The following is a 144179-nucleotide window of genomic DNA, read 5'->3' on the forward strand; positions in this document are numbered from 1 at the left end:
AGCGCTTGACTGCATGCATCAAGCCTTTACTCATAGACAGACAGCTCACCTAGAAATATACTCCTCAAATTTCACTTTTTTTGCACAAATGGGGCTGTCATGTGGGTGGCAAAAGACAATCGTTATCTTTTATTTCAGGGACACCCCTACCAAATCTATGTTGACATGGCACAATCTTCATGAAGAGAAGAGCTCTGAAACCTCTCCTTTAGTTCTTACAATCCCTTTTAAAGTGTTACTATACTCACAACAGTAAAATCAGTCTGTATATGCAGTAAAGCATGCTTGTTATGCTCATTGTGGGACCTAAGAGGTGAATCCTCCACATTGTGTAAAAAGGTTGTTTGATCCTGTCTTCTCTGATCCTCCCTTTCTTTTACTGTCCCCAATCCATCTGCCATAGTACAGATTAGCAGTGGCAGGTCTGTACATGCTCTGTTTGGTATGTATTGCTAGAGATGTTTTTTTTTTTTAGAGGGCGCATGGGATCGGCGCAGGGCCAATCACTGCTGTCCAGACAGAAGGTCAGGGATCATGCAGCCTCATAGGCTAGTCAGAGGATAATAAAAATTCCTCCTACAAAAATTAACCAGTGCTCAGCCGGACACTGATAGAAGTCACAAGCTACATACTGCTGAAGAGAAAAGGTATTTAGTAGTTTGTATTTACTAAAATAATTGCATTTCCATGTTATGTGTACTGTGGGAGACCAGATACAGAGAATGCAGGGTCCTGGGTTTAGTAACACTTCAAGCTCCTGTTTGACTACCATGATGCTCATTACGTGGCTTCCATCACTCACCGGCTACTTTATTAGGTACATCTTGCTACCACCAGGTTAGATTCTCTTTTACCTTCAAAACTGCCTTAATTCTTCATGGCATAAATTCAACAAGGTGTTGGAAACATTCCTCAGAGATTTGGGTCCACATTGACATGATAGCATCACGCAGTTGCTGCAGATTTGTCTGCTGCACATCCATGATGCAAATCTCCTGTTCCACCACATCCAAAAGGTGCTCTATTGGATTGAGATCCAGTCACTGTAGAGGCCATTTGAGTACAATGAACTCATTGTCATGTTCAAGAAACCAGTTTGAAATGATTTGACCTTTGTGACATGGTGCATTATCCTGCTGGAAGTAGCCATCAGAAGATGGGTACACTGGCACCCGGTGTAGTCTTCTGCTGCTGTAGCACATCTGCTTCAAGCTTCGACATGTTGTGCATTCATAGATGGTATTCTGCATACATTGGTTGTAACAAGTGGTTATTTGAGTTACTGTGGCCTATCATCTCAAACCAGTCTGCCCATTCTCCTCTGACCTCTGATATCAACAAGGCATTTGCGTTCGCACAACTGCCGCTCACTGGATATTTTCTCTTTTTCAGGCCATTCTCTGTAAACCGTAGAGGTGGTTGTGTGTGAACATTCCAGTAGATCAGCAGTTTTTGAAATACTCAGACCAGCCTACCTGGCACCAACACCCATGCCATATTCAAAGTCACTTAAATCCCTTTTCTTCCACATTCTGATACTCAGTTTGAACATCAGCAAGTCGTCTTCACCACGTCTAGATGCCTAAATGCATTGAGTTGCTGCCATGTGATTGACTGATTAGCAATTTGTGTTGCCAAGCAATTGAACAGTTGTATCTAATAAAGTGGCCATGAGTGATGTGGTGGTTTATGATATAATTTATTCTAAATAATTAGGGCGGTGTCCTGATCCCTTAAACAATATTTTGCAGTGCCTCCAGCCGTTAACATATGGAAAATATTTAATAAACCAATAATTTGGACACCTTAATAATTTGATCACCACTTAATAATATTCCTTGAGTTCTTTTCACCAATGTGATTTTGTTACCATATACACAAAATTTGCCTTTTTGATAAATAAATATTCTATGGTATAACACAATATATGTCTATCAAATGACTTAAAACAAATTTTAGAGGGGTTAGTTGCAATCTATAGTGCTTCAGATATTATTTCCAATTTCCCGCAGCCGTAGGGAAATAAGAAAGTATCTCTGATAATTAGCATCACAAAAACACTACAAATCAGTTAGTATGCAGTATGTGATCTCAGTACCAATACTCAAACAGTTACATTAATAATTATTCAGATAACCTTAATACACTCCTAACCACACAATAAAATGTTATAAATCTTAATAAGTTTTAAAATATAAAATAAAATTACGGTATTTTGACACAGTCTCACCACTCCCAGAATTTCGATTTTGAGGCCTCCCAGTGGGATGCAGCTGGGAAAAGAAAATGTTTCTGGTCAGTCAGGCACCAGAATTTAAATCAGCAGCAGCATCTCTGGCGAAAATCTTTTCTTTCAAAATGGCAGCTGGAAGTTCTCAGCAAGATGGCCGCAGGTAGCAGGAAGCAAGTGAGTATAGTGCAGTATATAGTAGTAGTAGAGTAGTTAAGAAGTTGTTTCAGAAGTAATAAGTGATCAAATAGTGATTTCAGAAGTCATTCTCAATTTGAGGTGTGTGGCATTTTTATACCATACAAGTCCTTTGTTATGAAGGACCTCCCAACGGGCTTGTTGATTGGACGGTTAAGCAGTTTGTGTACCTTTAGAAGTTCCTTACCTGTCCACCAGGGACAGTCAGGTATCACAAATGAACTGGTGATCTTAATGATGACTCACCCTTTGATATAAACAGTATGTCTTTATGGATAAAATATATGGGTCCTATTCAGGTATAAATTATTTCCCCACTAACTCTTGAATAAGGACCAAAGAAATATGTAAATATATTTGGTGTCTCATCTTCCTGACATGAGCTGTATTGGGATTGCTGATTTTCTTTGGAGATTTGTACTTTACCCAACTCACAAACCATCTTATATTTTATAACTTCATGATCTTTAGTTGAGTGGTATGCAGTACCCAACTTTGTTAAATAGATCTTGGTGTGTGGGTATATACCATTGATAATATTTCAGTTGATATACAGTTGTGGCCAAAATTATTCAACCCCCACTGAAATTGAGTGTTTTGGCCAGTTTGACATTGCTTTTGATCATTCAGTCATCTTGCTTACATTTACATTAAAGAGGCACTTGTAGGTCAGACAAATATAACATAACAGTTATAATGAAATAACCACAAATGTCTTTTCTGTGCTCACAGCATTATCAGTTTTATTCAACCCCCAAGTGACATTCAATCTTAGTACTTAGTACAGCATCCTTTTACAGTTATAACAGCTTTTAAACGTGAAGCATAGCTTGACACAAGTGTCTTGCAGCGATCTACGGGTATCTTCGCCCATTCTTCATGGGCAAAGGCCTCCAGTTCAGTCACATTCTTAGGCTTGCGCACTGCAACTGCTTTCTTTAAGTCCCACCAGAGGTTCTCAATCGGATTTAAGTCTGGTGACTGCGATGGCCACTCCAAAATGTTCCAGCCTTTCCTCTGCAACCATGCTCTAGTGGACTTGGAGGTATGCTTGGGATCATTGTCCTGTTGAAAGGTCCAACGTCTCCCAAGCCTCAGGTGTGTGACGGACTGCATCACGTTTCCATCCAATATCTCCTGGTACTGAAGAGAATTCATGGTACCTTGCACACGCTGAAGCTTCCCTGTACCTGCAGAAGCAAAACAGCCCCAAAGCATGATTGACCCTCCACCATGCTTCACAGTAGGCAAGGTGTTCTTTTCATCATAGGCCTTGTTCTTCCTCCTCCAAACATAGCGTTGATCCATGGGCCCAAACAGTTCTAATTTTGTTTCATCAGTCCACAGAACACTATCCCACAACTTTTGTGGTTTGTCCACATGGCTTTTGGCATACTGCAGTCGACTCTTCTTATTCTTTGGAGACAGCAAGGGGGTACGCCTGGGAGTTCTGGCACGGAGGCCTTCATTACGCAGTGTGCGTCTTATTGTCTGGGCTGAAACTTCTGTACCCACATCTGACAAATCTTTTCTCAGTTCCTCAGCAGTCACACGGGGACTTCTCTCCACTCTACGCTTCAGGTAGCGCACAGCAGTCGAAGTCAGCATCTTCTTTCTGCCACGACCAGGTAGCGTTTCAACAGTGCCCTTTGCCTTGAATTTGCGAATGATGCTTCCTAAGGTGTCTCTTGGTATGTTTAACATCTTTGCAATCTTCTTATAGCCATTGCCCTTCCCGTGAAGAGAAATCACCTCTTCTCTTGTCTTCCTGGACCATTCTCTTGCCTTCACCATGTTTGTAACCACACCAGTAAATGTCTAGAAGGAGCTGAGTATCACAGTCATTTTAAAGCTGCCTAATTGGTGCTTATTATGCTTGATTGCTGCTCGGTGACATCCACAGGTGTTTTCAATACCTGATGGAAAGCACCTGTATGAACCTCTGTTCTTCAGAGTGGTAGTCTTTAAGGGGTTGAATAATTGTGGCAATGAAGAAACCACATAAGAACCATTTACTACTGTATTACATAAACAATTGATGTCATTTTAGTTGCATTTGGGTAGTTACAACGTCCTTGTAGGATTTGATTCTGAATACAATTCCAAATGTACACTATAGTCCCTAAACCCCTTTACAGCATTGGGGGTTGAATAATTTTGGCCACAACTGTATGCCACACTTTTCTTTGTATCTTAAATGAACCAAGTCTTCCCTTATGAGCTGAGGGCAAAGTTCAAGGAGAGGTGACATAGGAAGCATCTAGTTACTAGCACTAATGTGCGATAATAAAGTACACATCCAGTTGGAGTTTAGTGAGATGTTTGACTCACTATAATTGGATTTCATTAAGACCTGCAAAGGAGGTATCTCCTGGCTTTCCATAGACAATGGTGCTTGTTTAGATAACACACATCTGCAAGGTCTTGTAATAAAGAGTAAATAAGGTTTTAGTCCCACCATTGTCAAATTATGGTACTTTATTTGAGCATCTGCAAAAACTCAAATAGTGGTGTTTAATCTTATTGTATTTTAAACAGGTCTCTTCCACTCATTGTTTATGGTAGCTTCCTGGAAGGTCACTTGCAGTTGATCAACTATTTAACTCATGACAGTCAGCTTTTAAGATTTTCTTTTGGGTAATATAATTTTTCTTAATAAATAGTCCAAAAATCACTACAGTGATGCTTTGGAATCTCCGTCACTGTCTCTAGACCATCAACTTGGAACTCCCAGCTGACCTACGAGCTCAACATTCAGCCCATTTACAGCCTATAGGTCCTGGAACCAGTGCAAATAACACATAGCCCAAAAGTGCAATGTGTCCGGACCCAGGGTCAAGGACTGCCTACACCTCAGGTCTTCAGATCCCAGGTGGACAGCTGAGCACTCCTTTTGAACTTGTTGACGGCTCTTTACACACCTTGCCTTGCCACTTCCCGTTACAGTTGCTTTGTATACTGTGCCCTGTCTGAGGACTGGGGGTACTGGTACTTTCTTCCTTTGCACTTGTGTGGGTAGCAACCAAGCACTTCCTGGGTGGTCCTTGGGATTGTACCACTCCCTGAGATACTATCAGTGCTGGGTCCATCACACCATGATTACTCAGTTCTTATCTAACATGTCTCCCCATGACACTACTCTGTATTTCCACGACCTGTTGATGTTAACTGCTTGCAGTGATCAATGCTTCCTTACACATGATTGGTGCACTGTTGCAATTGACCAAGCTTTATAATGCTTGCTACCAGAGAGACCTCTAACTTTTATTATGCTTCTGCCTTCCTGAAGATGCAATTGGGAACTCTGTTTTGCATCTCCCTATGTCCGTTTTGGGGACTAATTGTTGCACTAACCTGTTATGTTGTTGTGTTTTTTTTTCTATATACAGCATTGGGGTTCTTGCCCTTCCTACTCAAGCAAGGAACTTTAGCCACTATCGGACCAGACCAGTTTAATCCTTCTTGACATTTGGATTGCCATTTATTAGTCCCCTTCTCCGACTGGTTGGGGAGGTGGATACGTGTTAAGAATTTACTTAATTATGACTACAGTTCTTTTCTTTGTAGCTTGTTAGAGACCTCCAGTTTATTGCTGCTCTTATGAACCATGCAGGGTTGCTTCTACATTTTACTGCATTGGCTCTTCTTTAATGTTTACTTGCTCCTACGTGTTGCCTTGATGAAAAATCATGAAGGTCATGTTATTACTTGATGAGCTATGCACTGTTTTTGCATCTTGGGTTAAGGAAGTTGCCTCGGCACACCTACGTCTTCATTTACACACTTAAGGACTAAGGCAACCTCCTCGTTTATGGGGTTGTTGTAAGCAAATCCCTCTGCTCATGGAAACAGCTTTATTGATCCAATCTGTAACCGCCTAATCATCCGGGTTCCTGTTTGACTGTGCCTCCCTCCTCATCCATTCCCATATTCCTTCTCCCCTCCTCTTTTGCCCTTTCCCTCTGTGCAGTTATACAAGTGATACCACAGATTTACTAAGCCTGGTGATGGTGATCACATTATTTTATTTTGGGATCCTTTTAGTTCACTCTACTTCTTTTTCTGGGGGCCTCCCACACGTATGTTGCCAAGTTCCAGAACACGTGGGATTCTTTACAATACTGCTGCTCTGGTTTCTCTCTTGCTTCCTTCTTCATTTCTCTGCATTAATCTACCCTTTTCCTATAACTTGTTCCTCCGCTTATCTTTCCCCTAACCCAGAAGTCATTTGTCCCACTCTCAACAATAATATATATGCTTTACTTTTATGGCTTGTGATTGGCTGTTTTTGATTGTTCAGGGTCTAAATTCACCTCAGAAAAGAATAAAAGGTATTTAGATTAATTTGCTCCCACCTGATTGAATCTCTTGCAAGCAAGCCATATCTATTTGCTACCAGCAGATGTTCCATGTTGTAAGCAACCCACGGTTTTAATAGCCTTCCATAAGCCACTTAGGGCTGTTATTTATTTCTCCAAGGAGCTCTGACACTTCCTTCTATACATTTTACTCTCCAAATGAGAAACAAATAGCCTTTCTGATCTATTTAACCTGCTTCAATTCCATTAGAAGGAAAGAGAGCTGGTATGTAAATTGCTCCCACAGGTTACTTCTGCCTAGATGCAATTTATCTTTCTCTCTATTCAGAAGAGAAAGAAAATACATGGGCGGCTGCATAATGACTGATCACTGAGATAGCCAATCAGAGGCTATCACAGTGATCAGCTGAGCAGAAACTGGGAATCCAGGGTCTGGATTGTTAGTACGGGGATCTCAGAGGAAGCACACTGTGTGGCATAAAGGATAAAGACCCACTTCAGTGAGGCTGCATAAATGTGGCACCAAAGGGGTTAAAGTGGTTGTAAACACATATATCCAGTGAAGTGTGCTCTGACAGCTGATTGGAGGGAAGTGACACACCCCTCTACACACAGCCTATGATTGCCAGCCTCAGCTCCGATGCTGTGTGCTGAAAGTCTTTCCCCAGTCACCTTTTCTCCCGCACAGTCTGAGGGTGACGTCATCATGCACCAGAATGTCAGCTGATACTACAGCCGATTTGTTTGTACTATATAAGGCCAGTTTTTAACCTGCATTTATGTAAGTGCATTACTTATAACTATATATACTGTATCTGAACCTAGCCTCAGAGTGACAGCGATAACACCAAATTTAACACACCTGCTCCCCATTCACAGCTGAGACCTTGTAACACTAACGAGTCACGTGACTCCGGGGAGGGAAAATGGCTAATTGGTCCCAGTTTGGACATCTTCACTTAGGGGTGTACTCACTTTTGTTGCCAATGGTTTAGACATTAATGGCTGTGTGTTGAGTTATTTTGAGGGGACAGTAAATTTACACTGTTATACAAGCTGTACACTCACTACTTCACATTGTAGCAAAGTGTCATTTCTAAAGTGTTGTCACATGAAAAGAGAATAAAATATTTACAAAAATGTGAGGGGTGTACTCACTTCTGTGAGATACTGCACATACTCTATATTGCCAAAAGTATTTGGACATCCCTCCAAATAATTGGATTGAGATGTTCTAATCACCTCAGTGGCCACAGGTGTATAAAATCAAGCACCTAGGCATGCAGACTGCTTCCACATTTATGAAATACGTCGCTCTCAGGAGCTCAGTGAATTCAAGCGTGGTACCGTGATAGGTTGCCACCTGTGCAATAAGTCAATCCGTGACATTTCCTGGCTACGAAATATTCCACGGTCAACCGTTAGTGGTATTATAACAAAGTGGAAGCAATCGGGAACAGCAACAATTCAGCCATGAAGTGGTAGGCCACGTAAAATGACAGAGCGGGGTCAGTGCATGCTGAACCGCACAGTGCGCAGAAGTTGCCAACTGTCTGCAGAGTCAATAACTAAAGACCTCCAAACTTCTTGTGGCCTTCAGATTAGAACAACAGTGCATAGAAAGCTTCATGGAATGGGTTTCCATGGCCGAGCAGCTGCACCCAAGGCTTACATCATCAAATACAACGTAGCGCAGGGGTGGGAAACTGTGGCCCTCCAGCTGTTGGTGAACTACAAGTCCCATCATGCCTCTGCCTTTGGGAGTCATGCGTGTAACTGTCAGTTTTGCAATACCTCATGGGACTTTTACTTCTACAACAGCTGGAGGGCCATGGTTGCCCACCCTTGCAGTAGCGTAAAAGGCAGACAGGCCCACAAACAAAGAACAACTAAAGACAGCTGCAGTTAGAGCCTGGCAAAGCATCAGAAAGGAGGAAACCCAGTCTTTAGTAATGCCCATGGGTTCCAGACTTCAGGCAGTCATTGCCAGTAAAGGATTCTCAACAAATTATTACAAATGAACATTTTATTTATGATTATATTCAATTGTATAAATTACTTTTGGTCCCTTGAAAAAGGGGGGATGGCTACTCTTAAGAGCTGTAATTCCTAAACCTTTCCTCCAATTTGGATGTACATACCCTCAAATTAAATCTGAGAGTGTGCTTTTTGAGCCCATAACCATTTTATAACTATAGCTTGAATATGTTTTGGTAAATACCTGAAAAAAATCTAAAATTGTGCCTGTGTCCAAATATACAGTATATGGACCTAATTGTATACCTATAGACAACCTTCGTCAGAAACGCGTGTTTAATCACTCATCTTTGTGGACACAAAGCAATCAATTGCGAATGGAAATCAATGACACTCAAATGAAGAACCAACAGCAAACATGATAAATTCCTGCAGAGTTGACAACCCTGGTTTGACCGCTGTGACGGTAGTCACTTTGGGTGGGGGGCCCATGGAACCCAGCTCACTTTGGAGAGGTGGGGAGACCCCTGTTTCAGCTCCCCATATCCCTCTTATGTGTAAATCACACTGTGCCCGTTAAGGGTACAGGGTGATCTGTCCTAATATTGTGTGGGGGCTGTTGATTGTGTCTGGTTTGGGAGCAACCACATCACATTAAACAAACACATATCCCATAATATTTGCATCCCATTGTTCTATTATGCATTAGCTTAGTGGTGGGGAAGGGAGTGTCTCCAGCAGCCCTCGCCCTTATGGGACTGCCTGCTGGTGTGAAGTTTGAATACCTGTGTCTCTTGTTACTACATGTAGATTGCCTCCACCCTGTGTCATTATGCAGGGAGGGGGTTTTCTCCCCTGAGTGTATATACAGTTGTGTTCAAAATAATAGTGTGTTGAAAAAAGTGAATAAAGCTCAAAATCCTTCCAAGAGCTTTTATTTCCATACACACAAATGCATTGGGAACACTACACGTTATATTCCAAATCAAAACATGAAGAAAAATATATCACGTGTTCCTCTAAAAAAAAAAATTGAAGAAACGTGATTAGACTGTTCAAAAAAATAGCAGTGTTTGTATTCTTCTTTACAAACTCAAACATTCACTATATAAACTGAAAAATGTTTGAAGATTTTGCGTTCCTTTGAATCACTTAATGAATATTTTGTTGTATAAGCACTGTTTCTGAGAACTGCTGTACATCTGTGTTGCATGGAGTCAACCAACTTCTGGCACCTGTGAACAGGTATTCCAGCCCAGGATGATTGGACTACATTCCACAGTTCTTCTCTATTTCTTGGTTTTGCCTCAGAAACTGCATTTTTGATGTCACCCCACAAGTTTTCTATTGGATTAAGATCCGGGGATTGGGCTGGCCACTCCATAACATCAATCTTGTTGGTCTGGAACCAAGATGTTGCACGTTTACTGGTGTGTTTGGGGTCGTTGTCTTGTTGGAACACCCATTTCAAGGGCATTTCCTCTTCAGCATAAGGCAGCATGACCTCTTCAAGTATTCTGATGTATTCAAACTGATCCATGATCCCTGGTATGCGATAAATAGGCCCAACACCGTAGTATGAGAAACATCCCCATATCATAATGCTTGCGCAACCATGCTTCACTGTCTTCACAGTGTACTGTGGCTTGAATTCAGTGTTTGGGGGTTGTCTGACAAACTGTCTCCGGCCACTAGACCCAAAAAGAACAATCTTACTTTCATCAGTCCACAAAATGTTGCGCCATTTCTCTTTAGGCCAGTCAGTGTGCTCTTTGGCAAATTGTAACCTCTTCAGCACGTCTTTTTTTCAACAGTGGGACTTTGCGGGGGCTTCTTGCAGATAGCTTGGCTTTACATAGGCGTCTTCTAATTGTAACAGTACTCACAAGGAACTTTAGACCTTCTTTGATCTTCCTGGAGCTGATTGTTGGCTGAGTCCTTGCCATTTTGGCTATTCTTCTATCCATTCGAATGGTAGTTTTTCGCTTTCTTCCACGTCTTTCAGGTTTTGGTTGCCATTTTAAAGCATTTGCGATCATTTTAGCGGAGCAGCCTATCATTTTCTGCACTTCTTTATATGTTTTCCCCTCTCCAATCAACTTTTTAATCAAGGTACGCTGTTCTTCTGAACAATGTCTGGAACGACCCATTTTCCTCAGAATTTCAGAGAGAAATGCACTGTAACCAGCATGTACAACATTTGCTGCCTTCCTTCCTTCCTTAAAGGGCAATAATTGCCACCTGTTTTTCAAAGAATGAATGACCTCACTAATAGAACTCCACACTGCTATTATTTTGAACATGCCCCTTTCAATTAGTGATTCAATTACAAAGAATCAGCAGCATGCATGTCATGACTGTTGGATTTCTATTACTCTACTACACCTGCTAGTAAATTTGCCATGTAGAAATATCATGTCTACCAAAAACAGTGATTGATCCGGTTAGTGATGTCTGACTGCTATTATTTTGAACACAACTGTATCTTGTATCTGTGTTCAAATAAACTAGTCTATCTCCTTGTTTACTTCAAGACTGCTGTCGTCTAGTCTTGTATGGTTGGCTGTGGTGTCTGTTGTCGGTGTTCGGACAGGGAAGCTGTATTGTAACAGAAGTACTCAAGCGCAGTCTGGGTCGGTTCCGTTACAACCGCTTTCCAACTTCTAAGTCAACCGCACGCCTACTGGAGTTGTAGGCTTGAGCTGCTGTATTTGATGACTATTGGCCTCTGGGGTACTTATCCTTTTCTCCCCTACATTCTCTCCCATGCTCCTTATTGCTTTTGCCCCCTTTTTCTTCTAATTTTTGTCTCTTTCAGTCTACCACACACTCTTTCAGGAAATGGACAGTGACACCGATCTCTCCCCCACCCATTGTACTACCTTTGCAATCTTGGTCACTGCTGCCCAGACTATGTTTTTCTGACATCACTTCGTACACTTCACCAGAATGTGTCTTGAGACATCATAACCACTGACAGAAAGCATGTTATACAGTATATAGTGGAACAGGCCAGCTATTATGGGTCCTCTGTAGGTTTTGGAAAGTACTTTACTTTTCTCATTTTTTGGTATGTACCATGTTTTTAACACCTAGATATTATGTTTAAAACCTCTGTCAACTTTCAAAATACCAATAAAATTAATGTGAAAGAAAATCATGACACTGCTGCTGGTTTCTCATTCTGTAAGTCATTTTTCCGGTTTGTCATGCAGAAGCTAGCTGGCAACAGAAGGGGGTATTTTCCTCAAACTCAGAGCCAGCAGATACTCATAACAGAGTTGGAGGAACTGTTAATGGACTAGTAAGCCGATTGCAGCATTTGTAGTCCATTGAATCCTACAAGTCTGTCTGCTGCGGTGACCAGATGGGACCAGTAGTTTGTTCATTCACAGTTCTCTGTGAATGAATGACATGGCTATGCAGGTGTAGCCCCATATAGCCACTCCAATTTTAAGTGTGACAGAAGCCCAGTTGTGCACAATCCTTGCACGTTGTCACAGGAGGGAGCTCGGGGGGTGGGAAGCAAAAGCAGGTGCTTAGGGACATGTTACACCCTAGATAAGGCTGTAACATGTTCCAAAAGGCAAACAGCCTTTAACCTCCCTAGCGATCTGATTATGTCAATATTTCGGTGCTAAAAGCGGTACTTTTTTGCATGGAAATATGTAGTTTTTTTATTGTAGGCATGTAATTTTTAGGAATAACTCACTGAAATCTGTCTGAACAAGAGTCTAGTAAACATCCCAGGTATGATAAAATTTTAAACACAAAATCATAAGTTATAATAATCATAAAAAATATAATAAAATGTAATTCAATAATGTAATCAAATCAAAAACTGAAATTTGAAATAGAGCGCCAAGTTCACACATCACTGAGCTCAGTCGCAAAATCGTTTTCAGTGTCTGACGACGAATTTCCCCACGAATCATCACTCAATTTTGCAAGTGGTTCTAATTTACTATCGCTGTTCTCTAGCTGGTCTAAAACCGCTTTTGATCTAAAGGGACGCTTTTTGGATGCCATGGACATTTCTCAGTTTCCAGGCAGAAAGAATAGTAAATATGCAGGCAGGGCACAGGACAAAATGTATGTGAAATGGTTTGATACAGTAATGTTTTACTATGTGATTTTAGTGTATTGAGTGAATGGCACTTAAAAGTTTTGAATTTCCCACCGGTTCCATCCCCCTTACGTCCCAACGCTCGCAGGGACTGGAACCCGGCATCGGCCGGAGAAGATGTCCAGGGCTGCTGTAGGGGGGGCATTGCTGAACCGAAGGACAAGGTAAGTGCAAGAGGGATCCCGGAGCAATGCCGCAGGGTAATCCCGAGTGTAGCTCGGGGTTACCGCTTTTGGTACTGAAAGTTTACCCCGAGCTACACTTGGGAACACTGCCAGGGAGGTTAAGGTCTAGGAAAAAACTGTCTTGACCTGTAAAATCTTCCCTCCTACATAGGGCCATTTGTTTGCCAAGAGGTGTTTTTTTTTTTTCTATTAGTTAAACGGCTACCATTTTTTCCTGGTGTGAACTACATAATTCGTATGTAGTAGCAGTCATTCATACATAATTTGAGCGCTGTGCTGTCTAGCCATTAAAGGTTAATAGCAAACATCTTCCTGTACCTGTTCTTAGGCAGGTCACAACTGTTTTATAGTTGCACATTAAAGTTGAATATGTGCTTTCAGAGTGTAAATTTAGTGTTTTGTGTAATAAACACAATTTTCGCCAGTATTTGTCCCTTTTCTTTAATCTCTAGTTTACATTCTCAAGTCCCCATTTTCAGAATTTCAGATGTTGTACCTACATACATAATATGCCAATTATTACCTGTCAGTATATACAATTGTGCTCTTATTTCTACTGGAAAAAAAAAAATCTGCAGCTAACCTAAAGCGTTTCACCTGTTTTAATACTTGACTAATTTCTACTATATTTACAGTGTAGAAACTGAAATTTATCCATGACAAAAAAATAGACTCAAATAACAAAGGTTTAGAGCATGTTAGTACAATGAGTTTTATTTGTTCCTTCCAAGGTTTCAACACCTTGAAGGGTTCTTTTTTTTCCCTAAGCAGGTTTATACAGTCTGAAAACGTTCAATAGTGCAACCTGTGCAAGCAAGAAATGACAAACATTGTCCTTTTCACATCCTTATAAACAAGTACTATTGGAGGTGAAAGGAAAAAACCTTACCCATATTATCGATAGCTATTCACATTTGTACATTAACATTTTAAACAGCTCAAGAAACTCTACAATGTCTTACAACATAGTAAATTGTATTCAAGTTACAGAGAAGGCAAAAACCACACACAGCAGGGAGCCTTGAGTGAACTACAGAACATTGTACAACTCAAGAGGTGTCTTTGTTTACTAGTCAAATGTCTATTAAATTACAAGAAGCAATGAAAAATCTGGAATTGTATTGTTCCCCTTTGTCATGACTGGGAAAAAAAAAAAACAAATGTAAAAAAAAGGCACAAGCCCTTTTCTGCAGCACATTAGAAAATGTCATTTTTACACTTAAAATATTACGTCACAAATTTTAAGAGCAAATGTGTTGAAAGAATCTTACACAGAAAAAAAAAAAAAAAATCAACTTAAATATTTAAAATACTATGTAAAAATAAAATTATATAACTGGAGCGGAGGAACTGATCGTTCCCTGTAGACTTGAACTTTCCAAGTCCTTTTAGTCATGCTTTCGGAGACATGCGCTGCATTAACCAATATGGGGAAGAACACAAATATACCCTTTTTAAATACAGTGCATTTATGAAAGCATGCATCCTTATTACACGAGTGAGGAAAACCTTATATATACATATATTGGTATATGCATCATACCGCTAATGTACATGCATGAAGGGAAAACTCCCCTTTGTAAAATGATTACCAAGACCCTGAGCACTGTATGGGAAATAACTGAACAGAAAACAATGAGGTACAGCATTCAAGAAAAAAAAAAACAAAAAACAAAAAACAAAAAAAACAAAAAAAAACACCCTTGGATCCATAAAAAGGACCAAACGAAAAAAATAAAACGCTTATGGACTATAAATACAGACGGAAAGCAGCAAAAGAAAAGAAAACCAAAACAGATGTATGTGCCACTTTAAAGGAACTTGCAGATTGCCACAAAGACTTAGAAAGTCCAGGTGTCCAGCAAAACAGAGCGTCTGTCTATGCACGAGTAGACTTAACTTCTTTGGAATCTGGCCCTGATTTGTGTGCACTGTCAGCATTTCCAGTTCCTCTGTATTATGTCAGAGTCTCTACTGGGGATATTTCCTACAGGGTGCTGAAATTACTGATACTCTGAGGATGAAGCTGTTGCCACATCTGCTGCTGCTGTACTGCAATCTGCTGAGATTGGTCTGAAGTGGATAGCAATGTTACTAGTGATGAGACACAATTTGCTGGGATGATTAAACCTGTCAGGGAAAGAAAACAAAAAACAAAAAAAAAAAAAAACAGATTAGTATACAAACATCTCTGATCAGTCTGTTTTCATCAGTGGAATATATTTCATAAGCCCCATGTAGGAGACATGCAGGCAGGAGGAGAATCTCTCATACTTCAGTGTAGTAATGGATACACCTATTTCACCTCTGAAGACACTGGACTGGAAAACATACCAAGTTTCTATGTGCAACAGCAGATTTGTGATTTCATCATAAACCTAATAATGTGGTCTAAGGACCGAACACTAACTCCAGCTGAGAGCTGCAAAAAGTTGAAGACAATTAACATGCTGCTTAGCAGAATGTCAAACATTAAACCCCAGTTCACACTATAGCTTGCATATGAATCGCACCTTTTTTTAGCCACACTGGAGAACCCAACCCCATGGTAATTTTGTACCATGCAACCCAGGGCAGGCAAACTGCGTTTGCAACCTGTGCTTGGGGTGTCATTAACTTTGAACTGAAATCTACAGCAGATCGCAAAACAGTGAGACAGCAATGCGGTGCAGGAAATGCAAAGGGATTGTGGCGTTTCACGCACCGCATGTATGAACCTAGGCTTAAGCTGGTATCTAATGTGCGATTATACTTTCCTTTAAATATTTAGCTTTCTTTTATGTCATAGCTATTCATTGACCATCATTTCGCCAACATGATGCAGTGCAGACAACTGACACTGCAGAGAAAGCACAAGATTGTAAGTGAATCCTGCACTCAAAGATGGTGCAGAATTGAAAAATACAATTTATCTTCTGCTGTTTCATCTCTTCTCTGGCCTCTGCCAGAGCCAGTTATCACTGCCAAGCAAAAGGAACACAGTTTGAAGTAACCAGCAAAGTCAAGGGAAGAAGCTGTACACCCCCACACCTTCTGATAGAACAGTGCCAAGGGATGCACTAGAAATAGGAGAATGAGCTATATTTTATCTCAAATTATCACCATACTGTTTGCAATGTATTCTGCAAAGGTAACAGTGTGTAGCAGCAAGAGTTAAAAGGCCCAATTATATTTAGTGAGAAAAGATGAGAACAAGTGTCCCTGTGTCTATTGATGGGCACAAACTTGGACAGATAGTTTACATACTTTGAATGAAGGAAAAGGCTGCCACTGCAAGTCTTCATTCTGCAATTTTATTTTTCCTTGTCTTTATTTTACAAACCATTTGTTAACTAATGGCATACAGTGGGACTCCAAAAAGCCTAACCAAATTAGCTGCCCTATTAGTATGTTGTTGGTGTCAAACCGCTGAAAATCTCTGTGGATTCTAGGGTCTGCCAAAGATTGGCTAACCCAAACAGAACTACTCAATACAACTCATAAGTTTCCAGAAATGCAGAACACTAAACCCAACATGCATCTTCACACACATAGCTTAAGCATGCACAAATTTTTACAAATCCTAGTCATGGCAGTGATCAGGACATTGCATGGTGTATGGGGGTGTTTTGTGTGCACTGGGACAGGTGACAGGGCCTCCTTATATTTAACAGATATTTTGGGGCAGTGATCAGAGACACTAGGGTGGCTCACACTGCACGATCACTTCTCTCTGCTCTCAGTGTGCTCAAAACAATCTTTACTTTAAGTGTCATTGTTTACGATGCAAGTACTGTGATTGGTCACAGCAGTAACATGGTAAAACACCATGTGATTGCCCAAAGACAGAGGTAATGTGATCTGTTGTATACAGGCGACCCACCGATCACCGGGGTGCACGCTCTGTGAGCCGCGCATGAGCCACTGATGCAGGCTGACATACAAGAACGTTAGCCCACATGGGCGCTAATTCCTGTCCGCCATCTATGTAGAATGGGTGGACGGAAAGAGGTTAAGGAAGCACTGGCCAAATTTGCCTGAAAATTACCTGCTAACCACCCCTAGTTTCTGTCCATAATTAGTCCGACCTCACCTGAACAGACCATCCTTGTATGTCTCAACTTTGTTACCAACGAATAGGGAAAAGCACAGTTGAGATGTAAATCCTAGGTACTGAATTCTTAACCGCTTCCTGACCGCCCTATAGCAGAAATACTGCTACAGGGCGGCACAGGTGTGCAAAATCACATATACAGTGTGATTACAGTGAAGCACACGGATACCGCCCCCTAGTAAAACACTCCCTGCACACAGTTAACCCTTTGATTACCCCTCATGTTAACCCATTCCTGCCCAGTGCCATTAGTACAGTGTCACTGCTTGTTTTTTTTTTTTTTTTGAGCACTGATCACTGTATTGGTGTCACTGGGGATGTCAGTGACACCAAGTCAGTTCCCCCACCGCAGTTCTGCTATAAGTCGCTGACCGCCGCCATAACTAGTACTTTTTTTTTATTTTAAATCCCAGTATCCCATTTGTAAACGCTATAACTTTCATGTAAACCAATTAATTTACATGTATTGGGATTTTTTTTTTTTTTTTTTTTTTATTAGGAAAGACATGTAGCAGAATACATTTTGGTCTAAATTTATGACTAAATCTGATTTTTTTTTTTTTTTTTAAATTTTTTACTGGACATGTTTAATAGCAGAAAGTCAAAAATATAGTTCTCAAAATTAGTTTTTTTTTTTTTTTTTAAACGCAAAAAATAAAAACTGCACAGGCGATTAAATACCAAAAGAGAGCTCAATTCGTGGGGGGGGGGGGGGGCGGGTGAAGAGGACAAATTTCATTTGGGTGCAGCGTTGCATGACCGCGCAATTGTCAGTTACACAGCACCGTAACGCAAAAAATGGCCTTGTCAGGAAGGGGGGGGGGGGGGGGGTAAATCCTCAGCAGGGCAAGTGGTTAAACAAAGCAAAAACATAGGCTGCCGTGTAAAAAGTAATTATAAAGCTAGATACGAGTAAATCACAAAGAAGCAACGTTGTGGTAATGGCAAATTTAAGCTTGAAACAATGCAGACCCACTGGTAAAGAAATAAGTTCATATTCTGGATGATTTCCAAATCTAATTACACTTTTTTGCTCATATTCATTTCAGTTCCACACCTACCTGAGAACTGTACTTTTATTTTATATATAGCACACTTTGGTCACATCTAAACTACATTCACATGGACACTAGAAAAGGGGACGGTTTGTATTTGACCCCACCATGCTCCACTCCAAATCACTTACCAACAATTCTTTGTCCATCTTCAGCTCGTAATCTTACGATTTGCATTTTTACATTGGTGCCACTGACTGAGGCAAGAACTCCTTCCACTTTAGTCCACACACTTAGGACAGATCCACAGAGAACGTAATACGTCCGGCAGCGAAGACCAATTTCACACACCAGTCCCAGGCTTGCTTTCTTGCAGTTGCCTCTCCTAGAGAGAATGTCACAAGGATTACATTTTAAGCATCTGCTTAAAGACGTTTATACATTTAATGTGCCCCAGATATTAGATGGTTGTGGCTTGATCCAGCCAGTCGAGGCACAGCCAGCAAGAACATTAAGAGAACAGTTTTCAAATATGTCAATCACCAAAATAGGGGGTCAACAATCCAGTGATGTTGTGTGTCCACCGGTAAAAGATCAGATATTTTTTTCTTTTTAAGTATGTGGGAAAAGGAATGTCTCCAAGTTCACATTGCCTTTTACATCAATGCTGCAGGAACCGATCCCTATTCAGTAATATCCTCAAAACCAGCATCATAATTTTAATAAATATGTTTGAGAGCATCTCTTTATGCTTTTAGCCATTTGAGGCTAACATAATAGGTTACAGTAAAAACATTTACAGAGGCTTTTTTCAATTCCCTATGGGATGGGGAGCCTTTGGAATCCTCACTGGATACAGTATATATTACAGTTGTTCCCAAGCCAGCTAAGGACCCTGGGGAATTTAGTAACCATAGACCCATATCATTGATCAATAATGATTTGAAACTTTTGCTAAACTCCTGGCCAATTGTATATCTTCATTTATAAATTCTTATATACACAAGGATCAGGTAGGATTTATACCAGGGAGACAGGGCCCGGACCAGATCCGTAGAGCAATCGATGTAGTGTCTCCTGCGTTCCCAATGGGATGGAGGACCCCCTCAAGAAGGACTTATACTTTCCATAGCTCTACAGAAGGCTTTTGATATAGTGTCTTGGCCCTACCTTTACTAGATCTTGGGAAGTTTGGGGGGGGTTTTTTTTTTTTTTGGAGTATACCTCATGCCGTTTATCTTGCTAGCGAAGGTCTATTTGCAAGGTCAGTACTCCCATTCAATCCAGATTGCTTGGGGTACTCTGCAACTCTGTCCCGTCTCCCCTGATCTTTTTTATAGCAATTGAGACCCTGGCAGGGGCAATTCGGACTGACCCCGACATATGAGGTGTACGCTGCAGTCAGCAGGAACATAAATGCGCGCTGTCTGCAGATAACCTTTTGGGGTTCCTGACCATTCCCATTGACCTCTACGCCTAAACTAGTTTGCTTACTACGGGACTTTGGGAAGGTGTTGGGACTGGAAGTAAATATGACCGAGTTGTTAGCTCTGAATGTCTCTGTTCCAGCCAGATTGATTGCACACATACAGGATTCCTTTTTTTTTGTCTGGAGTGACACCCATAGTCTGTATTTAGGGGTGCAGCTCACTGACTGTGGAATCCCTTTCTAAATTAAATTATCCACCACTTTTATGTAAGCTTGAGGCAGATCTACAGCAGTGGTCAGCACACAATCTTTCCTAGCTGCACTCAGTCAAGATGACCTTACTTCCAATGCTCCTCCATTACTTTAGGTCTCTCCCCATTCCTGTCTCACGATTGGTGTTAGCGAAATTCCAATCCTCAGCGATTAGGTATGTTTATGTATGTTTGGGGCAATAAGGGCCACAGATTTGCTAAAAAGATCCTCTTCTGCCCCAAGACAAGGGGTGGGTTGGGTCTGCTGGATTTCAATCGATAAAATCAGGTGGCACAATTCAAAACTCTAGGCGGTTTATTCGAGACGCTCTAAACCGGACTGGATTTATATGGAGAGGATGGCGGTCACCGGTTATATGCTGGACTCTACTTTGGTGTTACCCCACCAGGAACTGCCTGCCTATGTTACATTATGGGATAGGCGCCGAGATAACTCTGCATTAGTTTCCGCTCTATCCACTGGCCCATATTTTCAATAATCCTAAATTCCAACCAGGGATGGATCTTAAAAGGCATTTAAAATGGCAGCTTGACAAGGGGCTTTATAGGATTGGGCAGTTTTTTTACCCACAAAGGGCCATTTAAGCTACGTCACCGTGTTGAGGTTTTTGAAATGCCCCAGAAATCTCACAATTTTTGCATTCCCTTGTGCCTGATAGGCAGGACCAATATAGGGTTACTTCATATAAAAAGTGGTGCACACAGGACTTGGGCCAAAGAGGGGATATTTCTTTCGTATATGGACTGCTACTGGGTTCGCCTTCTAAGTTTTCTTTTATGTCGGACTGGGAGAAAAATCTTGGGGAAGAGATAGAGGTTGAAGAATGGCATAAGTGCTTCGTCAGATCCTACTCTGGCATTATGAATGTAACCTTGATAGAAGCCAATGTGAAAATACTTAAACGATGGTACCTGGTTCCCATGCGTTTAGATAAAATTTATCCATCTGCTTCTCCTCTGTTTTAGAAGATGTGGCATGAGTGGATCCATGTGTCATATGTGGTGGGAATGTACATGGCTCCACGGCTTTTGGAATTGTATCTTTGTTCTGTTGCATAGTTATGGGGTGCCCATTCCTCAGACCCCTTTTGTTGCTTTACTTAACGCATCAGTGGAGGATGTTCCTCGACATTTGCAACACCTGATTTTCTATGTTTTATTAGGTGCAAAGATGACCATTGCTAAGGCCTTAGAAGCAATCCTCTGTCTGTGACCCAGGTGAAGAAGAAAATCACCTGGATTATGATACAGGAGAGCGCTATCAGTGTGCTCCATGATAAAGTGGCTAGATCTGAACAAATGTGGGAACCCTGTGCTAAATATATGAATGTTGCATTGTGATTTGCTCTACTCGGGAGAGGGGGGGTGGACGCCTCCTTGACATCCCTTTCCAGACCAGTCTGACTCCTTTTCTTCTTTCCTCTCTGGTATTCTGTTACCAGCTTCTGGTGTTAAGGAGGGTATCGCAGGAAGCTGTTTGGGGTGACTAGCGCTTGCTTGTTTTTTTTGGGGTTTCTGGGATGTTTAACAATACCCTCCCTATTTCTATATGTGTTTGGGTATACATGGAGTCTATTTAACGCTTGACACTATGAGACTTTGAGCACTCATGCGTGTTTGTTATCATTCCTTCTCTTGTACTAGGCTGATTTGACACTGATGGTTGTGTTATGTTGAAATGTCAATAAAAGTTTATTGAAAGTAAACATTTACAGAGCTAAATCAAATCTTCCATACAAAAGAATAGATCGCAAATTTCAGTGTTTTTTTTTTCAGATTTTAGTTTGCTCATCAGCTATCAAAAAGGATAAGTCCACCTTTTAACAAAATATATTTTTGCAGGAAAAAATGGCCATTTGCTGTTTTTTGTTTTAGGAGCATGGAAAGCATTGCACCAGTGACCATCAGGGGTACAGGGGCTGGCCCAACAGTAACACGTTACACCCTGAATATGGGTGTAACATATAACATGTTAAGAAAGGTGAACTTAGTTTTTAACCTGGGTCCAGTTTTTTTTCCCATTCAACCCAGGGAGCTGGAAAAAGAAAAAAAACAATAGGATTGCCAACACAAATCAATGTTAGTGCGACAATCTCCCCCCCTGTGCTATTGTGTTCTAACAGGGGAACTGTTGTGGAATTACAAATCTGACACATGTAGTTCCACACCAGCTGGAAGGACGCAGTTTGACCACCCTTAGAGAGAAGTTTGGCCAAGCATGTACAGAAAGAAATACTGTATGACCAAAAGAGGGAGGCTCAACCCTTCCATTTCATAGAAAATGAGATTACAAGATGAGATGAAGAAATGGATACCTACTCAGGCAAAACTTGCAACTAGAGAGGGAGTCCTCACCGTAAAAGATGCAGATGAATATACAGAAGAACTCTAAACCGGTAGACCCCAAGAATTCATGCCCTTCAGTATTGCAGAGGACACTTGAACCTAAAACCCTTGTAAGGTTGTCTTCAGATTACAGAGGAAGGTCCCTTTTAGGGATACCCAATAAACACCCCTAAAACCACTAGGAGAGTACAGGTTGGGTTCACCAATGGCAGCTGGGCATGTCTTTGGAAAGATATGTTGCTCCACTCAGCAGTAAACTAGGTCCAATATGAGCCAAGGACATAGAAAATGCTTTGTGGCTAACCAACCCAGAACACTGAAGTCTCAAAGATCCTCCCAATGCACAGCCTAATGGCCAATGGAATGAAAAATCTAGGCTGCCATGTCCAGTCCAACAGGGGCCATTTACAGCAGCCTCCAAAGCAATGGCTGAGGATATTCTGATCTGGATAGCTGCCATGTAGAAATTAACTCAACCAGTGATGAAGCATGGAGTTTTTCCTGGAGTTACCAAAACCATAAAAAAAAAAAAAAAATACTGGTATATCACAAAATCTTTACTGAAACAATCAAGGAAAAGATAGTTATACTTTTTTTTTCAGTAGAGCTTAGGAAAGGAGTCCAACATTCTAAGACCGTAGCAAAAAACTGTAGGCATGCTGGGTTGAGTAGCTGTTATACAGGGGCTGGCTTATGAGTTTATTTGCCCGTGTCCAAACCTCCTGTAGGATGCACTATACCCCAGATGTTTCTGAATACTTGTCCTCCCAAATAGATGATTGAGAAATATTTAATAAATGACAGCCATGCATTTGCTGAGGTTACTCACCAATAAGCATGTGTACATGTTTCAGCAGAAGACGTATATTGTTCTTTCCAGTGAGCATAAGCATCGTCAGAGAGTACCTGGAAAATGAAAACAAATACCTTTACTACATAGATAAAATTAAACCAAAAAAAAACCAAAAAACACCTGATAAATACTTTACCTCCTAAGCAAAAAAAGAAAAAATCCCATGTAACCCAACAAAAATGTTACTAGGACTATCTCGTAGTCTAAACACTGGCCAAAACTGAACTCCCTTTGATACTTTCTACACCATGCCACTAGATGTGAAAGCACAACTGAACGCTCTGCGTTACTGTAATGCAATCTGGCTGCATAATAATACTCCTTTCTTTTTTAGTTGCCGGCATAAAGGGTTAAAATACCATGTGCTGGCAATACCTTGAAGAGTCAAAGTGGAACAATTACCAGTGCTCTAGCTCCCTGAGCAACACTTGACTGGAGAGGGGGGAAGAGGCTGACCCACGAATCACATAAAATTAATAGAATGGATCTACAGCTGCCCAGATCACTGACATAAAAGCCAGGCACTTGTTTAACCTTTTAAGATTTTGGACGTGCTAGACATCATCCAAAGGAGCTGAAGAGGTTAAAGTGATACTAAAGTCTTTAAAAAAAAACACAACAAACACACCATGGTATTATTGCCTGTTCTGTGCAGTGGTTTTGCACAGAGCAACCCAGATCCTTCTCTTCTCTAGTCACCTGCCGGTGCTCCTGGTCCCTACCTCCTAGTCGGGTGCCAACGGCTCCCACTGCTGCCTCAGCCAATCAGGAGTGAGTCCTCAGAGAATCAATGTTCCTGTGGACATCGCTGAATAGGGATGGAACTCAGGTAAGTGTTAGGGGGGCTGCTACACAGAAGTTTTTTTACCTTCATGCATAGAATGCATGAAGGTAAAAAACCTTGAGCCTTTACAACCACTTTAAGGCAGCCTGTATTTTAAAAAATAAAATAACACCACTAATAACACTAATTTAACACTAACAATAACACTAATTTAAATTATGCAGTTTTAATTGAAGATTAACCACTGAATCCAATATGTATATTTTTACTGTTTGTCTAATGCAAATTACAAAGACATTTGCTACAAGGTAGGTTTAAAGAAAACAAAATGTTTTATGAAATGATACAAAAGTACACAGCTTCACTTAAAACATTCTGCTGAACAGCATTTGATGAAGGTACATTTGTAGTTCGTGCTATCGCATAGTCTTAAATCCATATATTACATCAAACCTCCATACAGTCAACATTACAACAGACCAGACAAAACCAATATACAAACAGGTTGGTCTATAATGCATTAGAAATACATTTTGGCCTCAAAGTCAAACACACAAAGCAAGCTTCCCAGGTCCTGTGTGTTTAGGACCATTCCCATAAGCTTAACAGCAAGAATAAAAAAGCAATCAGTAATTTATGCAGCACTGCAGCCCCTTATCACATACAGTGTGTGTATGTCTGTCCTAGATCTTAGAGGAAACTAGCAGTGACAGCCTATGTATTTCTGTCAGAACAAATCTGGCTATGAAAAAGATAGCCACTTGTTAGTCTCTGGCTCCAAAAATTGAAACACTGACTTAAATAAACATGCAGAAAAGTGAAAATGCATCTGCATATTTTTTTTCAGGCCAGGCAATGTCAATGAAAAAAAAGTGTTGGAAGCCAATGAACCAGCATATGCTTTACAGTTGTCAGGAGAAATGAATAATGGCAGGCACCATATTTCTTGCTATAGGTTTCCTTTATTCCTTGATAAAAATACCAAAAAACAGCAAGCCATGCTGTAATCCTTTACGATTAACTTAAAATAATAATGGAATAGGTTACTCGCCATAAAATCCCTCTGGAGTTCACTGACTGCCAAATGGGTGCCATGTCCATCAATGAACTCAGAAAAACTTTACGGTAACAAAAAAACAACCCCCCCCCCCCCAAACATTTTATCTTACGTTCATTTACAGCCTCCTCTCTATAAATGAGCAAACAGATGCCCCAAAGCCATAATGAGGGGTAGGCAAATCAATTAACAGAAAAAAAAAAAAAAAGGGAGGTAAAAACTCATGGCAAAATGCCAGCACGTCGAACAACCCCAAGAGGTGCCCAGAAATCCTAAACAACCACCTATGAAACCTTGGCACTCTAGCATCGGGGGATGCCAACACATCAATTTTATAGAACTTCGTAAACCTGTGCACAGATGACCAGGTCGCTGTCTTGCAAACTAGAGAAACAGACGCCTGATGTCAGAATGCCCAGGAGGCACTAACTGCCCTGGTGGAGTACACTGTAACAGGGAAGGGAGGTTCCTGCTCTTTAAATGACATAAGCTTGCACAATAGTCTTCCAAAACGGGAAATAGTGGTAGAAGAGGCCACCAAACTCTTCTTTGTACCATCTGTGAGAAAAATCGGACCTCTGAAAGGAAGCCATCACAGAAAAGGAACACGCGAACCACATCCAGAGCGTTTATAGCCACCTCCTTGGGGTGAAACAGCTGACACAGAGAAGGAAGGACAATGTCCTCATTTAAGTGAAAATCTGACACCACCTTTGGCAGAAAAGGGAAAGGTCGAAGCACCACCTTCTCCTTGTGTAAAATAAGGTAAGGCAGCTTACAGGACAAAGCTGCCAACTCCAAAACTCTGAGCCGAAGTGAAAGCGAGGGCAATAAAGGAAAATCTTGAATGCTCTCAAAGGGGGGGCTTCTGAAAAGCTGACAGCACAAAATCCAAGTCCCACGGGGAGCACACAGGGGGCACCACATGACGAACCCCCTGAAAGTGCGAACCAAGGAATGCATGGCCAAGGGACGCTGAAAGAAGACAGCTAGAGCAGAGACTTGACCCTTAAAGCGTGCTCAGTTTCTGATCCTGACCACGTTGGAGGCCAAGACCCGAGCCCCCGAAAAAGAACGAGGATGGAACCCCAAAGCTTCATACCAAACAGCACTCTTCAGGTGCCAACTCTTCCGTGAAGTAGACTTACGAGCCTTTAACAGCCGGAATCACTAAGCCAGACAGACAGACTCTTGTCCTTCAGAACCTGGCTTTCAATAGCCACGCAGTCAGAGCCAGCAACTGTAAAGCAGGATGGAACACTGGCCCGAGACAGAAGGTCCTCGCAAAGAGGCAGCGGCCAGGGAGTGTCTACCATCAATCACACCACATCAGCATACCATGTACGGCATGGCCAGTTTGGAGCCACCAGAATAACCAGAATCCTTTCCTCTGACTGATTCTTCGTTTAATACGCAGGATAGAGGATTGGAAAGGTATAGTGAGATTGTACTGATCCCACAACGCCACTAGTGCATTTGTTGCATCCGCCAGAGATCTTGACACTAATCTTGGAACCTTTCAGTTGAGAGTCCCCCAGCAAAGGCAGAGCTGATGGAACACCTCTAGGTGCAGGGACCACTCACCCTGATCCAGCATCTGACAGCTAAAATAATCTGCTTGCCAGTTTTCAACCCCTGAAATATGTACGGCGGACAGAGCCGAAACAAACCTTTCCACCCACCCCAGGATGTGAGATGCCTCCAGTGCCGCTGCTGCACTTCTTATGCCCCCCTAATGATTGACATTGTCCAACTGGATCCGGATCGGCAGACCCTGAAGGTGATCCATCCGATGAGTCAGCGACAACCGGATCGCCCGAAGCTCCACAACATTGATGGGCAGCCAAGCCTTTTCTGGAGTCCAGCAACGCTGAGATGAGTCTGATCCCAAGACTCCGCTAGTTTTAAACTAGTTTGTTACCATTTCAAAACCACCAAATGGAACCTGCTGATCTGGGATGTCTGTAACCCAGAGAGAAAAACAGATATGTGACCAAAGAAGCATGGCGAGATGGAGGAGAGTCAGGCTGCACAATGGCAAGGTTTTTTTTGGACAAAGACAATTTTCAACGGTAGACAAGGAGATCCCTCTTCAGTCTAGTTACAATCCAGGGAAGAAAATGTTTCACAGGTTACTTCAATACTGCCTCATTATTATTATATTATACAGTATTTTTATATAGCGCTAAAAAGGTTTGCTCAGCGCTGTACATTATAGTGAAGGACAGAACATGAGACAATACAGTAACAAAACATGAGGGGGTCAAGGGCCCTGCTCTTTCGAGCTTACAATCATTCATTTCAGGGTCTGCATCTCTAGGACCAGCAAATCAGGATCCCTCTCTGTTTGAAAAACAGGAGGAGTAGTAGAGGCTACTTGTTTTGGTCCCTGGACAAAGACAGCTGTAATAAGGCTGTCATCTGTCCAAAGAAATATGACAGATGCAGAGAATTCTGCTTTAGTCAAATAGCCTACATGGTGCATGCGAGACAAAGCTAGAATCAGATGCTTAGGCCAGGGTTAGAGCTGATGCTTGCTCCAGTGCATGGGACGCAAGGTCACTTTAAACACTGAGTGTTGTGTAGGCTTTCAACAGAGACCCTAAAAGGGGTCTTAAGGAACGGAGTTCAAAATCGAAGGACCATGGTCCTGGACCTGCATAGCGCCCTGCAGGCAACACTAAGTTGCACCGAGCACAAAGGCGAACACCTATGCAGGGCCCATTGCCCAAAGCAACATCACAGGCTGTCCACAAAGTTTGGGTCCAGGTACGACTCCCAAGGTTTTACCATGCTTGTGCTGATCCAGATGCACTGCTTCTATGCCGACATTAGAAGAAAGTGAGGGCTTGATTGCAGGAATATAAAAGAAAAACAATAAACCAGTTAAGCTAAGGGCGATTTTCTCTGTCAGACACTAGCACGAAACTGAGGACTCAAGGAGTGAGGTAGGATTAAAAGGGAGGCGTCCATGGGGCATGTCTTCTAAAGCTTTGTCAGTGTCCAATCACCTGAATTTCTTTCCCCAATCGATGTGTTTTACAAACACTTAAAATAGCCTTGAAATATTTGTTAAAAGCAAAAACTCAAAATTACCTTCTTGTATTTCTTTTTCAAGTCTGATAAGGTTTCTAGTTTCAGCTGCTTTCCAGTATTGGGTCTGTACACAAGGAAAAGTTTCTTTTTTGGGTTGATCTCTTTAACTAAAATTGCAGTTTTCTTATTATTTCTGATCTAAAAAAGGAAAAACAAATCTGTTAAATCAAATTGCAAAAGGAAACATATCTAAATCTTAAAATAGTATAAAAATAATCGCGTCTCAATCTGTGACTATATAACATCACATTCCCTCCTACATGGTATTAAAGCAGCCCTGTCATGAGCCAAACAGTGAGGCTGCCATTACAGATCAATGGCAGTTGGCAGGCCACCATATTAATCCTAAAAATTCAAGACTAAGGCACTGACCAAGAAGCAGCATGCAGATGATTTTCTTGACCTGGGTCAAAGTCATCTTAACAGCCAGACAATTAGGAATGTAAAAAAAAAAAAAAATAGAAATACGGGGACTGCCACATCACCTTTTTTATTTTTATCAAAACAGGTTTCAAACAGCATTGAATATAGCAGGAAAGAGGGTCTAACAACCCCTTCTGGAGTTTTGTGGGTAAAAGGACTGTGGCATGTGTGTGCTGAGTAGAAGGGAAGTATGCTCAGGGTTTTTTTGTTTTTTTTACTGTACACCTTTTCGCCACCCCCACTGCTGGAGGAGTTTGGATTCCTGTGTCCTTTGATGAATGAGAAAGAAAAACACCTGTTTAATCTGCCAGAAATCCACTGCTGTCCTATGATGTTGTAGTGTTATCCCAAGTGATGTCATCAGACCTGTCACGTTCACATTTGTTAACTGCAAAACACTCCCTGTATCAGAGTGACAGCACTGCTCCTTCATAGATACATTAAGTGAGCATTGCTACCATAGAGCAAAAAGTGTGTAACAGGCATATTAACCAGGTAAAAAGCCTGAAAAGAACATCAATGCAGCCAGCACCTCTAAGAAATGGTAAGTAAATACATTACATGTTGGTTCTTGTATTTAGAATTGGAAAAAGGTGAAGGTTCTATGCACAGCCTGACCAAAGAATTTGCGGGGGGGGGGGGTATTTTTAAATGAATATGCTACCCTGCCCAGGTTCCTCACCACCCCACTTCCCCAATTTGCTACTTTTTTAAAAAAAAAAAGAAGTTAATTACATACCTTATTTAAAATTTAGTAATATCAACTCATCGCTGCAATGAAGGCAGATCATGCTGTACATGGCTTCCTGTAGTCCTGTCAAAAGCCATAACCCCTAACTCAAGCAGTGGGCTTGTTCTTGGGAAGAGTTAAGCAAATATCAAAATGCTTTGATGAATGAATGTCAGCCTGGAGAAGTAGTCATTCCTAGGCCTAACGTTTGATGCAGACTAACCTAGATAACACCAACATGTGATGCTCAGCCTCTATAATTGGAAGAACTTCTGGCTTGAGCATTAGATTCTTCCTATGATCCTTCACGCTTTTTTGTTTTTGGGCAGATAACTCAAAACCTACTATAGCTGCCATGGTAATAGGCAGTGTAATAGATAAAACTCAAAATATTAAAATACAAGGACAGCAGATAAAGATCACTGGCCTGCTGTTGATGTGAGAGCTGGCTCTCACACATTTAGGTAATAGAGTACAGCAGGGCTATACTACATGGCATAAAGAAAAGTGAAATTTTTAAAAGAACAAAGCTATGGTTCTGGCCATAGCATACACCCCTGCAGCAGAAATATTTGTATATACAGTTGTGTTCAAAATAATAGTGTGTTGAAAAAAGTGAATAAAAGCTCAAAATCCTTCTAATAGCTTTTATTTCCATACACACAAATGCATTGGGAACACTACACATTCTATTCCAAATCAAAACATGAAGAAAAATATATCAAATTTGTGTTGTTCCTCTAAAAAAATTGAAGAAAAGTGAATATTAGACTGTTCAAAAAAATAGCAGTGTTTGTATTCTTCTTTACAAACTCAAACATTCACTATATAAACTGAAAAGTGTTTGAAGATTTTGCTTTCCTTTGAATCACTTAATATTTCGTTGTATAAGCACTGTTTCTGAGAACTGCTGTACATCTGTGTTGCATGGAGTCAACCAACTTCTGGCACCTGTGAACAGGTATTCCAGCCCAGGATGATTGGACTACATTCCACAGTTCTTCTCCATTTCTTGGTTTTGCCTCAGAAACTGCATTTTTGATGTCACCCCACAAGTTTTCTATTGGATTAAGATCCGGGGATTGGGCTGGCCACTCCAGAACGTCAATCTTGTTGGTCTGGAACCAAGATGTTGCAAGTTTACTGGTGTGTTTGGGGTCGTTGTCTTGTTGGAACACCCATTTCAAGGGCATTTCCTCTTCAGCATAAGGCAGCATGACCTCTTCAAGTATTCTGATGTATTCAAATTGATCCATGATCCCTGGTATGCGATAAATAGGCCCAACACCGTAGTATGAGAAACATCCCCATATCATGATGCTTGCGCAACCATGCTTCATTGTTTTCACAGTGTACTGTGGCTTGAATTCAGTGTTTGGGGGTCGTCTGACAAATTGTCTCCGGCCACTAGACCCAAAAAGAACAATCTTACTTTCATCAGTCCACAAAATGTTGCGCCATTTCTGTTTAGGCCAGTCAATGTGCTCATTGGCAAATTGTAACCTCTTTAGCACATCTTTTTTTCAACAGTGGGACTTTGCGGGGGCTTCTTGCAGATAGCTTGGCTTCACATAGGCGTCTTCTAATTGTAACAGTACTCACAGGGAACTTTACACCTTCTTTGATCTTCCTGGAGCGGATTGTTGGCCGAGTCCTCGCCATTTTGGCTATTCTTCTATCCATTCGAATGGTAGTTTTTCGCTTTCTTCCACGTCTTTCAGGTTTTGGTTGCCATTTTAAAGCATTTGCGATCACTTTAGCTGAGCAGCCTATCATTTTCTGCACTTCTTTATATGTTTTCCCCTCTCCAATCAACTTTTTAATCAAGGTACACTGTTCTTCTGAACAATGTCTGGAACGACCCATTTTCCTCAGAATTTCAGAGAGAAATGCACTGTAACCAGCATGTACACCATTTGCTGCCTTCCTTCCTTAAATAAGGGCAATAATTGCTACCTGTTTTTCAAAGAATGAATGACCTCACTAATAGAACTCCACACTGCTATTATTTTGAACATGCCCCTTTTAATTAGTGATTCAATTACACAGAATCAGCAGCATGCATGTCATGACTGTTGGGTCTGTCGAATTTCTTTTACTCTACTACACCTGCTAGTAAATTATTTGCCATGTAGAAATATCATTTCTACCAAAAACAGTGATTGATCAGGTTAGTGATGTCTGACTGCTATTATTTTGAACACAACTGTACTTACACACTGGTAAAAGAAAACCTGTGCCTGAATTTTTGCTTTACGTGGAGAATTAATAACGCTTACCTGCTGTGACAAGTAAAAGCCATCTTCTGGTCCACTTTGCTCAGCCCATATTTTAGTTGCATCTTCCCAAGACATTCCTCTTTCTACACTTATCTGTACATAATAAAGAACATGGGTAAAGTGGTAGTAAATCGCATCAAAAATAAAAAACGTTCCCTACAAGGCAATAGCATAATGTACTAGTATGCATAGCATACTAGCACAATATGTAAAATGTACCATAAAACAAAAGCCCACCAGCGGTGCACTGTGACCACTGTAAAGGCTTCCATCTTCACCCGGCGTTCTTTCCCGGTTCGCGAGCTCCGGCTATCTGACTGGCTAAGCAGCGATGACATCTCTCCCACGCATGCACACAGGAGTCACGGGCCACGGCACAGTGCTCTGAAGGAATGGCACAGGTATACCGTTCCTTCAGAGCACATGCGCAGCTAAAAATTCCCCGAATATCACCTAAGCAGTGCACGCTTAGGAGATATTAATTTTACCAATAGGTCAGCTTTATTATAATTTTACGTGTAGATAACAATTAACAAAGTGGTTTTACTACCACTTTAAGAGCTGTCACTATGGCCTTCTGGGTATCTGAGAAGTATACATGCACAATGTGTAAAAATACAAAGTATATGATTTCAAAACTTTGCTAAACTTTAACATTATAGCAATCTCAGATTGCTGCAATTAGAAACAGCTGACAAAGAACAAAGTCTTTTTGGTGTGTGCCCACCTGTGACATAAGGCCATTGGGAGTCAAGCTTTGGGTCTGTACAGAGAAGAAAAAGCCACACCAAGCACCATTATTTCACAACTCTTTTCTATTTGCCAGTCAGGAGCATACGAACCCAAAGAAACTAAACACACACACAGATTTTTAAAAACAAACCATTTTTTTAAAACAGTACAAGCTACCCTATCATTTTTAACCAGAACTTACTGTGTACAATTCTACATGGCCTGAAGTGGAATATCCCGGTGTCAGGAACTTCTTAACTTCAGCCTTGGAAACCTTTTCATCCCCAGAGCCAAGATCTGGAAAAAAAAAAAAAGTGGGAAAAAAAAAAATGGTTTCAACAGTACAGGTGTTTTAAAATTCTACAAGTATGCAAGTTAAGCATTTTTGTGTACCTAGAATTCCCATGTCATATCTGCCATTTTTCTTTGCATTCTGTATAACAGCATTGAGTGTGTCAGAGAAGTACTGAAAGAGGGCATTCTGTTGGTGGACTTCCATACCCAGAATACGGTTAAGAAACTTCCCAATGTTGTTGTAATCTGTATTAAAAAAAACAAACAAACTTTTTTAGAACCTAAAATAAATTAATTTAATGTATACATTGTGCAAGACCAGTGAAGTTATGGGAGAGGAATGTTATCCCATTCTTGCCAGATATAGGATTCTAACTGCTCAACAGTCCTGGGTCATTTTATGTTTTGGATGTTGAGTTTTGTATTTTTCATTTCAAAATGCGTCAAGTATTTTCAATTGGTGAAAGTTCTGGACTGCAGCCAGGACAAATAGGCATCTGGACTCTTCCATTACAAAGCCATGCCATTGTCAATAGATGCAGTATGTAGTTTAGCATTGTCTTGCTGAAATATGCAAGGCCTTCCCTGAAAATGGTTGTCTGGGTGGGAGCATATGCTGCTCTAAAACTTAGATATATATATATTTTTTTTACAGCACTGATCCTTTTCCAGAGGTGCAAGCTGAAAAGATTGAGTGCTGATAATAAGCTGGAAGGTCCTTCTGCTCTTTAGTCTAGAGGACGCAGTGCCCATTATTACTAATAAAAGAAAAAAGTTAATTTTTGTTCAAACACAAACAACAGTTTTCCACAGTCTGCAAAAGACCATTTAAAAAAAAGCTTTGGCCCAGAGAAGACAGCAGTGTTTTTGGATCATGTAAATATATTGCTTCTTATTTTGCATGAAATAGATTTCACATGCATTTTAACTATGTTAACAGACATTGATTTTTAGAAGCATTCCTGAGAACGCAAGCAATGATGTCAATCACAGAATCATTTCTGATTTTAATGCACTGCAGTTTCAGGGCCCTAATATCATGGGCATCCAATACTGCATGTTGGCCTAGTCCCTTGTGCACAAAGATATCTCCAGATTCTCAGAATCTTGTGATATTATGTACTGAAGATGAGGATATATTTAAAGTATTTGCAATTTTACGTTGAGAAACATTCTGAAATTGTTCGACAATTTGTAGAAGCATCTTTTAAAGATTGGTGAACCTCTGCACACCTTTACTCTACTCTAAGACATCGACTCTCTAAGATGCCTTTTTACACCTAATCATGTTACTGCCCAGTTGCCAATTAACCTACTTTCAATATTTCCTTCCAGCTCTTCCTGGTTAGTAGCATTTACTTTGCCAGATTTTTTATTGCCGTCCCAACTTTGAGAAGTGTTGCTGCCATCAATTTCAAAATTATCTCTTCTAAAAATGGTACCTTCTCTCAGTTTAAAAATTTGACGTTTTCTATTGTGAATAAAATATGTCCTTGTATTTGTGTAAAATCTATAAAAAACTGAATGCAATGATTTGCAAATCTCAAAATACTCAGTGTCCCAACTTCCTTGGAATTGTGGTTGTACAAGTAGGATAAGCTGAAGGGCACGATTGCCCTACAAATTTAAACAGCTACTTTATTTTTGGTATTCTGACAAATATGTTATCAAAAATATCTTAAACATTCAGAGTTACATTTTAATATTGTTAATAAAAGCTTTTACATATAAAACTACGCAAAATATACCTTTATCAAGAGTCAAAATTCCTGAACGGTCTTCAACATTTATAAGCCCAACGCCAATTAACCCTTGACGAACATCTGAAATTGAACATATAGAAAAAATATTTGTTCTACTTCGAAAAGCACAGAAAACAAAAGCTGAAGAAGTTTCTAATTTTTAGAAGTGCACCAAAAAAAGGAAGAGACTCGAGAGCTTAGGTTTTAGACCAGGCATAAGAAAGATTTACTCATATAGCTTTTAAAATTATAGTTCTAAATCATTTAAATTGAGCTGATCACACAGTGTTATATAACTCACCTTTGAAAAAGTCACCAGGATAATCTGGAGGTGGTGAAACCAAAGGAGCATCCAAACTCACAATTGATTTCATGACAATCTCCAAAGCATTTCTTCCATACTGCAAGAGAATTACATAGAATTAATAACTAACGAAAACGCATAACAAATTATCCTGGTTATTCAGCTTTTTATTTCATTTGTCTGTTGTTCAGAAGCAGTGGAGTGCTAGTGTAACAAAACTACACTTTTAGTGAATATCTTGGGAGCTGGTCTGGAGGCAAGTATTTCACAGTGATAGTTAAACTAAGGGGTTGTTAGAGAAGCCGTCTTAAACATTCCTTTTACAGCATCTATGTTGTACAACTACTTGAAATGGAAAAATGGGAATTTTGACTTGACTAAATTCTTTATCTTACAGTAGAGGACTTTTAGTCATAGACCAGGGGTTACATGTGGCTACCTTCAGCGACTGGACACTGGCAACAGCTTTACTGGGAACACCACCAATGCACCTTGATAAAACCCCACGGACTCAGTGGGCCTGCAGTTTTGTAGCAAATAAGTGACAGAGGGGAGAGATCTGTGTCCTGTACTGTACTCAAGATATGAAATTTACAGGTAAGCCAAAATTTCCATCATCTTAAGTGTACAGTACTGGACTAGTTGCAGACGATGGGAAACCTGCAAGCAGTAAACTGTGGGCAACAATATAGTAAATAAAAGCAAACAGACCCACAGAAAACAAGGTTCAACAGGACCAAACACTCAAAAGTACACCTTAAAGCACCTTACGTCCAAAGCTCACATTAGTAGAGATCCACCTGGTATAACTGAGAAGGCAAGAACAAAAAAGACAAGGTGGTAGCCTTCGTAACCCATGAAACAAATGCTTAATGCTGTAAGGCCTAACAAACACTGACAGATCTGGTGGAATGAACCTTGGTAGCAAAGGGAGGGACACATTCCTTGAGGGCATAAGCTCTGGAAATGAACTGGCTGAACCACCTAGCAATGGTAGAAGAGAAAGCAGGATGCTGCTTTTGGGACCTTCAGGGAGGACAAAGGGTCTACACCTAGCTTACTTCAGAAAAATTGAGTCCCTCTAACTGCTCTGAACACATTTAGGCAGTGGAGTGGAATCTGTTTGGTATGCTTCAGGGCAGGGCACAGTGAAGCGAGAAAGCACTCACTGATGAGAATTGGAGACCCATCTCGGGAAGGAAGTAGGGTCTGGGTCCAAGGATCACCTTGTCTATACAAGATAAGTTCCTTACAATAAAGGGCTGCCAACTTCGAGAAACGCTTGGAGGTAACAGCTACTAAATAGGTCATCTTACTGGTGAGATGATCCCACAGGATATCCTGAATTTGTTCAAGGGGAAGTTTTAGAATAACCGAAAGCACAAGATTCAGAGCCTAAAAAGACATGTGAGGTCTAAGTATGGGACTGATATGAGCAACGTCCTGTACAAAGGTCTTAAGAGTTCAAAAGGTTTCTGGAATATAATTTATAAAAAAAAAAAAAAAAAAAAAAAAAAGTAGAAATGTGTCCCTTTAGAAACCTAAAGCCCAGAAGGGGGTCCAGGTCAGACTGGAGGAAGGCTAGAATGCAAGTAACAGAGAACCAATGGTAGATGCTGAGAAAAGGTAGTTCTTTGCCTTTAATAATGTGGGAAGAAGTCTGAAATGCCCCTATTTAGGACCTGGGTTTCAACAGCCATGCCACTAAATGCCAGAGAGCAAGAAGCACGATGGAAGAGAGGGACTTGTGACTCGTGGTCTGGCCTATGTGGAAGAGGCCATGGCATGTCCAAAGTCTCCTGGGCCAATCTTGCACAATGAGGATCATCAGAATTTGTTCTCTATCTTGTGAAGTGAGGAAGAATCCTCACTGGAGAGAAAGTATACGCCAATCTAACCATGGACCTAAGAATCATCAGGACATCCACTGAAAAAGCAAGGGAATGCCTAGGCCTGGCCACAATCCTTGTCTAATTTTTTTGTTTAATCTGGAGGCCATGATGTCCACATCTGACATTACTCATTTCTGACAAGGGATCAGGAAAATCTCCAGATTTAGGTACCACTTACCAGGTGTTGCTGAATTAGGGAGCATGCCTGCCAATTTTCCACACCCAGCATATAGAAAGCAGAAAGTGTTATGGTTCTCAGGAGAGAATCCGGGTCGCTTCCTTCATGGTAGCCGGATTTCTGGTACCCCCTTGGAAATGTACGTAGGCCACAGCCATGGTGTTGTAAGACTTCACCCTGACCATGTAGGAGAGGTATGAAGTTTGGGAGAGTCAGTTTTAAGACACAGTGTCAGAATGTTGATAGGGAGCAAGGACTCCTGTCAGGATCAGGTTCCCTGACAGCCAGGGAATTCTATACCCTGCCCCAGCCTGTCAGGCTTGAATCCATCCTTACTACCTTCCAGGAAGGAGGGAAGATATAATTTTCAAAATTCTGTGGCAGAGTTGGAAATCCACCATACCATGGAGATTATTGCCTGGCTGAACAGAAGTAGACAATAGAGAGATCTCCTTGTTTCATGTCCTGAGAATGTTGATCTGCACAGGTCTTGAAAAGAAAGTGAAGGGGTCAACCTTGAAGACGTTTACCATGAGGCCCTGGACCCTTAGGCAGAAGAGTCACAGGAGGTCTCCTTCTCTAATATTCACCTGCAGCACACTCACATCTTGGATGTTCACTGATGCCCTAATTCCCCAATCTAAGAAGTGCTGACCATGAAGATATGTTTGGGGATTTTAGATCCAAAACAGAGATAATGCCTTTATTCAGCTTTGGTAAAAAAAAGCAAATGTATTTCCTCTCGAGGAACTGGGATGATTACTCCTTGTGTCTGAAATTCACCTTGGGAGGCCCACAAGTCTGCCTGTTTGCAGAGAAGCTGGTAGCTTAGGTTAGGAATTGAGGAGGGGCAGAGGAACAAATTCCATTTTGTACTCCCCAGAAAATGGCCTAGAGGTTACAATATCTCTGATCCATTCTGGTGCAAAGGCCAACAGATGATATCCAACTCCAGAAAGAGGAGTTTTAACTTCACGGAGGATGCCTGGGTGGAACAAAAGGACCCCTTTGGTTGAAAGAGGTAGTAGGCTTAGGCTGTTTTTGTGGGCTAGAAGCACTTTTTCCTCCCTGTACCTTGATACATTTATCAAAGAATTCACCAAACAGGCATTTGCCATCAAAAGGCATGCGTAAAACAAGCCTTTTTGTAAGCAAGGTCCTTTAAACGCAAAATACTGCACATTTTTGAAAAGGAGCGTCATCCCAGAGATCTGGCAAAGTACATTCTCTAGGGCATCAACACAAAATAGTTTGCCATGCATCAATATTTTAAAGTGCTTTTGTGGATTAAATATGCAAAAAAACAACCTTAACCCCTTGACGCCGACTTAACACAAATATGCGGCCTCACGGACCTGGGCTTTTTTCCGTGGGGCCGCATATTTGCGTACCTGTCTTTGTGTTGGGAGCGCGCCCCTCAGCGCGCTCCCAGCACCGAGACCGCGGTGTCACTGAGAGCACTGGGTCCCGTTCTAATGATCGCTGTGATAGCCTCTGATTGGCTATCACAGTGGTCAGTCACTGTGCAGCCCGGCCCCCTTGTTTTTTTTTTTCTCTCTCTCTCTATGAATGGAGAAGAGAGATACATTGTATCTCTCGAACTCCTGTCAGAGAGAAGAAAAAAAAAAGTTTGTAAAAAAAAAAAAAAAAAAAAAGAAATAAATATTAAAAAAATAAAAAAAAATACCTAGATCAAGGTTTGATCTAGTTCAGTGCCAGGGTTAGTGTTTAGGTCAGGGTCAAGGTCAGGGTCAAAGGTCAAGATTTAAAAAAAAAAATTGGTATCAGTGTCAGTTAGTGTTAATGTCAGTGTCAGTTAGTGTTAGTGTGTTTTAGGTAAAAAAAAAAAAAAAATGCGCACTATGGTTTCTGGGCTGTACTACGGGTACAAACAACAAATAACATACACATATATGGTATCGCTGCGATCGTCAAGAGCTGGACAATTTATTTTGGGTTGCTCTTTGGTGGTAGGTTATGGTCATAACAAGAAACACATAGCTAAATAAAAAAAAAAAGGATTTTTTTTTACTATTTTTGGCCAGTTTTCCTTTGATAATAAAAAAAAAAATCAGGAGATACCCATTACCATTTACCACCAAATGAAAGCCCAATTTGTCCTGAAAAAATCAAGGTATAATCCACCTGGATGTGCAAAGTAGTTGTGATGATATGGACGGTTTTGCTATCACATGTCAAAGGTGCAGAATTGTGCTTAGGCATTTAGATTTGTTTTACCCTTAGGCGTGAAGGGGTTAAGGACTCTCAGCAGGCTTTCATGTGTTTTGCACCGAGGAGAGGTTTCCATGCCATAAAGCCCAGATTAGTGGAGGGTCTGCAGTGATAGCTGTCCTTCTGGAACTCTGTCTCATCTCTACACAGGATCTCTGTAGCTTAGAGTTACCATTGGGTTCTTGGTCACTTCTCTTACTCGGGCCCTTTCCCCGACTGCCCAGTTTGACCAGGTGACAAGCTCTCAAAAAAGATTCCTAGTTATGCCAAACTTCTTCCATCTGAAAATTGTGGAGGCCACTGTGCTCTTGGGAAGCTTCAATTCAGCAGGTTTTTTTTTTTTTTTCTATAGCCTTCCCCAAATCTATACCTCTGCTGCTCTGCAGACAGTTCCTTTGACCTCATGGCTTTTGCTCTGATACAGTATGCATGTCAGCTGTGAGGTCTTTTACCCTAGGTTCACACCTGTTTGCTGCAGCATTTTGCAGAATCGCAGTACAGTCCATTTAACATTGTTTCCTATGGGACATGTTCACACCTTTGTTTTCACCTGGTGCAGTTTTTTTGGAAGGGGTCAGGGACTTTTTTGCACGCAAAAAGTTGCGTGTTTGTTTTTACAGACTTCGATGGAAACGCTACAGAAATGTATTGCGTTTTGCCACGTTTGATGCGTTTTGCATCTGCCTAGCAACAAGAAAAAAAATTTTCAACGTGGAAAAACAAAACCGCAAGACTCAAAAACACAGCAAAAACACAAGTGCAAAAAACGCAATGCAGAAACGACTCAAACGCAACCTGCATTAGGTGTGAACCTAGCCTTATAGAATTTTATGCCTTTCCAAATCATCTCCAATTAATTGAATTTACCACAGTTGGACTCCAGCCAAGGTGTAGACACATTAACAATGATCAAGAGAAATGGGAGGCACCTGAGCTAAATTTCAAGTGTTATTGCAAAGGGTCTGAATAATTATGCCAATGTGATATTTCAGTTTATTCTTTATAATAAATTCACAGACATTTCTAAAATTCTGTTTTCACTTTGTCATTATGGGGTACGGAGTGTAGATGAAGGAGAAAAAAAATGAATATAAAAACAGTAGTATCAGACTCAACATAACATTGCAAAAAGTGAATGGGGATCTGAATACTTTATGAATGCACTGTACATGCCTAGACCGGAATACTCTGCCTTGGTCTTGTACAATTAAGATAGTTTAGAAACATCTACAAAGAAAAATAGGTCCAACATTAGAATGGAGGTTTGGAGGAGGAAAGGTGGGTGATGAGTCAGAGTGGGTGGGGTTTGGGGATGCACTGGGGGTGTTCCCAGCAAAAAACTTTTGCCAGTGCCCAATCACCTGAAGATAGCAGCATACCAAAGTGTTTCCATCTCAGGCTGCATTTAGTCAGCTTTATTACAAACATGCTTATCTGCCAAAGTTTCATAAATTGCTCCAAAAACATTTATGAATATATTCCACTGCTATATGATGCACTGCAAATGGCACACCGCAGTAACTGGCTAGGAATAATCAAACTCATACAGTAGTAAAAGTGCAGAACAGGAAGCCACAAACATACCTTGTTGTCAAAGTTAAAGCGGCTTAGATCTCTTGATTCTGTTGCTCTCCTGTCACCATGCGTTAAGGCCCCCTTATTTAAACAAATTAAAGAAATTTAAACCAAGCATACCACATACACCCTTTTTAAATCATTCTGTATAAGAGGTTGGTTTGAAAAGTTGAAATAAAAACAAACATGAAATAGAATATATTGCAAAATCTTGCACATAAGGCTATCCTTTGTACAGTATACCGTTAAAAACATTAACACAAAAACATACCAAACTTTCTAATCTCTTTGCAACAATTGAAGCAAATCTTTGTTCTCCAGCTAATTCAGAAATGAGGAAGACATATTCTGGAGCAGTCACTTGATTAGATCTATGCGTTCTACCTGTACAAAAAAAAAAAAAAAAAAAAATTATAAATCGTGGTGAACTGAAATGAAAATTCAGGTGCCGAAACCAAAAATTGAAATGGACAATTTTTAAAAAAATGTATGAAAAATTCTGAAAAAAAAAAAAAATACACTTTAACAGCTTCCCAACAACCCTATAGCAGATATACTGCTAAAGGGCATCAAGGACACGCAAAATCATGTATATGATTTTTCATTTCCGGGAAGGGGCGTGCACCCTATCCACACCACCATTCACAGCTGTCGGTCACCGGGTCCCAGCTGATGATTGCTGAGCATCTCCGACAGGGAGGCGAACTGTTTGTAAACAAAACAGTTCTCCCTGTCAGCTTGTGCAAAGCAGTGTGATTACAGTGCAGCACACGGACACAGAACACGGTTAACCCTTTGATCGCCCCTCATGTTAACAACCCCTTCCAGCCCAGTGCCATTAGTACATTGTCAGTGCCTTTTTTTTTTTTTTAGCACTCATCACTGTATTGGTGTCACTGTGGATGGACCACTGGACAGGTTTGATAGCAAAAAATATTGTTTATTTTCTCAAAAATTGTCGGTATTTACTTATAGCGCAAAAAAGTAAAAAAAACCAGCACAGGCAAATGCCACCAAAAGAAAGCTCAATTAGTGGGGGAAAAAAGGCCATAAATTTCATTTGGGTGCAGCGTTGCATGGCCGCTCAATTGTCAGTTAAAGTAACAGCGCAGTAGCCTAAAAAATGGCCTGGTCAGGAAGGGAGGCGGGTGTTCGAATCCTCAGGGAGGGCAAGTGGTTAATGAATTAAAAAATACAAAACAATATATACCCCAATTTCTTTGTAAAATATGAAAGAGGTTATGTCGAGTAAATAGATATGCAACATGTTATGCTTTAAAACTGCGCATGCTCGTGGAATGGCGTCTCACTACGGTACCTAAAAATCTCCATGCGCGATGCTTTTAAAAATTTCTACAAGTTACCAGTTTAAACTTAAAGAGAAGGTCTAGTGCTAGAATTATTGCTCTTGCTCTGACGTTTGCGGCGTTCTCATGTTTGGCTTGAACACAGTTTACATATGTTGGCGTGGCCTACGTATGCGTTCACCACTGCGCACGAGCACGGGGGGACAGGGCATTTAATTTTTTTTTTCCAAATACTGTCCCACATCTTTCCATCTGCGGAACTGAAAATATTGCTGGGCCAAGCCAATACACAGATTAGCTGAATTTTAAAGCGTATAGGCTCTGTATGATTTTTTTTTTTTTTTTTTTTTTACAGCCTCCAGAGATTCTGAACTTACCAAACTGCTGAATGGCACGGTCTGCACTCCAAGGCAATTCCAGGGTCATGTGCACCCTTCTTCTCTGGTTCTTAGCTCTGCGGTCAGCTTGCAAAGATATTCCTGAACTGGCAGCTTCTGAGATGATTGCTATATTCTATAAAACAATTAACTGTTAAAATAGTCACCACTTAACCAAGAATTAAACACCAACACTGCAGGTAATATTTACCTTTTCACCATCCATAAACCTTTGCTTTTCAGTGATATTAAGAATTTCTACAGGGACATCAAGCTCTGATCGCGACTCATATGATATGCTTCCATCATCATTGCTGACCACCCTGCCCTTCCGACCAGTCATCTATAGGGGCAAAGAACAAGACCATAGCTCAATAAAGCACTTTTTTACACATTATTGTGAACATATTAGCTGTACCAAATCTCCAAGGAAGTGGAGCCTTAAAACTCAATTTCTGCAATAAGGAAAATAGGATTGTTGTGTTTACCAATAAAAATACACTTTGAGATCATCGGCGGACACAAGAATGCAATGAATGTAGGGAAATACTGCCACCTATAGGAGGATTTGAACCGGGGGGGGGAGGACACTCCTGCCTTGATGAGACCAGTATCCCTCAAATGCCAATTTTCTGAAAGTAAAGGTTTTTCTTCATACCAAATAAAGTATGCTTTTTATGTGCAATGCTGGATCTTGTGGGAAGTCACAGATTCCGTTATTCCCATCCTTAAACACCTGGGCTTTGATAGCCATGCCGTTAAAGACAGTGACCATGAAGCAGGATGGGTAACCAATTCTTAAGAGTAGGAGGGTTTGAAAGACCGCATCAGGAGCCAAAGGCTTCCAAGAAAAGCAGTACGCTATCAAACATTGAGCCTTTAGAAATTTAAAGGGTGTCCCGGGTAGCTTCAAAAAAAGGGACATTGTCCCTTCAAAAGCAGATGACCTTTGTCAACCTATTCCACTGCCCAACACATTAGTACATGCCTTCTGTTAACACAAAGAGGCTCTTCAGTTAAACTGTCCAACTAGTAGCTTAAGGCTGCAGGCATGAGCCCCAAATGTTCAGAATGCAAGGAATCAACTTGGAAAGGGGCCTGATCCTTTCTTACAGCTTTCATCCAATTGACTAGAGATTGACATGCTATATGCCATCATGACAGCCAAGGCAGGGCCTGATCGAGAAAATGGTTTTAGAATGCATCTCCAGTCACTTAACAGAATCCTACCCCCCCCCCCCCACTGGGGAAGTGCCACTTGTTTGCATCCTCTGTCACGTTTGGCACTTTATTTTGGGGGGGGGGGGGGCCTGGAGCTTCGCTTTAAGGAGGGATCCCAAAAGATCCACAAAGCGAAGAAGTGCACTTTTTTTTGTTTTTTTTTAAACAAAAGCTTGCCTCAAACAGGTACAGGACAGCCATTTGGAAGGCCTGAACAGCTTATCATGGTTCTCCCAAATCCCCATAATAGGACTGCTGGAAAAAGGTCTTGCCAGTCTTAGGGCACTTAAAAGGAACCTAGACTGGGAACTGTGAGCAGAAATTGCAGACTGATCCTGAAGCTTTAAAGTAGAACGGCTAGACTTTCCAATTCTGGATAGAGGGTTAAAACCCACAAATTTTATAAAGATTACTTGTGAGCCACTGGAGTGTGTTCTAGATCTTTATAGAAAACAAATTTATAGTGTATAAAATGACTATATGTTTTAATAAATGTAAATGTCACTACATCCCCCAGATGAAGCTACGAGTCCCTGTGGCATAACGCTTAGGGGAGGGGCAGAGAGGTCACCAGTGATCCGACTACCCACACGGCGAGTATGGTCAGTGTGTGCTGACACACTAAAGAGGCTGGTCATCACTGCTTATAGCGGCTTTTTATATACAAAGCGTGTTTTATCCTTTCAAATGTGAGTGCATACTGGGCACTTAATAAAATCCACAATTTATCTATGATAAGACACTGTCATTTTTTTTTCTTTTTACATGGCTAAAATGAGGAATAACAGAGCAGGAATAAGTTGGTTAAGACACTTTTTCAGGGAAAAAAATGTTTTCATTGGAACTTCTATTCACATCATATCTTTACCATTATTATAATATACAATATAAATTTTTTTCATCTCTATATACATTATTTCATTTTTCTATTATATTTTCTCACAATTAATGAGTGTATAAATTAATTTGTATTTCTTTGAAATTAGGTGAATATATTAATTTTTTCTGTTTTTCACGGATAATGTCACAATTAATATATTAGTTTCTTTAGTAATATTAACTTTAGAGATATGCTATCTCATTCATCATAAACTGTTCAGGACTATACTGTAGAGAGTACATAGTCACCACCATAAGTAAGCACCCATTAGGGTTAAAACCCCTTCCTCTTTTCTTTGCTTGTGAAAGAAAAACAAAGTTGCCAGGGTGCAGGAATTGGTACATTAATTGTATAAAACAATTCTAGAAAAGAAGGGGTGGGGCCCCTGAAATCAAGCTGCCCGCCCACTTCTCTGATGCCACATTGAGCAGCACACGTAGACACTGCTGGTAGTTTTTGAAAGGTCTGGTGCTTACATGGAAGTTTACTGATGCAACAGTCTTGGCACTTCTGGTAATACCTGCATGATTCCCTTCTGCAATCTCAGCAGCACACAATATACCTTGATGTGAGAAGAGTTTTCTACTATAAATGCAATTACTTTTTACAAATTCCTGTGCCCTGACAACTTTGTTCTTTCACATGCATGGATCGGATCATCCCCAGATCTGTTTCTTCAGAAGCTTCTGAATTTACCCCTTATTTGGCCATTTCATACTGTGGACTTTACTCTGAGTGAGCTCACACTTTTAGGGCTGAAGTGCTTATCTGCACATATTTTACTGTTTTGCCCTCACTTCCTGTCTAATATAATACTCCACTCTATCCAAAACTAGAAAAAGTTTTGCCTCGACTTATACTTTAAAGGTAGTGCGAACGGCATCTGTAAGAGCAGAGTTGACGTTTTAAGTGCAACGACAGTTGAACGGCAGGCAGCACTGGAAACAATAGCGGACATTGAGCTGTGGCGCAGTAGCGGAGATAAAAAGGAGTCTAGCGTCCCAGGACACTAGAAAAGAGGAGGGAGGAGGAGGGAGGAGGCATGCTGGGAGTAGGATGGGTTATATTGGATGTTCACTAACGTTGGTAAGATTTGGACATCCAAGTTACATGGGGGAAGCAGATTATGGTATGGAAACAAAAAAAAAAAACAAAACAAAAAAACAAAAAACAACTGCTGCATTAACTACCTCTGCCACATTGTCAGGACCACCGAGCTCATCGATAAGTTCATCCAATGTGTTTGGAGGAAGGGCTTCTGACAGTTCATCCAGTTTGTCCAAAACTTCCTTTTTCATTTGCTGAGCCCTTTCCACTGAATCTTGACTAGTGACACAACTGTTGCTGGAGTTTGTGGATAAAGCACTACTTGAAACAGCTGTTGTGGGGGAAAAAATAAAAGATTCGTTAACACAACTACAAACGAATTGGCCTAACTATAGGGCTGCAGTGAACATTCCTTACCTGGAAGGCTAGAAGCAGCACTTGCGGGAACAGATTTAACAGATGAAAAGCTGGGACGTTTAGCCCCAAGTCCTGACGCTAATAAGGCACTTTGTATGGAATCTGGATCAATGCTTTTCTTTTTCTTCTTTTTATTCTTACTTTTCTTATGTTCTTTTCTAATTAGCCAGGGATCTGTATAAATGCAAATCAAAGTTTGTTTGGCAACTGTGCACCAGATTATCAAGAACAAAGTAGAACTATGCAGACTTGCATAACACTGAATCCTGCACCACTTAATGATGCAGATAGTATATTACAATAGATTCAGGTGCAGTGATAAAATCGTTAGATTTCCCAAACAGCAGTTCATGAGGACAAAGTAGGAAAACACATAAGTTTAAGAACTTACCTTACACATTAAAGAGGAGTTCCACTCAAAAGCTCCACTTATTTGCCTCCTCTCCCCACTGCCATATTTGGGAAGAGTGGATACCTGTTTTTGACATGTACCGGCTCCCACTTCTGGCACAGTTCCCTGCGGCAAAGTGAGCCAGAAGTTCAGCCCCCTCCTCCCTCCCGCAGTCTCCTGGGAACTTTCAAAGGTCCGAGAAGACTGCCGGACCAATTCGGAAGTGCAGCTCGATTCACGCATGTGCAGTGGGCACCAAGCCGTGAAGCCACAAGCTGTCACAGCCTGGTGCACACAGTAGAGATGCTGGTGCTGTGGAAGAAAGAAGGGAAGAAGGAAAAGCGCGGTTGAGAACAATCGCTGGACTCCGGGACAGGCAAGTGTAGTCAGCAGCTGCAGTTTTCTGTAGCTCCTGACTTAAAAACTTAATGCGGAGTTCCAGCTGTGTTTTTGTTAATTATCTCTAGATAATTAGAGGTTGAAAATTCTGCCCTGAAAAAAGGTGAGCTCTTCCTGGTCAAGCTAAAGCAAAAATGTATAAAACAGAGAAAAGGTAAACCTATTTAACCTATACTATCCGGACAGTTTAGGTGGACAACCTAAAAGGCACTTATTAAAAATCACATTTATCACACTGCATTTCAGTTACTTCAAGCCTATTCCTATTAAATTTAATCTTGAATTTTGTAAAATGTACTGTGTGAAGAACCCCACATATTTTCACTTTAATTCTGACATATTCACTATGCCCTGTGAATAGGCAATGCTGTGTCACAGAATTCACATAGCCTGCCTTCTGAACTACAGAGGTGCTTGCAGGAGGAGTTTCAGGAGGCAGAGTCCGAACAGGAATCACTGCTTGCAGGCAAGCAAGGTACCATAAAAAAAAATGTAGCCCTTAGAAATAAATCACTGCAGATATGCTGAAAACATGCAGGGAATCCAGGGAGATGCAAAAAGAAAAATGGCCATATTGGATAGCTAAAAATAACTATTGTTTGTATTGTCATAGTGCTAATGTTATAAAATGAAAGTGTATGCTGTGGCTATAGAACGCCTTTAAGACCCAGGACACCTACTTCTGCTTCTCAAAGAGATTGAAGTTAACACTTTGTGAGACTGGAGTACAGTAAAACGCTTGCCCTGTGTATATATATAAGTGATTTGCAATTCTGGGTAGGGGTGCGCCGCCCTACCCATGCTGCTATTGAAGGCTAGAGATGTCAATCACCGGGTCCCGGCTGGTGATTCCAGTCCACCACTCGGCGATAGTCGGAGAAAGCTGACAGGGGAGAGACCTGTGTGCAAAACACAGGTTTCTCCTGTCAGCATGGACATGCTGCTTTGCATCTCACTGCACAGAGATACAAAACAGCATGTCTCTAGTAAAACACAACTTGGTGCACACAGTAAAAACAGTTAACCCTTTGCTCGACCCAAATGTTAACCCCTTCCTGCCCAGCGTCAGTAGTGTCAGTGCTTTTTCTTAGCACTGATCACTCTATTAGTGTCACTGGGGATGTCAGTGGCCGTTAGTTTCCACCCAGTGTCAGAATGTCCGCCGCAGTCCCAGATGATCACCACCATTAGTAGTATAAATTTTGATTTTTAAAATTGGGTTTATTTCAAAATTGTCAGTGTTTATAGCTCAAAAAAACCGCAGAAGTGATCAAACAACAATGAAAAAAGCTCTAGTTGTGGGGGGAACAAAAAAAAAAAAAAAAAAAAAAAGACAAATTTAATGTACAGAGTTGCATGACCACGCAATTGTCAGACTAACAGTGCCGTATAGCAAAAAAATGGCCTGGTCAGGAAGGGGGATTGGAATTCTCTGGAGGGCAAGTGGTTAATAATAGTCAGCCACAAAACTGGTGAAAATATTACTACAAGTATAAGTGGAAAATTATGTACAACAACCTATTAAATTTTAACATGGAAATGAAAGGAAAAACATTTGTATATAGAATTTGATATCCTAATCTATATTCTCAGCTGCATAGGGGCTTTAGAGTCTTTTCTCTAGTGGCCAAGACAGGCTGTGCCCCCGACACAGCCACAAAACATGTGGTCAGTTTGAAATAGGAAAGGAGAGGGGGCTGGTAGGATCACCAGGTATTTCACACAGAAGAAGAATTACAAAGAACAGGATACTTTAAACACAAGTACATGGTACAACAGACATATATCAAAAATATGAAAATACTGGGGTAACATTCTTTACTAGTGCTCCATCAAATAGAATCCCCATTGTCCCAAAGGATAGTTCTTGACACATGGTAAGACAGATTATAGACGACTGTACTTTGAGTATACTCTTAAAGTCACTAGACCATTCATTTCGTTTAGAATGAATTATAGTTGATCCTACCTGTCCCTCCCATCTTCTGTATGTCCCCATTGTAAGCCAAGATTGTGTAGACCAGCTAGTGACAATCATCTTTGACTCCACCTACACCATGTCAGTGCAAATACACATTTGTTGTTTAACCTCCCTAGCGGTCTGACTACGTCCATATTTCTGTGCTCAAAGCGGTACATTTTTTGCATGGAAATATGTAATTTTTTATTGTAGGCCTGTAATTTTTAGGAATAACTCACTGAAATCTGTCCGAACAGATAGTAACGAGTCTAGTAAACATCCCGGGTAGGATAAAACTTGAAACACAAAATCATAAAATTATAATTAATAATCGTAAAAAATATTATAATAAGAATAATAATAAAAAATTTAATTCAATAATATCAAACCAAAAACACTGAAAATTTGAAATATAGCTCCAAGTTCGCACACCACTGAGCAAAGTCACAAAATCGTTTTCAGTATCTGATGACAAATTTCCCCACGAATCATTATCACTCAATTCTGCAAGTGGTTCGGATTTACTATCGCTGTTCTCTAGCCGGTCTAAAACCGCTTTTGACCTAAAGGGACGCTTTTTGGACGCCATGGACGTTTCTCAGTTTCCAGGCAGAAAGAACAGTAAAAATGCAGGCAGAGCACAGACAAAGCACTATGGACAAAATGTATGGGAAATGGTTTGATACAGTAATGTTTTACTATGGGATTTTAGTGAATGTCACTTTGTCATTTTCAAATTTCTCGCCGTTCCGTCCCCCGTACGTCCCGCCGCTCGCAGGGGACGGAACCCAGGCGACAGATGCCGGCATCCGCCGGATTACATTGCCGGGAACACTACAGGAGGGACATCGCGAGAGCGCAGGACAAGGTAAGTGATCGAGGGATCACGCAGCAGAGCCGCATGGTAAGCCGGAGTGTAGCTCGGGGTTACCGCTTGTGGTACTGAAACTTTACCCCGAGCTACACTCGGGAATACCGCCAGGGAGGTTAATAAAGATTTATAGGAAGCTATAAAACAGTTTTTCTTCTGCGCAGGAATCTGCAACGTGTATAAAACTCACTGAAGTGTGCATATAAATGGATGTTCCTGCAAGTGAAACGTGTGCGTCAGTTTTCATCAGTTTTTATGTACGTATGGTGTGAATGAGGCCTTAGTCATTGCTGTGATTGATTTGGTGGTATGGAAAGGAAAAAATGTCACCAGCACACCGAGGATCACCAATATGGGTCCAAAGGTTTTAATAAACCATCACATAGTTACAGCAAGGCAACGTTTCAGAGTTTCGCAGGACCCCTTCATCAGGCATGTTTGGTCACATGCCTGATGAAGGGGTCCTGCGAGATTCCGAAACGTTGCCTTGCTGTAACTATGTGATGGTTTATTAAAACCTTTGCACCCATATTGGTGATCCTCGGTGTGCTGGTGACATTTTTTCCTTGCTGATTTTGTTCGGTTCCAGCCGACAGTCACTGCAGCACCCACTTATACGCACAGCCATTTTTAACGCAGGAATGTGTGTGTTTGAATTATACACTTTGATTTGGTGGTATGTCTAAATATTAGAAAATAAAAAATCCTTTGCAATACTACTAAATATTTTTTGTATTCGAGAAGCAGCACTCACCATCTTCATCATCTTCACTGGATTCATCCCTAAAAGGGTTAAAATCATCTTCGTCATCCCCAGAGCTTAAAGACTTAAAGCTTTCACTTTCACTCTCCACGTCCTTATCAGATGCGTCAGACTCACTGTCCATCTCATCTGAACTGCTACCAGCAAGTCCACCAGTTTTGCGTGGTTTTTTGGCTTCACGAGACAGCTCCTCACCTACAAAAAGATGGGACATGTGTGACAAATGCGGGTCAGACCACTGCCCTCTTCGATTCGTGACAAATGGCTGGTCAACCTCACACCACGCTGTCAGCCTTGTCCTGCACAAAGATTTTCCAGCTTGTGGGACCAACAGACTGAGCAATTGTAAATGGGTTTAAACAACTAAACAATTAACTCTAATCCCCAAAATGCCACCACATAGAATTGGCCTATCACCCATTCACAAAATTAGCAATAGCAATTATGACTTTAGAATAAACAACTGTAATCACCACGGAAAGGTGTGTTCAGAGATATACACTACAGTAGCATTCTTCAAGAGACAGGGATTCTTTACATCCTGCATTCGTGCATTAAACACAATTTTAACACTTTTCAAAATATGGGTGCAAATAAAATATTAACTGAAAAGGGTATTCCAAAGAAACAGACACGTGGTACTAGCAAAACTAAAAGGGGTGGGGAAGAAAAAAAAAAAAAAAAAATGGAAATACTTATCAAGTCCTGGTTCAGCAAAGTCCAAATCAATAAGCAATATGGTATAATGACTCTCATAGAACTTGACAGGTGTTCCTCGGTTTGATGTTAAAACTAAAGCAGTCAACTGTGGCTGCAGTCCCCTGTTCTGGACTTCCAGGGAGTGTTTGACAGAAATGACTTGACCAATCATCCGGTCTAAAGTGTGGTTTGCTGGGATGTCACTGTTTATGACCATGCCCCCAGATACAGTTTTCTATAGGTATTAATATCTTTGAATATCTACAGGTTCACTGAAGGAGGTTCAGGTGGAACTCTTGCACAAATCCCAGGAATATTTTCAGCTTAACTCGGGTTCTGTATCTTCTTCAGTGACTCTGTGGGAAGCTTACAAGGCTGTCCATCAGGGCCATATTATTCAAGTAGCTTTGAGGCGCAAGAGAGGCAATATAAACAGCTTGAATCAAAGCTAGCTTCTACATCGGCCCAATTTAAGCAAGCACCGTCCCCTTCTAACAGTAGGTTGTTGGATCAGGGCCGCCTGGAACTGGATCTTTGTTTGACAGATGATACCGAGTGCTCTTTGCGCTGGACGCATCAGAAGTGGTACAGTAAGCCAAACAAACCGGATTCCATGTTGGCACGTAGATTGCGCTCCTTTACGCATCACCCTAAGCCGATCTCTCTACGCACTCAACATAATGTTCTAACTAGTAATCCTGTAGCAGTGCTGGAGGAATTCTGGTATTGCCTTGCTAAACTTTATACGGACGCCACGCAGGCTGATCCCCAGGCTATTTCTGATTTCTTGTCCCGCCTGTCCTTGCCTACTTTGACTCAGGCCTATAAAGACTTGATGGACCATGATTCGAACATCAGAAGTCTTGAATTGCAGATTTGGAGATGAGCAAACGCCCAGGCCCAGACAGATACACTGCTTTGTATTACAAGAAATTAGCGGATGTGCTTGCTCCTCACCTCGCCGCTATGTTCAATGTGGTGCAGGGAGGTTCGACTCTTTCCCCGGACTCACTGACAGCTAATGTGTTTATGATCCCGAAAACTCATCAAGACCATTCTTCTTGGGCAAATTACAGGACAATTTCTCTTATTAACATCGACATGAAAATCCTAACTAAAATCTTAGCCACGCGTCCATTTTGATTTCAGCCCCTCATTTTTGCGTTGGATTTCGTCGCTATATATGTGCCCTCAAGCAAAATACAAATATTATGGTTTTGAGTCTCCAACATTCCCAATCTTCAGGCTTACTATTTTGTGGCTAATATTGCTCCCTTAGCCCATCTTCACGCATCTCACAATATCCCCTTGTGGCTACTGTTGACCTGATTGATTCCCACTCGATACCACTCTGTCGTGGCTTCCACCTATTCATCACTCTTCTCCTCTTGGTCTGATGTTGACGCACACGCTTCGACTTTGGGATTCTTTTAAATACTCCACTGGTTTCATTTCCGCCCCCCGGCCATTGCTCCATAATCCATTAATTTCCCCCGAGGCATGACAATCCCGGACAGTTTGCATGGTGGCTAGCCCACGGCTTCCACGATGTACATTCTTTGATCTCTCCCACCCGAATACTCACCTTTGAGACTGCGTTCCTCTTATGATATCCCGCTGTGGGAGCACTTTGGCTACCTTTAACTCCGACACTTTATCAATACACTGATACAGGCTCATCTGGGACCCTATAGGCTGACCCCCTTTGAAATTCTCTGTAGACATAGACCCCACGCTCCGAGCTTAATCTCTTGTTTACTCCGCTATTATTTCATGTAGAACGCCCCCAGCTCGTTCTTAGCACCAGCATTGGCAGTCAGAACTCGAGGGAAGTCTGGATCAGCAAGACTGGCAGATCATGACCCAGGCATTGCCTAAATGTTCAAGGAATGTTATTTTAGAAGATGCCTATAAGGTTCTTTATAGATGGTATTACACGTCTGCCCCGTTTTATTTCTGCATACTCCCCGACTTGCTTTTGGGGTTGCCAACAAATAGGAACAATGGGCCATACTTGGTGGACTTGCCATAAGGTTCGCAGATTATGGAATAGGGTCTATGCCTTTCTCCGCACTATGTTTCACATGTACATTAAGACCAACCCATACAAGGCGCTATTATTTAAACCATTAGTGGGTCTGCTTCATCCTGAGTGGCAACTGGCATCACATCTATTCATGGCTATCAAATTAACGATCGCGAAGGGCTTGGAAGACCCACTTCATCAGCTGCAACGCAGCCAAAAAAAAAATATATATATATATCAGATGAATTTTATATAGGTGAGAAACTGATGGCTATGCTGTTAGACACTCACACAAAGTTTCTGCAGATCTGGCACCCCTGCCTTGATATAGCCCAATCGTCTAGATTTGACCAGTGCCTTTTGTCGATTTAAGATTTTTTTTTTTCCCATCGCGATCCCCTGGAGCTCGTTCTTTGTCTTTTCAAAGCAATATTGTATCTACCTGTCGGACTTCCTTGGGAGTCCTGGGTGTAGAGTACCAATGTACACTAAGTGAGGCTTCTGTGTGTTTTTTTTTCTCCTTCCTTCTGTTTGTGGATTTTGTGATAATCTTGGCTCTTTGTTTACCAATTCACTGGTTTCAAATTGCCTGCCATTTTCGCAAATTAACATGTTTTATTTTACCTCCTCATATACTGCGCTTGTGTACTCAGCTTGTTTCCTTGTTTATACTTCAGTGCATTCAAGGTACTATTCATCAGAAACTTGTATGTCTCATTTTTATTGGTCAGTGATCTTGTTTATGACCGTTTCTCCGATGTTGTCTTTTCTATAATAAAATCTATTGTAAAAGACCATCTACATGTTACAGCCTGCTAACTTGTATATTTTTCTCCAGCGTGCAATTACCTTTTGAATGGATATACATGAGAGGTGTCGGATATCCTAGAAGGGGTGTTGGGGTTTAATCCACTCTAGTACCTTCTAGTATAGAGATGTTTGGGCTCAAAATGCTACCAATGTACTGGTAGAGGCCTTATTCTAGCTGTACTATTATTTCAGAAGTTATAAAATACACTGAAGATTTTGCATCTTTGCTAACAATCAGTCAGGAATGTGTATTGGCCATTGCACCAACTGAGCTATTTACAACATTTAAATGACTGATATGACTGAGACCAGGCCAGGTACCTGTTTAAACACTATTTACACAAGCTTGCAAGTCTGACAGTTTTATGAGGTCACAGAGACATGTATTAGGGTTAGATTCTGCTAATTCTATCAAAGTACCGATAAGGGTGTTTGGCATGCAGCTAAGAATTTGTTGACTGTATGAAATAAAGTTAGAGGGAGGGGGAAGGTCTCTGCAGCAAAGTCTCTTCTTATGAAAAAATTGCATGGGGTACGTATGACCTGAACAACATGGCCGATGCATAGATTTTCATGGGCCCAATGCGCACGACCATTAAGACATGTAGCATGACAGGTAAAAGGGATTGAGCTTTTATGCTAAACAAAAATGTCCTTATTTCAAAAGTTACATGGATAAAGCAGAAAGAACAATGACCCACCTTTTCTCTTTTTTGTTTTGCTGTCTTTCGAAGGGCTGTCTCTGGGAGAATTATTATTGCTTTGTGCTGTTAAGTCAATTCCTAGCAGGTTTAAGAGTTTCTTTCGATCAGGAGCAGGGAAATGTTTTTCAATTAGAGATTGAAATACTCCTCTAAAAACACGAAAAAAGGTGCATTCATTAATTAGTAAATGTGAAACTGAAATCCTAGTGAATTAGCTGTCAAGATTTGTCATAGAGTCCAGCCTGTCAGCAACATGCTACAAATAAACCCAAAGATAGACTTAACATCAAGTAAGGCCATGGAAAGTTAAAGGATACAAGTTATTGAAAAAAGCCACCAAAAACCCTGTGCGTTGTCCCATGTGACAGAACAGAGCCAATTACCAAAAAGAGGTGACTTGGACTCGTAGTTTACCTGTGATTTATTCTCCCAGTAACCAAATGTATTAGCAGGGGAGGAAAGAAAAGCTGAATTTATGTTGCCGATAGTGTGGAATATATAAACCTGTTGTATTGTCCTGAATTATGAGGATGGAAATGTCCCTTTATTAGGTATTCTAAAGTCTATTCAAAAGCAAACAAACTAATTTTGGATTAAGTTCTTCAGGAATGGCAGATTTAACAAATGATTAAGCAAGTCATACAATTCATGCCTGAAGTTAATTCTACCTGCATATCCTGAAACGTCAGCATGTTATAAAACATGACTCACTTTGCTGTAGACACAAAGTCATTCAGCTCTCCGCCACCTTCCTCCAAAGCTTCCAGAGTTCTTGCCTCTCCAGTTGACTGCAGACCAATGACAACACACTGAAAGACAAAAAATAAATAAAAAAGGAGGTTTTAATTGGCTGGGCCAAAAGGCATTGAACTACAGTATCAAACAAACACTAAACTTGCCTTTCCATTTTTTATTTCCTCACGAGCAAGCTGGACCACTCTTCTAACTTTTGATGCTATGCAGAGGTATTTGAAAAATCTCTGGTGTGCTGACCAGAATTGACCCCACATTGATTTCTTCATTCGTTGCTCAGCATCAATTAAATCAGCAGCTTGTTGAAACCTCTCTCTGGCCAATACCCACTTAAGAGATGGGGGGGAAAAAAATGCAATATCAACCAGTTGCAACAAAACTAGCACACAAAGTGTTCCAGTAAAATATTGTGCAAAACACAGCAAACAAAATATTTAGATAAAATATACTACATACCAGTTTCACAGATTTATTGTACATTTTGACATAATCATGGCTGAGAGGAACTTCTTCAATTTTGAAGGTCACACCAGTAAAGCTCAACTGTCTTGCAATGTACATTCCACGCAGTTTCATATCCATGGCAACAATTTCCATAGCACCCACACCCCTAAAAATAAAGTTTCAGTTTTAATGTAATTAAGTACACTACCATGCTTAGCCTGTAAATTATTAGAAATACTACTCATTTTAGCTGTAAACTGATACACTGCTCTTTTGCGGTACTCACTAGAGTAGCTCCTCATTTCGTTTTCACAAAAAAAATTAAAATTAAAAAAAAAGACATTCTAATGAGTACAGACTTGCACTAGGAAGTTGACAGTTGGCATTACTGCCTTCACACCAAGCACCTGGTCTGTGTACAGAACTTTCTACTGGAAGAAAGTAAGTAACTCATGGTTTGGTGCCTTCAAGATCTCTGGAAGGTTTCCAAAAAGGTATGTGTGCACCAACTTTCTTGCAGCACTTGACACAGTAACAAGTCCCTTCAACTAAGGCTTTATCAGAAACAAGTCTTGAAGTATCTATTTGGGAAATAACTGAAAATCTGAGGACGCTACTGATAAGAGGTTTGTTCCTTGCAAGTTTAACCCTTTTACTGCCATGCCACTTTTAACCACGTCACTGGCAGGGCAGTATGGGCAGGCACAGTCATGTATATACACAGCAGGTAAAATAAGTATTGAACACATCACCATTTTTCTTAGAAAATATATTTCTAAAAGGTGCTATTGACCTGAAATTTTTAGCACGTCTGCAACAACCCATGCAATTCCTACATAAATTAAGTTATTTGTAATAAAAAAAAATATAGAATGGGAAACAGTATTGAACACATGAAGAAAGGGAGGTGCAAACAGGCATGGAAAGCCAAGACATCAGCTGATATCCATCAATAATTAGAAAGCAATCTGCCCCTTTTCAGTTCAAATTAACATTAACTGGTTCAGTCTCAACTGATGGTCTATAAAAAGGGGTCTCATTACCAAGGTGTCACATAAGAAACATCTCCTGATGGGTAAAAGCAAAAAGCTTTCTCGAAACCTTTGACATACTGATGGCATTTGCTAAAGAAGGACTTTTAAACTACTGAAAAAGTTCCAATGAGCACTCTTGGGGCCACAATCTGGAAGTAGAAAAAACATTTCACCATAAACCGGCCACGACAAGATGCGCCTTGCAAGATTTCTGAAAGAGGAGTGAAAAGAATCAAAAGAGTTGTCTAAGAGCCAAGGACCATTGTGGAGAACTTTAGATAGACCTGGAATTAGCAAGTACAATTGTTTCATAGAAAATAAGTAATGCACTAACCACCATGGCCTATATGCACACTCACCACACAAGACTTCATTTCTGAAAAAAAAGCATGTTGAAGGTTGTGTAAAGTTTGCTGCACAACATTTAGACATGCCTGTGAAATACTGAGAGAATATAGTCTGGTCAGGTGTAACCAAAGTTGAACTCTTTGGATGCCATAATTTGGAGGTCAAACTGCACATCACCCCAAAAAACACCATACCAACAGTGAAGTTTGGAGGTGGGAATATCACGGTGTTGGGCAGTTTTTCTGCATACGGTGCTGGCAAACTTCATATCAGTGAAGGAAGGATGAATGGAAAAATGTACCGAGACATTCTTGATAAAAATTTGCTGCCATTTACCAGGATGATGAAGATGAAATGAGGATGGACATTTCAACAAGACAATAAACCCAAAACACAAAGCCAAGGAAACTATCGGTTTCAAAGAAAGAAAATAAAACTGCTAGAATGGCCCCAGCCAATCACCTGACTTTAATGCAACAGAAAAACTACGGAAAGAATTAAAAATCAGAGTTCCTAGAAGAGGCCCACAGAACCTCCAAGATTTGAAGACTGTGGAAGAATGGGCCAAAATAACACCTGAGCAATGCATGCGACTAGTTTCTCCATACAGGAGTCTTGAAGCAGTTATTACCAACAAAGGATTTTGTGCAAGGTATTAAATAAATTTGACTTAACGTATTCATTACGTTTTCCCTGTGCCGTTCCATTTTAATTACGCACACAAAAAAAAAAAACAAAAAAAAAAAAACCTTGATTTCTAAACTTTAGTTTTGTATGTATGGATTGTTACCAACATGTGGTGAAAATTTATTGTCAATAGCACCTTTAGAAATACATTTACGGAGAAAAGATGGTGAGGTGTTCAGTACTTATTTTCACCGCTGTATACGTGACTGACTGTTGGGTCTGCATGCACGCCCCATGCCAACCTGTGCTGTGATTGGACAGAGCACGAGTTTGGCAGCGGATTACAAAACACAGAACTCTATGTATAGGGAACAGCCATGTGGTGGTTTTGTCTCCCTGCAAAGCAGAGAAAAAACAACCATGCAGTAAAGTAAAAGCAGCACATATTACACATTGTTAGGCACACAAATAACCACTTGATTGCCCCTAGATATTAACCCCTCCCTAGCCAATATAAGTACAGTGAGTGTTCAGTATTAGCATTGATCACTGTATTAGTACCACTATTGATGTCGATCAGCTAGTTTACCTGCCAGCCATTGTCAGCTAGCGCCACATTGTCCACCCCTCTATAAGTCGCTGATCACCGCCTGTACCAGTATAGCGTCATAGCTATGTAAATTCCAGTATAATCAGGGGTGTGGAATTTTTTTTTTTTTTTAAAAACTACTTGTCCAAGGGACTAAACCCCGCCCCTCACTTATGCCTAATATCCCCCCTCTCCCCCACAATAGAAATTATCACATTGCCACACCATTTAGCACCAATGCCTCATTAACTTGGATCCAATGTCATCCCTTATCCCCCTCTTAGCACTAATGCCCCCTCTCCCCACTTAACATTGAACTCCTACTGTATGTTGTAGCTGCTCTTCTGTAGCAGGGTCTTTCTCTGATACTCTGTAGGTGGGGGAGAGGGCTCTGTGCTAGATGAGGGGGAGGGGGGGGGGGTTGCTGTAAACTGGCACACAATGCTTTCAATGTATTTTTAGGGAACATTGAAGTTTTAACATTTTGTACAACTATTGCAGGGCCTAAAAAAAATCAGTAGCTCTACAGGTTATGTGATTTCAGAAAAATGTATGCTTTGGGGTGTCTTTTACAAACTCTGAAAGATTATTGAAAAATAATAACCTCCAGATTTACAGTGAATTATTGTTATGTGCAGCTTTGCACACCTTCCCCAATTTAAAATTTGCGTACTTTAACAGTTTATACAACGGTTTTTTTAATACAGTTTTAGCTTTTATATTTATCAGGGATTTGGTAAATTTTGCCATGTATCTATTAATGAGGATTTTAGTGTATTTAACGAAAATATTGTTTTGATAAACATTTGCACACATCTCACAGGAACTTAAAATAAAAAAAAATAAATAAATAAAAACCCACACAGTAGCAATTTCTTTTTATTTTACTGGTCCCATGCTTTCAGAAAATCACAAACTCTGAAAGTTGTAAGGGAAAAATATAAAACCAATGGAAAAATTGCAAAAACGGTCTACCCACCTGAGTTTAACCACTTGACCTCCCTAAAGTTTTACCCCCTCCATGACCAGGGCATCTTTTTTTTAACTTTAACTGGCACTTGTGCTGTCATGCAACACTGTACACAATTTATATCATATTTTTTTTTCCACACAAATAGCTTTCTTGTGGTATTTAATTACTGCTAGGTTTTTTTTTATATTTTATTATGTAAAGGAAAAAAAGCTGATAATTTTACAAAGAAAATATTTTCTAATTTGTTATAAAACATCCCATCAAAAAAATAATAAATCCAATTTCTTCATGAATTTGGTTCAAAATGTATTCTGCAACATCTTTTGGTTAAAAAAAAAATCCCTATAAGTGTAATTGGGTGTCAAAAAAAAAAACAAAACAAATACACAATTCTACCTTCTTTCCACTGCTTGGATGAAGTCATTAAACTCTCTAAATGGAGTACCTTCACCCCAAATTCCTAATCGACTCATATAAGCCATATTTCTTGGTTCAGAGGCACCTGAAAAGACAACAGCAGCTTCATAAAAAAAAAAAAAAAAAAAAAAAAAGGTGGAGAAAGATGTTACGTTGTGGTCTTGCCAACATAAAAACGTACATACCTGTGGCACTAGCATATATAACTCTGGCTTTAGGCAGCTTGTTCTGTAGCTCCAACACTGCTAAACCAGTCTTCGTTGGTTTTGATGAACCAACTGGACACAGATTTTTAGCCTTGTGACATTCATCAAACACAATCTGTTTACAATTAAATTAAGGAATAATAAAAGAAAATAGACATTCGCTCAGTTACCATGACTTATTTTGTACACATTTGTGAATTCTCACCATTGTACACATTAACCTCCCTGGCGGTATTATTATTTCAAATTTTTGGTGCTGAAAGCGGTACCATTATTTTGCATGGAAATATGTAGTTTTTTTATTGTAGGCTGTAATATTTAGGAATAACTCACTGAAATCTGTCCAAACAAGAGTCTATTAAACATCCCGGATATGATAAAATTTGAAACACAAAATCATAAATTATAATTTAATAAATAATCATAAAAAATAATATAATAATAATACATTTAATTCAATAATATAATCAAACCAAAAACACTGAAATTTGAAATATAGCGCCACGTTCGCACATCACTGAGCAAAGTCGCAAAATTGTTTTCAGTGTCTGATGACAAATTTCTCCACAAATCATTATCACTCAATTCTGCAAGTGGTTCTGATTTAGTATCGCTGTTTTCTAGCCGGTCTAAAACCGCTTTTGACCTAAAAAGGGACGCTTTTTGGTCGCCATGGACTTTTCTAAGTTTCCAGGCAGAAAGAACAGTCAAAATGCAGACAGGGGACAGGACAAAGTACTAGGGACAAAATGTATGTGAAATGGTTTGAAACAGCAATGTTTTACTATGTAAAATTCATTTTGAAAAAAAGACTTTTTAATTTTCAAATTTCCCGCCGCCGCCGGCAGCGCCCGTACGTCCCGACGTCACAGGGACCGGAACACAGAAGCCGGATGCCGGCATCAGCCGGAGGAGATGGCCGGGGACACATCGCAGGAGCGCAGGACAAGGTAAGTGCTGGAGGGACTCCCTATGCAGCGCCGCATGGTAAGCCCGAGTGTAGTTAGGGGTTACCGCTTTTGGTACACAAACTTTACCCCGAGCTACACTCGGGAATACCGCCAGGGAGGTTAAAAAGGTGATTGGGAAAGGAAATAAAGACATGAAATCTGGCCAATGAAAAGGATACAACACCATCAAAGTCCTCTCCACACCAATGAAGAAGCTGCTTTAAACGAGTTTTATATTTTCCACCTGATTGACTTTCACCAATCAGAGAAGAATAGGTAGCAAATATAACACCTTTCTTCACACTTCCATTATGTTTTGATGAGATTTTACCATATTTAAACTGTAGAGATAGAAAACAAAAATATTAGTACAAAATCTATAATATAATTACAAACTGTCTAGTGAGTTAATTTGACCAACCTTATTTAAAGAATGAACCTGAATGTTTTTTGCGCCAATATCTCTTAGATCTCTTTCTGCATCATACTTTAAGTCATTTGACACGCTAAACCTGCAGAACAAAAACAGTTTATGTGGAAACAAAATCCAAGCATACTCGAGCTATCTACCCTATCGCATTAGCATTACCATGTCCATGACATCTTAAAATAAAGGTGCACAGCAAACGTGGCTAACAGTCCAGTACATGTCAGGAACCGGTCTTTCGGTTCGGGTGTATAGCCAACTATTCAACAGAAGCCAGTCCAATGACCAGCTTCTGCAGAAAGTGCATACTGGACCACCAGCACTTTATCAGTGTATTCTGGAGGGGAATGGGGGTGCCCCTGTCAGAATACAACACAAGTGATGTTGATGCAGCTGAAGAAAAAAAAACCCACACGGCCTGTTTGTTAACAGCTTTAAAGGCAGGATCTAGTGAATTTATAACAAGAGGTGGGGAAATATTTAACTTACCATAGCGACCTTTTCCTACTGAGCAAATAATTTTCAAATATGATTCCAGCAATGGTTCTTCCCTTCCCAACTCCTGCACCATCACCGATTAAAAATCCAGCTCTCTCACCATTAGGAAGAAAGGTTTCATGTTGCTTTGTAAAGATAAAAAAATAATGCAATGTCAACAAAAAGGTAGACAGACAAAAAAAAGTTCACCTTGTGTCACATATTGCCAAGTAACCAACCTGTGCAGCATAAGTTACAGCTTCTAACTGCAGAGCCGATAGCCAGCCATGGTCAATGGATTCCTCAGGGATAGAGGTCTGAAACCAAACGTCTGGTGGTGTCACACTGGACAGGGAGCTGGTTTCTACAACAGGATCAGGATGTCGCAGTCCAACTTTAACTAATATGAGGGGGGAGTAAAATAAATAAATAAATAAATGCAGTGTCATGCAAGTTTTTAGTCAACTAGAACTTACTAATGGGTAATAAACCATCTCTTATGTGAGGGAAGGGCACTTAAAGCAAAACTAAACCTACCTGTTGACCGTCAAGAAAGCTACCATCTTAGCCTCTGTTTAATCTGCAGTTAACATGGTGCTGCATGTGATCAGCTATGACACCATTCATTTGAGAACTTAAAAGTTTGGTTGAGAGCTAACATAAGCGCACTAATGACAGGAATCAATCAAGGCATGCCTTAAATGGAATGGTGGGTTTAGTTCTTATTTAAGGGCTGGTTCATACAGTGAGCTGCATGGTACTCCGGTGCCATGCGATCCTGTGCAGGCAAACACACGTGCATTCTGAACACAGTGTGGGAAACCTGCGTGGAATTGCAGGTTTCCCACACCACGTTGTGGTGTGTATAGCCCCTAAAACAAAAGCTCAACCAAAGAATAATAGCCAGCACGAAGTACACTAATAAAACGCTTCATGACTAAAATTAAGGAGCTGCCACTGCTGAGCTTCTGAAAATACTAGTTGCTTAGCTCATGTACTAGACATGTGGCTTCAATACTTGCAGTTACTGAACTAAAATAAGTACCCAGATCAGAAGAGCCAAAAGTCAATGTGTACGCCCACTTATGCACTTAAAATTAAACTAAAACAAAAAGGGCCATGACTGCAAGGCGTTAGGCAAGCTGCACAGTTCTATATTTGTGTAGATAACTCATCCCCCAAAGCTATTACCTGTTGTACCACTCATCTCCCTGCTCCTTTTAAGAGTGTAAGCTCCATGAGCAGGGCCCTCCTAATCCTTGTGTAGTGTATTAAACTGTACTGTCTCCCTTTATATTGTAAAGCACTGTGTAAACTGTTGGCACTACAATAATAATGTTTGCTTTATATAAAAACAGACACTTCTGCAGTTGGAACACAGAATTTAAACTCAATCTGCCCATATCCTTCCATGTCAGGTTTAGTCTCTTATATTAACAAGGTTTTCTGTAAACACAAATATAGTACACATTTCTACGCATAATGTTCAAAATTAGAATGACTCCAGTTTTTCTTGTTGCAGCTTCTCTTGCTTCATTAGAGTACAAGGGCTCAGCAATCTGATGATTTATTAATTAGTGTGAGTGAAGGAGACACAGGAAGCTGCAAGCCTGAAACAGGCCAATACTGGTGTCACCTGCCTTCCTATTCAAAGAGGTGTGGAACTCAGGATGGTCTGAAAAATGTTTAGTATGTAAAAGGATTTTCATATTCTGTTCAAAGGTTAATTATTTAGCTGATGTTTAAAGTTCTGTCTTACAGAATGGTTAAAATAAATATGCAACTATCACAACATCTGTCCTGTGTTCTTTACTGAATTTAAAAGAATAGATGAAGAATCTTCCTCTTTAGGCAACTATGAAACTAAAAACCACTAAAAAGGTGGGTATAAATGTTGAGTTTTTTTTGCGTTTGGATTGAATGAAAAAAACTTGCAGATTCCCACATCAACACAAAAGATGTAGATGCAGGAACCTCTCCCATTGTGTCTTTGTATTCTGAGTACAAAGTCAGAATACACAGATCAGCACTGCATCTGTTGGCTACAAGCGCTGCTCGAATGTGGTTTTCAGGCTTCAACAGAATCAATCAGATAAAACAAAAGCAATAGAAATCATATTCCACCCATAGAAAAGTGGTTTAAAAATAATAAAGCAGTATAAAGATTAACTAGCTAGGAATAACATACGTTTTATTGGCATGTATTCAGCATAGGTCTCTGCATGTCCCATCTCTTCTTCATCTTCTTCCTCTGGTTCATCCTCTTCTTTAACTTTCTGCAAAAAAAATAATAAAATATTTATACCACATACATACATACACAGATTTTGAATGTTTGCCCACTCACAAAAAAATTATCAGTCTAAAAATCAAATGGTAGTTGTATTGTAAGACAGAATAGCAACAAAAAAATTCAAAAGAAATGCATGTCTAACAAATGATGCAGTGATTTGCAGGTTCATGAAGGAAATAAGTATTTGATCCCCTTCACAAAACATGACTTCGTACTTAGTGGCAAATCCCTTGTTGGCAATCACAGAGGTCAGACGTTTCCTGTAGTTGGCCACCACGTTTGCACACATCTCAGGAGGGATTTTGGCCCACTCCTCTGTGGCAGATCCTCTCCAAGTCATTAAGGTTTGGTGGCTGACATTTAGCAACTCGAACTTTCAGCTCCCTCCACAGATTTTCAATTGGATTAAGGTCTGGAGACTGGTTAGGCCATTCCAGGACCTTAATGTGCTTCTTCTTGAGCCACTCCTCTGATGCCTTGGCCATGTGTTTTGGGTCATTGTCATGCTAAAACACCCATCCACGCCCCGGTTTCAATGCCCTGGCTGAGGGAAGAAGGTTCTCATCCAAGATTTGACGGTACATTGCCCCGTCCATCATCCCTTTGATGCGGTGCAGTTGTCCTGTCCCCTTAGCAGAAAAACATCCCCAAAGCAGAATGTTTCCACCACCATTTTTGACAGCTGGGATGGTGTTCTTGGGGTCATAGGCAGCATTCCTCCTCCTCCAAACATGGCAAGTTGAGGCCAAAGGAGCTTGATTTTGGTCTCATCTGAACACAACACTTTCAACCAGTCCTCCTCTGCATCATTCAGATGTTCAGTGGCAAACTTCAGATGGGCCTGGACATGTGCTTTCTTGAGTAGACTGCAGGCAGTGCAGGATTTTAATCCTTGTCGGGTAAATGTGTTACCAATGGTTTTCTTGGTGACTGTGGTCCCAGCTGCCTGGAGATCATTGACAAGATCCTCACATGTACTTCTGGGATGATTCCTCACTGTTCTCACGATCACTGACACGCAACGAGGTGAGATCTTGCATGGTGCACCAGACCTAGGGAGACTGACAGCCGTTTTGTGTTTCTTCCATTTGCGAATGATTGCACCAACTGTTGTCACCTTCTCACCAAGCTGCTTGGCGACAGTTTGGTAGCCCAGTTCAGCCTTGTGTAGGTCTACAATCTTGTCCCTGACATCCTTGGACAGCTCTTTGGTCTTTGCCATGGTGGAGAGTTTGGAATCTGATTGTTTGATTGCTCCTGTGGACAGGTGTCTCTTATACAGGTAACAAAATGAGATTAGCAGCACTCCCTTTAAGGACTGCTTTTAATCTCAGATTGTTACCTGTATGAAAGACACCTGGTAGCCAGAAATCCTGCTGAATGATAGGGGATCAAATACTTATTTCCCTCATGAACATGCAAATCAGTGCATCATTTGTTAGACATGCATTTCTTTTGAATTTTTTGTTGCTATTCTGTATCAGTGTTACAATACACCTACCATTCGATTTTTAGACTGGTCATGTCTTTGTGAGTGGGTAAACATTCAAAATCAGCAGGGGAGCAAATACTTATTTCCGCCACTAAATAAATAATATGCACACACACACACACACACACAAATATACACACAAACATGCATATTCCCAACATACATATACACACAAACATACACACACAGTTAAAAAGAACTACGAAAGATTAGGTAAAAATTATGTATGTTGGATGATAATGAATTTAAACAAAATTTTAGAGAAAAATATTGATGCAAAATTAAAAAAAAGCAAATGCATACAAATCAGCAGATAAGGCGATATAACCAAGACAAATTATACATTTGAGCTTGAAATACATTAGTAGAAAACTCACACAAAATGTTTTAGAACATTTGAATGTTATTTGAAAGTAGTTCAATATTTTGTTTGATTTCAACATTTGATTTTGGATTAAATGGACTTTACCAAATAAAAACCACACACACTGTTAGAAATTAATTAGAAAAAAAGTTTTCCATCAAGCTCCTTAACCTATAGCCGTTTGGCGGCCGCAAAAATGCTGTAGATTTCCGGGGTATACGCCATTTGGTGTCCTCCCGCACATGTGCAGTTCGCGCGGTTGCAGAGCCGCGCAATCTGTCACCGGCCGTGTACCTCGGACACGGCCGATGACAGATCTGAGTACCGGCCCCCGTTGCTGGTACCATGTGACCTGCTGTGACCAATCACAGCAGGTCACATGACAGTTGTATACAATGGATGGCTTCATTCATGCCATCCATTGTATACTAGTGCCTAGCTGTGAATGGTCACAGCAGGTCACATGCACATGTCATGTGATTAGCTGTGGCCAAATCACAGCTAAGCACAAAAAAAAAAAAAAAAAAAAAAAAAAACCCACCTGAATGAATCGATGTCATTCAGGGAAATGCTTGCTTATAGCAAAGTAATTCTTTGCTATAAGCAAATTGTGTTTAAAAAAAAAAAAAAAAAATACTGATCACTTCCCCAAAGTAGTACAATGTTACTATTAACATTGTACTACTTTGGTCATAGTAAAATATGAAAAAAAAAAAATCTTAAACAAAATGTAATAAAAAAAAAAAAAAAAAAAAAAATATATATATTTTTTTTTTTTCATACTGTCACTAGTCAGTGTCCCTGTTCACCGCTATGCCAGTTATATAACGCTGTACTGCACTGGTGACAGTAGGTAAAAAAAAAAAAGTGAAAATATTTTAAATTTTTTCATTTTCCGAAAAATGACAAAAAAAAAAAAATACAACTTCAAAAAAACTCGCCATTCCTCCTATGAAGTACGTTGGACTGTCTACTCTGCAAAAAGGGGTCATTTGGGGATATCTGTACTATTCTGACTTTCTTAGACCTCAAGAAATTAGATTGGCTGTCAGTACTTCAGGATTGATTAATTTTCAGATCTATACCATAGTTTGTGAACTCCATAAAACTTTCCTACAAACTAAATAATACATCCTAATTTGGGTTATTTTCCCCAAAGACATGTAGCAGAATACATCTTGGCCTAAATTTATGAACAATTATTTATTTGTAAACTTTTATAACAGAAACAAAGAAAAACGTGTTTTTTTTCAAAATTTCTGGTCTTTTTTTTGTTAATTTAGCAAAAAATAAAAACCCCAGCGGTGATTAAATACCACCAAAAGAAAGCTCTAGTTGTGTGAAGAAAATTATAACATTTTAGTTTGGGTACAGTGTTGTATGACTGCGCAATTTTCATTCAAAATGTGAGCGCTGAAATGTAAAAACTGGCCTGGGCAGGAAGGTGTAAAATCGCCCAGCTCCTCACTATGGTCAAAAAAAAAAAAAAAAAAAAAAAAAAAAAAAAAAAAAAAACACCCCAAGAACATTGATTTGACCCCACTAATATTTAAAGAAAAGTTACAAAATGTGCTTATGACAACAAAGTGTCAAAAGGAAATTCTACTAGTGTATACCCAGTTTAAATTTTTATATATCTATATAATAATTTTTATATTATAGTGCAACTCCACTTTTTATCTTTAATATTTGTTTAATGCCCTATCCCCCTCTGCCTGGTACAAAAGAAACCGCTTTACCTTCACCTCTATACACTCTAGCGATTTCCCGAGCTTCCACCTCTGTACAGCACTGGCAATTCTCTTTGGGCAGAATGAGAGTTGTGTAACTCTGCCCATTTCCAGTGAGCCCAGTCTGTTTACACTACCCCCCTGGCGGGCAAGTTTACAGTACTCCAGGACTGAGCAACCCTCATGTGAGCTCTGCTAAATTCAGTTTAAAAAAAAAAAAACACACCACACCTGTGCCCCTCAATCTGGACACGGACGGACGGACACACTTTTGTATATAGCCCAGGAGAGGCGAGACTCATGTATTTTGTATTTACTTGCCCGTAAGCAGAGTTCATAACCCAGAAGTCTTTTGCATCCAAAATGAACAATGAGTAATCAGATTTACAATTTCACTCAACTTACATTAGTTGGTGAAAAACTTCTCATCTTAAGGTCATCATTGATCCAAATTCTTGTCACTTCCTTATTAGTAATATCTTTTTTTGCACCATTTAGTAGATCAGCTGTAACACAATGTCAAGCATTGGGAAAAAAAAAAAAAAGTGAACAAAATGAAGTTTTCAAGGAGCAGTAACCCACCATTTTCATTACCCAGAAAATATATTGTTTTAGTTGTTTACATCTACCCCTTCCATGCATAGGTTTACCTTTCACAGTTGAAGAAAAAAAGCTAAGTTAAAATGGCCCATGGTACCATTTCCCAAAGTAGTCAGCTATGCTTTCAGTTGGTACACAGGCGTGGGTCAGCATCTTTTATTCCTAATATACTATTCAGGTGATCTGCTTCTGGGCCTACCCATCTAAAATGGAATTTTTTTTTTTTGCAGGAAGGGGAGAGATGACAACACTACAGATAAGACCAATGTTCACCAGGAAAAACCACGTGAATAAACAGCAATCATGAGGTTGTGCAAACAAAGCCTACACCCAAAATAAATGACTTACCTGGTTTGGTGGCACATACCACCTTTGGAGAAAATATTAAAATTTCTGAAACAAACAATGTATTTTTCAATGCTGCAAAAACAATGTGGTTCCAGCAAATATGCACACGTAGTACAAGTTATGACAACCACGCAATATATAAAGTTCAACTATTGTATATTAAAGGACTACAAATATACAAATGTGGATGAAAAACTATCACTTATTTTTACCATCCCCTAAGCATTCTACAGATGAGGACCACATTACCATATCTACTCCTCCCACTGATGCCATTTAAACCTATCCAGAGTGTCACCCTTGTAGTTGGATTCTTAAATTCTTACATGATCCAGTCAAAGGCCAATTCCAACATGTTACACCCATATTTAGTGCCAAGCGAGACCCCCCCCCCCCCCCCCCCCAACCATGGCAGACAGACTTGAAGCTCTCAATGTCACAAAGTTCATTGACACTTCCTCCAGTTCTACAACCTAAAAGCCCATACTGCAGTACAGAGAGAGCTGGTGGAAGAATAGTCTGCTGGAGCCTGGGCACAGTGCTTTGCAGACTCCTATGCGGAAAATTTTTTTTCAGCGGACGTTTTGTGTATTAAACTTTTTTTTTTTTTTCTTCAAACGATAGACTTGGCCTTTAAAACCAAGTCACTAATAAAGTAGCAACTGGATAAGGCTTATGACTAAGGTGCAGTGATCTACCAGATTCTTAGCCCATGATGCATGAAATGTGTTATGCAAGATATTTTGACTGAAGAGTTTTGCATTACATGAACAGACTATTTTTGCAATAACATTTAACAAACTTTAAGCAAGAACATTTAACATGATATACAGTCAGGTCCATAAATAATGGGACATCAACACAATTCTAACATTTTTGGCTCTATACACCAGCACAATGGATTTGAAATGAAACGAACAAGATGTGCTTTAACTGCAGACTGTCAGCTTTAATTTGAGGGTATTTGCATCTAAATAAGGTGAACGGTGTAGGAATTACAACAGTTTGCATATGTGCCTCCCACTTGTTAAGGGACCAAAAGTAATGGGACAGAATAATAATCATAAATCAAACTTTCACTTTTTAATACTTGGTTGCAAATCCTTTGCAGTCAATTACAGCCTGAAGTCTGGAACGCATAGATATCACCAGACGCTGGGTTTCATCCCTGGTGATGCTCTGCCAGGCCTCTACTGCAACTGTCTTCAGTTCCTGCTTGTTCTTGGGGCATTTTCCCTTCAGTTTTGTCTTCAGCAAGTGAAATGCATGCTCAATCGGATTCAGGTCAGGTGATTGACTTGGCCATTGCATAACATTCCACTTCTTTCCCTTAAAAAACTCTTTGGTTGCTTTTGCAGTATGCTTTGGGTCATTGTCCATCTGCACTGTGAAGTGGCGTCCAATGAGTTCTGAAGCATTTGGCTGAATATGAGCAGATAGTATTGCCCGAAACACTTCAGAATTCATCCTGCTGCTTTTGTCAGCAGTCACATCATCAATAAATACAAGAGAACCAGTTCCATTGGCAGCCATACATGCCCACGCCATGACACTACCACCACCATGCTTCACTGATGAGATGGTATGCTTAGTATCATGAGCAGTTCCTTTCCTTCTCCATACTCTTCTCATCACTCTGGTACAAGTTTATCTTGGTCTCATCTGTCCATAGGATGTTGTTCCAGAACTGTGAAGGCTTTTTTATATGTCGTTTGGCAAACTCTAATCTGGCCTTCCTGTTTTTGAGGCTCGCCAATGGTTTACATCTTGTGGTGGACCCTCTGTATTCACTCTGGTGAAGTCTTCTCTTGATTGTTGACTTTGACACACATACACCTACCTCCTGGAGAGTGTTCTTGATCTGGCCAACTGTTGTGAAGGGTGTTTTCTTCACCAGGGAAAGAATTCTTCAGTCATCCACCACAGTTGTTTTCCGTGGTCTTCCGGGTCTTTTGGTGTTGCTGAGCTCACTGGTGCGTTCCTTCTTTTTAAGAATGTTCCAAACAGTTGTTTTGGCCACGCCTAATGTTTTTTCTCTCTCTGATGGGTTTGTTTTGTTTTTGCAGCCTAATGATGGCTTGCTTCACTGATAGTGACAGCTCTTTGTTGCTGTCAACTCTCAAGATGAGATCCAGATTGCAAATAGCACACTTGAAATTAACTCAGGACCTTTTATCTGCTCATTGTAATTGGGATAATGAGGGAATAACACACACCTGGCCATGGAACAGCTGAGAAGCCAATTGTCCCATTACTTTTGGTCCCTTAACAAGTGGGAGGCACATATGCAAACTGTTGTAATTCCTACACCGTTCACCTGATTTGGATGTAAATACCCTCACATTAAAGCTGACAGTCTGCAGTTAAAGCACATCTTGTTCATTTAGTTTCAAATCCATTGTGCTGGTGTATAGAGCCAAAAATGTTAGAATTGTGTCGATGTCCCAATATTTATGGACCTGACTGTAGATAGCAATTCTATGTGAAGAGTGCACAGAAACACTTGATTAATGCCAGAACTCTCCTGCCATAGGTAGTGCTACAGAACCTGGTAGCCATCTGCGTGAGGCCCAGGTACTGTGAGTTTTGCTGCTTTTTTGTGGACCCCTCAAAAGAATTACTCCCATTGTAATTGGCACAGGCTGGTATCAGGACACCTAATCTGATACATTTGCCTATTCACCGCCCTTCTGTCACTCGCCATGCAACACTCACCCACCACACTGTTCTGTATGAGCCCACAAAAGATACTTGGTACTTAAGGGGTATGGAAGAATTTTTTCCCCTCTTTCCAAGATGCAGTGCTCAACCAATTACTAGGCCCAAAACCTCTTGTGAGTGAAGGTAGAAGATTACAAACCCTGTGTATGCTCCAACAGGATTGTATGCTACTCAGGGATTTGGCAGATGGACATAGGAAACGCAGGTATCTGTGGGTGGAAGTGGTGGCCTATCAAGAAATTCTGCCACTTGTACCAGCAGAATTAAATGTCACTTCCAGTGGAGTAAAAGATATCAAACGGATACTGCTCGGATTTACAACATAGTGCTGTCACGCAGATGTGTAAAACTATAGTTCAGCATTTGATTTCCTTTATTAAAGGTTTTAAGAAACAGTATTACACCATGGAAGATTGTTTATTTACATATTGATGGTGTTTGACGGACATGGAGGAAAGCCTGCAGAAAGTACCGGGTATTGAAGTGACCTGCTGGGACAGTATAAAGCAAAATTAGACCTGTATAGGTCTAATAAGAAGGTGAGCAGTGAATATACAAAATCGGTGAACACATCACTGCATGGTGTGGATATTTAGTCACTAATGGTGCATGGATGAATCAAGAATTTCGGCACGCAGCTGGGATACATAGAACAGTGATTATTGCACAGAAGAATATTTGTGGACTCTTGTGCTGTGTATAGTCATCTTTTGCACTGCATGCTTCATTTACAGCACTGGAAGTCTGGTCTAAACGCCCTTATAAAATCCATTTTATGAATTTAGCCTGAAGTGTTGGTAAGATTATTTGTAGACTGTTGCACTGGGTGCTTTGTTTATAAGGGATTCTTGCACTGTGTTTTATTTACAGCACTGGGAGTTTGGTCTTTATTCCCTCAATTTTATTTACAGCAACTGAATTTTTTTTTTTCTTTTGATACAGCACCAGACACATTATGCCCCTGAAGTGCCTCCTCTCAGCCACCAGATACTCTCCTGAACGCCTGTCTTCCAGCACTGTGAGGGTTAAGTGCAGCCTATGGTACCAAGAAAAGTTGGACTGCACACCCATCCCCTTCCACCCTCTTCACAGAACATGAATTACAACACTCTCACAATGCAGTTTTCTGTGAATGGACTGGAATCCATAAATTCAAATGCTCCATCACCCATTCATACAAGATGCATTGCAGGAAGAGAGAAGAAACTCCTCGATGTCACCAGAACTAGTGTTCCCACAGGATTTCCCCTCTATTGCTGTTCTGGTAATTTAAAATTTGGGATTTTCTCTTAGTTTCATTCTCGGTGACAAACAGGACAAATACAGAGGGTGAATCTCCCAAACAAGGAAACAGACAACAATAGAAACCTGACAGATGTTATTATCCCTCTACTATCTAAATTAAAAAAAATTGTTATATCTTGAAAACCTCATGCCTTTAGGACATACCTATACGTCAAGTGGAAGTGGTTATATCAGGATCATGCAATTACACCAAAATTCTGGTATCAAAATTTGCAGGGGGAGATAGGTTTTCCCGTAGAAGTGGTCCGAGCAGTTCTAAGCCACTCAATCACTTTTACAAGGTGCGGAAGGGGGCCCACCTTGCCCACCACAGTTATCGGGACCTCCAGTGTGATTGGGGAGACACCAGGACTGCTGCATCCTGTGTGGCCAGCTGCAGACGAAGGGAACAATTCAAGAATACCAAGATAATACAAACCTTATTGCAAAGATTATTAGTTTGCCCATGGGGGAGGTTAGGATCATAAGTTATTAACAAAATAAAAATAGAACTTAAAATATTAGAAGTAAAAGTAGGTGATACTTACTTGCTGCTGTTGCAACTGGCTGTGCAATGTTTGCAGGTGGTTTCAGTTTCATTAATTTATTTAGACTGCTATTTTTTAGTAGATCCTTCAGCTGAATTTGTTCTTTTGTTGGTGCAGAAGTCACAGTGGCCTGCACTACGGGGGCAGCTGTGGATGGCCTTGTTGTAGCACTTGTTTGAAGGATTTTTGTTACTGTAATAGTCTGTCGTGTGGTAGTAACAGGTGGTGTCTTTGCCATCACTATTGTGTTGCCAAGTGTTGGCAACTGGTTAATTTGATTCAGAACAAATGTTGTTGTTGATGGAGGCTGAAAAAACAATAGTCAACATTTTTTAAAGAATTGTCTTTAAAGTTTCTAAAGTTTCAAGCCAACCTGAAAATTAAAATTACCTTAATTGTTCATGTTCTCAGATATTTGTACACTACCACAAAAGGGAGGGAAAGGCAAATTGGTATTTCATGCACACTAAAGTACAATGACCTTTCCCTATCAGTAAACAGACACTCATGAGCTTTAGTGTAACCTGTTGCAATACACTTTTGCAAAAAGCATGTGGAAATGCGTATGAAAGTAGGTCAGGGAAGCAATGGAAGGGTAATAGAAATAAATCAGGGTATTACAGTAAAATATTATGGACAATGACTTATTCAACCAGCAATGCATACATTGCAGTGATAACAGTTCTCAAACAGAATTCATATTTCTTGGATTTGTTGTCTGCACACCAAAATCTGATTGGTTGCAATAGGTTACAGCTCTACACAATTAATCTGTGTACTATTTTACCATATAGCCAAGCCTGTTTCCAGGCTTCCAAGTTATAAACGAGAACATAAGAAATTAAAATGTTTATCAAAAACACTGTACCACCTACAGGTGACGTGGCTAAAAGGTTGATTACAGTGCTTTCAAATGCATCAATCCAACACTTATAAGGCAATGGGGACTCACAAATATGGTTAACAGACTGGTTTCCCTCAATCTTGCCAACAAAATAACCCCTCAAACTACTGCACCATTCAATGTAAAGGCCACCACAAAGATTGGTCAAACATGCAAATGATTTGACTTCTCCCAGCACTTCTTTAAGCATGTATGTCACATCAGGTGACCATTTACGTTTGGATAAATGCACACCCATTTGTGCACAATTGCACTGGTAGAACAGGCTGCACATGGCAGGAATTCCAATTCATTTCTAATGGGTGTCCAATACACATTAGCACAGTAAACACCACACCTGACCATTTAATGTACCATAACACATACATGTGAATATAAGTGCACTATGTTGGGTGTGTTGGCCAAAATCAGTTGGGTATATTTCTTGGTGCATGGAAACTCATTAGGGCACACCATGGGCACAGGATACGCCTTCCACGCACACAGGTGTAAACAGGACATATAGGTTTAAGAAATAAGTGAAAGTGGTTGTAAAGGCTTATGTTTACCTTCATGCATTCTATGCATGAAGGTAAAAAACCTGTGTGCAGTAGCCCCAATACTTACCTGAGCCCTGTCACAATTCAGAAATGTGCATAACAGCTGCGCACCCCCCCAAAGACTCACTCTCCTCATTGCCTGAGACAGCAGCGGCAGCTGTCAATCACAGCCAGTGAGCCAATGATGAGAAAGAGGGGGAGAAGCAGAGACGTACCTCTGTGTGTGAAAGGTGCCCCCACAGCAAGCGGCTTGCTCTGGGGGCATACGGGAGGAGGAAGGGACCAGAAGCACCGGCAGGGAACCCGGAAGAGGAAGCTCGGGGCTGCCCTGTGCAAAATCACTGCACAGAGCAGGTAACGAAGTGATATTAACCCCTTGGCGCCGGAGCCTCCCAGCCCTTTAAGGGTTTCAGAAGCCAGGAGGCAGGGGAGGGGTTTAGGGTCATGTGACTGCTGTGACACGCCATCACATGATCGGCAATGGTCCCGATCGAAAGAGGAAACTGGGACCTTTCCGTGAGTACCGGACATGTCTGCTGGGAGCGTGCGCTCTCAGCTGATATGTTCTTTTTATAATACAATGCAAATGTACGGCCGCTCGTCATCTAGGCCCAGACGCCGGGAGGCCACACATTTGCGTTCGGCCGGCGTGAAGGGGTTAAAGGCATTTTTTTTTTTTTAAATGTAAGTGTTCTGCAGAGCATAAGGTTCCATTGACGCAAGACTGTTACCTAATCTGGTTTAAAACAGTTCATCAAGGGACTGCCATCTAATGCAGAGGGGCACCTAAATGAACTGCTGTACACTTCCATGATCAATAAAACAATATTCTACCTACAATTATATATCTTTCCATTTACAGTTTGCATGCACTATTTTGCACAATGCCAACTGCAACAATAGTGCAAAAGTGAAAAGTTTCAATGGGGCTGCAGAGGGACGGCTTTAACCATTCTCCACTTAAATAACATTAAAAAAAAAAAAAAAAATAGTATTTGGTTTTATGACAAGGTTAAGCAGAAAATTAGAAAGAAGCCTTACCCGGACATTCAGCAATGCTGGGGTTGTTACAGACAGTGCTTCTTGTTTTACAGAAACTGATGCTTCACTCTCTTTGTTTCCACTTAAAGCACCAATTGGCACAGACTGGTGGAAAATGAAATTTAAAAAAAAAATATATATATATAGGATAAAAATACAGAATTTGCTTAGGTTTATAAACATAAAATTAACATTTTATGGTCAAGCTGGTAGACATTTGCAAGTGTAATAGTCACCTGACTTTTAGCACTGTAAATAGAAAAATTTACACTCTAGCTTAACATTTGTTCCAATTGCCCTTTTTGTTGTGTCCTACTGGAGACATTTCCCTATACTTTCTGTCCCAAAAATACAAGAGGTGGGATAGGAATTCACCATTAGCCTTCGTGCACACAGGACGTTTCACCAACTCTCCTAGAAAGTCATTCCTCATGGCAGCAGCATTTTGGCAGAAAAAAAAAAAAAAAAGCTTGCCGCTTGTAGGAGTGTATAACACATTTAGACGTGACAAGTGGCCGGCTGTTAATTTGATTGGGTGGAATATTAATTTATTCTAGCCATGAATTAAAGTGTTACTAAACCCATGACCCTGCTTTCACTATATCTGGTCTCTCAAACTACACAGAACATTGACGTGCAATTATTTTAGTAAATATAAACTGCTAAATAGCTTTTCTCATCAGCAGTTAGAGCAGTCTTGTGACTTAGTGTCCAGCCAAGCACATATTAAAGCTTGTAGGGGAAGTTTTCATTTTGCTCTAAAAAAAAAAAAAAAAAAAAACTAGCAATACAAACAAAACTAAGCATGTGCAGAGTGTCTCCACACAACATATTTTATCAGAAGAGGGGGACACTAGAAGAAGGGGGGGAATCAGAAGACAGGATCAAACAGCATTTTTAGACAATGTAGAGGATTAACCCCTTAGCAGGGATGTTCAATTCCTATTGCCCGACACCTGGGACATGTAGTTTTGGCATCAGGCAGGTACTTATTTTTTCTACCTTTAGTCCTGCTGCGGGCATGCAGCGTGCTCATCTGTCAGGTGGAAGCATTCCGATTGCTTCCACACAGTGCCAGCCTCTGTGTACCGCATTGCATTCAATAGAGCACAGGGGAGAAATGCAGGATCTTTTAGACCCTGGATGCCTCAATAAAGAGAACCTGTCACAAAAAAATCATCACTTTGTCCCCTATGTGATGGAAAAAAAAAAAGTAAAAAAAAAAGTTTTTTTTTTAATTGTAAAAAAAAATGAAAGTTACACCAAAGCACATACCAACCCCCCCACCCCCACATATACACAAGTACAAACGTAAAAGCACACGCTGGGGCGCCTACGCATGAAAACGTCGATTGTGATACATGTTACATATCGCCGCACACGCTAGAATGAGAGCAATAATTCTAGCACCAGACCTCCTTCGTAACACTAAACTGATGACCTATAAGGGGCTTTAAAAAAAAAAAAAAAAAAGCGCTGACCTACAGAAAATATAGGTACTCACGTTCGTTGCCTTTCACAAGTGCGCACCAATTTAAGGTTTGACAAGTTAGATATCCATTTACTCGCTGCAACCTAATCTTTTATACTTTACAAAAAATAGGGTAATTTATTGCTTTTTTGTGCCCTAAAATTAACTTGCTTGTATTTTTTACTGAAATTTTTCGGTAATATCAACCAACATGAAAAATTGGAACTATCACTATTTTACTCTCTAAAGTCTCTGCTTTCAGAAAATATACCATGTTTGGGGGTTATGTGTAATCTTCAGGCCTAAAATGATTTTTTAAACTTGTGCAAAAAATGTAAAAACAGCTCTGGCAGCAAAAGAGATAAAGGATAAGCCCCGACCCACCCTTTCCTGAGGAGCAGCCAATCGGTGCTCATTACACTGCAAGGTCTCCTCCATCCCTGCTAGCCCTCGGGTGCGGTGCTGGAGAGAGGCAGAGAGGGGAGGAGATAAACATTTAATATTTTTAACATTGCACTGTTTAAGTCACCAAAAAGCCCCTTTTGTTTTTAAACGACCCATACATTCCCAATATCACCTCCGATTTAAATACAGTTTGGTTTAAAAAAAAATGTAAATTTTTTTATCTGGACAAGTAGATTTTCCTGGAAAGTAGCTTTTTCAAAAATTTCCAAGGTTCCCCAGTGAGTATAACAAGCATGCTTTACTGCATTTTACTGTTGTGGGTTTAGGAACACTAACACTGAAGCACTAAACATGCCTAGCACTTAAGCACATTTACAGGCATCAAATGTTTTCATCTGCTAAAAGCACCACTGCTCCTGGGTGCACTGGCAGTGGAGTTTTTTTTGCCTCTCAACTCCTTCAAAAGCCTATGGGTGCAGGGACACAAATGAAAGCAATCAATCTCACCATTCTCGGTGTCATTAAATACTTTTAAGGGCAGAGGAGGGATGTGGGGTCAGATTGCTGTCACAGGCCTATTGCAGTCACAAGGGATGTTTACATTCTTTTGTGACAGCAATAAAAATAAAAATGTAATTTTTTTTCCTAAAGTGACAGTGTGAAGAAAGAAAAAAAAAAAAAAAAAAAAAGAAAATGCCCCCATCCTTGTGTGCAAAGGCATGCACACAGCGAACATCCCACACATTTGAGGTATCACCGCAAAGAGAGATCATGGGCAGTAATTCTAGCAACTGACCTCCTCTGTAAATCTAAAGTGGTAAACTGTAAAGGCTTTTAAAATATCGTCTATGGATAATAAAATTTCACCTTTGCACGGGTGTGCGCAATTTCAAAGCGTGACATGTTTCTCTTTACTTGGCGTAACATCTTTTATATTTTACAAAAAAAAAAAAAGGCAGGAGAGGAGCAGTGTATACAGTGACTTGCTGTCACTATGTCAGTGACAGTTTTTAAATGTAATTACTGGCTTTTTTTTCTCTTCACTATAGTTCACATCATTAGCTTTCACTTTCTCCGAGCTAAAAGACACAAAGATCCCTTTAAGTTTCTTTCCCGAGATAAAAGAAAAAAAAAAAAAAAGCTTCCTTTAGCTCACAGAATTAGCTGTCACTTTCCCAGGAGCTATAGTGAAGAAAAAAAAAAAAAAAAAGCCAGAAACTGCATTTAAAAAGCAGCACTAACATATAGTGATAGCCAGTGAGGAAGCATCTCTGTATACACTGCTCCCTCACTGTATACACTGCTCCTCTCCTGCCCCCTCCTTGCACACACTGCCTCCCCCCCATCCCCTCCCCCCTAAAAAGAGAACCTGTTACTCATATGCTATCACATAGGAGGAGACTATTGGCCCCCTATGTGATAGCAATAAAATCATAAGTTAAAAAAAAATAAAAATATACAAGTAGAAAAATAAAAATAAATTTGGAGCCTCCCCACCCCACATACGCAGACATTTCAGTTCGTTTTTCAGCCACATACATTCTGAATTTTGTGTATCATTTTGCGGCACCAGAATTTTCATTTCGGTGCACCACTAAAAAATACTGATTGTTACATGTAAACAAAGTGCCAAAAAAGGCCTGGTCTTTAAGTGGTTAAAATATAGATTCGATAGTGAAGAGCAAATTTCCTACCAGCTCTCTACTCTACCTCTGTTTTCAGAAAAAAAAAAAAATACATAATGTTATGAGGGTTTTAGGTAATTTTATAGCCAAAATGCAGATTTCAATGTGTGCAAAAAATTCAAACAAATTGCTCTAGAGAGGGAGTGATGAAAGATGGAAATCAATTTTAAGGGTCAGATATTCAGAAAATGCACTATAATAAATTAGTTCCAGTTTTAAAAACAGCAACACAAAATTCTAGGTCATTTTAAAATCCCTAAACGGGGGATTTTAGGAAATGTGTAAACAAACAAAACATGCAAAAGGAAATTCCCACACCCACATAAAGAATTATAAAAATGCATGCAGAAAATGTACGGCGGTGCCAGTATTGATCAATGACACCCCCATACACTAAAAAACACATGCAGGAATCACATGGTTCCACGGCATCATAATCTGAGCATGTATTTTACAAAAGGTTAAATTTACCTTTTTTCTTGCATGAACTGCAAGTACAGCAAACTGCATGCAGAACTGCAAAGGTTAGGCTAAAGCTTCGAAGACTATTACAAAATCTCGACGGCCTAGTCCTTAAAAGGTAGTAATGTACTTTAGTCTTTTCAAGCTTTCAGCGTACTTCAAATATTGTTATTTTTGTCTCCACAATACATCAGTATTTCACAAAAATACGACATACTAAAAATGAAAACTACACAATAGTAAAGAACATTTAAAAACAAATAAAAATGATTGCAAAACTAATTTCTTATCGAATGTCAAAACAGGATCCAATGCCATAATTTGCTTAAAGCATTTATTGTAATTCTACAGTAAACATGTCTAAAGTGTGCCATAACTAAATGTTATAAACATGCTTATCCAATTTAAAAGTACAGTATATTTCTGAGTTTAAGGTGTTGCATAAATAAAGAAAACTGACTAGTGACCTGCAAGACCTCATTTGCACATAGGGGTATGAGATTGTAGAACGTGAACTTCAGATGCATTTCCACACCCGGAGTACAGCCGACCATAGTAATGAAGGTACACAGGTTTGAGCCACGACTTGTAGAAACGCGCTCACGCATATAGCCCTGTAGTCTGCATTCAGGGGCATATGGCTTTATACAAGTAGCGTTGTAAACCCATACATAGCCGTATATAGACATTCAGTACTATGGTAGGCTGTATACAACAGATGTGTAGCCTCGTTCCAGAAATACACCTACAAAAGCTACTTTATATGGCCTTATGATACTAAGTGCACGAGACGTAAAAGTTAAAAGATTCCAAACACTGCTGGGTTGCATGCTTGTTTCAGGTTAGGCTATTTTCATACTGAGCCTTTCAAAAACGCAGTAAGAAAGCATATGCATTTTTGCACCTGTGAAAAAAAGGACATGTTACTCGAAAATGCATAAACACAAAACTGTGGGTGCCTTTTGCCACATTTTTGATGCGCTTTGCATGCATTGTACCAAAAATGCAATAAGCAGGACTTTGAAAAACGCAATGGACCAGCAGCTGACCAGTGTAAAGGAATTTTATAGGAGTCATTGGTCAGGGCGTTCTGCTTCAGATTTTTTTTTTTAAACACAAAAAACTTGAGGGAAAAAAAAAAAAAAAAAAAACAGATCAGTGTGAAAGCAGTCTTGCCCTCCGTTCACAGCACGCTAGACTTTGAAATTGTGCATCTTACAGTGAAGTCGCACGATTTCAAAGTCGGGGGACCGGACGATTTCAGGTGCGATTTGCAAGATATCTGATACAGATGTCTATGCAAATCACACCAAAAGCAGTGCATGTAATACTTTTGAAATCTGTGCAGCTCCGACTAGGTTGGAACCACACAGATATGACTGCTCCAATTGCGGACAATATGGTGCAACTTGGCATGTAATTTGCAAGTCACAGGGCATGCAAACCGCATGCCAAGTCGCATACAGTGTGAACCAGGGCTTAATGACTGAAACTAATGAGGAGGTCAGCAATGGCTGCCTCATTACAGAGTTAAAGGTCACAGAATAGGTACAACAGTATACAATATGTCCAAATGGAACTATGGACTGCAACTTTTTTTTTTTTTTAATTCACATTTGGAAATGAGAAATGTTACAAAAGCCCTATACAGCTACAAGGTAGCAACAAAAGTCATGCACAGTTTCTAAACTTACTTGCTGGGTGATGGGAGCTTGGCTTGGAGCAAGTAGACCTATGTCCAAGGAATCGCCATCAAAAAGGTCATTAGGGCTGATGCCACACTCGCTCAGAGCAGCAAGCAACAAATCCTGATTTGGATCCATCATCTTAAAAATAAAGTGTTAAAGTCACGTATAATACCAACAACACTGGATTTCGACAGACATGAGTGACTAGAGAATTTCAATGGAGACCAGGAAAGGAGGGAAGCCCCCTTTTTAGAGTCAACCCTAAGGCAAAACAGAGGACAAGCACTCCCAATTATTAAACCATCTTACATAAAACTAAAACACTGGCCAACTGTAATGACTGAAAGGTCACAGACAAAATTGTATGCTAAAAACAGATTTCCGACAGAGAGTGCACTATAAGATATAAAAATGACCTAATAAACACTAACCCCCGGTTCACATATATGCGGCCGTGTTTTGCACGGGCACGAGAGCCCATTCATTTGAATGGACTCCCGTGCCATGCAGGGAAGAAGACCCTGCACTTGTTTGTAAAACGCAGCCCGCACGGGAACCGAGGTTCCCAGTACAGTTGCGTTTTCCATTGCGGGCAGCGTGCCATTAGAACTAATGGTACCTGCCCGCGGGTCCGCATTTCTGTCTGCAGGTGCACAGATTTTCGTGCGGATCCACAGCGGCACCACCCGCACAGATGTGAACCTAGGGTAAAGAGTTTTGAAAAACTGACAAACATTCTTACTTGAAATGTATAAACACATGTATATGATTAAGGCTCCATTCACACCTGAGTGTCCCATTAAAATCAATTAAATTGCTCCTGCTCACATCATTATGCTCTATTGCGTGTAGCGTGTCACCTGTTGTGGGAAGAACAGGAGCTTTTTGTGTATATCTAGCCACATAGAATTCAATAACTGTGCCTCAATACGTGCGACACAATCATTTATATGCATGTTTCTCTGCCAAACTAGACTTCAACCTCCTGTCTGAAGCTTACCAAAACATATGTAGAACATGCAAAAATAAGAAAAAAAAAAAAAAAAAAAAACAACAACAAAACACACGTACACATGTGACAAAACTAAAAAAAAAAACCCACACTGGCAAGTTGCCTGAAATACACTATCCTCATGTGTGAATGCAGCCCAAATGCATACCTGTTACATAGTTCTACAATTTAACGTATGTTTTTAGCATACTAGACGACTACAGTTTAGTCAAATATACTAAAGAAATAGCTTCAACAATTCAAATATTCTCAGGGGTGTCCAACCTTTTGGCTTTCCCAAGCCACATTTGAAGAAGAATTGTCTTGGGCAACACATAAAATATACTAACAATAAGGATAGTGGATAAGCAGGAAAGGTCAGGCAAATCAAAAGTGACAATCACTGAAACAGATAACGTACCTTGCTGAGTAATTAAAAAACAAAATATGACGTTTTATTATAAAAGAGGACATTATAAAACCAGTGCAATATTTGACACAGTTTTTGATAAACTAACGCATCATTATCTGGCTCACTGGATGTATTAGCAATTCCCAAGGTGCTCTTCAGATATTTTGATTCTAATTTTGCCCTTCGTGTGCTTCAACTTTGAAAACAGTTGCTCACAAATATAGGTGCTGCCAAGAAACTTGAAATGAATATGGCACGATCGTGAAGAGTTGGGAGATTTTTCTTAGGAGATAAAACTTTTAAAAAGTATAGAGACACTATCAATTTTTCTTCGACTGCATGTGCTCACTAAATGTAAATGCATTTTTTATTAAAAAAAAAAAAAATGGAACAAGAAAAGAACATTTATATTTAAGGCCTTATTCACTGAAATGTTTATTTTCCTAGCAACAGAAAATGCTAAGTGCGGCAAAAACAGGTGTAAATGCGCTACCGCATTTATCATTAGGACATTTATACATTTCTTTGGCCAGAGTACTTGCCACTGAAATGAATAAACGTCCAAGCACTAAACACTGTTAGCTTGCATTTGGCGTTTTCTCTCCTGAACGTCGATTCTTCTGCAAACGTTTGACTGTCCCTAAGCTCTGCTGCTGCTAAACGCTGATAAAAGTGCGCATTTTAGTCCTCATGCTCACTGGACATTTAGCAAACTCTCCTAGAAGTCTTTCTTCCCGGCAGCATTTTGCAGAAAAAAAAAGCCTAACACTTTGTCTAAAGCACATGTTTACAGGCTTCAAGAGCATGGACATTAATTCATTTAATTGGCCAGAACAATCATTTATTCTAATAAAATGAATAAACCCTCAAGTGATAAACATGCCTAGCGTTCATCAGCATCAAGCGTTTTTTCTGCCAAAACGCTGCTGCTCCTGGACACACTGGCAGGTTTTTTTTACTGCCTCAAAACACTGCTAAAAGCCTATGTGTGCATGGGTATATAGGCTAACATGCATGGGAGTTTAAAGGCAGAAAAAAAAAAAAAAGCCTGACGCCCCTAGAAGCAGCTGCACAAATATTCAGTGTGAATGAGGCCTTATTTATTGATTTGAGTTCTGGGGCTTTGGGGAAAAAAAAAAAAAAAAAACACGTTTAGGAACAGCAGTGCGCATGAGGCCTACGTTTGCAATTTTGTGTTGGGCCACAGGTTGGACACCCCTGTTGTGTATAACCTCTATGAGCAGGGCCCTCCTATAATGTGTTGGGCCACAGGCTGAACACCCGTTATACATAACCTCCATGAGCAGGGCCCTTCTATACTGTGCAGAGCCGCAGGTTGGCCACCCCCGTTGTACATAACCTCCATGAGCAGGGCCCTCCTATATTGTGTTGGGCCGCAGGCTGGACACCTGTTATACATAACCTCCATGAGCAGGGCCCTCCTATTCTGTGCAGAGCCGCAGGTTGGACACCCCTGTTGTACATAACCTCCATGAGCAGGGCCCTCCTATATTGTGTTGGGCCGCAGGCTGGACACCCGTTATACATAACCTCCATGAGCAGGACCCTCCTATTCTGTGCAGAGCCGCAGGTTGGCCACCCCTTTTGTACATAACCTCCATGAGCAGGGCCCTCCTATTCTGTGTTTGGCCGCAGTTTGGACACCCCTGTTGTACATAACCTCCATGAGCAGGGCCCTCCTATATTGTGTTGGGCCGCAGGCTGGACACCCGTTATACATAACCTCCATGAGAAGGGCCCTCCTATTCTGTGTTTGGCCGCAGTTTGGACACCCCTGTTGTACATAACCTCCATGAGCAGGGCCCTCCTATGCTGTGTTGGACACCCCTGTTGTACATAACCTCCATGAGCAGGGCCCTCCTATGCTGTGTTGGCCCACAGGCTGGTCACTCCTGTTGTACATAACCTGCATGAGCAGAGCCCTCCTATACGGTGTTGGACACCCCTGTTGTACATAACATCCATGATCAGGGCCCTCCTCTACTGTGTTGGGCCACAGGCTGGACACCCCTGTTGTACATAACCTCCATGATCAGGGCCCTCCTCTACTGTGTTGGGCCACAGGCTGGACACCCCTGTTATACATAACATCCATGATCAGGGCCCTCCTCTACTGTGTTGGGCCACAGGCTGGACACCCCTGTTGTACATAACATCCATGATCAGGGCCCTCCTCTACTGTGTTGGGCCACAGGCTGGACACCCCTATTGTACATAACCTCCATGAGCAGGGCCCTCCTATTCCTTTGTATCAAACTATTTTAATGTCCCACCACATACTGTAAAGTGCTGCTCAAAGGTTGCTGATATATAAATCCTGTATGATAAGGTGCCTGCTGCTGCCTGTGACTACTTCTCTATGTAGGTCAGGATTTGATAATAGGCGATCTGCTCCTCCTTTGTCAGCATGGCACAAAACACGTGTTTCTGCTAAAAATCCTGCAAGTGACCACCAGCAGAGGAAGGTCTGGGAGCCGCCTTCGTCCTGCTGGAGAGGAGGAAGAGAAGGGAAGCCATCCTCACACCTGCACTGTAAAGGTCAGCAGTGGGACATGAGCCCGGACCTCCCCAGCCTTCCTACTACCACGTGTTCACAACATAAACTTCCGGGTTGGGCTGAGATGACTAATGGCGAGTCCTGCGAGCCCGGGGCATCATGTGTGGGGGGTGATGGAGGGCAGAGTACAGCCTGGAGTGGCGCCTGGACTCCGGCCAGCTTCGGGATCACACAAAGGGGGAGGGGGTTGCGGTTCACTTGGTTCAGCCCGGCCACATGTAACTGTCGCCTATCTCTGGACAGGGGGACGTAATGGGGCCTTGGTCAGCTTGGTCCGGACAGAGTATTACAGACGGGAAGTAGTGGAGAGAAGCCGGGACAGTGAGGGGAGCTCGGGCCGCTGAGGTGAACCTGGGATGGGGCAAAGGTGGGTAAATGGCAGGTAGGGCCGGACAGTGACACAGGTGAAGGAGGAACAGACCAGTCATCCCAGGCCAAGTCCCGCACACACCGTACTGTAGCCGCCTCTCCTCACACACGTCAGAGCAGCCAGGAATAAGTCACTAGCATCAGGCCTGGCGGGGCCTCGGCGAGCCCAGTATGAAGAGTCCCGGCTCACTCACATTCCCCCGCCCTCTGTACATACTTACAGTGCTGGTCCCGGAATACTGGTCACTAGGGCGCCTTGTCGCCTCAGAACCGTTGCTCTTGCTCCGTAGCCGCCGCTTTCTACCTCACAGCCGCCATCTTTACCGGGGAAACACCACAGCGCAGCACCACGTGACCCGCTCAGGCCGAGGCCTCTCCACCCGCCCCCACTCAACGGCCGCTGCGCAGCTCTCCCCGCCCGGCCAGCTCCTTTCCTGCCTCTTCCACCTCAGACACGGACCTTCGCCTGGAGCCTGCCGCACGATGCTGCGAATTCTCATTATAATTATTGTTTTGTTAGGTAACACGAAGCAGGAGGCAGTTGGGATCACGTGATGCACCAAGACGCCGCCTTCGTGGAAGTGACGTTGGGTGGGCGGTTAGGCGGCGGGGCTTGTCGTCAAGAGGACACCATTTTGGGACGGTCGCGTCAACAGTAATTTGGGGTGTCATGTGATAGTGGTGCTAGGCGTGTGCTGCTGGGGGCTGACTGAGCCGTCCCTGCGCTCCTATTTCAGGAGGTTGCTCGGCAACAATGGTCAGCCCGCTGGAGAGCTCTCGGCGTCCATTAGTAGTTCAGTTTATCTGAGGAAGATGGCTGACTGAGACATTCTTATCAGTGTCATGTACTTCGTGCGCATCGGGGTGTGAATGGGCCTAGAAATGAAAGCTAGAGGGAGCCCAGTGTTGTGCCTGTGTGACCAATACCCATGTGACCTGTGCCCACCCATGGGGGTCATTGTTACAAATCGGGGTCTCCCTCAGCAAATGCACCAATCCACAATGTTCAGAGACATTTACAGAAGATGAGACCAATTTCCATTCTAAACAAATGCAGCAGTAGCCTCTCTAGCGGTCTGATTATGTCCATATTTCTGTGCTCAAAGCGGTACATTTTTTTGCATGGAAATATGTATTTTTTTTATTGTAGGCCTGTAATTTTTAGGAATAACTCACTGAAATCTGTCCGAACAAGAGTGTAGTAAACATCCCAGGGATGATAAAATTTGAAACACGAAATCAAAAATTATAATTTAATAAATAATCATAAAAAATAATAATATAATAATAAATTTAATTCAATAATATAATCAAACCAAAAACACTGAAATTTGAAATAGAGCGCCAAGTTCGCACATCACTGAGCAAAGTCGCAGAATCGTTTTCAGTGTCTAATGACGAATTTCCCCATGTATCATTATCACTCAATTCTGCAAGTGGTTCTGATTTACTATCACTGTTCTCTAGCCGGTCTAAAACCGCTTTTGACCTAAAGGGACGTTTCTCAGTTTCCAGGCAGAAAGAACAGTAAAAATGCAGGCAGGGCACAGGACAAAGCAGTAGGGACAAAGTGTATGTGAAATGGTTTGATACAGCAATGTTATACTATGTGATTTTAGTGAATGTCACTTTTTCACATTTTAAAATTTCCCGCCGTTCCTTCCCTGTACGTCCTGACGTCGCACGTAACGGAAGACAGATGCCAGCATCAGCCAGAGGACATCGCAGAAGTGAAGGACAAGGTAAGTGAAGAAGATATCCCAGAGCAGCGCTGCAAGGTATTCCCGAGTGTAGCTCGGGGTTACCACTTGTCATATCGGTGCAGTTCCGACTTGGAGCCGCACCAATATCTAAAGTAGTACATGCACTACTTTTGGTGCAATTTGCATAGAAATCTGTGTCAGATGTCTTGCAAATCGCACCTGAAATCAGCATCTCACCCAACTTTGAAATTGTGCGACTTCACTGTAAGTTGCATGATTTCAAGATCGGGCTTGACTGGGGGGGTTAAATTAAAAGTCAGCAACTACAACCTGTGGCCCTCGACCTCTTCTGGTGAAATTATGTAGGCAATCTGACCGCAAGTGGGAATAAATACCTACCAGGAGGTATTCCTGGAGGCTGGCATCTTCAGTGTGGGCACCCGGCTGTGAGAGCTTGTGGCTTCACAGCCGAATACCCACCGTGCATGCGCGAGTAGCACTACGCTTCCTGAATGGTCCTGTAGTCTTCTGGGACCTGTCATGTGTCCCAAAAGACTACAGGAAGGGAGGACATGCTCCATTTCTGATGCCTAGGCCAGGGGTAGGCAACCTGCGGCTCTCCAACTGTTGCAGGACTACAAGTTCCATCATGTCTCTGCAAGTCATAGCTGTAACTGTCAGTTTTGTAATGTTGCAATGCCTCATGGGAAATGTAGTTCCACAACAACTAGAGAGCAGCAGGTTGCCTACCCCTGGCCTATGCAATCGGAAGGGATGTGGGAGCGGGTACCTGTGAAATTTGCGTACCCGCTCCCCCCACCCTCCAAAGGTGCCAATCCTTAATGGGGAGCAGTCCTTAAAGCGGAAATTCCCCTTTTGGGTGGAGCTCCGTTTTAATGCATTCCCTGCATTAAGTTAAAAAAAGTCCCAGTATTTGTATCGCCTCCATCTTTATTTATTTCAGGTACTTATATAGCACCGTCAATTTATGCAGTGCTTTACATATATATTGTACATTCACATCAGTCCCTAACCCTCAAGGGGTGTACAATCTAAGGTCCATAACTCACATTCATACATACTAGGGCCAATTTAGACAGGATCCAATTCACCTACCAGCATGTCTTTGGAGTGTGCGAGGAAACCGGAGGAAACCCACGCACGCACAGGGAGAACATGCAAACTCCAGGCAGGTGGTGCTGTGGTTGGGATCTTAAAATATTTACCTGAGTCCTCATATGATCCAGCATTGTGCCCGTCTGTAGCTGCTCTCCCTGCCTTCACAGGCCAGAGACAATGGCTCCTGCTGCTGTCAACCAAACCCTGTGCGGCCAGGTCGAGCTGCACTGTGCATGTCAATGGCTGCACAGAGCCTGGCTTGGGAAGGAACCCACACATGTGCCATCGTAGGAAGTGTATTCCTATGGTGGCACACAAAGAGGTGCTAAGAGCACTGGTGAGGGACCCCAGAAGAGGAGGTTTGGGGCCACTCTGCAATACCATTGCACAGAGCAGGTAAGCATAACGTTATTTAAGAAAAAATACAACTGCCTGAACTCAACCTCCCACCCTCCTTTCCTGCTCACCCCTGCTTATAGGTATAATATACACTGATCAAAAAATTAAAGGAACACTTTTTAATCAGAGTATAGCATCAAGTAAATTAAACTCCTGGGATATTGATCTGGTCAGTTAAGTAGCAGAGGGGGTTGTTAATCAGTTTCTGCTGCTTTGGTGTTAATGAAATTACTAACAGGTGCACTAGATGGGCAACAATGAGACAACCCCCAAAACGAATAGTTTTATAGGTGGAGGCCATTGACATTTTTTTCCCCTACTCATCTTTTCTATTTTTCACTAGTTTTGCATTTGGCTAGGGTGAGTGTCACTACTGGTAGCATGAGGTGATACTTGGACCCTACAGAGGTTGCACAGGCAGTCCAGCTCCTCCAGGATGGCACATCAATATGTGCCATTGTCAAAAGGATTGCAGTGTGTCCCAGCACAGTCTCAAGAGCATGGAGGAGATTCCAGGAGACAGGCAGTGACTCTAGGAGAACTAGACAGGGCCGTAGAAGGTCCTTAACCCATCAGCAGCACCGTTATCTTCTCCATTGTGCAAGGAAGAACAGGATGAGCACCTCCAGAGCCCTACAAAATGACCATCAGCAGGCCACTGGTGTGAATGTCTCTGACCAAACAATCAGAAACAGACTTCATGAGGGTGACCTGAGGGCCCAATGTCCTCTAGTGGGCCCTGTGCTCATAGCCCGGGACCATATTGCTCTATTGGCAATTACTATTGAACACCAGAATTGTCATGTCTGCCGTTGGTGCCCTGTGCTTTTCACAGATGAGAGCAGATTAACCATGAGTTCATGTGACAGGCGTGAAATTGTGTGGAGAACATTATCCTGCCTGTAACATCGTTCAGCATGACCATTTTGGTGGTGGGCCAGTAATGGTCCGGGGAGGCATATCCAAGGAGGGATGAGCATACGTCTACAGGCTAGACAATGCCACCCTGACCATTAGGTATTGAGATTAAATGCTTGGACCTATTGTCAGACCCTACACTCATGCAGTGGGTCCTGGATTCCTCCTAATGCACGACAATGCCCGGCCTCATGTGGCCAGAGTATGCAGGCAGTTCCTGAAGAATGAAGGAATTGATACCAATGAATGGCCTCCATGCTCACCTGACACAAATCCAATAGAACACCTCTGGGATATCATGTTTCGGTCCATCTGATGCCACCAGGTTGCACCTCAGACTGTCCATGAGCTCAGTGATGCCCTGGTCCAGATCTGGCAGGAAATTCCCCAGGGCACCATCCATCATCTCATTAGGAGCATGCCCCAGCATCAGACTTGCATACAAGCACGTGGTGACCAAACAAACTACTGAGTACCATTTTGAGTTGTTGCAATGAAATTTCAGCAAAATGAACTAGCGTGCTGCATAATTTTTTCACTTTGATTTTTGGGGTGTCTTTGAATTCAGTCCTCTGTAGGTTGATAATTTGCATTTTCATCAAACGATGGGGCATCCTTACTTTCCTAATACATTACCCAGAACATATCAGTGTAGATATCCAGTATGAGATTTTTCCCCATTGAAATCTGATGTGTTTTCAAAGTCTTTCTTTAATTTTTTCAGCAAGACATCTTGCTCTCTAGCTCCCTCATCACCTCCTCCCATGCTCGCCTCTTCTTTTCACAACTTTCTCACAACTTTTCCAGAGCCTCTCTAATCCCCTGGGCTCCCTATCCCAGTATGTCCGGTCAGTCCCCCAACCCTTTCTGCCTCTAGGTGATCTTTGAAAACTCACCTATTAAGGGAGGCCTACCCCAACTCCACCTAAGAACTGTACTTGAGCCACCTCCATCAGATCATCTGCAGCTAGCACCTTTTGTACCACCTACCCCTTCATTTAGATTGTAAGCTCCATGAGCAGGGCCCTCCTATTCCCTCTGTACTGAAATGTATTGTAACTGTACTGTCTCCCTTTATATTGTAAAGTGCTGCGCAAACTGTTGGCGCTATATAAATCCTGTATAATAATAATATACTCGCCTGCCCAGTGGTTCAAGCATTCTACTGCAGCAATCCACTGTTGGGATGTTGCTCCTTGTGTCCCTCACCACCAAATTGGTTCTCTTCAGCTGGCTGTTTCTTCCAGTTTCAGACAGACGACCCCAAGCCATTCTGTGGATGGGTTCCTGCAGCCTTCTGGGATATGTGGCAGGGATATTATAGATTTATGATAGGTATGCTTAGATTTAATGGCTTGTGGATCTTGGAGTATGTAGAAGCCCCTATATCAGGCTTATACAGAATCGCACTGAAAAATTCTGAATGTGTGTAGGTTGGCATTGTTTTAATGAGACTTTTTAATTGAGTAAAAAGCTGAGCGGAATGTATGGCAGCCTGTCTGGTACACCAGACAGGCCACCATACATAGCCAGGCCATCAGATAGCACCGATTATGCTCTGCCCCAGAAGACATCAGAATCTCAGAATACTAGCAGAGTTCTTCCATAAGAAGGGTTACAAGGACAAAACCATCAATACAAGCATGAACAAGGCCCTAAAAACCCAAAGAGAAAATCTCTTACAATACAAAACAAAAACCAACCGTGTGCCTCTAGTAACTACATACAATCCAGCACTAGATGGGGTAAGAAAGATAACTAGAGAATTGCAACTCATTATACAGAGGATGAAACACAATGTAAAATTCTAACATCCTCCAATACTGGCTTTCAGGCAACCGCCCAACCTCAGATATAAACTAATCAGCAGGAAACTTCCTTCTGATTATGAAATTGCAAATAAAGAAACCAAGCCTACTAACAAAAAAATGCTGCAAACCGTACAGCCAAATCGTTACATCGAGGGCCGGTTCACATCATAGAAACTCAGTCTGGATGCATTTCTGAAGGTGAGTTTTTGGCACATTCTGCTTAATTTTTTCCCCTTTTTTTCTTCAACTTTAAGGATGTGCTATTTTGGTGGGTTCCGGTCTATTGATGCATTTTACTGCGTTCCAGTACAGTTCTGTGCAGAAAAAATGCAGCATGTTCTTTTTCTATCTGGAACACACTGGTGTGAACTATGCCATGGAAACCAAACAACCTACTATCAATGTGTTTTTATGTAGGAAAAAAAATTCACTGGACTGCATATGATATGAACTGGCCTTTAGTGTCACATACACACAAAAGGGACCTTCAGCATTACAGGACCATACAGCGGTACCTCCAGTAATGTGTATTTCATTCAATGCAACCAAGGATCTTAGGATGGTGAAACAAGACATAAATTAGAAACAAGAATGACTTTTGAATTTACACAGACACACCATTAACCGCTTTCCCGCCACCTTATAGTAGAACTACTCCTACAGGGCAGCAAGGCTGTGCAAAATCATGTATATATACATGTGATTTGCATTTCTGGGTAGGGGGTGCGCGCTTCCCTACCTGTGCTGCCATTGACTGCTACGGATGTAAATTACTGGGATCCGGCCAGAGATTCCCCGCCGACACCCGTTGATTGTTGGGCAAAGCTGACGGGAGAAACCAGTGTGTAAACAACACAGGTCTCTCTCCTGCCAGCAAGGACATGCTGCTTTGTATTTCTCTGTACAGCAGATAAATTCAAAGCAGCATGTCTCCCTAGTAAAACACACAGCACATAATGTAAAACAGCACACAGTTAACCCTTTGATCGCCCCAGATGTTAACCCCTTCCTGCCCAGTGTCATTAGTACACTGTCAGTGCTTTTTATTAGCTTGTTATTAGTGTCATTAAGATGTCAGTAGCAGTTAGTCAGTTCCCACCCAGTGTCAGAATGCCTGCCGCAGTCCCGCTATAAGTAGCTGATCACCGCCGTTACTAGTATAATAAAAATTAAAATCCCAGTATATATACCGCCATTTGTAGGTGCTATAACTTTCACGTAACCAATTAATTTACATGCATTGAGATCTTTTTTTAGCAAAGACGTAGCAGAATACATTTTGGCCTAAAGTTATGAAGAAATTAGATTTTTTAAATTTTTTTTACTGGATATGTTTTATAGTAAAAAGTCAAAAATATTGGGGTGTTTTTTTTTTTCAAAATTACCGGTCTTTTTTGTTTTTAATGGAAAAAAGTGAAACTGCAGAGGTGATCAAATACTACCAAAAGAAAGCTCTATTTATGGGAAAGAAAGGACATACATTTCATTTATGGACAGCATTGCATGACCACGCAATTGTCAGTTAAGTAACGCAGGGCCGTATCGCAAAAAATGGTCTGGTCAGGAAGGAGGTAAATCCTTTGCCGCCCTGTAGCAGTAGTTCTACTATAGGACACTGGGAAAGCGGTTAAAGGGAATATCAAAACTACTCAGGAAATGAAGACTTTTGAACTAAGGCTGGGCATACTTGAGTTAAATTTTTTTTCATTCATCCAGTAGTTTAAACAAAGATAATGACTCGATTCCCCCATCCACACATTCGAGGTAGATGGGGCAATCATCCCACTGAGCTATTCTGATCTTGCAGCAGGGAAATTCCCTGCCATCAGAATACACCGATCAGCACCGCCAGCTATAGCTGGTGTCACAGATCGAGATAAAAATTTTCTAACTAACTGGTTGTACAGAGTACATCAAGTTGTGTACAACCAGCCTACCATTAGATCGAAATCTGGCAGGGTTAAAAATTACAGTTCTACTTGGTACAACAGATAATGGAATAATGCAGTTTTCTAAATCACTATCCAGTAGTTTAATGGTCAATTTCACTTCTTTGACTCTTCCCTCCTCCCAGTCCATAGCCCTGTCCCTGCCTTGTCTCATTAACTATCCAAGTTAATTTATCATCGCTATGTATGTTTGTAGCCCCCCGGATATTGTCCTATTAAAATTCTGCTAAAACTCTGTGTATTAGTACTTTGTGTATCAAGGTACACCCTGCAAGCTGGTCCTGAAAACTTGGATGTTATTGCAAATAACCCCCCCCCCCTCCATCATTCGCTCCCTCACCCACATCTTCAATCTCTCCCTCTCCACTGGCACCTTCCCCTCCCCTCTAAAGCACGCACACATCAACCCCATACTCAAAAAACCCTCCCTTGACCCCACTAACCTTAACAACCTTAGACCCATCTCCCTGCTGCCTTTCACTTCCAAGCTCCTTGAGCGCCTGGCCTTCAATCGCCTAAGCGCCCCACCTCACTGATAACAACCTCCTTGACCCCCTACAGTCTGGCTTCTATCCCCTGCACTCCACCGAAACCGCCCTACTTAAAATCACCAACGACCTGCTAAATGCCAAAGCCAATGGCCACTATTCTATCCTCCTGCTCCTTGACCTCTACGCGGTCTTCGACACTGTTGACCACCCTCTCCTCCTTGCCAAATTGCACTCACTTGGCATCAGGGATGCTGTTCTCTCCTGGTTCTCCTCCTACCTTTCCCAATGCTCCTTCAGCATCACCTACAACACTGCCACCTCCCCCTCTCTGTCGACGTCCCCCTAGGCTCTGTCCTCGGACCCCTCCTCTTCTCCATCTATACCTCCTTCCTTGGCAAACTTATTCACTCCCACGGCTTCAATTACCACCTCTATGCCGACGACACCCAAATTTACCTCTCCACCCCCCACCTCACCCCCTCACTCTCCGCCCGCATCGTCCATCTCCTAAACGACATATCAGACTGGATGTCGCTCCATTTCCTCAAACTTAACCTAACAAAACTGAGCTCCTGGTCTTCCCCCCCACCCCGCGTCCCCCCCCATCCTCTCCATCACTACTAACAACGCCACCATCTCTCCCACCCCACACGCCAAAGTCCTGGGTGTCACCCTGGACTCCCACCTCTCCTTCCTACCCCACATCCAACTGCTATCTAGATCTTGCAGGCTCCACCTCTGCAACATCTCCAAGATACGCACATTCCTCACCCCAGACGCCACCAAACAACTCGTACACTCCCTCATCATCTCACACCTGGACTATTGCAATTCCCTTCTCACTGGCCTACCCAAACGAACGCTATCCCCACTCTAGTCGAACCTGAACTCAGCGGCTAGACTCATCCACCAACCGCTCCACATCCGCCTCCCCCCTCTGCCAATCCCTTCACTGGCTCCTGGTTGCCCAGCGCATCAAATTCAAACTGCTTACTCTCACCTACAAAGTCATTCACAACACCGCCTCAAACTACATAACCGACCTGATACCCAAATACTACCCTACCTGTGCCCTCCGCTCTTCACAGGACCTCCTACTCTCTAGCTCCCTGGTCTCCTCCTCCCACGCCTGATTGCAGGACTTCTCTAGGACTTCCCCCATCCTCTGAAACTCCCTACCCCAATCCATCAGACTGTCACCTACCCTCCTCACCTTCAGGCGCACCCTGAAAACCCTCCTCTTCAGGGAAGCCTACCCCAACCTCACCTAACAACTAACCTCCTCCACTCCTCCCACCACTCCATCCCCCACAGCCATTTCCTCCTGTACCACTTTCCCCTCCCTCCTAGATTGTAAGCTCGAAAGAGCAGGGCCCTCGAACCCCTCGTGTATTGTATTGTTACTGTCTTGTCTCATGTTCTGTCCCCCTTGCTACTGTACAGCGCTAAGCAAACCCTTTGGCGCTATATAAATACTGTATAATAATAATAAATAAAAAAGGTATCACGGATAATTGTTTCTGAGTCCCCCTGTAACTTTATCTGTCTTTTAACTTGTCGATCCTGCTATTATTCTTCAATTGCCTTCAACAAGTCAAACTGTGCAGCAAAAGTGGAAGTTGGAGGGTTAAGACAAACCATTTATTACTGGCTGGCCAGCTTTTATTCATTTGGTACAACTTTTATCCCTGTAGAAAAATAAACCGTTTCTGTAACTGCTTTAAAAGTCTTTCTTCCTTTCACATAAAATAGAGTTGAAGGGAGGAATCCCTGCGCCGGGACATTGTTTTTTTGACAGCAGCTCCTGCCGCTGTCAGAGTGCACTGATCAGTAGCTGCAGGAAATTGACTGCAGCCGCTGATCAACAGAAAATGTTTCAACATGTCCCTTTGACAGAAGTCAATTAATGGATACGTTCACATTTGGAAACATGTTACATGTTCCACCTGTTTATAGGGTGAAATATGTAACATGTTCCCACTTCTGCAGCCTCTCCCCGATTTCAGCTTCATTGTGACAGTGGGCTGAGGATTTTCTCCCTGCACCTGATGTCTCAATTTATAAAGAACGCAGCCACGTGGGGCTCCACCCACATGGCCGCATAATTCATTCACAGAGATCTGCGAATGCTACAAGTACTGACAGCCTTTGCGGCTGATGACTTGTAGTTCTCAATGAATTACCAGGGTGCTAGTGAGTGCCCTAGGTAGTTCATGGAGTCTTCCTGTCATTGTGTAACTGCCTGCCCATACGAGCAGACAAATACACTGAGAGTCTGCAGAAGACTGACATTGCAGATCGCGGGTTCAATGCTTTACAGGATCCTATAATAATAATAAATGCACTTTTTTTACCTGCAAAAAGAGTGCATTATTTAATTTTTTAGAAAGGTGAAATTATCCCTTAATCAACTTCTGAGGATGGGGGGGGCATGCACTGTTTGAACTTCAAATATTTTTAGTTTTTTTATATTTTACAGAAACAATCTACAGATCCCATGAGCATCATAAGGCCCCATACACACTGGGTGTTTAGCCACAGCGCAAGGGGCACTGATGTTTGGATGCAGGTGAAGGGCACAGGTGCTCCTTATACTATCAAACTCTATGAGAGGCAGAAAGCTGCTGTGGCTGGAAAGGGCAATAGGAAGTCTTAGGGCAATATGCACCCAGGAACACCAAACACAGCACATAAAACCACATTAGCCCTGTCCAGTGACTATCCTGTTGCATCTTTTTACTATGACAGTATTGAAATCTTTGCACTTGCACCATGTCTCCACTTGCATCCAAATTCACTAGAAACAACTTGACCAGGAATTGGTAATAGTAATGAGGCTCCCTGGAGGCATGGGCTATAGAAGACACACTGAAAGTATATGGTGACATAAGACAGTATGATAACCAGAAGAGACAAAATACTTGTACAGACAGATTGACAGCAGAGGCAGATATGACACTGGATATGGGATACTCCAAGGACTTGGGAGGAAACAAGACTCAGGGAGCATGTTTCGGCAGAGATGAGAGCCTTGAGAAGGGTCAAGCAGCAGGGTTTAAGCAGCAGCCTGGTATTTACAAGAATACCCCACAAAGAGTGATTGACTTTCTGCTGATGGCTTCCACGTTGCGATCCTCTGACTTACCAGAACACACAGCTACTGAACAGGAAGCAAGGTATACAAGATTGTAGAAGTGAGAATCTCTGAAACAGGCCCGGACTGAGACAAAAAATAGGCCCAGGCATTTTGGAGTGAGCAGCCCTAAAGCCCGGGACCCTTTCCTTGGAGCCCGATGGCGGAACACCAGGGCCTGGTCGCAGGGACGACCTTTGCGACCCTGGTAGTTCTGCTACTAGAGGCAGTAGGTTTTTATTTAATTTTTTACAATTTTATATTTTATTATTTTTTTATATTTTTTTGTAGGAGAGAAAGAAGAGAGAGGAGGAAGGAAAGAAAGAGAGAAGGAAGAAAAGAAAGAAAGGAGAGAAACAGGAGACAGAGGGAAAGAAAGAAGGGGGGAGAGAAAACACAAGTCTGGTAGGGATTGTGGGCGGGGCAAACAGGAGGAGGGGCAGAACCAGCTTTCTTTCTCCTCTCCCATCTGTGGTGGGGGGGAGGAACTGTCAGCACTGGGGATAGAATATGCTGACATGCTCTGCAGTAGCTGCAGGGTTGGGGGGGGGGGAGAGGACCTGGTGGCAGCGCTGCAGGAGATGGGGGGGGAGCATGCAGGAGCTCACGGCATGCAGAAGATGGATAGGAGGGCCGGCCGGGTGGCACATAGGGGAACCGAAAAATGTATGATCCGCTTCCTCTATGTGCCGCCTGGCCACCCCTCCTATGCCTGCAGCCCTGGTCCTCCGGGCAAATGCCCAGTGCGCCCTATGGCCAGTGCGGGCCTGCACTGAAAGCACTGGTGTACTTGGATCACAAGAGTGAGAATCTCAGGGAGCACTGGGAATGTTGAGATCACAGGAATACAGGAGTGAAAGTATCTGGGAGCACTGAGGTTTTGGAAGCACTGGAGAGCTGGGCTCAGAGAAACACAGATAACTAACAAGGGTCACAGGATGCTCAAAGTGGTTCTGAAGTCTAAAAGCTTTTTGTTTTTTTTACCTCCCCGCAAAAAAAAGTCCTCTGCAAGGTAATGTCATAATGTGCTAATATGTCATAATGTGCTAATATGCATTGCATACTAGCACATTATGTAAAACTTACCTTAAAACGAAGCCCTCCAGCTGCGCTGTCACCGCTGTAGAGGCTTTCATCTTCACCCATCTTCCTTCCAGGTTGAGAGCTTCCGCCTTCTAAAAGGCCAGGCCGCGATGACGTCACTCTCGTGCATGCGTGCGGTAGTCTCGATCCACAGCACACAGCTCTGCAGGAACAGCACGGGTACGCCGTTTCTTCAGAGCACATGCGCCGGATTAAATGAGAGAATATCTTCTAAATGGTGCACATTTAGGAGATAGTCATTTTACTTTATTATAAGCTTACCTGTAAGTAAAATTAAAAAACAGAGTTTACAACCACTTAAGACTGGTAGCACCCAGTCCTTTAAGAGGTTTCTGATCATGTGACTGCCGTGATTAGCTGTCACAGCAGTCACATGATTAGAAAGCTCCCAATCACAAGTAGAGTTCAGGAGCTTTCCATAAGCCTCCAGTAACTGATCCGGGGGTACGCAAGGTGCCCTCTCGGCAGAGCTGTGTTTAAATTTGCTTCACATATATGCAGCCTCCCTGCGTGAAGGCCCACCCGCCAAGAGGCCGCATATATGCGTACTGTCGACACAAAGCGGTTAAGGAAAAAAAAGCCCCAACTATCTGCCCCCCTTCCCTAGACACTTATCTGACCCCTTTCACTGGGCTAGTGCTGTCCTGGCTGCAGAACAGCTCTCTTCTCTTTTTGGAGACACAGGAGAGCAGCAGAAGCTCCTGTTGCTGTCAGTCAAACTTCTGTGAAGAGAGGCTGGGGGCATGGCTCACCAGGGCTGTGTATGTCTATGGAGGCACAGCCCAGCTCGGGAACACACTCACATTGGTGCTCCTTAGCAGCCGGCTTGATAAGGGGGTACATGGAAAAAGAAGCAGACAGCACTGGTGGGGGACTGCCAAGGAGGAGGTAAGGGACCGCTCTGTGCAATATTGTTGCACAGTGTAGGTAAATATAACATCTTTTTTATTTTAATTTAAAAATAAAATACCTTTAGTATCACTTCAAGGAGTCATGGAGGTGCATAGAGATCACAGAAAATGCTTGCAGCTAAGAATGCTGTAGACAGTTGAAACACACAGGGGTCGCAGAGGATGCTAGGAGCCAGAAATACCAGGGACACTTGGCATACACAGAGGTCACAAAAGGATGCAAAGCTGGGCCGGATCGAGCCTATCTGATCTGGGGGTGCAGTAAATAATGTCGGGGCAGAATGTCAACACTGTGTGTGAGTCACTGACAGTCTGTCACAGTGTCATATCCTGCGAAACACTAGGATGGATTTAGCTATCGTCAGAATAGGATGAATAAACAAAACCTGTGCCCCCTTATTTACAGGTCCCCATCAGCGTGCCCTCCTTACATCAGGATTCCACATCAGAGTCCCCTTTATATCAGGTTCCCATCCTCTTACCCCCTTGCATCAGATATCCCCATCAGAGTGCCCCCTTAAATCAAGATCCCCATTAGAGTACCCCCCTTACATCAGGCGTCCCCATCAGAGGGCCCCCTTACATTAGGGTCCCCATCAGAGTACTCCCTTTCTTTTACAAAAAGCTTTATTGAATAATAAGCAAAGATGAACAGACAATCGTAACAAAAATTCAATGACCAACATTTACATAGTACAATAAATGAAGGGAAGCTGGTGCAAGGCATGCATCGATAAAGGCAAAATCTGAAAAGTTTACATAGGTACCCTGAGGGAAGGGATGGGGAGGGAGGTTGGGAGAGAACGGGCAACAGACCTTTGTGGGCAATGATAATGTAAACTCCAAAGGGAAGTATTGCTATATCAACATTATAATAAACAGGAAAGGCCCGAGAAAAGGCCGCATCAAAAAACAGTACATATTCATGACCTAGAATTTAAAAAGAAATCTAGATTGCATAAATAGCCTTACGGATGCAGCGCAGAGAACAGCAGGTACAATCCGTAAATTATGTTTAAGAACAGAGTAAACAGAAGAGTAGAAAAAGACAAATAGTAGAGAGACATGGACAACACACACAGACACACAAAAAAAAAAAAAAGGGGAGAGGGAGGGGCCCCGGGGGGATCACAGCAGAATCCATCCTCATATCGATAGAAGGGACTGGTCGAATCTCGAGGGCTGGGCTACGTCCAGCCAGGGACGCCATATCTGCAGAAATTTTGTATGGGTATCCAATAATATGGCCGTCAGTTTTTCATTGACCATTATGAAGTTCATCCGATTCTTGACAGCCTCAAAGCTAAGAACAGGAGTCTTCCAAGCCCTCGCAATCGTCAACTTAGTTGTCATAAATAAATGTGATGCCAGTTGCCGTTCAGAGCGGAGAAGGCCCTCTAGTGGTTTAAATAGAAGCGCTTCATATGGATTACGCTTAATGTCTGTATGAAGAATAGTGCGGAGGAGGGCATACACCCTAATCCACAACCTGCTTACCTTAGGACAAGTCCACCAGATATGTGCCATGGTACCTAATTGTTGACATCCCCGAAAACAAACCGGGGAATAGGTAGGAATAAAACTAGCTAGACGGGCAGGCGTATAATACCATCGGTATAGAATTTTGTAGGCATTCTCAAGAATAATAACATTCCTGGAACACTTAGATAATGTTTGGGTCATGAGCTGCCAGTCTTGTTGATCCAGGGTTCCCCCTAATTCCGACTGCCAACGCTGATGGTAGGAACGAACCGGAGGGGTTCTATATGACATAATGGAAGAATAAATCAGGGAGATCAGACCTGGAGCATGAGGTCTATGTCTACACTGGCTTTCAAAAGAGGATAAACGGTAAGGTCCTGGATGCGTACGTATTAGAGTATGAATAAAGTGACGAAGTTGAAGATAACCAAAATGTTCTCGGAGGGGAATGTTATAAGAAGAACGCAAAGTGTCAAAGGTAATTATTCTGGTGGGGGATAGGAATGAATGAATATCATAAAAACCATGTGTCTGCCACCAGACAAACTGTCTAGGGTTATCCTTACCCGGAGGGAATAATGGGTTATGCAATAGACGTAGCAGAGGCAGATGAGGAGAGATAAGGCCAGCGGAGTATTTTATAGAATCCCAAAGACGAAGCGAAAGTGTCAGCGTTGGGCTAAGATTAGATGGACGCTGAGAATTAGGGAGCCAGGGCAAGGAGGGGAGCGGTATCGGGTGAGAGTCCATCATATCTACTACAGCCCACAGGGGGAAATGGTGAGAAGCATGAATATGAGCTAAAGGGGCAATGTTAGCCCCCAAATAATAGGACTGGAGATTTGGAACAGATAACCCGCCCGCATTCCGCCGTGCAAATAAAATGTGCTTGCTAATTCTAGGTCGAGAGGAGCCCCAAATAAAGGACAAAAGTTTTCGCTGATGTATACGCAATATATGCGAAGGTACTGAAACTGGCAGAACACGAAATAGGTATAATAGTTTAGGAAGATAGGTCATATGGATTGCATTAATTCTGCCAAACCATGATAACGGGAAATGGGACCAAGAGGACAAGAGCTCAGTCAACTCATGAAAAACAGTGGGAAAGTTAGCCTGAAACAGTCCATCATATGTCGGGGTAAGCTTAATTCCTAGATATGGTAAGGCCGAAAGCCATTGGAAGGGGAACGTTTGCTTGAAAGTAGTCAGAAGTGATGGTGGGAGGGTAACTGACATAGCTCCTGATTTAGCTGGATTGACGTGTAAACCTGAGAGGGTGGCAAAAGAATCAAGAACTGCTAGTAAATTAGGCAAAGTAATCCCCGGATTCGAGATTGACAATAATATGTCATCCGCAAACAACGATAATTTATGTTGGGAGCCCACCACATCGATTCCCTTAATATCAGGATGTACACGGATTGCTTCTGCCAACGGTTCCAGGGCTAAGATAAAAAGTAAAGGGGAAAGCGGCCAGCCCTGCCTAGTACCTCTAGCAACCGAGAACGTAGAAGACTCAAATCCGTAGTATCTAAGCTTCGCTTGAGGGTATGTATATAGTGAAGAGATCCATCGCAAGAAGGAAGGACCGAAGCCAAAACGATGGAGGACCGACAGGAGATACGGCCAGGATAAAGTGTCAAAAGCCTTGTTGATGTCTAAGGATAAGAGCATCATATCGATTTTACGAGTATGGGCCAAATGTTGCAATTGTAAAATACATCTAATAGCATCTCCGGCCTGCCTATGGGGAACAAATCCCACCTGATCCTTTTTAATCAGACGAGAAAGGAAGGAATTCAATCGAGTAGCCAAAATCTTAGTAAGAATCTTCATATCGATATTGATAAGAGAGATAGGCCTATAATTAGCCCAGGAAGAATGATCTCGGTCCGGTTTAGGAATCATAACCATATTAGCAGTTAAAGAGTCCGGGGAAAAATTTGAACCTCCCTTCACCGCATTAAACATAGCGGCAAGGTGGGGAGCGAGCACATCAGCCAATTTCTTATAATATAGTGCCGTGTATCCATCAGGACCTGGGCGTTTGCCTGTTTTCAGTTCCGCTATACATTGCAAAACTTCAGATACTTGGATATTGTGATCCATCAGATCCTTATGGGCCGGCGTTAAAGTAGGTAATGACAAACTAGATAAGAAGTCAGAAATAGACTGAGGGTCAGCCCGGGTGGGATCAGAGTAAAGTTTAGCTAGTCTGTGCCGGAACTCCTCTAAAACCGTTACTGGGTTGCTCGTAAGGGTATTGTGACGAGTACGTAAAGATATCGATTTGGGGTGTTGCGCAAAAGAACGCAATCTACGGGCCAACATAGAGTCTGGTTTGTTAGCTTTGCTATACCACTTCTGGCGAGTCCAACGTAAGGAGCGCTCAGCCTCATCTGTTAAACACAGATCCAATTCTAAGCGAGCCTGATCCAACAGTCTACGATTTGACGGTGAAGGTGACTGTTTAAACTGGGCTGACGTGGAAGTTAACTTCAATTCTAACTGAGATTGCTTAAGCCGTCTCTCCTTCTTTCGTCTGGAAGCTATATGAATAATATGTCCCCTAAGAACTGCCTTGTATGCTTCCCACAATGTTACCGAAGAAGAGACAGAACCGGAGTTTAATTGAAAATATTCCTGAGACTTACGATGCAGCTCCGTCTGGATCTCCTTCAGCGAAAGCAAGGAATCATTCATTATCCATGAAGAGAAGGTCGGCCTGCATAGAAGAGATTGACAGACTACCAAAATAGGCTCATGGTCTGACCATGGGACCGTTAGGATAGAGATAGAGCGAACCAGAGGGAGATGTTTACGTGAAACGAAGGCATGATCAATTCTAGAATGAGAATGGTGAGGGTGTGAATAATAAGTGTAGTCTTTCCGCTGAGGATGAAATTCTCGCCATTAATCTACCAAATCATGGGTAGTTAACGTCCGTATAAAGGACTTCGCTGAAGTGGAAGGGTCAGAGCGTTCTGTCGGATATTTATCTAGTGCAGGGTTTAACACTAAATTTGAATCCCCCGCCATCAGAAGCGTACCCCTTTGATGTGTGGCCAGGAGAGAGCATAGATGTGACAAAAAAGGTCCAGGGTTGACGTTAGGAGCGTAATAAGACATTATGGTAACCTCTATTCCATGAATCGTGCCCTGGAGCAGAAGGTATCTGCCATTGGGATCAGCAATACGCTTCACACAGACAAATGGAGTTTTACTATGGAAGGCAACCAAGACACCTCTCTGTTTAGTGGGACCAGTAGCTTGAAAGATCTGAGGGTAACGTGCATCAAAATATTTTGGGGCAGAAGTAGTGGAGAAGTGGGTTTCTTGCAAACAAGCAATGTCAACTTTGCGAGCCCGAAGAAACTTAAATATCTTTACCCGTTTCTGTGGAGAGTTCATCCCCTGGACGTTCAGTGATAACCAGTTTAACGACATGGATATCTAAAAGGAAGGAAGATAAAATCCACCACGATCCCCGGGAGCCCTGGAAACAAAAATTTGCAAAAACACAAGACATACATGACAATGGACAAAGAGAAAGAAACTAAGAAGAAAGGAGAGGACAAGAAGACCTCTAATATACAAGCAAGATATCTGTAAATCATAGAGATTGATTCAAACATTATAGTAATCACCTGTGGGTAAAACACCCACGTAAAGGCTAGGTAGCGGGCGGGACAGAAAACCAGACCGCTAGCCAGCTCGTAGGGGGACACGACCATCCACCGGAACAACTCGGCATTGATATAAAATATATAAACATTACAACTAAGGCTAATACACCTGTAAAAAGGCAATCCAAAACTCGCAGGACAATAAAGATCTCAACCAATCAATACAGAGAAGAGTAACATCCGCTCTTGATTGGAAGAGATATGACACACGGAAATAAGAAATCCCTGAACAAATCTGAATTCAAGTCCAGAAAGTGGCAGCGAAGAAAAAATGACCACATGGGACTAAGCTACATACAGGCGGTCAGCTTCTAAACATCAGGTCGCTGAGATTTCCTGAAAGCGCTGGGCCTGTAGGGATCGAAGAGCCTGTGAACCGCTCTGACTAGGAGGAGATTTATGCAAGGACTGGGAATTTTGATGTCGCGTAGGTATTAAAGTCTCCTCACTCTGGGATTGTGGCAACTCCAAGTTGAGCTCCCGAAAGTGACGCCGGAGATCCGCTGGCGTAGAGGCTTGAAATTGACGACCTTGAAAGGAAAATGAAAGCTTGAAAGGGAAGCCCCATCTGTACTTGATATCAGCTGACTGAAGAAACCCGAAGATAAGGTCTCAGGGTGCGACGTTTGGCAATCGTGACTGGGGACAGATCCGCGAACAGAGAGACAGAATGACCTTGAAACTCCAAAGCCGAACGATTCCGAGCTGCCTGCAGTAGACGTTCCTTAGTGCGATAGAAGTGAAATTTAATAATAATGTCCCTGGGAGGGCCCTCCGTGGGCTTGGGTGCTAGAGCTCTATGGATACGATCAAATTCCAGACGTTCCAGAGGAATCTCAGGGGCCAGCTCCTGGAAAAGGGCAGTTGCAGTGCCCTGCAAATCAGCAATTGTCTCCGGGATTCCACGGATGTGGAGATTATCCCTGCGAGCTCTATTCTCAGCATCCTCTAACTTATCTTTCAAAGTATCCAGCTCAGCATGTAGATCCTCCACTTCTTGTTCGTGACCCTCCAGGACTGTAGTTGCCAGATCCATACGTTGTTCCAATTGGTGGGCGCGGAGACCCAGCTCTTTTAGGCCTCTCGCCAGGTCAGAAGATAATTTACGTGAGGCAGCAGTAATCTCCTCTCGCACTATAGCACGAAATTTGTGTAGTAAGGCTTCGGGATGATGTTCAAGAGGATCAACCATCCCCGACGGAAATTGCCGCTGACTATCGCCATCAGACTCAGGGTCCCCTGGAAGTTGAGTGTTATCATCAGGCTCAGGCGGGCTAGGTATCAACTTGGCAATGTGGCCCTGTAAAGGGGATTGCTGTTTGGCCCGGTGTTTAAGTTTAGTGCGGGGAGTGCGGTGCATTTTTGAAAGCGGTCCACAGATTTCCTAGTCGCCCCCAAACTATTGAAGTGAAATGTTAGGGTGGCCGAGAAGAACGTCACGGTGGCACGGCCCAAGGAGGTCACTCTGCCATTTTCCCCCTTGGTTCGTGTACGTGTCCCCCACCGGGGAGGTATTCACAGAAGATCCAACATAATGTCACAGTCAGTGAAATATAGATGATTATGCTATATAGGCCAGGTATGCAGACTGTGTAGATTGCTAGAAGATATCCCAGACACCCCCGAGTTATCCACTGGGGAAGGGGACTATGCAGGAGGATGCCTTCTCCCAGCCAGCACTGTTCCTGTAGCAGGCCAGACCTCCAGCATTCGGCTGGGATCCTGCAGGGACGCTGCACAGTCCACCAGGCCACCAGGAGCCCACCCAACCTGCCCCAACAGCTGACCTGACTCCAGGGGACTCCAGGGGTTGGCGGGCAGGGCGATAGGGCGGCGATCCGGCCGCGACGGCGATTCGCTCCAGCCGCGGATCTAGGAAACACCGCGGCTTCACACGCCGCGGTAGGCCTCAATCCGCCCCGCGCCCCAGATGCTCAGGGAAGGGGCAGAACGGCTCGACACCCCTTCTCAGGTACCAGATGGAGTCCGGGCAGCCTCCGGATCCCGGATGGGAGCGGATGGAGGATCAGGGTGCCGGAGCTTCAGAAAGGAGCGTCTGCTCCCGGCGCCATCTTGGACACGCCCCCCAGAGTACTCCCTTTCATCATGTGTCATCATTAGTGTACCGTCTTACATCAGATGTCTCCATCAGAGTTCCCTCTTACATCAGGGTCCCTGTCACAGTGCCCCCTTACATCAGGTGTCCCCATCAGAGTTCCTCCTTACATCAGGGTCCCCATCAGAGACCCCTTACATATGATCAGTTATCACCATCCGGTGTCCCCATCAGAGTGCCCCCTTACATGGATTGTCCTCATCAGAGTGCCCCCCTTACATGGACTGTCCCCATCAGAGTGCCTCCCTACATCAACTGCCTGCATCAGACTGGCTCATGCACTCTCAGGGACCTGGGGGGTGGGCACAGTTAAAATCTGGCTGGCACAGCCCACCCCAGCACCCCCCCAGATCCAGCCCTGATGCAAAGAGTGGTGAATGCTGAAGACACTTGAAACACACAGGGGTCACAGAGGATACAAGCAGTCAGAAATGCTGACAAGGCTGGATCTATGGGGAGGGCAGTGCCCTCTCAGATTTATTTTTTTTTTTAAATCTGTTTATTAAAGATTTAGTATAAAAAAAAAAAAAACAGAGGCCAACAACATTTAAAAGCAAAACAAGAACATCCTCAGTGATGGAATCCTCGCAGAGGTCATTGACAAAACCATACAAAGGTCTAGAAACAGACATAAAGGAGGGCTACATCTGTGAGATTAAAGGTGCGGCTCACAACAACAACACTGGTATAAGCAGGTAGTACACTTGGAAAGTACAAAGTAGACAAGCATGTGATGAGGAGGAGGATGTCACATGCATCAAAAAAGAACAAAAATAACAAAATATGGGAAAAAAGAAGCATTACTCTGTCAATATGGCTGAAGCAGTGGAGGGTTCAGTTAGCCATTTGGACCATACTCTGTGGATATACGTATCTTTGTACAATGGTAAACTGCTGTTCACCAGCTATTTCCAAAATGTAAGGGATGGAGGAGTGGGATTTTTCCAGTGTAATGCTATGGCCTTTCTAGCATAGAAGAAAAGCAAACTGACCAAGGTGAGGTCTGCCACTGTAGGGATAATATTTTCAACCAGGCCTAGTAAACAGACATGCATTAAATGCTGTAACGTAACAGAGGATAATTGATGTATCAAGGTTTACACTTCCTTCCAGAATCAGATGATGGCAAGACATGTCCAGAAGATATGAGAAAAGTCTCCCAGGGCACTCTCACACTGCCAGAACTCCAGCAGTAGGACCTTTATCTTCACATTTCAAGTACATATACATATAAATTAATACAGACAGAAACATAGCTGTGCTATGGGATCACATATATAATTCCCATTGTAGCTAGCCTGTATATGGAGGAGGTGGAGAGGAGATCCATGAATTTTTTTAGGGGTATAAAACTAGTTCTTTGGTTCAGGTATGTGGATAATACATAGGACAAAATTAGAACATCGTAACTATGAGCTTATACCACTTAGGAGTGTATTTATAATAAACGTTTGCACAGCTATTCATTCGTTGATTCAATGTTCTTTACAGATTGAATCAGGATAATAACACATTATGGCTGCTAGATGGAACTAACGATCATAGTAAAATACAGGGATTAGACAAAAAAAATGGAGACACTGCTGCAAAAGTGACTGCAGAGCTCAATCTCAGTCCCGTGAAGACTGTGCGCTCAATTCACTAAAGAAAATCTCATGAGATAATTGAATCACGTGACACATTTTCTCCAGCTATCTCATGGGATGCTGAAATGTCAGTTCACTATCACCTTATGAGTTATTTAACTCACAAACCAAAGCACGAGGTAAATAATTCATAAAGCATCGTTAAAGTCAATTCACTAACATAAATAAATGCATGACTTAAATAAGTAATCGTCCAGGCATGAGGTATGTAAGGAATGTAAAAATATACAGGCATACCTCGGTTTACGAATTTAATGCGTTTTGCAGGACTTTTCATATTGCGAAAAATTCGTAAACCGAAACGCGATTTCCCATAGGAAAGCGTGGAAAACCAATTAATCCGTTCCAGAGGTCAGAAAATTTTTTTTAAAAAGTCTTTTATCTGTTCAAAACTCTTTATAAAGTGCACGTTAAAGGCATATATACTGTACAGGGACATGATAACCAAAAAATTCATAAATGCAGTGAAAACCAATTAATCCGTTCCGGAGATCAGAAAAAAGTAAAAACAAGTCTTATCTGTTCAACACGCTATATAAAGTGCACTTTAAAGGCATAGTACTGTACAGGGACATGATTAAAAAAGAATTCATTAATGCATTGAAAACCAATTAATCTGTTCATATTGCCAAAAAAAATTTGTAAACTAAGGCGTTATTTTGAAGGGATTTTTATTCGTAAACCGAAAATTACATTAACCGAGGCGTTCGTAAACCGAGGTATGCCTGTAATAGCCAATTTGGAGTAGTCTCTACCTTTTTGGATCAGTTCTCCCAACAGTAATGCATAGAAAGCTAAATATGTAAAAACACAGAATCATTGGGGCTGATTTACATACAGTATAACTAAAGGCAAAACATTTTTTTTCTGTTTTGGATGGATTAGATGGATGTCAGGTTTTTATTGCTGTCTGTGCCGTTTACTCTCGCTATTTGTCCCGTTTACCATTATCATTGAAAGTGAAAGAAAAGAAATTCCCACATTTTGGGTTGTTGCTAGAAAAGTAATGGAGGGGAATAGGGACGATGGTTCTTCCAATGGGGACACTGGTTCTGGAAGTGAAGAGAAATCTCACCAATGACAACTATGTCTTTTTTATTATTGGTTAAGGGCATTTATATATGTGTGTGGTCTTTGGTACTATTTTCATTCGATATTTGACAATTATAAAGATATTTAGTATTTCCCTAATTTACCTTAGTTGTTCTTGATACACCATGTGGGTCCTGTGAAAGCAGCCTCCCTATGCCTAGTATTCTAGTCACCTTTTTTCTTTTGTATTAACACATGCTGCAGGGACCACACTGACTTAGTGAGTTGAAATATTTATATGGATTAAAACACTTTACCTCTTTATGAGCAATAAAAACTGACGGGTTCTAATCCTTCTCCACTGTATCCATTCCACTGGATATCATATCATTAGTAAAATACCTCATGCTTTATTTTAGTAGCGTTTTTTTGCAAAAAAGTTTCAAAAAATCTATCTCCGATTTTGACTCTGTGATTTGAGCCCTGTGTGAAGCTTCCCACCTATTAGCTAGGTGTCTCATCACCAGGGGCGGACTGACAACTCATGGGGCCCCTGGGCAATAGGGGATCATGGGGCCCCTGTGTCTTTGCCCAAACTCAAAAAAGCCTATGAAAAAGGTACTAGGGGCATCTCATGCCCCCTACTGACCACGGGCCCTCGGGTAGTGCCCTAGTTTCTAAATGGTCAGTCCGCCCCTGCTCATCACACAGTTGAAGCAAAAGAGTGTTACATCACTACACTAGACATGTCTTCACTCTCACACCTGCAAATCATGTAGTGTTTTTATTTTTTTGTCTAACCCCTGTATTTATTTTCTGTGATCACCAGCTTCATCTAGTGGTCATAATGGTATTTTTTCTGATTCACTATATTTTGTATTAATGAAGATTTGACCTGGAGAGAAAATAGCCTAGTAACATAACATTTCCCCCCCCCATTTACACAGAACAAATTTGCATTTGCATGCAGTTTCACAGAATGAATAGCTCTGGAAATGTTTTATAACCACACCTCTAGACAATACATTAAGTTTAAATGAGAAGAGGCACAGAATAACAAATTACCTTTTTTGGACTGTGTTACATGTAAAGGAGCAGGGTGACTTGAACAATGAGGTATAAAACGAATGCCCCAACATGAGGGTAAATTCTGAAGGTGAAGACCCTGCAGTCTTCTTTCATCTTAAAGAAGAGGTATAGGCAGCCAGCTCTGGTGATGCTCCATGCTTGTCCTCTGGACATTCTGGGTGCCGATCCTGCAGCCTCCTGGGAGATGTGATGTAAGTATCCCAGGAGGCTGCAGGAACAGGTACACGCCATTTTCGCCTAATCCAGAATGGTGATGAGGGTGGGGCTAACAAAACTTGAATCTACGCCCACTCACATTCTTAGTCTATTTGTATACCCCGTAAAAAAATCTCAACATGGACCACCAGGTGGCTCACCAGCTAATGGTGATTAACTATTGCAAATCAGCATATCTGTGTGGGTCATGTTGAGCATATTTTGAATATCATCTTCAACCCCAATTTTGGTGGAGCTTTATAATCTCCATATACGTAATAGGGTTCTGATTACCCCTCCCATGGCCAATCATATACACCCAGGGGAGGGGTTTGATTACTGCAACTTTGGGTTTGTCCCGCATCTTAGAGCAACTGTGATTCAGTTTCCAGATATTTTTACTTTGCTTGCTGTTGTTCTTTATATCTACCGAAGAAGCCTTAATAGGTGAAATATGTTGAGATTACTACACTATCAGAATCTATAGTAAAATTATGCTGTCAATATTCCAATCAAAATATGTGTATATGGAAAGTGATTTTATTATTTTTATGGATATACTGAGTATTTTTAGAATTGATATGGATCAATAAAAATGATGATTTTATATATTGTAGTATATTATTAGCACTTTAAAAATCCCAGCGCCTTTGGTACATTTCCTGTATTGTCTATTCTTAAAGGGTTCATCCTCCTCTACCAAAAAATACCTATGCAAGTAAGGGGCACATGCGCATGCGCAGCTCAGACCTCATTTACAGCCTGCTCCGCATGCCACAGCAAAGTGACTCCCGTGCGCATGTGTGGGACTGGCATTACCACAGCTCGGCCATTCATGCAGCCGTAGATATGAAACCCAGGAGGAAGTCCCGGTTAATGTGAAAGCGCTGTGGACCAGAGAGCTGTTACAGCCCAGCACTGGATGGCTCTGTCTGTAGGTAAGTCTCTTATAATGTACTAGTAAGCGGTGCATACTAGTACATTATGACTTAAAACTGCAGGTTGGCACCTTTTTCTTAGTCACTTAATGAGACTTTACTACCACTTTAAATAATGCCTTTGCTATACAGTCATGGCCAAAAATATTGGCACCCCTGCATTTCTATCAGATAATGCACCCCTTCGCACAGAAAACAGATGCAATTACAAATGTTTAGGCATTCTCATGTTTTTTTTATACTATGTTCTTATTAGACATATGTAACAAATACAATACAGCATACTGTGAACATAAGGTATTCAGCTCAACAGAAACAATTATTCCTTTCACAGTAAGAGTATGTCTACTGGACAGTATGACCTTAAGAATCTTCCACAGCAAGTATGAGACTAAGTTGCATGTAATATTACAAATTCTTCATAGTAAAAGTTTTATATTAAAAAAAGGGGGAGGCATTCTCATGGTTATTTTGTTTGCATTGGTGTGACACAAAAGTAGAGAGACAAAAAGCCAAATCTGACACATTCCAAGAAAAACCCCAAAATTGGCTGGACAAAATTATTGGCACCCTCAAATTAATATTTGGTAACACGTCCCTTGGAAAAACTAACTGGAATCAATCGCTCCCTGTAACCATCAATGAGTTTCTTACACCTCTCTACTGGAATTTTGGACCTCTCTTCTTTCGCCAACTGCCATAGGTCTCTCAGATTGGAAGGGTCCCAACTGCTGTTTTGATATCTCTCCACAGGTGATCTTTGGGATTAAGATCTGGTATCTGAACTGCTGGCCAGTTCAGTATTCTCCAGCGCTTTGTCTGAAACCATTTCTGGGTGCTTTTTGATGTGTGCTTTGTGTAATTGTCCTGCCATAAGACCCATGACCTCTGACAAAGACCCAACTTTCTGACACTGGGCCCTACACTAAACCTCAGAATTCTTTGGTAGTTTTTAGATTTCATAATGCCATGCACATGGACAAGACATCCAGTGCCTGAACCAGCAAAGCAACCCCAAAACATCAGTGAACTCCCACCATGTTTGACTGTAGGGAAGGTATTCTTTTCTATAAAGGCTTCATTTCTTTTTCTGAAAACAGTAGAATGAAGGGCTTTACCAAAAAGCTGTAATTTTGTTTTGTTTGTCCACAGCACATCTCCCAAAAGGATTTTGGCTTCTTCATGTATGTTTTGACAAACTCCAATCTGCCTTTTTTGTGTTTCTGTCTCAGCAGTTGGGCCCTCCTGGGTCTCCTAACATCCTATCCTATTTCATTTAGATGGCGACGTAAAGGGTGAACAGACACAGTTGTACCCTGTGCCTGAAGGTCAGCCTGAATTTGTCTGGAAGTTGATTGAGGTTCTTTAGCAACCATTCAAACAATCCTTTGTTGAAATCTTTGATCAATTTTTTTCTTTCATCTACGTGCAGGGAGATTAGCTACATTGCCATAAGCTGTAAACTTCTTGACAATGTTGCGCACAGTGGACACAGGAACATTAAGATCTCTGGAGATGTAACCTTGAGATTGTCCATGCTTTTCCACAATTTTTGTTCTCAAATCCTCAGACAATTCTTTGCTGCTCTTTCTTTTCTCTTTGCTCCATGTGGCACACAGAGACACCCAACAGAAAGGTTGAGTCAATGTTTCATAATTTTAACTGGTTGCCAGTGTGATTTCTATATTGTACTCACCTGTTAATTGATACAGATGCATTTAAATGCAAATGATAGGAGCATCACAAACTTGGAATGCAACTATTTCTTACAGTTTTGAGAAGGTGCCAATCATTTTCTCCAGTCCATTTTGGGGGTTTTGCATGAAATGTCAGATTTGGCTTTTTGTTTCTCCACTTTTTGTGTCATACCAATACAAACAAAAGAAATAAATATGGGAATGCCTAATCATTTGTAATTGCAACCATTTTCTGGGCAACATGGAACATTATCTGACATAAATGCAGAGGTGCCAATATTTTTAGCCATGACTGTAGGTATAGGCCATTTACATACCTCCTAGGCTCGAAAAACTCTCAGAGATGGCATCATCCAATTCTGCCTTGTTGCTAGGAATATCTCAGGTCAGTTTTGCTGAATTAAGAAGCTGCAGTTAAAGATTTTTCAGGAGCTGTTTGCAAAGTTTCACAGGACCTCCAAATCTGGATATTCACTGCAATGGCATCTAGCTCCTCCTGTATAATATTGGACCCCCAGGTTAAGATAATCAACACATTGGCCATTGCCAAGCTCAGTTTCAATCCAGATCCCAAATTCAGAAAAATCCACAGTAATGGCCTTCCTGGATGTGTCATACACAATCCCTAGATCTGAATATTTATCACATTGGCCATTACACAGATCAGTATCAGATCAGACTCCCCAGACTTGAAGGTTCACTGAGGATTCACTTTATGGGTGGTGAGTAGGCTATTTAAAGAGGGCTCTGCTGTGTTCCCTTGGGCAGGGGTGTCAGAGAGATTTCTAATTTCTTTTTATTCTGCTTTGTCTTGGGTAGTTTCTCTCACTATCTTTTGTACTGCCACTTTTGTCATCCCTCCACCATTTTGAAACATAGGAATAGTGTTTTTCCTTCACTAATAATTTCTCTTAATTATACTTTTTCCTAGGGAGCACTTTTAATGATGCTCCATTATAAGAAGTGGCAGGGCTTGCACCAGAATGTGCCTTGCAGCAGAGCAGAGCATTTTGCATGCTACCTTCTGTACTCTGCTGTCCTTAGCTCCAGCTTACAGCTTTATACCCACCTCTTACCCATCTCTGGATCCGACAGGTGTGGTGGCAGCTAGTGTTTCTTTTGCAAGTTGGCCTTGCTCAGAGCTATGCTTTAGAGACTTTATTTTATATTTATTATACATGTAGGGTTCTTCTTTAAAGTTTATATTCTGCAGCTACATTCTCATAAGAAAAACTCAGATAACATTATTCCTAGGAGTATTGCCTAGTAAGACATAGAACTGTATTGTCCATCCAACTGGCTCATAATCTGTTCCCCAAACCAAAAATGTATTATACTATATTGCAGCTTACCAATCATTAGATGTTGTGGCTGCATCAGTTTTCTTTCCTTTTGTTTTCACATGGTGAGCTGGCCAGTAACACACCTCTGGTATTAGTAAGACACCATTCTGGATGAATGAATACAGGAGGCACAGCAGCATACTTAGTGTGGGGGGAGGGTAGCGCTAAATGTATTAGAAGGTTTACACACACTAACAAATTGAAGCTAAACTCCAGCTCATACTTTATAAACAGTTACAGCAAACTGTTTTTTCCATTTGGGATAAAAGTTTTACATGAATAAATAAAAGCTGATTATTTTAAAGTGACTCTAAAGACAGAAAGTTTTTTTTTACCTTAATGCGTTCTGGGTGCAGCTCCCACCTCAGGCCCCCCCCCCTCTTATACTTACCTGAGCCCAATCCAGTGATGTGCATGAGAACCTCGGCTCTTCTGGGTCTCTCTCTCCTCATTGGTTCACACAGCAGCAGGAGCCAGTAGCTCTTGACAATACCAGCCAGTGACCCAATGAGGACAGAGCGGGGTCGGGGCCGAGACAGACTCTGTGTGCGAATGGAAAATGTCTATTCACAAGAGCTTGGCTCGGTAGTGAGCCTGCTCAAATGCTCCCATAGAACAAAGCTTGCTATTGGGGGCACTCTGCAGGGGGGAGGTGCCAGGAGAGCCAATGGAGGACCCAAAAAAAAGAGGATCGGGACTGCTCTGTGCAAAACCATCTGTGGAAGGAGCAGGTACATAACATTTTTTTTTTTTTTTTTTACCTTTAAAATCCCTTTAAGCACCCCTACTAGTGCTAAGTGTATTTCTCATCCTTGTAAACTGATACATTCTGCTGGAGATCTTGAGCTTTTGAAAAACTACAGACTTGCTGTTTGGATCACCAGATGAAAATAAAAGAAAGACTAAAAATCCAAATTAATTGGTACAATATAATAAATGTCTGCTTTTGGGTTTAATAATGCTTTAAAGCTCTTTTGGCTATACTTCTGCTGATCAGCAAGCCGCTGAGAGCCTGAGCCAGCCACTCCTGCCCCCCCCCCTTCCCCCTCCAGTGAGCTCTTGGGGACAAAGCAGACAGCAGTCATGTGATCGCTGAGTTTTCACACTTAGAGCTGGTGGGGGACAGATGCAGCATCAGACCAATGGTGCATCCACCTAGGTAAGTATAAATGGGCAAGCGGCTTGCTCTGGGGGCACTCAGCAGGGAGGAGGGGCCAGGAGTGCCAGCGGGAGACCCAAGAAGAGGAGGATCAGGGCTGCTCTGTGAAAAATTATTGCACAGAGCAGGCAAGTATGACTTGTTTATTTTTCTTAAAAAACAGTGTAAGGGATTTCCGGCAAGAAGAATCGCAATTGGAAATGCACATGCGCATAGGAATTCCCGCAGAAGAATTGCCAGTTGTGCGCATGCGCGCAGGAATGCGCGATCACATATGTGCACGGTGAAGATTGGCGCCAGATGGCCTATTTAAGGAGTGCCTCTGCTCATGTTCAGTGCTGACTGGTCTTCAGCTCCCCCGTGTCCTGCTTGTTCCTGTGTGATTCCTTTGTTGCTGACCCGGCTTGTTCCTCACCTGACTCTGATTGCTCTCCTGATACTGGTTCCTGACTTCGGCTCTGCTCCTGACCTTGGCTTTTCCTTCTGATTCTGTATCGTGCTGCCCGACTGTTGATGACCCTGGCTATTCCATGACACTGCTCCTGTCTCTTGTCCTCGCTACCTGCCTTGCTCTGGTGCACGCCTGGCAATCTGCAAAACCTGCTCTGCCTACTACTTCTGTGCCAAAATCAGAGGATCATCAGCCTTCCAAGGTCTTCATCTACAAGAGCTGCAAACAACAACTACTGGCACTCTTGTTCCCCTGGGTCCTAGACTCCCTCTGTTCCAACTCCAGCGGGGTCAGGGCTAGTGAAACAAGTGAGGCCAACCTCGTCATTTCAGTCTCCCATCAGGTACGTGACACAGAGCCTTTAATATCACTTCAAGGCTACCAATGATGTTATTTTTGAAAATTGACACATATGCACACCTCACAACTGTCCCTCGTTTGAAACCAAAACCCATGGCCCTCTTTCTACCTCAGTTGTCACTCTTTTTGGCTTGATATAAAGATCTCCATAAAAGTACAATATGTGAAGTTCATGTAAAGTAGAATTCCAGGCAAAAAGGATAATCTTACCATCAACTTTTGTATTATCCACTTTTAATTTTTTTTAAATGGATAAATAGTAACAACACTCTAATCAAGTCTATCAGAAGCTCTTCTACCTCTAGCCAACAGAGATTGGTTTGCATAGGATGTGGCTTCTAGCTGGCACTTCTGTGTAGCATTGTTGGTCCCTGTTCGCCCCAGCCAGCCAGCTCCACTTTGCTCCATTCGGTCCCACCTTTCATATCCCCTTCTTCTGATGTATGCACGTTCCACACTTTCTAATGAATGATGGTGCTAGAAGAAAATGTATGCACCCATTGGCCCTATGTTTTCCAATACAGGGGAATTATGGTTAGATGATGGGGAGTAATAATGAATAGAAAAGGTATGTAGCACTACCCCCTTAGGAGTTGCTAGAGATTTGGGTCCCCCTATAGTCCTGCACAGACAGACAACATGCATTTTCTTCAGACTTGCATTCCAGCTTGCATACAGGAGACAGTAAACAGTCCATGAACTTGTTTTTTTGGATTTTATTAGGAGATTTGAACTTAGATGGGGTAAGGGGTGTATGGGATGACCAAGGGAACTGTTACATAGTTAGTCTGGTTGAAAAAAGACAAAAGTCCATCCAGTTCAACCATTAAAAAAAAGTTATCCAGAGAAAGACAAAAAAAAAACCCCAGCAAAGCAGGAACCAATTTGCTCCTTCAGGGAAAAAAATTCCTTCCTGATCCCCCGAGAGGCGATCGGATATTCCCTGGATCGGATCAACTTTATCTATAAATGTTAGTATCCAGTTATATTCTGTGTACCTAAGAAGGCCTTTTTTAAAGCAATCCACTGAGCTGGCCAGAACCAACTCTTGAGTCTATTCCACATCTTTACAGCTCTCACTGTGAAGAAACCTTTCCGTGTTCATTCTCGTGATTCGTGATTCATCTCTTTTCCTCCAGACGTAAAGAGTGCCCCCTTGTCCTCTGTGATTACCTCAGGATGAATAACTCTACACCGAGTTCACTATATGAACCACTGATGTATTATACATATTGATCATATCCCCCCTTAATCTCCTCTTCTCAAGAGAGAATAAATTCAGTTCCTCTAATCTTTCCTCATAGTTGATCTCCTCCATGCCTCTAATCGGTTTGGTTGCCCTTCTCTGTACTTTCTCCAGTTCCCCAATGTTCTATTTGTGAATGGGTGCCCAAAACTGAACTGCATATTCTAGATGAGGCATTACTAATGATTTGTATCGGGGTAACATGATATCTCTCTCTCTGGAGTCTATACCTCTTTTAATACAAGAGAGGATTTTGCTCGCTTTAGAAACCGCAGCTTGGCATTTCATGCCATTATTAAGCTTGTGATCTACCAGAACCCCCATATCCTTCTCCGCCATTGATTCCCCCAGTTGTACCCCCCCTAGTATGTATAATGCATGCATATTCTTAACCCCCAAGTGCATAAACTTACATTTATCAACATTAAACTTCATTTGCCACATAGTTGCCTAATTAAACAGTGCATTGAGGTTGGCTTGTAAATTGAAGACATCCTGTAAGGACGTTATTCCACTGCACAGCTTGGTGTCATCTGCAAAGACTGAAATGGGATTTTTAATCCCAGACCCTATATTGTTTATAAATAAGGACAAACTCCTTAGCAACTATGTACAAGCCCTTAGAAAAGTTTATCTTCTTGGAGAGCTCTCTAGCCTCTGCTAGTGTACCACCCCAGACCGCAGATAATCCTCTTCTTAGCCAGCTGACTGAGGGAATCCCTGGGCAAGGGGATCCAGTTCCTGACACTTTAAGATGAAAGAGTCCCGGGTAAGGAGCTAATCAGGTTTCCCACCAGAGTGCTCTTTTTCCCTTAACTGGCCCAGGGGGTGTAGAATTACTCACTCAGTCTCAGTCCTGCAAGAAGATTTATGTAGGTGGCTGCCTTCAGGCCTTCCGCTGGGCTGGCTCCTTTCCTAGCTCTACAGGTAGTCCTTGCTCTGGGAGCAATCCTCTTTTCCAGTGCCCCGCCTGTAGGTAGTCTCCTTCCCACTGGGCCCCCTCTGAGGCTCCTGCATCTCATCTTCCACCTAAACTCTCCCTGCTGCTGAGCAGGCTCAGACACTTAAGGGCTGAAGGCCTGACCCCATGCCAAGCCTCCTACTTGGGGATTGGTGAGGATTCCTCAAGAGTGCAGACCAGCCCCTCCTCACCCCACCCACTGCTTCTAGAATCTTCTCCAAGATTCTAGAGCAGAGGGAGGTATCAAGGAACTGATCTACATAACCTTTCAGCCCCAACCTGAATTTGACCCAGCTGACTATTGCCCAGGCTGCTACTTAGCCTTCTTACTAAAAAAATAATCAACTCCCCCAAGCTAACTAGGAGGGTGCTACAGATAAAACACAGTGATTTTCTAGTTTTAGGGGGATATTTGGAAGGTTGCTTATGACTATGGAGCTAATGGCTCCCGCTGCTCCATCAAAACCAGGGAGACAAGGAAGTGAGGAGAGAGAAGGGCTACAGTGCTGGATCGAATGAGGACTCTGGACTTAATGATGACTTAATGACTTGATGACTTAATACAAGGAATGCGATACGGTTAAAAATGTTTAGGCTGTAAAACCACTTTAAAGTTGAATTTCACTCTCTCAATCAACATTGAATATTTTAATCCTTATGCTGCTAGCATTAGTAAATAGATAGGAAAGTATCTCATATTTACTTGTTTTAAAATACAGACACTTACCTGTCCCTCAGTCCATGGTGTCCTCACAGGCCGCCTTCTCTCCTCCGCGCCAGCATCCTTACACCCCGGTCACATCAAGTCCGACTTTCAAATCACTGTAAGTCAGATGACATGCCAATTTCAGCTGCAATTTGCAAGACATCTGACACAGATGTCTATGCAAATCACACCAAAAGTAGTGCATGTACTACTTTAGAAGTGGGTGCTGCTCCGACCAAGTCGGAACCGCACCGATATGACCACTGTAATTGTGGACAATAGGGTGCGACTTGGCATGCAATTTGCAAGTCGCATGCCATGCAAATCGCATGCCAAGTCGCACCCAGTGCGTCTGGGGTTAGTGTGGGCACCCGGCTGTGACAGCTTGCGGCTTCACAGCTGGGTGCAAACTGCGCATGCGTGAGTAGCGCTGCGCTTTCTAAATGGTTCCGTAGTCTTCTGCACCTGTCACATAAGACTACAGGGAGGGAGGGGGAGGACAACTTTCATTTCCAATCACCTTAGGCGGGAGCAGGTACCTGTCAAATTCGGGTACCCGCTCCCCAAACGTGCCAATCCTTAATGGGGAGTGGGGGACAAAGCATTCAAGAAGAACTTCCCCTTTTGGGTGGAGCTCTGTTTTAACCACTAGGGGACCGCCTGTAGTACATATACTGCTACAAGGCGGCCCCTGTGTGTAGGATCACGTATATAAACGCGATCCTGCATTCCGGGGTAGGGGGCGCGTGACCGCCCTACCCGCGGCACCGATCGCGGCCGTGGGTTTCAATCACCTGGTCCTGGCCGGTGATTACCAGCCGGAGCCCGGCGACTGCCAGCAATCACTGACAGAGAGGAAGGCTGCATTGTCTTCAATGGAGCTTTCCTCCCTGTCAGCTTTTAGCACGCTGTTACGGGATCCCAGGACACAGCCTTCCGGGACAGTGTGCAACAGAGAGGTACACCCCCCTCCCCCCGCCCCCTAGTAAAACATTACCCTCACACAGTTAACACTTTCATTGTCTCCAAAACCTAACCCCTTCCTCCCCAGTGCCATTAGTACAGTGTCAGTGTTTTTTTTTTTGCACTAATCACTGTATTGGTGTCACTGGGGTTGTCAGTGACCCCAAGTCAGTCCCCCCCAGTGTCAGAATGTCCGCCGCAGTCCTGCCATAAGTCGCTGATTGCCACCATAAGTCGCTGATCGCCGCCATTATTAATATAAAAAAAACAGTATCTATACCACCATTTGTAAACGCTATAACTTTCACGTAAACCAATTAATTTACACGTATTGGGATTTTTTTTAGCAAAGACATGTCACAGAATACATTTTGGCATAAATTTATGACGAAATTTGATTTTCAAATTTTTTTAGCTGAAGGCATCATTTTGGTATAATTTTTTTCAGCTCGCGATCAGCTTTCATGTAAAAGCAATCCTAGTGGCTAATTAGCTGCAGGATTGCTTTTACAAGCAGCGGGAGACAATGCGTCCCCTCCCCCGCTGCCTTTCAAGGCCTTCTCGGGCAGTCCTGTGCCATCGGGGGAACCTGAGAATGCAGCCGGTGTTTGCCAGCTGACCATAGAGCTGATTGGAGACCAGAGTGGTGCCTATCATCTCTATAGCCTAAGAAATCAGAAGCTACGAGCATTTCATCACTTCAGTTTCGCAGGATATAAACAGCGCCATTTGTAAATTGGGAAAGCATCTGATCACACTGATCTTGGTTTGATTAGATAATGTAAGGGCAGAGGAGATATCTAGAGTCTGATAGACCCCAGATTTCTGAAAAAAGAATATATGTTAATGTCCATTGAAGTTATAGGGGATATTTGCATTCCCTGTGATAGCATTAAAAGTGATCAACCCTGATACGATTGTCCATGCAGACCTGTTTATTGGGGGCCCATATCCCAGGGGTCTCTGATGCCAATCTGAGATTGATACATACATTATGTATTGCCACTTTATGGTCTATTGCCCTACATTGGAGGTCCAATGTTGTACCCTTGGACTCCGTTTTACACAGAATTGACGCTGTAATGCTTATGGAACGTATTCATTATACCCTACTGGATAAGATGCACTTATACGATAAAAAATGGGAGTCATGGAGAGATTGTAGACATTTATTGCATGATTAATAATATCCCTAGTACAAGTTGGCTGACATATGCTATTGACAGATGTATCACTCAACCTACTTTATCGTTTACGTATTTCATGCACTCGTAACTTCTTTTCTTTTATCTTCTTTGTTACGTTAATATACTTTTATGTATTGTACTTTTCAAAAGTGCCTTGTTTTTGCTGACAATATCACTTTTAAAATGTGCTGTTGTTTTACTGTCTACTCATGTACAATAAAATCGTTTGTAAACAAAAAAAAAAAAGTGATCAAAAAAAAAATTAAAGGGAGAGTGTAAAAATAATTAAAAATATCAAAATAACTTAAGAAAAAAAAAAAAAAGCACCTTCACCTCACCACGCACGCGCACACCTGCGTTCGTGAGCCTTGACCCTGTGCCAGTGTGGAAACAGCAGTTGCACCATGCATGTGAGGTATCGCCATGGACGTCAGATCAAGGGCAGTAATTCTAACACTAGACCTCCTCTGTAAATCCAAAATTGGTAGCTTGCAAAGGCTTTTAAAATGTTGCCTATGGATATTAAAAACATATGCAGTTTGTCGCCATTGCACGGGGCATGCGCAGTTTTAAATCATGTCATGTTTGGTATCTATTTACTTGGCATACCATCATCTTTTATATGTTACCAAATAATTGGCCAATATATTGTGTTTTTGTGCATTAAAAGTAAAAAAAGTGTTTGTTTTTTTTAAACTGCGTTTGAAAAATCGCTGCGCGAGTACTATGTGACATAAAAAATTGCAGCACCCGCCATTTTATTTGCTAGGGCGTTTGCTTTAAAAAATATATGTAATGTTTGGGGTTTAAATTAATTTCCTAGCAAAAAATACAGATTTTTTTCATGTGAACAAAAAGTGTCAGAAAAGGCTTGGTCTTCAGGTGGTTAGAAGAGTGGATGATGTGTGGCATTAACTTCTAATGCTGGGCATAAAATGCTCCCACCCCCCAAAACGACCCCTTTTTGGAAAGTAGACACCCCAAACTATTTGATGAGAGGCATGTTGAATCAATAGAAGACTTTATTTTTTTACCACAAGTTTTTGGAAAATGACAAAATTTTATTTTTTTTTTTTTTTACACAAAATTGTCACTTAAATGATTTTTTGCTCACACATGCCATGAGTATATGTGGAATTACTCCCCAAAATACATTCTGCTACCTCTCCCGAGTATGGGGGTACCACATGTGAGAGAGACATTTTGGCAGTCTAGCCATGTACAGGACCCCAAAATCCAATAAGCACCTTCAGGCTTTTAAAGGGCTTTATGCAGGCCATAGACGGGGAGAAAAACGGCAGATTTTTCTTTTAAAAAAAGAAAAATCGGTCGTTCAAGTGGCCGACGTTACCATCAACGGTAAAAAAAAAATCGGCCGATTTTCATCCTGTCTACAGCCTGCAAAAAGTGTCCCTGCAGAGAGCTCCGCTTTTCTTTGACAGTTCCTTGACATTTACAGCGGTTGCAATATTGTATCTATTTGTTTCCATTTAGGATACAGATGTTTTTATTCGGAAACAAATAGATACAATGTTGCAACCGCTGTAAATGTTTTTTTCTTATTTTTCATCCTACTTCTTCTTCATCCTCTTCTTCTTCATCCTCATCCTCTTCTTCTTCATCCTCATCTTCTTCTTCCTCATCCTCTTCTTCTTCATCCTCATCCTCTTCTTCTTCATCCTCATCCTTTTCTTCTTCATCCTCATCCTCTTCTTCATCCTCATCTTCTTCATCCTCATCCTCTTCTTCATCCTCATCCTCTTCTTCATCCTCTTCTTCATCTTCCTCATCCTCTTCTATTTCTTCCTCATCATCCTCTTCTTCTTCTTCATCCTCTTCTTCTTCCTCTTCTTCTTCTTTTTGTCTTCCTCTTGCAGGTCACTGCTCATGCGCAGATTTTTTATCGGTAACTTTTTATCCAACTTTACCGATAAAAAAAATCGGCCAAAATACCGAAAAACGGCCGAACAAATAGCCCACTAACGATCCGAAAATCGGCCGATTTTATTTTCGGCCGAAAAATCGGCTGATTTTCGACCCATCTATGGCCTGCATTACTTCCTCATTACACTTCCTGACTACCTATCACAGTTTCGGAGGCCCTGAAATGCCAGGATAGCACCAAGCCCCCCCCAAATGACCACTTTTTGGAAAGTAGACAACCCAAGGAATTTGATAAGAAGTATGCTGAGTATTTTGCAGATCTCATTTGTTCCCACAAGTTTTTGGAAAATGAAGAAAAAAACAAAAACATTTTTTCTTTTCGTTTTTTATATTTCAAAACCTTGTGAGAAAAAATTAGATTTGAAAAATACTCACCATGCCTCTTTCAAAATTCCTTGGGGTGTCTACTTTCCAAAAAGGGGTCATTTGGGGGGGGGGGGGGGTTGGTGCTATCCTGGCATTTCAGGGCCTTTGAAACTGTGATAGGTAGTGAAGAAGTCAAATGAGGAAGTTACGCACCTTCAGGCTTTCAAAGTGGTCATTGGATTTCAGGCTCCTGTATGTAGCTAGACTCCCAAAAAGTCTTTAAATTGAAATGACAACTTTGTGTAAAAAAAAAAAAAAAAGTTTTTGTCATTTTCCACAAACTTGTGGAAAAAATATAAATCTTCCATGGACTCAATATGCCTCTCAGCAGATAGCTTAGGGTGTCTACTTTCCAAAAAGGGGTCATTTGGGGGTGTTTGTACTATCCTGGTATTTTAGCACCTCAAGAAATGTGATGAGCAGTCAGAAAGGAAAAGCTGTGTAAATTCTATTATCTATACCATAGTTTGTAGATGCTATAACTTTCACACAAAGCAATCAATATACACTTATTGGGATTTTTTTAACCAAAAACATGTAGCAGAATACATTTTGGTTTAAATTTATGACGAAATTTTAGTTTTTTGGGATATTTTTTATGACAGAAATGAGAAAATATTGTTTTTTTAAAAAAATTTAGGTCTTTTTTTGTTTATAGTGCAAAAAATAAAAAGCGCAGAGGTAATCAAATACCACCAAAAGAAAGCTCTAATTGTGTGAAAAAGTACATAAATTTTGTTTGGATACAGCATTGCATGACTGCTCAGTTACCAGTTGAAATAGTGCAGTGCCGAATAGCAAAAAAAGCCTGGTCATTAAAAGGGGTAAATCCTCAGGAGGACAAGTGGTTAAAAAAAAAAAAGGCCTTGTTTACATTCAGCTAGAAGTGATGTTTTGATGTTGCTCTTTTACTTTTAGCTTTACAGAAAGCTTTAACTTTCTGACTGCCCATCACATTTCTTTAGGCGCTAAAACACCAGGACACTACAAAACACCCCCAAATGACCCCTTTTCAGAAAGTAGACACCCTAAGCTATATGCTGAGAGGCATATTGAGTCCATGGAAGATTTATTTTTTTTTCCACAAGTTTTTGGAAAATGACAAAAACATTTTTTTTAGTTTTTTACTCAAAGTTGTCACTTAAATAATATATTGCTCACACAAGCCAATGTGGAATTACACCCCAAAATACACTCTGCTACTTCTACCGAGTATGGGGATACAACATTTGTGAAATTTTTTGAGAGCCTAGCCACATACAGGAGCCTGAAATCCAATGACCACTTTGAAAGCCTGCAGGTGCCTAACTTCCTCATTTCACTTCCTCACTACCTATCACAGTTTCTTAGGCCCTGAAATGCCAGGATAGCACCAAACCCCCCAAATTACCCATTTTTGGAAAGTAGACACACCAAGGAATTTAAAAAGAGGCATGGTGAGTATTTTGCAGATCTAATATTTCTCACAAGGTTTTGAAATATAAAAAAAGAAAAGAAAAAAATATGTTTTTGTTTTCTTTTTTCATTTTCCAAAAACTTGTGGCAACAAACGAGATCTGCAAAATACAGGGGGCGAGGGTTTTTTTAAAAGTTATTTTGATTTTTTAAAATTATTTTTACACTGTCCCTTCCATTTTTTTTTTATCACTTTTAATACTATCACAGGGAATGTAAATATACACTATGTATTTCTGAGAGCAAGACCCTGTTGCTGTCAGAATAAAAAAAGTCAGCGCTGCAGATGAATGACATCCTGATTTCTCAAGCAGGCTTTTCCCCCTTTCTAAGACAGGTATTCACAAGCAGTTGGAGTGAAGCCCTAGCGATTAGGTTGCACGGTGCCACATGTGCCAATTCCAAGACAAATGTCTAAATAGTGGCACGCTTGAATAAAAATTGTCCACGTAGAAGTGGTACCCCATATGGAAAAAGGATGACACCAAGTCCCAAACTATCTTGTCACTGTTTCCCATGCATCCGGAGGGCTCCACAGGACTATCTTTTCCCTCGTAAATCCGAAACTGATATGTATAGCCTGTTGCCCTCTCACAGGTCTTATACATCTTGGCCCCATTTCTGGCACACTTGCTGGGAAGAAATTGTTTGAATGCAAGGTGGCCAGAAAAATTAATGACTCATCAACGCAGATGTTTTGCTGGGGAGTATAGACATCTGCAAATTTTTGGTTAAGGTGATTTACGAGGGGCCAAATTTTGTGGAGCCGGTCAAATTCAGGGTCATCCCGAGGATGGCAGAATGTGTTATCACTGAAATGCATAAAACACATTATATTCTCATATCTATTCCTGGCCATGGCAGCAGAGAACACGGGCATATGATTAATCGGGTCTGTGGACCAATACAGCCGCAATTCATTTTTTTTTAGCAAAGCCCATGTTGAGGGTTAGGCCCAAAAAAACTTCAAATTCAGAAACCGTTATGGGTTTCCATGCACATGGTCTGACAAGGTTTGAATTTGGGTTGGCGGCGATAAACTGTTGTGCATATAAATTGCTTTGATCCACAATCAATGCATACAGATCTTCTGTGAAAAACAGCTCCAAACAAATCAAGGGGAGTATTTAAATTTGCTGTTTCCACCTGAAATCCGGGTTGGGCAGTGAATGGGGGGAGTACGGGTGCTGCAGAATTTGTGGGCTACCAGTCGAGATTTACAAGCACATCTGGAAGGACACTAGGAGCTATACAGGTTTGTGTGCGAAGTCTTGGTGGTTATGGGACAATACTTGCCACCGCACCAGCTTGTACTGCACTCATGAGACTCGCAACGTCACCAAGTTATACTGCAGTACTGGTATGTGAAATATCAGGATGTACTAGGCCACTGGTGCTCGCTAGTTCATCAAAAGGTAGAGCGGCACTACTACTGGCACTCTGCTGCACATGAGAGTCATCATGCGTTTGTAACATCTCAGCAACCTGGGAACAGGGCCTGACCTTAGCATGGACCTCTTCTCCATCGTCTGAGCTATCTGTCAGGGTGCTGTCTACAGGTTCGTATTCTGAGGCGGATTGTGTCAGTGAGTCTTCCCCTTCGCTCTCATCTGACATGCTCAGAATCCTGTAGGCCTCTTCACTAGAGTACCTTTCTATTGACATTTTGGCCACTAAATTTTAGGTACCTAGTGCAACTCACAGGAAAAAGATCACCTGGCTGTCAGGGACTGCTTGAACCGCTGCAAAAAAATTTACCGGCAAGTGCTAACAGAGATCAGACCTGATTCTGCAAACACTGCGGTTTTGTGTGCAATGTATCAAGTGACAGTGATGGGGGGGGTAAGCGTAGGGGCTAAACGCAGGTGCTGGCAGGTGCCAGGGCTGATCCCGCTAATGCTGCATTTTTGGGGACACTATACTAATGTGAATGCTGGTATAGTGCTGATCTGATCATATTGATCCGTTCAGACACTATACTAGCAATGGAGGTTTATTGTGAGCGTGTTCCTGGCAATCAAGGGGTTAAATGTGGTTACTGGTGTACTGACAGCCAATCTGATGCTATCTGGGAGGGGTGCGAAAACCGCGGGAGTGTGAATCACGTATAGTGATCTTGCGCACCCGTGCCACCCTGTAGCAGTATTTCTACTATAGGGCGGCGCAAAAGAGGTTAAACATGTCCAGTAAAATTTGTCTTTAAAAATCAAATTTTGTCATAAATTTAGGCCAAAATATATTCTGCAAAGTCTTTGCTAAACAAAAATCCCAATAAGTGTAAATTAATTGGTTTACGTGAAAGTTATAGCATTTACAAATGCCGGTATAGATACTGGGTTTTTTTTTTACTAATAATGGCAGCGATCAGCAACTTATAGTGGGACTGCGGTGGGTATTCTGACACTGGGGGTAACTGACTTGGTGTCACTGACATCCCCAGTGATTAGTGCTAACAAAAAAGCACTGACATTGTACTAACGGCACTGGGCAGGAAGGGGTTAACATGAGGGGTGATCAAAGGGTTAACTGTGTACTGGGAGTGTTTTACTAGGGGGCGAGTGTGCTTCACTGTAAGCACACTGCTCTGGATGGCTGTGTAATCACCAGGCGCCAGCGGGTAATCACCGGCCGGGTCCCAGTGATTGACAGCCATAGCTGGTGGCGTGGGTAGGGAGTGCAGGCGCCCCCTACCCGGAGATGCAAAGCAGAGCCATACAAGGCTGTGTGCTTACAGTGAAACACAGCACACAGTAAAACACACACAGCACACAGTTAACCCTTTGATCGACCCTCATGTTAACCCCTTTCTGCCCAGTGTCATTAGTACAGTGGCAGTGCTTTTTATTAGCACTGATCACTGTATTGGTGTCACTGAGGAAATCAGTGACACCAAGTCAACTCCCCCCAGTGTTAGAATGCTTGCCACAGTGCCGCTATAAGTCGCTGATCGCCACCATTACTAGTAAAAAAACCTTTTTTTTTAAATTCCAGTATATATATACATATATATATATATATATATATATATATATATATATATATATATATAATGTGTACTGTATATGTATATAATACATTCTGGCCTAAATTTGTGCTGAAATTTTATTTTAAAACTTTTTTTGCTGGACATGTTTAATAGAAAAAAGTAAAAAAAAAGTTTTTTTCTCACAATTGTCATTTTTTTTTTGTTTATAGCGCAAAAAATAAAAAATGCACAGGTGATCAGATACCACAGAAATAAAGCTCTATTTGTGGGGAAAAAAAGGATGTAAATTTCATCTGAGTGCAGCATTGCATGACCGCGCAATTGTCAGTTAAAGCAAAGCAGCGCTGTACTGCAAAAAATGGCCTGGTGAGGAAGGGGGGTAAATCCTCTGGAGTGCAAAGTGGTTAAAAGATGTAAATGTATAAATGTAAACAAAAAGTGTCAGAAAAGGCTTGGTCTTTAGGTGGGTAAGGTTTCTTTTACTGGTAGTCTAATGTCATACATCATATATCAGCTCTATACATCCTCTGTACATTCTCTCTATACACCCTCTATACATTCTCTCTATACACCCTCTATACATTCTCTCTATACATCCTCTGTACATTCTCTCTATACATCCTCTGTACATTCTCTCTATACATCCTCTGTACATTCTCTCTATACATCCTCTGTACATTCTCTCTATACACCCTCTGTACATTCTCTCTATACACCCTCTATACATTCTCTCTATACACCCTCTATACATTCTCTCTATACATCCTCTGTACATTCTCTCTATACATCCTCTGTACATTCTCTCTATACATCCTCTGTACATTCTCTCTATACACCCTCTGTACATTCTCTCTATACACCCTCTATACATCCTCTGTACATTCTCTCTATACATCCTCTGTACATTCTCTCTATACACCCTCTGTACATTCTCTGTACATTCTCTCTATACACCCTCTATACATTCTCTGTACATTCTCTCTATACACCCTCTATACATCCTCTGTACATTCTCTCTATACACCCTCTATACATTCTCTGTACATTCTCTCTATACACCCTCTATACATCCTCTGTACATTCTCTCTATACATCCTCTGTACATTCTCTCTATACACCCTCTATACATCCTCTGTACATTCTCTCTATACACCCTCTATACTTCCTCTGTACATTCTCTCTATACATCCTCTGTACATTCTCTCTATACATCCTCTATACATCCTCTCTATACATCCTCTCTATACATCCTCTCTATACATCCTCTCTATACATCCTCTCTATACATTCTCTCTATACACCCTCTATACCTTTTCTGTACATTCTCTCTATACACCCTCTATACATCCTCTGTACATTCTCTCTAAACATCCTCTATACACCCTCTATACATCCTCGGTACATTCTCTCTATACACCCTCTATACACCCTCTATACATCCTCTGTACATTCTCTCTATACATTCTCTCTATACACCCTCTATACATCCTCTGTACATTCTCTCTATACACCCTCTATACATTCTCTCTGTACACCCTCTGTACATTGTCTCTATACATCCTCTGTACATTGTCTCTATACACCCTCTATACATCCTCTGTACATTCTCTCTATACACCCTCTATACATTCTCTCTGTACACCCTCTATACATCCTCTGTACATTCTCTCTATACATCCTCTGTACACCCTCTATACATCCTCTGTACATTCTCTCTATACACCCTCTATACATTCTCTCTGTACACCCTCTATACATCCTCTGTACATTCTCTCTATACATCCTCTGTACATTCTCTCTATACATCCTCTATACATCCTCTGTACATTCTCTCTATACATCCTCTATACACTCTCTATACATCCTCTGTACATTATCTCTGTACATTGTCTCTATACATCCTCTGTATATTCTCTCTATACACCCTCTGTACATTCTCTCTATACATCCTTTATACACCCTCTATACATTCTCTCTATACACCCTCTATACATTCTCTCTATACATCCTCTGTACATTCTCTCTATACACCCTCTATACATCCTCTGTACATTCTCTATACATCCTCTGTACACCCTCTATACATTCTCTCTATACATTCTCTCTATACACCCTCTATACATTCTCTCTATACACCCTCTATACATTCTCTCTATACACCATCTATACATTCTCTCTATACACCCTCTGTACATTCTCTCTATACATCCTCTGTACATTCTCTCTATACATCCTCTGTACATTCTCTCTATACATCCTCTATACATTCTCTCTATACATCCTCTGTACATTCTCTCTATACACCCTCTGTACATTCTCTCTATACACCCTCTATACATCCTCTGTACATTCTCTATACATCCTCTATACATTCTCTCTATACACCCTCTATACATTCTCTCTATACACCATCTATACATTCTCTCTATACACCCTCTGTACATTCTCTCTATACATCCTCTGTACATTCTCTCTATACACCCTCTATACATCCTCTGTACATTCTCTCTATACATCCTCTGTACATTCTCTCTATACATCCTCTGTACATTCTCTCTATACATTCTCTCTATACACCCTCTATACATTCTCTCTATACATCCTCTCTATACACCCTCTATACATCCTCTATACACCCTCTATACATCCTCTCTATACACCCTCTATACATCCTCTATACACCCTCTATACATCCTCTCTATACACCCTCTATACATCCTCTCTATACACCCTCTGTACATCCTCTCTATACACCCTCTATACACCCTCTATACATCCTCTATACATCCTCTCTATACACCCTCTATACACCCTCTATACACCCTCTGTACATCCTCTGTACACCCTCTCTATACACCCTCTATACATCCTCTATACATCCTCTATACACCCTCTATACATCCTCTATACATCCCCTCCTGTAGCTCTTGGCTTCCTTCGGCCCTTTGGCTTACCACCGCGAGACACCGCCCCTCCTTTGCGACCAATGAGATTGTTGGCCATAGAAATTTAAAAGTAAGCTCATCGGAGAAGTGGGTTGGGCAACGTGTTGGGAGTGCATGCAGGCGTTGATGTTTCTACCAATAGGCAGCCCGAGTCGCTTAACAGACAGCGATGTGATCCAATCAAAAGTTTGCCGGGCGGAGACGTGTGTGGCACGGCGTGCACAGTACATGTAGCGTGTGGGGCTTTAAACTTCAGAGTTGATTTTAATGCAGTGATTGTCTTTTTGATCGTAACCGGTCCCGTGCCCTGCAAGCTCCGGCTGGTGTTGGTTTCGCCCGGTCCGCAGTCATCATGGGTAGAGGTAATGGATTCTCATCGAAGTCTTGACGCTGCGACAATGTAACTAGAGAGAGGCTGCGCATATCATGTTCTGATCATTCAGTTACTATGGATCTGTTATGATTGTCATTAATTGGCTGATATATACATATGTATGTATCCTGTGTGTGTGTGTATGTATGTATATGTGTGTATATATATATATATATAAACACACACACACTTGCTCAGCACTTTACAATATAAAGGGAGACAATACAGTTCAATAAAAGAGGGTTAGGAGCAGGGTCCTGCTCCTTGGAGCTTACAATGTAAGGTATTATATATATATATATATATATAAATTATATCTTAGATTGTAAGCTCCAAGGAGCAGGACCCTGCTCCTAACCCTCTTTTATTGAACTGTATTGTCTCCCTTTATATTGTAAAGTGCTGAGCAAACTGTTGGAGATATATATATATATATATATCCAGATTAAAGCGTGGTATAGTCACATGACTTTTTCTTGCATTGTATACGCCAAGTGGGTGTTTGTATGATTATTGCTTTTAAGGGTTAGTCCACCTTTTATAATAAAATGTGCAGTGGTTGTAGATCATGGTGCAGTGTGGACAAATTGTTCTTCCTTCCACGTATTATATACTTGTAGGTTAATTTATTGATTTTGCAATCAATCACATCTCCACTCAAAGTCGGTGAAGCTCAAAAAAATTTTGCAGCTCAATTCTGGTAGATTGATGTTTTTTTGGCGTGTTTTCATTCCCATAGAAATACGTGGAAATGCACGTCCAACAGTGTCTTTTCTGACATGGCAAAAATTCTTGATGTTACAGATGAAATTACTCTCTGTTGGCTAATAGAGAAACACCAGCACTCAAAATGCCTGCACAAATTGCACACAAACATGCAACAAAAATGCTCCATTCAGGTGTGAATGGGTTCACACCTGAGCGTTTTCCGCAGTGTTTTGCAGAAACGCACTACAGTTCCTTTAACATGATTTCCTATGGGACAGGTTCACCTGTTTTTTTTTTTTTCACCCAGTGCATGTTTTGGAAAGGGTCTGGGACTTGTATAAACACAAAACGTTGCATTTTTGGTTCTATAGACTTCAATTGGAACGCTGCAGAAAAGCACGTATTGCAGTTTTGATGTGTTTTAAAATCTGCCTAGCAACAAGAAAAAAAATATGAAGAAAAATCCCACAAAACACAAGTGCAAAGATGCAAATCGCAAGGCAGAAACTCCTCAAACACAACCTGCATAGGTGTGAACCTACGGTGAGGACGGATTGTATGTTGTGTGTGCTTCCCCATCACAGGAACGAGTGCAGAGCTGTTGTATTGTTTGTCCACAAATCCGCAGCGCATTTTCTCTCTGCAAATCAGCACATTCACAATGCGCTCCTCCTGTCCCAGCATCACGTAACTGGGTGCTACTGTGATAAGGGGATCATACTCAATGTACTATTCTTCCTAAATCATATGCAGCATGGCGCTGATCATTCAGAATGTGCTGTTGTGTGTTTCATTTTTTTGGGTCAGGCTTTGCAGAAGCCACAACTGGCCTAGAAGTAAGTCATTTCAGGACCTGTTCACACCAGGAGGCGCAGGAAACCCTCCTTTAGTGCACCACATTCAAAACACACTGTATTTATGATCTGCTGTGGGTGTTAATGCAATGCTAATGACACCCCAAAGTCAGTGCGTTTGCCTGCACCTGTTCGCATGGTACAGAAGTATTATGTGATTCAGTTGCAGTGCGTTTCTTATAGTACATGCACTACTTCTGGTGCAATTTCAGTGCATAAAAGTGAATGGCCTGAAAATGCACTGCACTCAAATCACTTGCATTCCTTTGCAGTTTCCTGTGTGAACTGGCCTTTAGGGAAGCTCAATAATCAGTACACTGCACCATGATTTGTAAACTAGTGGCCACTTAAAGCGGCACTCCACCCAAAAGGGGAAGTTCCGCTTTAAAGACTGGTCCCCATTTAGGATTGGCACCTTTGGGGAGCGGGTACCTGAAATTGACAGGTATCCACTTCTGCTGTGATTGCCTAGGTGATCAGAAGCGGAAGTTGTCCTCCTCCCCCTCCCTCCCCATAGTCTTCTGGGACACGTGACAGAAACTGTCACGTGGCCTGACTACAGGGCCATTCAGGCAGCGCAGCACTACTAGCGCATGCACAGTGGGCAACCGGAAGCCGCAAGCTGTCACAGCCGGTTGCCCACACTGAAGATGCTGGTGCCTGGAACACCAGATGGCTGGTGAAACGGGCTTCGGGGAGGACACCGTGAGACAGGTAAGTGGCTGTTTTTTTAAAAGTCAGCAGCTACAGTTTTTGTAGCTGCTGACTTTTTTTCTTTTTTTCACAGTGTGACTGGAACTTCACTTTTTAACTGCATTGTAAGTTTTATTATAAGGCCTCATGCACATGGTGTTTAAAATAGCTGCTTTATACAGACTTTCAGCTGTGGTTTTTGTGAGGGTTTTTTTATTTCCTCTGTAAAAGCACCCATATCTTAGCCTGTGTGTCCATGCACACATAGGCATTTACAGTATTTGAAGAGGAATGTTTATAGGTGTGGAAAAAACCCAGCAAAGGTGTGTTCTGAGAGGAGCTTATGAGTAGAAAAAAAACACTTGTACTCATTTAAATTTATTTCAGTGGCTAAAATAAATAATTATTCTGGCCAGTAGAATGCAGTAATGTTCGAACACCATATGCACATAAATGCATACATATTGTAAAATTCAAGAGTGTTTCTGTGGCAAAAAAATGCTGGTAATTTTCATAAGCCCATGTGCATGAGGCCATCTTTTACCATCAAATTGTTGCCCAATGTAGCATTTTTCTGGCTCGGATGAAGAGGGTTGGCATTGATCTCTCACTATTGGATGCTTATAGTCGAGGATTTGTAATATGTAGCCTCTTTATAATGGGATTTATCTAAAGTTTTTTTTTGTTTTGTTTTTTTTTAGTTTTTTTTATTGTAATGTAATATCTGAGCTGAATTAAGATTCAAAGGGCAATGCCCTTTTCTAAAGCTTCAAAATTGTGGACTTTGTCCATGAGACATCCCTGCAAAGCCTTGTTTGTCTGGTGCAACTGAAAAGAAAGGGCATGCTTGCAATTTGTCTTTGGAGGAATGTTACTACTTTTAGCTGATCAATAGGGAGGGTACAGATAAGACCTATCTCTTACTGAATAGGAAATTACACCTGACAGTGTAACACTCCATTGATGAGCCAGTGTGTGGTTTTTTTGTTTTTTTTTGCAAGTGTTTTTCAGGTGCTCCCATTAAAGTCTAGCTGACAAAAATGCACTATGCCCATAAGAAACTTCTATTCTATACTGGGATTCAAGCACCACAATGCTCAGGTGTGAATCGGCCCATTGCAAATAATGTGATTCTATTTTGGTATTCATTCAACAAAACTCTTGGGTATGAATGGGGGCTAAATCAATTACAAATATTTGTCAACTTGTTAAATATTCTTGAGCAACACCCATCTCCCTCCCCAATATTTTAACCTTTTGTTCCCTGATACTTTGCCATTGCAGGGGAGATCTTTCCATGTAAGTGCACCCTTATTTAGCCAAAGAGCCATTTATTGAAGGGCAGTTTGTGCATTGTGGTGATTGGACAAGTTTTTATCCTGTAGGGCAGGGGTCTCCAAACTTTATAAACAAAGAGCCAGTTTACTGTCCTTCAATCTTCAAGAAGACCAAGGTGGGTAGTGGGAGTAAAAAATGCCCCATTGTCTGTGGGAGTAAACAATGTCTGAGGCTTGCTGGTCAGTGAAAATAAAAAAAAAAAAATTCCACAGTGCCTTTGGTCAGTAGAAGGAGTGGTGCCCCATGATTGGTAATAGCGGGAGGAATAGCGCCCCGTGATTGGTAATGGCAGGAGGAAGAGCGCGCCGTGATTGGTAATGGCGGGAGGGATGGTGCCCCGTGATTGGTAATGGCGGGAGGGATGGTGCCCCGTGATTGGTAATGGCGGGAGGGATGGTGCCCCGTGATTGGTAATGGCGGGAGGGATGGTGCCCCGTGATTGGTAATGGCGGGAGGGATGGTGCCCCGTGATTGGTAATGGCGGGAGGAAAAGTACTCCAAGGACCAGATAAAAGCAAGCAAAGGGCCGCATTCAGCCCACGGGCCACAGTTTGAAGGCCACTGATGTAGGAATTAAAATGTATTTGTACTGGGTGTAAAGGTAAACTTCTTCGCCTTGGGTAAGATAGTAGCTGTTGACCTATAAGCTTGTGATTGTTTCACAGCACCCCAGGAGCCCCAAACTCCAGGGCACTTTTACAATGCATATTCTGACCAGAGGCCAGAAAGTTGAGCACTGACCTGCCACCTCCTGTACCAAGTAATTAGCTCTCTATGATGGGAGATTTTTCATAAAGTTGTGGTGAAATGAGGTGGACTAGAGCTGGATGTGACAAAATACTATAGCTGGAATTTTACTTAAAGCAGAACCTCGGGATATTTACAGTTTGCTCGTTCAATTGCCAAATTGTGGACAGGCTGGGTTTAGATCAAACTCATGTTCAGCCTGAAGATCATCCCTATCTGCTATCTGAAAACTAGTATACAAAAATACATGTATTTTAATTCTTGGACAAATGCTGCACAGGTCCACATAAACAGATCTCATTTGTGTCAGTAACTTCATCATGCATTTCAAAGACTTCCCATGAATCCATAATGTGATGTGTTTAGCATTGGAAAGCACCTTCTAGTTTCTGTTTACACATGCAGCACCCTCAAACAAAGGAGGTGAAGGACAGGAGTTCAGGAGAAAATGCAGCCATACAACACATACAGTGAGGAACAGAAGTATTTGAACACCCTGCGATTTTGCAAGTTCTCCCACTTAGAAATCATGGAGGGGTCTGAAATTCACATTGTAGGTTCATTCCCACTCTGAGAGACAGAATTTTAAAAAAAATCAGGAAATCACATTGTATGATTTTTAAAGAATTTATTTGTCTTGCACTGCTGAACATACCGTATTTTTCGCTCCATAAGACGCACCTGACCATAAGACGCACCTAGGTTTTAGAGGCAGAAAACAGGAAAAAAAATATTCTAAACCAATGGACTGCGGACACAGTACAGGAGATGACCAGAGACTGCAAACCCAGTACAGGAGATGACTGCTGACCTAGGCGGAGGGGGAGCGGGTACCTGAATTTGACAGGTACCTGCTCTTCCGCGGAGTTGTTCTTTGGTTAGTGTCCGCTCTGCAGCAGGACCTTACCTGCTCCTCTATCCAGGAGCGGCTTCTGGGACCTGTCATGTGTCCCAGGTGCCGCCTTACCATCCACAAAGCGCACCGCTTATCGCGCATGTGCACTGGGCACCTGGCTGTCAAGCCGAGCCGCCCACACTACAGAAGCCGGGAAGACAGCGTGGCGCTGGATAGAGGAACAGGTAAGGTCCCGCTGCAGATCTGAGCGGCTGGCCCTGTATTCTGACGCGGCGGTGGAAATACCGGACCGGCCGCTCCATAAGACGCACTGACATTTCCCCCCCTTTTTTGGGGGGGAAAAAGTGCGTTTTATGGAGCGAAAAATACGGTAAGTATTTGAACACCTAAGAAACAGCAAGAATTCTGGCTCTCAAAGACCTGTTACTGTGCCTTTAAAAAAAGTCCACCTCTACTCCACTCATGAATCTAACTTAGTAGCACCTGTCTGAGCTCTTTAAAGACACCTGTCCACCCCACAGTCAGTCAGACGCCAACTACTACCATGGGCAAGATCAAAGAGCTGTCAAAAGACACCAGAGACAAAATTGTGGACTTCCACAAGGCTGGAAAGGGCTACAGGGCAATTGCCAAGCAGCTTGGTGAAAATAGATCAACTGTTGAAGCAATTGTTAGAAAATGGAAGAGGCTAAAGACGACTGTCAGTCTCCCTCGGACTGGGGCTCCATGCAAGATCTCACCTCGTGGGGTATCTCTGATAAGAAAGGTGAGGAATCAGCCCAGAACTACAAGGGAGGAGCTGGTCAATGACATGAAGAGAGCTGCGACCACAGTTTCAAAGGTCACTGTTGGTAGAACACTACGCCGTCATGGTTTCAAATCATGCATTGCACGGAAGGTTCCCCTGCTCAAGTCATCACATGTCCTGGCCCGTCTGAAGTTTGTCAATGACCATCTGGATGATCCAGAGGAGGCATGGGAGAAAGTCATGTGGTCAGATGAGACCAAAGTAGAATGTTTTGGTCTAAACTTCACTAGTCGTGTTTGGAGGAAAAAGGATGAGTTGCATCCCAAGAACACCATCCCTACTGTGAAGCATGGGGGTGGTAACATCATGCTTTTGGGGGTGCTTTTCTGCAAAGGGGACAGGATGACTGCACTGTAATAAGGAGAGGATCAATGGGCCAATTTATTGTGAGATTTTGAGCAACAACCTCCTTCCCTCAGTCAGAGCATTGAAGATGGGTCGTGGCTGGGTCTTCCAACATGACAACGACCCAAAGCACACAGCCAGGATAACCAAGGAGTGGCTCCGTAAGAAGCATATCAAGGTTCTGGAGTGGCCTAGCCAGTCTCCAGACCTAAATCCAATAGAACATCTTTGGGGGGAGCTGAAACTCCGTGTTGCTCAGCGACAGCCCCGAAACCTGACAGATCTAGAGGAGATCTGTGTGGAGGAGAGGGCCAAAATCCCTGTTGCAGTGTGTGCAAACCTGGTCAAGAACTACAGGAAACGTTTGACCTCTGTAATTGCAAACAAAGGCTTCTGTACCAAATATTAACACTGATTTTCTCAGGTGTTCAAATACTTATGTTCAGCAGTGCAAGACAAGTTCTTTAAAAATCATACAATGTGATTTCCTGCATTTTTCAGAGTGGGAATGCACCTACAATGTGAATTTCAGACCCCTCCATGATTTCTAAGTGGTAGAACTTGCAAAATCGCAGGGTGTTCAAATACTTCTGTTCCTCATTGTACCATAAGCAGATTGCCATTATGTATGTACAGACTTTGTGTTCATTTGAGGTTTTTAAACTGGCTGAAGACATTGTTTCAGATTCTTCTGCTGGAAATAAAATGTATCAATAACAATGTAGCATATCTACATATCTGTTTGTAGTGTAAACACAATGTATCTGTTGGTAAATGTTATGCATTTGACAAATAACACTTGGAAAAACAATCAGACTGTGTAGATGACATGAAATGGTAATGCAAAAGCGGAAGGAAAGAACATTGATGAATTCTCCCATCAACACAGTCCGTGTTGATGGGGGGAATGCCTCCTGCAGAGCTATTGTGTTCTGCCACCCAGAAGTGGAGGCCTTCCTAAATGAGGGAACACAAAGATTTCTGCTAGTGACTATAGGCATGGACAGTAATCACATGCTAAAATTCTGACAGGCAGGTTGTACCCAAGTCAATCCAATCAACCTGTCCATAGATGGATCCAATCTTGGACGGTCCCTACTGAACCGCCCAATGTTCGATCCATCTATGGCCAGCTGAGATATGCATTTTAATGTCAGCCACACTCTTCAATTTGAAGTAGAAACCCATAGTCTTCTTTGGGACTGTCTCCTGGTTCTGTGGAAAGTGCCATAGAAGGTCTGAGTTTCTACTAAATACATGCAAACCATGGGAAAAAAAGCCATGCAAACATTATGGAGGTCCATGGTTTCAAGAATTCAGAAACTATGCTGTAGGGAGTTTGTTGGGAAAGTTGTTAAAAAGTATACTCTAACCACTTGACCTCCAAAAGGTTTTACCCTCTTCATGACCAGAGCATTTTTTCTATTGAACACTGCATTATTTAACTGACAATTGCTCGGTCATGCAACACTATACCCAAATGAAATGTATATAATTTTTTTTTTTTTCACAACAAGCTTTTTTTTTTTTGGTGGTATTTAATCACCAATGTTCTAAAATTTAGCCATTTTGTAGTCTGCTACATATATTTGGTAAAAATAACCCAAATCCGTGTATTTTATTTAGCTTGTGTGAAAGGTATAGAGACTACAAACTGTGGTATGTATGTATGTGTTTTTGTGTATGTATATATGTATGTATGTATATGTATGTATGTATGTATATATATATATATATATATATATATATATATATATATATATATATATATATATATATATAATATTATTTTTTTTTTTTTTTTTTGAAAATTGATCAGTCCTGATGAACTGATTTGAGGCCCTAAACTGTCAGGAAAGTACAAATATCCCTGCAATTACCCAGTTTTGGAAAGTAGAAGTCCAGTATAAGGTATTAAGAGCTATGGCAAGTTTTTTGAAGTTGTGATATATATTTTTTTTTCTTAACATTTTTGTGGAAAAATAAAAAAAATGCAATAATTGTGGGGTTTATTTTTCCCCCACTATTACTTTTTTTTTTTTTCTTTTCTTTTAATATAATGCCACCAGTGCAGTACAGCGTCATCATTTGACTAGTGTGGCAGTGATCAGGGACACTGGTGACAGTATGGATGGGGGGTGGTGAGAATTTTATTTTTAATTTTTTTCTGTCTTCAGAGTAGTTAAGTGTCACTGAACAGTCATAGTGACACTGTATTACTCTGGGGAGGTGATCAGGATTTTTTTTTTTTTTTTTAATACTGAGATTGCTTGTTGCAGTGATTTTATCACTGTAACAGCAATTGTTTGATTTGTCATAAATGGCTTTCATTCATGATCTATTGTGGTGCTGTGATTGGCCCAGGTACCATGTGATTGTTGGTGACCAATCACAGCATCATAATAGTAAGCTGTCATGACTAGAAGCCATTCGTGACAGCTTTGCTTACAGGTGATCGCTATGGTCATAGTGGTCACATGATACCCCGACTGCTCACAGCAGGTAGGTACTGTGCACTGTGATCTGCTGTATCCACTGGTCACACAATCATGCCAGCGGTTTAGACATTAATGGCTGTGTTGAGTTATTTTGAGGGGACAGCAAATTTACACTGTTATACAAGCTGTACACTCACTACGTCACATTGTAGCAAAGTGTCATTTCTTCAGTGTTGTCACATGAAAAGATAAAATATTTACAAAAATGTGAGGGGTGTACTCACTTCTGTGAGAGACTGTACATAGACATACACAGAATGAGATGAGTAAATAATGTGTACATACAAAACATATGATCTGTGTTAGGCCAGGATGGTTTTTTTTTTCTTCTCTCCTGGACTCTTTTGTTACAGGGGGAGGAATAAGCAGCATAAAAACGTACCTATAGCTGCATTTTTGCAAATGCGCTTAGGTGCATCAAGCATTTGGGCAGTCATTCATTTCATTGGCCAGAAATATACCTAGCATTTAGGCACATTCAGCTTTTTTTCTGCCTAAATGCTCCATTCCTAAATGTGCAAGTGATGTTTTTTTTTCTGCCTCTAAACTCTATGTATGCATGGATACATAGGTTAAAAAAAAAGTATGGTATGTATTTATTTATTTTAAAATCCTGCCTAGGTGGATGCCGCATCCGTCCAATGATGCATCTGTCCCCCACTGGCTCTAAGAGTGAAATTTAGTGATCACATGACCACTGATTGCTGAGTTCTCACAGCCTCTCTGTGCAGTGGTCACCGCTGTCTGCACCTCCCCTTAGCCAGCCCCTCCCTCCAGTGCTCACTGGAGCTCTTGGCTGTGGAGCGGCTGGCTCAGGTTCTCAGCACATCACTGACAGGCTGAGCCAGGTACCGCTCCAGACTCTGGGGTGGATCCCGACTTTAAAGCAGGATCTTTCCCCAGCCTGGACCGGCTGAGTGATGTCAGCCGACAGTGGGCTGAAGCTGAAAACGGGTCACAGGAGAAGTACAGTCAAAAGAGCTTTAGTTGTAGTTCTCCTTTTAACATAGAGGGGCATTTAGAGGCAGAAGAAAAACAGGCAAGTGCCTGTAACAGCGGCATTTTCAAAATGACAACCAAATCACACTCTTCGTTCCTCCCAAGATCTCCTGCTCTCTAGTTCCCTTGTCACTTCCTCCTCCCATGCCCACCTGCAGGACTTCTCCCAACCTATGGAAATCCCTACCCCAATCTGTCCAATTATCTCCTACTCTGTCCACTTTTAGGCGCTCCCTGAAAACTTTTCTCTTCAGAGAAACCTATCCTGCCTCCACCTAACAACTGTACATGTATTTTCTCCATTTGCTCATCCCCCCCCAGTTATTACCTTTTGTATCACTTGACCCTCCCCCTTTTAGATTGTAAGCTCTAATGAGCAGGGCCCTCTGATTCCTCCTGTATTTAATTGGTGTGTGCGTGTGTGGGTACATGAGATCTGAATTAATATGTATACACAACATATGAGATCAAATTCTTTATTCATATGTATACATTTGCAGCGCATATGAGATCTGTATAGACACAGAGCACATAAGAGATCTGTATTCCTATGTGGGCAGCACAGTCGCTAAATGGTTAACACTTCCTCCTGGCAGTACTAGGATCATTGGTTCAAATCCCAGCCATGGCACCACCTGCCTGGAGTTTGCATGTTCTCCCTGTGCCTGCGTGGGTTTCCTCCGGGTACTACGGTTATCTCCCACACTCCAAAGACATGCTGGTAGGTTAATTGAATCCTGTCTAAATTGGCCCTAGTATGTGTATGTATGAATGTGAGTTAGGGACTTTAGATTGTACACCCCTTGAGGGTTAGGGACTGATGTGAATGCACAATATATATATATATATATATATGTATATACTGATCGCGCTAGATAATTACCTGAAATCAATGTGTACACACTAGATCTGTATTCCCATGTGCGCGCACACGGAGCACGCTAGACGTGTATTGCCATGTGCGCGCCCACGCTGAGCACCCTAGACGTGTATTGCCATGTGCGCGCCCACGCTGAGCACCCTAGACGTGTATTGCCATGTGCGCGCCCACGCTGAGCACCCTAGACGTGTATTGCCATGTGCGCGCCCACGCTGAGCACCCTAGACGTGTATTGCCATGTGCGCGCCCACGCTGAGCACCCTAGACGTGTATTGCCATGTGCGCGCCCACGCTGAGCACCCTAGACGTGTATTGCCATGTGCGCCCCCACGCTGAGCACCCTAGACGTGTATTGCCATGTGCGCGCCCACGCGGAGCACCCTAGACGTGTATTGCCATGTGCGCGCCCACGCGGAGCACCCTAGACGTGTATTGCCATGTGCGCGCCCACGCGGAGCACCCTAGACGTGTATTGCCATGTGCGCGCCCACGCGGAGCACCCTAGACGTGTATTGCCATGTGCGCGCCCACGCGGAGCACCCTAGACGTGTATTGCCATGTGCGCGCCCACGCGGAGCACCCTAGACGTGTATTGCCATGTGCGCGCCCACGCGGAGCACCCTAGACGTGTATTGCCATGTGCGCGCCCACGCGGAGCACCCTAGACGTGTATTGCCATGTGCGCGCCCACGCGGAGCACCCTAGACGTGTATTGCCATGTGCGCGCCCACGCGGAGCACCCTAGACGTGTATTGCCATGTGCGCGCCCACGCGGAGCACCCTAGACGTGTATTGCCATGTGTGCAATACACGATCATATGAGATCTGAAATCCGCACTGTACACATGGGAATACAGGACTGTTGTTGGGCGGAGTACATTGTGAGTGACGGGGGACGTGTCTCGGTGGGCGGACCTTACACGTACCAGCTCCGCCATTCTCCCCCTCTCTGTCCCTTTAAAGATGGCGGCGCCCAGCTGTGTGTTCTTACGCTGAGCATGCCCACTAAATCCAGTATAACCAACCCTCCCTGTCTGTCTCCTAGGAAAGAAAATGTCCAAACCCAGCGACGGAAGAAGCGGGGAGGCACCGGAAACCTGTCGATCCGGGGGAACCAATGAGAACAACCCGAAAATGAACGGGGTCGGTGTGATTTGTAAATGTTTTGCTGATTTTGCGGCTTTTTCTGTGTATCCGAGCCAGTTCCGGTCAGGACTCCATAGGAGCCCCCTGCGATGACTCCTGATTTCTAGGAAACGGCTTTGCTCTGTTGTCTGCATCAGGCTTTCTGGGATCATATAGATTAGAGCCGACCTCGATCAGGTGCTGGCTGCCTAGACTTCTGTATGATTAGTGAGAGAACAGGAAGCAGCTGCAGGGATCTAATAGAAGTGTCTGCAATGATGAGATTGGAAACACATTGGGGCTGACTTTCTCCTAAGCAATGTTTACATGTACATAAGGGGTTAAATAGATGAAAAATGCAGGAAGTCTAGTGAGGATCCGAATGCATCTTCATGTATGGGTGCTGCTTGTGCAGAGTACCAAGTCTGCCCGCTCCACCCACTGCGTTCAGTGCTGATACAACGGCTGCTTTCTGAGGCCCCTTTACACACGGGCGGTGTCTGTTCAGTCTCCATAGAAGATCCGAAACTAATCCTCTGCTGAGTCCCACCAAAGCAATACATGCCTATTTCAACTTTTTTTTTTTTTTTTTTCCTTACTCCAGAAAAACAGCTCCATTTTATGGATATGGATGGGCAGATGTAGGCGCCCACCTTGGTCTGCCCACCTCCTGTCCGCTCAGTAAGGGCCAATTAACACCAGTGTTTTGATCTGCGTATTAGTGCAGCTGTAAACAGAAGACAATCTGAAAAACAATCATTTCCAATGTGACCTATTTACACCATAACGCTGCGCATGCACGTCAGCGGACATCAAAATGTATGTCAACAGATGTCGGCGTGCATTAAAACATGGCTAAAATGGATGAAAATGTACATGCATTTTCCATATGTTTTAGCGCAAGTCAGTGTGAATTGGCCCTTTTTAAAAATTTTCCGTTCAGTCCAACTAATCGGTACAGACCAGGAGGTGGGCAGATTTAGGCAAGTGCTTGCATCCACCCACCCATAGGGATGTACAGTTGCAAGAAAAAGTATGTGAACCCCTTGGGATTATGTGGAGTTTTGCATGAATTGGG

The 144179-nt window shown here is 41.9% G+C and overlaps 2 protein-coding genes across 4 annotated transcripts in view; one reads left to right on the plus strand and one right to left on the minus strand.

Annotated features, from left to right (window-relative positions):
- Window positions 1–13722: 13722 nt before the first annotated feature.
- Window positions 13723–85948, minus strand: SBNO1 (strawberry notch homolog 1). Of its 2 annotated transcripts, XM_089662010.1 has the most exons (32): window positions 85605–85948; window positions 81040–81171; window positions 75323–75427; window positions 72839–73145; window positions 67743–67843; window positions 63647–63734; window positions 61698–61858; window positions 61471–61604; window positions 60976–61066; window positions 60734–60895; window positions 59584–59719; window positions 59378–59483; window positions 55423–55576; window positions 55113–55295; window positions 54925–55022; window positions 54211–54362; window positions 49966–50169; window positions 45591–45764; window positions 45317–45504; window positions 42237–42368; window positions 42026–42161; window positions 40613–40725; window positions 40351–40422; window positions 34462–34561; window positions 34167–34241; window positions 32518–32664; window positions 32327–32421; window positions 31393–31485; window positions 27961–28098; window positions 23000–23076; window positions 18315–18508; window positions 13723–15165 (listed from the first exon to the last, which is right to left on the minus strand). In XM_089662010.1, exons 2-32 carry the CDS (start codon window positions 81169–81171, stop codon window positions 15023–15025), a joined length of 4191 nt encoding a protein of 1396 aa, XP_089518136.1. In that variant the 5' UTR covers window positions 85605–85948; the 3' UTR covers window positions 13723–15022. The 2 variants fall into 2 exon arrangements, with proteins under 2 accessions (XP_089518136.1, XP_089518137.1); XM_089662011.1 differs by lacking the exon at window positions 75323–75427.
- Window positions 85949–131111: 45163 nt separating this feature from the next.
- The window catches only part of KMT5A (lysine methyltransferase 5A), a 37122-nt gene continuing 24054 nt past the window's right edge, over window positions 131112–144179 (plus strand). The window contains exons 1-2 of one of the 2 annotated variants that reach the window (XM_089662017.1): window positions 131112–131239; window positions 143022–143119. In XM_089662017.1, the coding sequence (XP_089518143.1) occupies window positions 131230–131239; window positions 143022–143119 (108 nt within the window). In that variant the 5' untranslated portion in view covers window positions 131112–131229. Of the gene's footprint in view, window positions 131240–143021; window positions 143120–143175; window positions 143300–144179 lie in introns of those variants that run through there. The other variant, XM_089662018.1, reaches the window with a different exon arrangement.

This window comes from Staurois parvus, unplaced genomic scaffold (genome assembly GCF_062004578.1).
Source record: "Staurois parvus isolate SC_StPar_1 unplaced genomic scaffold, SC_StPar_1.0 ptg001418l, whole genome shotgun sequence".
Taxonomy (NCBI): Eukaryota; Metazoa; Chordata; class Amphibia; order Anura; family Ranidae; genus Staurois; species Staurois parvus.

Excerpts from the sequence above, each read along its gene's own strand:
- SBNO1 (XM_089662010.1), bottom strand. The coding sequence starts at position 81,171 with ATGATGGATCCAAATCAGGATTTGTTGCTTGCTGCTCTGAGCGAGTGT. Across the intron at positions 59,720-60,733 it reads GAGAGGACTTTGATGGTGTT|ATTGTGTTTGATGAATGTCA; the intron begins GTATCCTTTTCA and ends AATTGTAAACAG. Across the intron at positions 31,486-32,326 it reads GCCATGTAGAATTGTACACA|ATAAGTGTAGAAAGAGGAAT; the intron begins GTAAGTTCTGGT and ends TATTATGTACAG.